Source organism: Pleurodeles waltl, chromosome 7, assembly GCF_031143425.1.
Source record: "Pleurodeles waltl isolate 20211129_DDA chromosome 7, aPleWal1.hap1.20221129, whole genome shotgun sequence".
NCBI classification, from domain to species: domain Eukaryota; kingdom Metazoa; phylum Chordata; class Amphibia; order Caudata; family Salamandridae; genus Pleurodeles; species Pleurodeles waltl.
In genome coordinates, this window is record NC_090446.1 from 1,514,449,179 (window position 1) to 1,514,593,357 (window position 144,179).

General features: G+C 47.2%; 1 protein-coding gene across 1 annotated transcript; it reads left to right on the forward strand.

The window, feature by feature from the left end:
- Positions 1–15,628: 15,628 nt before the first annotated feature.
- LOC138246612 (ly6/PLAUR domain-containing protein 5-like) lies at positions 15,629–63,375 on the forward strand. Its single transcript, XM_069201313.1, has 5 exons — positions 15,629–15,762; positions 31,092–31,223; positions 37,962–38,141; positions 61,492–61,629; positions 62,313–63,375. Exons 1-5 carry the CDS (start codon positions 15,693–15,695, stop codon positions 62,555–62,557), a joined length of 765 nt encoding a protein of 254 aa, XP_069057414.1. The 5' UTR covers positions 15,629–15,692; the 3' UTR covers positions 62,558–63,375.
- Positions 63,376–144,179: the final 80,804 nt, after the last annotated feature.

Sequence of the window (144,179 nt, forward strand, 5' to 3'; positions counted from 1 at the left end):
CTAGTCTCAGTTCTTGAATTGTAGCACCACACATATCTCCAAGGCCCCAGGGCTCTATTTGGCACCACTTGGCAGAGCAGAACTCACAGCAGAGGAGCCCAGGTGCTATGTCTTTGATATCTCTGAGGCTTCAGGCAAGCTCGGTCAGGCATTTGTAGAAACTTTAGATTGCAGGATGTAGAGAGTTAGATCTAGCCCTCTCACTCCCAGGCAAGAAGTAGCAGGCAGCAGGCCAACACAGCAGAGCAAACAGCAAAGTGGTAGTCCCTTCTAAAAGCACAGCAGTCCTGCTTTCTGGTATGGTGTCCTCAGTCCAGAAGAGTTCTGAGTATATGGTATCAGAGGCCCAGTACTTATACCCAAAAAGGCTTTTGATGTAGTGGTAACTTCAAAACAGTTCTCTGAAGTGCACAAGGTTCCTTTTCAACCCAGCCCTGGCTCAAGACTACCGGTAGGGGGTAATCAGGCCTTTGTGAGAGGGCAGGACACAGACTATTCAAATGTGTGAACTCCCTGCCCAGGAGGATGATTATCGGTATGCAAATGAATGCAGATGTATCTCCTGTCACACTCAGCCCTTCCTGCTTGTGGCTGTCTGGATAGAATGCACAAATGTAGCTGCCACCTAAACCCAGACATGTTTTCAGAGACAGGCTGAGGCACAGAATGGTTAAAGTATATGCAAAATGTGGAATTCCCCTTGACTACATAAATATGGAAAAGAAACCTAAGAGATACTCTGATACATACTGTCCTGCGAGTTCAACCAGGTATGTCCACAATCAATGAAATGTGTGGACTGAAGAAGATATATGGTAATGTCTATGTGACAACTGTAATGTGTGTAGGCTTATTAATAATAAAACTGACAGAAATATATAAATAATGTAAAAATAAAGTTGGACGAACACATCAATTGTGATAAAAAGAACTTTATTTACATATCAACACACCATTACCCGCAGCGGATTCCCCACCGCAGATGGAACAAGGTCACCGAAGACCAGCTGATCACCGCCCTCTCCCGGAACCCACCTATCGACACCACCAGCACTGACACAGCAGCCCGCAACCTCAGGCAATGGATCAACAACTGTGCCAACACTCTCGCCCCGATCAAGAAACCTTCTAACAGACGCACCAACAGAAAGGCCTTCTGGTTTACCACCGACCTCCAAGAATCCAAGCAAACATGCTGAAGACTCGAGAAAAAGTGGCGCCAAGAACAGACACTGGACAACCACACAGCCTTCAAGAATGCCATCCACAGAAACCACCAACTCGTTCGAACAGACAAAAGAACTACCTTCAAAGAATGCATCAACAACAACGCACACAGCCACAAGGAGCTCTTCAACATCGTGAAGGAACTCTCCAACCCCGGTGCCAACATCAACAACATCACGCCATCACAAGACCTATGCGACTCCCTACCACCTTCTTCTACCGCAAGATCGCAGACACCCATGACAGCTTCAATACCAAAAACCTCCGTCAACCACCGACACCACAGACTCACCGCCCCCCAGCCACACCAGCCTCCTGCTCTCCTGGACCCACGTCAGTGATGACACCATCAAACTCATGAACACCATCCACTACGGCTGACCATCCGACCCCTGCTGTCACTACATCTTCAACAAAGCGAGCTCCGTCATCACACTCCAACTCCGGAAGATCATCAACAGTTCCTTCAAGAATGCCACCTTCCCGGAGAGCTGGAAACACGCGAGATCAATGCCCTCCTCAAGAAACCCAAGGCAGACCCAAAGGACCTCAAAAACTTCCGCCCCATCTCCCTGCTCCCCTTCCTGGCAAAAGTCATAGAGAAAATTGTCAATAAACAACTGACCCGCTTTCTCGAGGAGAACAACACTCTGGACCCGTCCCAATCCGGATTCCGCAGCAACCACAGCACCTAAACTGCCCTCATCACTGCCACCGACGATATCAGGACCATACTTGCCAACGGCGAAACCACGGCCCTCATCCTCCTGGACCTCTCGCTCACATTCGACACCGTCTGCCACCACACCCTACGCACACGCCTCAACGGCGCAGGGATCCGCAACAGAGCCCTGGACTGGATCACCTTCTTCCTCACTGGAAGAACCCAGAGAGTCCTCCTCCTTCCATTCTGCTCTGAAGCCACCCAAATCATCTGCGGCGTGCCCCAGGGATCGTCCCTCAGCACGACTGTATGAGGCTGGCCTGGCTTGTAGTGGGTACCAAAGGAACTTACACCTTGTGCCAGGTTCAGTTATCCCTTATTAGTGTAGAAGAGGTGTTTCTAGCAGCTTAGACTGATAGAAGGTAGCTATGGTAAAGTAGCTTAGGCTGAACTAGGAGACATGCAAAGCTCCTACTATTCCACTTATATCATATGCACAATATCATAAGAAAACACAATACACAGAGTTACTAAAAATAAAGGTACTTTATTTTTATGACAATATGCCAAAAGTATCTCAGTGAGTACCCTCAGTAAGAAGATAAGTACTATACACAAGTTATATGTACACAAACCAAAATTAGGTAAGAGCAAGAAAAGTAATGCAAACAGTGTAGAATTACAATAGGTTGCAATAGGAGCACATAGGGATAGGGGCAACACAAACCATATACTCCAAAAGTGGAATGCGAACCACAAATGGACCCCAGACCTATGTGAGCTTGCAGAGGGTCGCTGGGACTGTACAAAAACAGTGAGGGTTAGAAAAATACCCCACCCCAAGACCCTGAAAAGTAGGAGTAAAGTACACCTACTACCCCCAGAGAGCACAGAAGTCGTGATAGGGGGATTCTGCAGGAAGAACAAACACCAGCAGTGCACTGACAACAGATTTCTGGACCTGAGTACCTGTAAGACAAGGGGACCAAGTCCAATAGTCGCGACAGTGTCCAGGAGGGGCAGGAGCCCAGGAAACCCCAGCTGAAGGTGCAAGGAAGCTGCCACCTGTTGGAAGAAGCTTGGAGTTCTGCAAGAAAGAAGAGGACTAGGAACTTCTCCCTTGGAAAACAGATGTCCCACATCGCGATGAAGCTTGCAGAGGTGTTCCCACGCAGAAAGACCGCAAACAAGCCTTGATAGCTGCAAGGGTTGTGGTAGAGGTTTTTGGGTGCTGCTGAGGATCAGGAAGGACCAGGATGTCGCCTTTTGCAGAAGGAGACAGAGGGGGCGCTCAGCAACTCAGAGAGCCCTCACAGAAGCAGGCAGCACCCACAGAAGTACCCCAACAGGCACTTGGAAGAGGAGTGAACCGGAGTCCACACGAAGTTACAAAAGGGAGTCCCATGACGCCGGAGGACAACTCAGAAGGTTGTGCACTGCAGGATGGAGTGCTGGGGACCAAGGCTTGGGTGTGTATGAAGGAAATCCTGGAAGAGTGCACAGGAGCCAGAGCAGCTGCAAATCACGCGGTTCCCAGCAATGCAGTCTGGCGTGGGGAGGCAAGGACTTACCTCCACCAAACTTGGACTGAAGAGTCACTGGACTGTGGGAGTCACTTGGACAGAGTAGCTGTGTTCCAGGGACCACGCTCATCAGGCTGAGAGGGGACTCAGAGTACCAGTGTTGCAGTCTTTTGGTGCCTGCATTAGTAGGGGGAAGATTCCGTCGACCCACTGGAGATTTCTTCGGAGCTTCTGGTGCAGGGTAAAGGCAGGCTACCCCCAGAGCATGCACCACCAGGAAACAGTCTAGAAAGCCGGCAGGATTAGGCGCTACAATGTTGCTGGTAGTCGTCTTGCTACTTTGTTGCGGTTTTGCAGGTGTCCTGGAGCAGTCAGCGGTTGATCCTTGGTAGAAGGTAAAGAGGGAGATGCAGAGGAACTCTAGTGAGCTGTTGCATTCATTATCTGAAGAATTCCCCAAAGCAGAGACCCTAAATATCCAGAAAAGGAGGTTTGGCTACCAAGTTAGGAGGATTGGCTACCAAGAGAGGTAAGAGCCTATCAGAAGGAGCCTCTGACATCACCTGCTGGCACTGGCCACTCAGAGCAGTCCAGTGTGCCCCCAACACCTCTGTTTCCAAGATGGCAGAGGTCTGGGACACACTGGAGGAGCTCTGGGCAACTCCCCTCTGGGTGTGTCCCAGACCTATGTTTAGTGCACGCGTGTAATGGTTTCCCCGCACTCACAAAGTCCGGGGAATTTGCCCTGAATGATGTGGGGGCACCTTGGCTAGTGCCAGGGTGCCCACACACTAAGTAACTTGGCACTCAACCTTCACTAAGTGAAGGTTAGACATATAGGTGACTTATAAGTTACTTTTGTGCAGTGGTAAATGGCTGTGAAATAACGTGGACGTTATTTCACTCAGGCTGCAGTGGCAGGCCTGTGTAAGAATTGTCAGAGCTCCCTATGGGTGGCAAAAGAAATGCTGCAGCCCATAGGGATCGCCTGGAACCCCAATACCCTGGGTACCTCAGTACCATATACTAGGGAGTTATAAGGGTGTTCCAGTATGCCAATGTGAATTGGTAAAATTGGTCACTAGCCTGTTAGTGACAAATATGGAAAGCAGAGAGAGCATAACCACTGAGGTTCTGGTTAGCAGAGCCTCAGTGAGACAGTTAGGCATCACACAGGGAACACATACAGGGCACATACTTATGAGCACTGGGGCCCTGCCTGGCAGGGTCCCAGTGACACATAGACTAAAACAACATATATACAGTGAAATATGGGGGTAACATGCCAGGCAAGATGGTACTTTCCTACAACGACCCTCTTTAATGTCTACATGGCTCCGCCCGCAAACATCGCCTGATCTCACAACCTCAACATCGTCTCATACGCCGATGACACCCAGCTGATACTCTCCCTCACCAAGGACCCCACCACCGCCAACACCAACATCCATGAAGGAATGAAGGCCATCACCGAATGGATGAAGAACAGCTGCCTGAAACTGGATTCTGACAAAACTGAGGTCCTTATCCTTGGCTCCACCCCCTCCGTCTGGGACGACTCCTGGTGGCCTGCCACACTGGTAACTGCACGACACCCACCGACGATGCATGCAACCTGGGATTCATCCTCGACTCATCCCTATCAATGACCCAGCAAGTCAACGCCGTCTTCTCCTCCTGCTTCATCACCCTCCACATGCTTCGGAATATCTACAAATGGATCCCCACTGGAACCAGTAGGATGGTCACCCAAGCCCTCATCAGCAGCAGACTGGACTACGGCAATGCCGTGTCTACGCAGGAACCATGGCCAACTTCCAGAAAAGACTGCAGCACGTACAGAACACCTCCGCACACCTCATCCTGGACATCCCCTGCCACAGTTGCATCACAGCCCACCTGAGAGACCTGCACTGGCTCTCCGGTACAAGAGAATCACATTCAAACTCCTCACCCACGCTCACAAGGCACTGCACAACACCGGACTAGAATACCTCAACAGGCGGCTCTCCTGCTACTCCCCGACCCAACAGCTTCGCTCCGCTGACCTTGCCCTCGCCACAGTCCCACGCATCCACAGAATGACAGCCGGTAGCAGATCGTTCACCCACCTCGCCTCCAAGATGTGGAACACTCTTCCTACCCATCTGCGACTGACACAGGACCTAACTTACCTTCAGGAGACACCTCAAGACTTGGCTGTTCGAGCAATAGCAGCACTCCCTTCACCCCGTCAGTGCCTTGAGACCCTCATGGGTGAGTAGTGCGCTTTACAAATGCTTTGATTGATTAATTATATGTCCATTTGGCCTTCCTCATATTAGTCAAGTGAGACTGAGTGAAAATCCGAAACACTGAGCACAGGTAATGCATCAGGAACAAGATGGCAGTGGCTTCCTACCTGGGGTGGTATAATGAGCAAAAGGGCAATGGATTGGGATGTTACCCAGAGTGATTGCCAGTCTTTAGACAAATTGCATGAATTCCTCCCATCACCTTTTGGTTGTTTGATATACACATTTTTGACAAACAGCAGAATGTACTGGTCTTGCACCAAAGCCTTTTCCACCCAAAGTTTGGCTTGTGGCCAAATGATCATTGCTATATGTGAATTGATACTTATGTTCTCTTTAGCCTAATAACAAGGTTTCATTTTCATGTGTTTGTAATCTTTGTTACTGGGAAATCTAATAAAATGAAGCGTTATTTTTGTAGACTCCATGACTTTCTAATGGGTTATTATTCATTAAGGAAAAGTGGGAAAAAATATATTATTTTCCCTCGCACCTTTTATTGGTTAGGTAGATATATGGCAGACTACCATCCCAGTATGTGTCGAATTTGAGGGTGGTAAGGTAGTTAGCACATTGTGTATGAGGAAAAGGCTTTAAGGTGAGCCTCTTCCTTCTACTACATAGAGGGACGGGAGAAGCATGAGAAGATTATTTTGTGCTACTGAAGTAGTACAGGTTTTGGTCTTGTTTTGGGTGAAGATTGATTGATAGCATTCATTGCAGTTTCCAGTTGAGTGCAGTTAAGTCTGAGTGTGGGATCAAACTGAGGAAATGCTTGAGGACTCTGATAATGGTCATAATGGCTTTGAAGATGCAGCATCTTTGTTGTCTTGTTATAGGTTCCTTTGGCGGTGGACTTGAGGTTTCCGGTAATGAGTGGTGAGATTTCAGTCTCAGTTTTTTATGTTATGTGCTATTGTTTTGTTTGATTAACATTTGTTTACTTCCAATGAGTTCTTGAACCCGCCTGGGTAGGAGAACTTTGCTTTCATAGACCACAGCTTCAGGAGCATGTGAGTGTTATCACTGGGTTTTGTGATTAGGTTAACTGAGAGCAGGAGGGAGTTGCCATTGGTTTGGGAGATAGTTGTGTATTCCAGAGAGATGAATGTGTGCTTAAAAGTGTCCAAACATAAGTCAATAAAGAAGCAACCATAATTTGTTAAGCTTTTATTAAGAGTAGTGGGTGGCTGGTGTTTACAGAAGTGATGATCTGGGTGGCGATGTGGGCTGACCAGCCCAATGCCACCTAGAAGCCTACATGAGTGTGAAAACCAGAATAACAATGTTGATTTTGGTTTGAGTTTCTTCTCTGGGTTATTTGGGATTCATTGTGTCAACAAGGTCAAACAGTGCTTCTCTGAAAGTTATGCTGGATCAGTTACTTGGGAGTCTGAAGTCCAATAGAAAGATGGTGTTGGATTAGATGATTGGCAAGGTGCTGATGAGGTCTCACAACTCCTACCTGAAGGTTTTGCTGTGATCAGATCTATAGGTTTGGTGAAAGTTAGTGGTGTGAAAGGCTGAATACATGGTCAGGACAATGTATGAATGAACGCAATGTTATGAAGATCTTCCCGTATTATACTAGTTAGGTCTAAATGTTCCAAAAGAGGGCTACAAAACAGTGCCAATGGCCCACAAAATCACATGGATCTTGGAATGAAATTGATGATTTAGAGCAGATAAAAACATGAGCAATAAATACCATGAGCCTTGTTGCCAGCCTTAAACTCACTAACGCACATAGGGGCATATTTAAGAAAGGTGGCGCTGCACACAGCGCATCTCCACTTTCCTTGCGCCCTTGCACACCTTAGTGCCCCACTACCATGAGTACACTGTGTTTAAAATACAGCGCACCATGACGCAGGGTAGGGGGCAATAGCGTCATTTTTTTTGTTCACACTATTGATGTACTCTGAAGGAGTAGCACCTGGGAAAAATATTTGTGTCATCTGGATAACTGAGGAGTTGGATAACTTTCCCGGTGTTCAAAGAAGAAGGACTAACTCAAAGTTACATTTAAACTCCATAGAGCTGGGTTGTAATAGATAGTATAATTTGGAGAATAATTAAGGTATAAATGGTTTACGTAAATATGTATTTTTGAAGGAGGATTTGTATGTAATATCTCCCATTTTGTAATGGATCAATTGTTGCATTGTGTTCTTGTGATTTAAGCCCTGAAGGAGCATCACTTATTACCGCAAAACACTTGTTGGCTGGAAGTCTTGGTTGCTTTTCTTTGGAACCAACCAAGGTGTTCAATATGGAACATGTAGAACTGATGTAGAACAGGAAACCTAATTGATGTAACTATTTGGAACTGTAATATATAATACATATAATCATATGTTTGTATCTCTTTTGTGTTATGGTAATACATTTGATAATGAAATTAAAATATTTGAGTAAATGCCCTCCCTACGATACCTATATTTGTTTTACATATATATCGACTAGGTGGGCACCAATCAAGTAGAGCAGCACGGGCAGAGTGGCAGCTATCTCTGCCCTTTTCTTACTACTCCTGAACCAGAACACAAGCAACACAAGACCAATTTTGCTCTTAGTATGGCTCATCAGCGGGGTATAGCTTGGTTCCAGTGGCACGGTGTGCCCAGGACCCATGTCTGGGTATACCGCTCCCATTTAAGTCATTACGCTGAAATATACAAGAAAGTATAAACAAGGTCTTTTTCTCGTGAAAATCTCACCACAAGAGTCTGTGTGTCAGCTCCTAAGACTCATTCATTGGCTCCCCAATCTGCATAGCACACAAAGCCTCTTACTACACTGGCTCTGCCTATCTCAGCAAATGACAGTTCCCCTACTTACCTACCCGATCCTTCTGATCTCCCAATGCTCAACTGTAGGAGGCTGGCCTGGCTTGTAGTGGGTACCAAGGGGTACTTACACTCTGTACCAGGTCCAGTTATCCCTTATTAGTGTAGAAGAGGTGTTTCTAGCAGCTTAGGCTGATAGAAGGTAGCTATAGCTGAGCAGCTTAGGCTGAACTAGGAGACATGCAAAGCTCCTACTATACCACTGGTGTCACATGCACAATATCATAAGAAAACACAATACACAGATATACTAAAAATAAAGGTACTTTATTTTTATGACAATATGCCAAAAGTATCTCAGTGAGTACCCTCAGTATGAGGATGCCAAATATACACAAGACATATGTACACAATACCAAAAATATGCAGTAATAGCAAAAGGAAGTAATGCAAGCAATGTAAAGTTACAGTAGATTGCAATAGGAGCACATAGGTATTGGGGCGACACAAACCATATACTCCAAAAGTGGAATGCGAACCACGAATGGACCCCAAACCTATGTGAGCTTGTAGAGGGTCGCTGGGACTGTAAGAAAACAGTGAGGGTTAGAAAAATAGCCCACCCCAAGACCCTGAAAGGTAGGTGTAAAGTGCACCTACTACCCCCAGAGAGCACAGAAGTCGTGATAGGGGGATTCTGCAGGAAGAACAAACATCAGCAATGCAACAACAGTGGATTTCTGGATCTGAGTACCTGTAAGACAAGGGGACCGAGTCCAATAGTCACGACAGTGTCGAGAGTGGGCAGATGCCCAGTAAATGCCAGCTGAGGGTGCAAGGAAGCTGCCACCGGATGGGAGAAGCTTGGTGTTTTGCAAGAACGAAGAGGACTAGGAACTTCCCCTTTGGAGGATGGATGTCCCACGTCGTGAAGAAGCTTGCAGAGGTGTTCCCACGCAGAAAGACTACAAACAAGCCTTGCTAGCTGCAAAGGTCGCGGTTAGGGTTTTTGGGTGCTGCTGTTGCCCAGGAGGGACCAGGATGTCGCCACTTGGATGAGGAGACAGAGGGGGCACCCAGCAAGTCAGGGAGCCCTCACAGAAGCAGGCAGCACCCGCAGAAGTACCGGAACAGGCACTTAGAAGAGGAGTGAACCGGAGTCCACCCGAAGTCACAAAAGGGAGTCCCACGATGCCGGAGGACAACTCAGAAGGTTGTGCACTGCAAGTTAGAGTGTCGGGGACCCAGGCTTGGCTGTGCACGAAGGAAATCCTGGAAGAGTGCACAGGAGCCAGATCAGCTGCAAATCACGCGGTACCCAGCAATGCAGTCTAGCGTGGGGAGGCAAGGACTTACCTCCACCAAACTTGGACTGAAGAGTCACTGGACTGTGGAGTCACTTGGACAGAGTTGCTGAGTTCCAGGGACCACGCTCGTCGTGCTGAGAGGGGACCCAGAGGATGATGCAGTCTTTTGTTGCCTGCGGTTGCAGGGGGAAGAGTCCTTCGACCCACGGGAGATTTCTTCAGAGCTCCTGGTGCAAGAAGGAGGCAGGCTACCCCCAGAGCATGCACCACCAGGAAACAGGCGAGAAAGCCGGCAGGATGAAGCGATACAAGGTTGCAGTAGTCGTCTTTGCTACTTTGTTGCGGTTTTGTAGGTGTCCTGAGCAGTCAGCGGTCGATCCTTTGGCAGAAGGTGAAGAGGGAGATGCAGAGGATCTCTGATGAGCTCTTGCATTTGTTATCTGAAGAATTCCCCAAAGCAGAGACCCTAAATAGCCAGAAAATGAGGTTTGGCTACCTAGGAAGGAGGATAGGCTAGTAAGAAAGGTAAGAGCCTATCAGAAGGAGTCTCTGACGTCACCTGCCGGCCCTGGCCACTCAGAGCAGTCCAGTGTGCCAGCACACCTCTGAATCCAAGATGGCAGAGGTCTGGGGCACGCTGGAGGAGCTCTGGGCACCTCCCCTGGGAGGTGCAGGTCAGGGGAGTGGTCACTCCCCTTTCCTTTGTCCAGTTTCGCGCCAGAGCAGGGCTGGGGGATCCCTGAACCGGTGTAGACTGGCTTATGCAGAGATGGGCACCATCTGTGCCCATCAAAGCATTTCCAGAGGCTGGGGGAGGCTACTCCTCCCCAGCCCTGACACCTATTTCCAAAGGGAGAGGGTGTAACACCCTCTCTCTGAGGAAGTCCTTTGTTCTGCCTTCCTGGGCCAGGCCTGGCTGGACCCCAGGAGGGCAGAAACCTGTCTGAGGGGTTGGCAGCAGCAGCAGCTGCAGTGAAACCCCGGGAAAGGCAGTTTGGCAGTACCTGGGCTCTGTGCTAGAGACCCGGGGGTGGGGTGACAATTCCATGATCTTAGACATGTTACATGGCCATGTTCGGAGTTACCGTTGTGACGCTATACATAGGTAGTGACCTATGTATAGTGCACGCGTGTAATGGTGTCCCCGCACTCACAAAGTCCGGGGAATTAGCCCTGAACAATGTGGAGCACCTTGGCTAGTGCCAGGGTGCCCACACACTAAGTAACTTTGCACCCAACCTTCACCAGGTGAAGGTTAGACATATAGGTGACTTATAAGTTACTTAAGTGCAGTGGTAAATGGCTGTGAAATAACGTGGACGTTATTTCACTCAGGCTGCACTGGCAGGCCTGTGTAAGAATAGTCAGATCTCCCTATGGGTGGCAAAAGAAATGCTGCAGCCCATAGGGATCTCCTGGAACCCCAATACCCTGGGCACGTCAGTAACATATACTAGGGAATTATAAGGGTGTTCCAGTATGCCAATGTGAATTGGTGAAATTGGTCACTAGCCTGTTAGTGACAATTTGGAAAGCAGAGAGAGCATAACCACTGAGGTTCTGGTTAGAAGAGCCTCAGTGAGACAGTTAGGCATCACACAGGGAACACATACATATAGGCCACAAACTTATGAGCACTGGGGTCCTGGCTAGCAGGGTCCCAGTGACATATAACAAACATACTGAAAACATAGGGTTTTCACTATGAGCACTGGGCCCTGGCTAGCAGGATCCCAGTGAGACAATGAAAACACCCTGACATATACTCACAAACAGGCCAAAAGTGGGGGTAACAAGGCTAGAAAGAGACTACTTTCTCACATCAACTTCTTCAGATTCCTGGCATCAAATGTTGTCGCATGGGAGGTTAATCCTTCTACTTCCTAGCTGCTAAAGCATGGAGCTCTCTTCCAAGCTATATGAGAAGTAAAATGTATCTTCCCCCGTTTAGGAATCATCTTATAACTTGGTTTGTTGCCTCCAATTGAGTTTTTTCTTTTTCATCATTTCCCTTTCTGCTGATGCCTTTATATACCCAAGTAGCAGAATGTCCATTCTTGGATTTCAACACACTTTACAAATATTTCATTTATTCATTCAATGTTTTGAGCAAGCCTTCTTGGTTCCTCTGCACTTGATCTGATCATGCTGACCCTTGACACTGTAGAAATATCACCCACAATCCACTTTTATCAGCCTTAGACGTTGAAGTACACTGCACCCTGCCAATTAATATCTTTACACCCCACCTTAGCATTGGCTAGAAGATGCTAGGAGACAGGTACAATTGGTTGTAGCTAAAGCATGCATTATGTAACAAGTTCAATCCACAATCTCCCAAAAGCAATAAATTAACCTCAATAAACCTTTTGGCTGTGGTGCTTCTGAAAAACATGGCAACTGAGCTCCTAGATCAGCAGGGGGTGGCGAATATGTGAGCCTAGAGTGAATGAGACTGGAGGTGTGTGTGCCCAAGGGCGGTGCCCGCAAGGTGTGAGGAGCCTTCTGGAAGCATTGATGTAACTCTGCAGATTGTGTTTCCTTCTTTGAGACAACCAGGATGCTCCTACTTAGCAGGCACAAGAAGCCTCTCCTGGACTGCCTGTCTCTGGGTGGGCATGGCTCCAGGAGGACCATCAGGCTGGCAGGGCTCCATGATAGCATTAGAGGACATTGTGATCTATCCAAGAGACTCTTATCAGATCAAACCGACTGATCCACCTCTCGCCAGGCAAATGTAGGCTCTGATGAACATGTAATGTGTGTCTAGGAGGATCTAAAACAGCTTGCAATGGTTTGTGTAGGGGCCCAGTAGAGGAGGCCTACCTAGGGGCTTGATCCACCTAGTGTAAGAGAGCGAGCAATGGTACTGTCTACAATCCTGTATTTAGGGAAGAGTTTGTGCACCTTTCCTGTAAAAAGAACCTCCTGCTGTGTGTGTACAAAAGACTCCATGGATTGGGGTATTTTTCTGCCCCTCTGGGTGGGCTCAGAACTACCCTGTGGATTAACATGATGCTTCGTGGCCTCAGTAATCTCTTTTATCTCTCATTCTAGCCAGATTCATGTGGTTGGTACACAAAATGAACTACACTTAAGTGTAATTTATATTTGTTTTTCACTAATTACTAGGGTGTGATAACACATGACTCTATATGAACACCCATAGAGTATCTGCTTTTAACCATACAAAAGGCACCCAAATAATGGGATACCGCGGTGACCTTGGATATTTTTATCTAAACCCCACTAGACCCCATTAAGATAAATACCAAAAGTGATCCCTGGAACATGGCTGAACCCATTCTGGTTTATAGGGACCAGGCTGAGAATCAATGATGAAGCATGACACCAATAGGGTGTGTGAGGGTCCAACGAAAGCATCACATGGTCACTGGCACTGACAGTCAGAGAAGCAACTGAACAAATAAGGTTGTATGACAATTTAAGTGTAGTGGTTCAGACAGGAAGGACGTATTCTATAACCCAAAGAAATCTCTCAGCCCTCCCCAGAATAACTAAGGATCGGATTACGCATTGTTTTTGTGACACACTGTGCAGAATGCTGCATGAATTTGGGGAATTCCCTGACCATCTGGGTGAGCTCAGTTCCACCCTATGGATGTACAGGACGTTTCATAGCTCATGGGTCTCGTGTACCTCTTGGTTGGGCCAGACTCGCATGATGGGGGTACAGAAGCCCCTATGGTTTGGAGAACCTTGCTGCGCCATGATGTGGTCTCAGACCCGCCGTGTGACTGTACATGATGCATGGTGGCCCCAGTGGTCTCAGACACACATGGTGCATGTACAGAATGCTCCATGGAATGGGGTACATCCTGACCATATGGGTGAGCCCAGTAATGCCCTATGGATGTACAGGATGTTTTATAGCTCATGGGTCTCTTGTACCTCTCTTTGGAGCAGACTCGCATGATCTGTGTACAGAAGCCTCCATGGTTTGGAGAACCTCGCTGTTCCATTATGTGGTCCCAGCCCTGCCGTGTGACGGCACATGATGCATGGTGGCCCCAGCGCTCTCAGACATACATGGCCGTGTACACAAGGCTCCATGGATTGGGGTACCTCAGTGCACTCTAGGTGGTCCCATGTCCACCATGTGACTGTCCATGATGCTTCATTGATGCAGTGGTTCCAGACATAGATGGCCGTGTACACAAGACTCCATGGATTGGGGTACCTCAGTGCACTCTAGGTGGTCCAAGATCCACAATGTGCCTATACATGATGCTTCTTAGCCCCAGTGGTCTCAGACTCACATGATCCATGTACAGAAGGCTCCAAGGCTTGGAGAACCTCAATGTATTCTATGTGGTCCCATATCCACTGTGTGACTGTACACGATTTTTCATGTCCCCAGTGGTCTGACACACATGATGCGTGTACATAAGGCTCCACGGCTTGGAGTATCTCCCTGCTCTCTAGGTGGTCCTATATCCACTGTGTGACTGTACATGATTCTTCATGTCCCCAGAGGTCTGACACACATGATGCGTGTATGGAAGGTTCTATGGATTGGAGTACCTCGCTGCCCCTCTGGATGATCCCAGACGCACCATGTGACTGTACTTGGTGCTTCATTGATGCAGTGGTTCCAGACAAAGATGGCCGTGTACACAAGACTCCATGGATTGGGGTACCTCAGTGCGCTCTAGGTGGTCCAAGATCCACAATGTGCCTATACATGATGCTTCTTAGCCCCAGTGGTCTCAGACTCACATGATGCATGTACAGAAGGCTTCAAGGCTTGGAGAACCTCAATGTATTCTATGTGGTCCCAGATCCACTGTGTGACTGTACATGATTCTTCATGTCCCCAGTGGTCTGACACACATGATGCGTGTACGGAAGGTTATATGGATTGGAGTACCTCGCTGCCTCTCTGGGTGATTCCAGACCCACCATGTGATTGTACTTGGTGCTTCGTGACCCCGGTGGCTTCAGACCCACACAGTGGGTGTACATTGGGCGCTGCTGGCTGGGAGGGTCTCTGCTCCCTGTGCTGAGCCCGAGACCCGCCCCGTGTTTGTTTACACAATGCTCCAAGGCTCAGCACACCTCCCTGAGCCTGGGGGGTCCCAGATGGAAGGACCAATCACCTGCGAGCTTGCCCAGAAGCACAGCGCCTCCCTAAGGCTTCAGGGTTCAAACCATGTCTGACAACCTCCAGGTTTCACCCTAGGCCTGCCTTCAGCCTCCAGCGCCAGGGACACTACGGCACACGAGACATCCAGCTTTGAACAGCAGAGCTATCCCTCGTAGGACTAAACTCAATCAGATAAAGGACGGAACTGCCTTTGCAAGGGCGGGTAGGACAGTGAGAGGGGTAGAGACGGGTGTCAGTACCTCCAGCGACTCACAGCGTCAGTTCCTTAGGGGTGACTTTAATATCGAGCAATTGAACATTTTACAAGATGTCACGAGTCATAAAAGTACAACACGCTGCATGACAAAACCTGACCTAACATTACCTGTCCGACCTTGATATGACTTAATACTGCGTATGACCTATATGTTAGCATTGCCTGTCCGCGTGTGGTATATGTAGTGTCCTAACAGGACATGATGTGAATACCATCAGGGTGGGCAGGTGCAGTTTACAGTCTGATGACAATGTGAAGGTGTCTGATCTCTGATCCCAAGAAGGGATGGCCCTTCCGCATATTCTGCAATAACCGGACAGTGACAGTTGTGTTGTAAACAACTTTGCAATATTAGATGAGGCAAACGTGTACTCTGCATCAGCTGTTACGTAAACCTCTAGGAGTGTATATATGTGTGTGTGTGTGTGCTCCGTGTGCAGGAAACATTTCTTATCCAGGGTGCACGCAGAGTCGCCAAGGACGCCATCGTGTGCACAGCCAGCCATGCTCCCCGCCGGGTCCACACCTCGCCAGCTGGCCCTGCTGCTCGCCATATTCGCCTTTGCCGTCCAAAGTAAGCGATTTGTTGTCTTTCGGTGAAATAGGGGTGTGGTCCAGTTCTAAAGGAAGTTGACGTCCTCCAGGGGCACCTTCCGATGTGGCTAAGCGGACACTTGGCAAGTAAAGTCTGGTGGCTCAGTGGACCGGGGCATCCAGTACAGGGATCTGTATTTGACATCATGGTTTGAGTTTCGGAAACTCAGCTTTTCATCCTTCCGAGGTTGATAAAATGAGTTGTGCCCTGCAAGTGCGCGTGTTAGGTTGAATTGCGCTTCAGTGGTTCATTTGGTGCGTTTGCTCAGCATGGCCCAGTGTCTAGGTTAAGATGCGTTCCAGTGTTAGGCTGTAATGCGCTCCAGTGGTTAAGGTGTGATATGGCCCCGTGCCTAAGTTAAGATGCAGTGGTTAGGGTGAAGTGCAGCAGTGGCTAAGCCCAGGTGGTCTTTAGTGGCTCAGATGAGAGATGCTCCAGTGGCTGAGTGGAAGCGTGGACCAGAGGCACCACTGAGGGGTGGTCACTTCAGTGAGTGGGGTTTGCCTCTATGTGTAACTGTGGTCAGTGGTTACCTTCGGGTGAACTTCAATGGTTTGAGTGAAATGAAGTCCAGTGGCTGGACTGAGATGATGCGGCGTTAAGTTTAGATGTGGTGGAGTAGCTAAAATGATATGGGTGCCGTGGCTATGATTATATGTGGTGTAGTGGCTACGACTATATGTGGTGTAGAGGCAGCGATTGTATGTGGTGTAGTGATTAAGATTGTATGTGGTGCAGTGGCTACGAGTGTGTGTGGTATAGTGGCTACGTGCATAGGTAATTCATGGCTAAGATTGTATGTGGCGCAGTGGCTAAGACCATATGTTGTGTAGTGGCTACAATTGTTTGGGGTGTAGTCGCTAAGATCAGATGCGGTGTAGTGGTAAAATCAGATGTGGAGTAGTGGCAAGATCACAGGAGGTGCAGTGAGTGAGATCAGATGAGGTGCATGCGGTGAAGTGGTAAGATCAGATGAGTGGTAGTGGTGAGATCAGATACGGTGTAGTGGCTGAGATCAGATGATGTTTAGTGAGTAAGATCAGATGCAGTGTAGTGGTAAAATCAGATGAGGTGTAGTGAGTGATATCAGATGTGGTGTAGTAGCTGAGATCAGATGAGGTGTATTGGTAGGATCTGATGCGCTGGAATGATAAGATCAGATGAGGTGTAGTGAGTGAGATCAGATGCGGTAGATTGGTGAGATCAGATGAGGTGTAGTGAGTGAGATCAGATGTGGTGCAGTGGTAAGATCAGATGTGTTGTAGTGGTGAGATCAGATGAGGTGTAGTGAGTGAGATCAGATACAGCGTAGTGGTAAGATCAGGTGTGGTGTAGTGAGTGAGATCAGATGAGGTGCATCCGGTTAAGTGGTAAGACCAGATGTGGTGTAGTGGTAAGATTAGATACGGTGTAGCGAGTGATATCAGATGCGGTGTAGTGGCTGAGATCAGATGAGGTGTAGTGAGTGAGATCAGATGAGGTTTAGTGGTGAGATCAGATGTGGTGTAGTGAGTGAGATCTGATGCGCTGTAGTGATAAGATCAGATGAGGTGTAGTGACTTAGATCAGATGCAGTAGATTGGTGAGATCAGATGAGGTCTAGTGAGTGAGATCAGATACAGTGTAGTGGTGAGATCAGATGAGGTGTAGTGAGTGAGATCAGATACAGTGTAGTGGTGAGATCAGATGAGGTGTAGTGAGTGAGATCAGATACAGTGTAGTGGTGAGATCAGAGGAGGTGTAGTGAGTGAGATCAGATACAGTGTAGTGGTGAGATCAGATGAGGTGTAGTGAGTGAGATCAGATGAGGTTTAGTGGTGAGATCAGATGTGGTGTAGTGAGTGAGATCTGATGCGCTGTAGTGATAAGATCAGATGAGGTGTAGTGACTTAGATCAGATGCGGTAGATTGGTGAGATCAGATGAGGTGTAGTGAGTGAGATCAGATACAGTGTAGTGGTGAGATCAGATGAGGTGTAGTGAGTGAGATCAGATGCAGTGTAGTGGTAAGATCAGATGAGGTGTAGTGAGTGAGATCAGATGTGGTGTAGTGAGTGAGATCAGATGAGGTGTAGTGAGTGAGATCAGATGTGGTATAGTGGTAAGATCAGATGAGGTGTAGTGCGTGAGATCAGATGAGGTGTAGTGAGTGAGATCAGATGTGGTGCAGTGGGTTCCATTACATGTAGTGCCATGGCTGGGATGACATTTGGTCTAGAGCTTAAGCTCACTTCTGGTTAGTGGTAAACTTCAGATGACATCTTCTGGCTGCATTAGAAGGTGGTGAAAGATGGGCAAACATGTTGTGCACTTGGCATCGATGGGGTCTTGCGGAAAAGTGGTCCAAGAGCAGAAGTGGTAAATGAACAGCACCCTCTGGGTAGGGTGTCACTTAGGGACCTGCCTGTGCAGAGTGCCCGGTGAGGTAATGTGGCAGATGAACAAGCAGGCCCCTGTAGGGTGTCACTTAGGGAACAGAAGGCGCAGACAGTTCAATGAGATAAAGTTACAAATGGAAAACATCCCCTCTCCCCCCACAGTGGGGTGTCACTGAGGGACCTACGTGTGCAGACGGCCCAGTGACTACCTACCTCAGCGCTGTCATTTTGCAGTGTCCACATGTTCATTAACATACACTGCACAGATCGTCAGGGGTAGTAAGCACTATATATATGCAATTTCAATGCAGTTTTTTTTACCATTTAGTTTGCTTGTCTGTACAGGTTCATTTGTTTTTATTTCAAGTGCACACAGCCCTCACACCTGGTCCAGTTCACAAAAATGTACTAAAACCTTTAAATTGCTCTAACAAAAGATGTGCCTTTGGATTAGTTGATTTTTGCACCAATGTCCTGTCCTGGATGCAGGCAGCGTAATAACTAATCCTAAATCATAGCAAGCAGAGAGAACAGACCTGGCACTGACAGGTACAGACATAGAAGAAACAAAAGCAGATGAAATAATAGTTAATATCCATCGCCGTTGTGACTGAGTAACCCATCCGTTGAAATCTAAATCAGGTGCTTGGGGTGGGCGGTAAACTCCGCTCTACCGTCAGAGTTCGCAGGCTTTTGCCCAATGCACGTTCAGCAAAAACTCTGCCACATGGTGGAATTTACCACCCACTACTGACGGGTAACCCTGAATTTTCACGGTGCAGAAGCAGGCAGAGAAACAATCTGGTGAAGTGTAGGCAGGGAACAGGGGGCATAGCTTCCAATGCTAAGCCCCGCTGACCCTCAGTGTGATCCTGAGCGACTCACTTGCTAAGTCTGAGATATGTGTAATGACTCCCTTGATATCAGTGCACCTTGAGGGATAGGTCTGCTGTGTAAAGCCTCTGTTTAACATGTGGGCAATCTTGGGGATACCTCTACCTGAGTCACAAATCAAGGGTTAGCACTGCCAGGCCTCATGTTATTGACTCTGTGCACCGAGACTGATGGCTCCTCAGCTTGTGAACAGGCTCTGCTCTCTATGGCTTTAATTTATCGGCCACGAGAGATAGATCCGCCATCCTGGTCCTAGGATAGGTTTTCTCTTTCAAGTAAATACCTGTAAGTTCTGCGGACCCAGAACCACAGATCCGTGGTAAAAAAAAAAAAAAAAGGAAGCCCCTATAGGATCTGTTTCCGGAATCAAAGGTAACTGTTCTGTGTTAACTAAGGAATAGTTTTACTGTTTGAGGCTCATGTATTCTGCTTCCTGAAAGCAAATGTCTTTACGGTTTGTGTAACATGAGAGACAGCTTTGCTGTCTAAGATTGAAGCACGTGAAGCCTGTGTGATCTAACCCCTGCTGTGTGCGTCCTGAGTCTGTGTGAATCACCATTACACATGCCTTGTTTGGCTTTCTTGTGGTGTTGAAAGTGGCGCACCCCACTTAAATATGTCCTCTTTGACATCAGAACCGTTCCCCTCCTGTAAATAGCCTGTATTTAGGCCTAACCCTAGAATCTGACTTTGTGTTGGCAGAATGCCAGCTATGGTCCCTAGGGAGACGTGGAGTGATGGGGAGAGGGGTTCGGAGGCAAAGAGCACAGAACAAGAATGGAATCAGCAGCCCCTCTAGAGGGCCACGCCCCGCTCACCTTTTTTCCTAACATTAAGAGTGTCTGTCAGGGTGAACAAAAGTCAGCCTGACAGACGCTCTTCTGGTTCAGGTCAGGCAGCCAGGAGCTGGACATGCATTTAAATGCGCAGATTCCTGGCTGCCTGAGCTGAACTTTGCTGGGCTGAAGATGTCACAGCCCTGGGGGCGTGCCCTTTTCAACCTGGCAAAGGTGCCTCAAGGCCCTCCCCCAGGCGAGGGGGAACGTCACCAATTGCTTCTGACCTGGGTGCTTTAGTTTTAAGTCCTTAGGGCCCATATTTATACTCTGTTTGCGCTGAATTAGCGGAATTTATTTTTTACACTAATTCAGCGCAAACTTAACTCCATATTTATATTTTGACACTAGACCTGTCTAGCATTAAAATGTTTGAGTTAAAGTCATTTTTTGGATGCATGAAACCACCTTGTGTCAATGAGATGCAAGGTAGGGGCTCCCATCCAAAAAAATACTCAAAGCCCCTGGCGCCTTATTTATCCTCCAGTGCAAAAATAGTGCAAGGGAGGGAGGCAGGCCTATATAAAGGCGCTAAGCCTGCTTAGGGTCAGGGCAGGCATTAAGGGACCTGTAGACCCATTTCCATGGTCAAACACCATGGAAAGAGCCCACAGGTGCCCACTCCAAGCCACAGGTACACCCCCACAAACACCAGAGGGACACCAGAGGATGGGGGACCCCATCTCAGGAGTCATGTGGTATGGATGGTTTTGTGTCAGGAAATGACGCTAGGCTGGTTAAAAGCATTGTTTTTTGTGCCTCTAACCAGCCTAGCATCATTTTATGGTGCTAAACTCCCTTCCCCCATACTGCCACCCTCACCTGGCTAATTTAATTTTCCCAGACGTTAGCCCACCCTTTGCGCCGGCTTGCAGGGTTCCATATATTTGGTGCCCGGCTGGCGCTTTGGAATGGCACAAGCCGGAGCTATACTTTTTGATGCCAAACTGCGTTTGTGCAGTTTTACATCAAAAAGTATAAATCTAGGCCTAAATGTTCAGGGCCAAGTGTCAATCGGTGACATCTCGTCACAGAGTGAGGGGGGTCAGCAGTCTCACTGATCCCACTCCACTCTGTGGCGAGATTGGGGCTGCTGTCAGCCAAGAAGGGAAGGCAGCAGTCCCAAACCTCTTGGGACCTCCGAGGATTCCCTGTCAGAGCTGCTGGTCTTGAGGTGACTTTTATTTTTATGTTCGGTGCGGCCATGTATGAATGTTTGTATATTTGTTTGTGAGTGTTGTGAATTGGGTGTTGAGTGTGTGTGTGAAAGAATGGGTGCGAGTGAGGTGTATGTGTAACCTCTCCCGCACCTCTCCCTCGTAAAATTATCAGCTGCCGCAGAATAGAATTAAGACTGAGAGGACCATGATGGGATAGGAGATATGTAACTGGTGAAGGAGCAGCCCCGATCATGTCCTGACACAGTGACTTAGGCAGCAGGGGTTGGGGAAGGGAGGACGTGGGGAGCAGATCGGAACTGAGGGGCATATTTATGAGCCCCTTGTGCACCCATTGCGTCACTATTGAAGTCATATCTATGAAGCCACACAAAGCAGCGTTGATATAGATATGGAGTAAGCCGAGGCAACGCAAATCACCAAGTTACCTTACTCTGTGAAGGGAGGCATTCCATGGGCATTGCAGTGGGTGTTCCCACGCAACACCCATTGATTTTGAGGCATCCCCAGATTTGCAAGGGCTTGTAAACCTAGAGATGCGCCAAAACCTTACCGCTCCCCAGGGGAGGCTCACCAAGGAGAAATAACTTTATTTCTCATTGTTTTTTCCTCTTTCTGCGTGTGCTGCATCCTGCAACACACGGAAAGAGGTAAAAAGCCTCCCAGGATTGTTTTTGTGCAGAAAGGTGTCCATTCCTTCTCAAAACAATCCGGCCGACAACACAGACACCCTTGCATCCTGGTGTGAGTGAGCCTGCATCTGCCCTAGGCAGCCAAAATGGCTCCTGCGCAGTGGGAAAGGACAGAAGTGCGCCGTATTATAAGTGACTCAATGGCGGCACAAGACGCTCACAAACATGCCCCCTGGGCCTGAGTTCCAGTGGTTCTTGCAGAGCATTGCGTTTTAGTCTCTCTGATTGATTAGGGGACGGGCACGTTTGAGTCAAGCTGGAGAGGGGGAGGACCATGTCGGATGTTTCCAGTCGTGGTCTCTGTTCTGCACAGAGCCTGAAAACACTGATCCTCTGTTTCGAGAAAGTTCCTTAATTGCTTCAGACTGGGCACAGAACTCAAGTTAGAGTGGCACGACGGGGCCTTGTACCAACTAGGACTTGAAGCTCAATTCTAGTGTCTGATGGATGGCAGTCAAGTGCTTCATCCAAACGTTCAAATTATGCTTTTGTAAAGGTTTAACACATTCTCCTTCCTGGTTCTGACGTCATTGTTATGGGACACGAGGATCTTGGGACAGGGTGGCATTCTAGAAGAGCCGTCATGAGCTGCACCTGTGGCAGGGTGTGGACAGAGGAAGAGATGGTTGCAGGTTAACACGCTCAGCATCCCCGCTGAGAGGAGGTGCAATCTGTACTTGCCCTCACTTGGCAAGGGTGCAACTCTCAGACCCAGGACTCGTGTGCCCTCTGCCGTCAGAGTGAGAGAGAGAGGGAAAGAGAGAGAGAGGGGAAGAGAGCAAGAAAGAAAAAAGACAGAGAGAGCCTAAGAGAGAGAGAAAATGGATAGACTGAAATACCTCCACTTGGTTCGGTTGCAGCGATCAGTCCTGTGTGGGCAGAGTGGCCTGTGCAGTGTGGGAGAGTGAGAGAAGGAGGGGGGAAGAGAGTGTAGAGAGAAGGCGACAGCGAGAAAGAGAGAGACACGGAGCGAGAAAGAGTGAGAGAGAGAAAGACAGAGAGAGAAAGACAGAGTGAAAGACAGAGAGAGAGGAGAGAGAGACAGGGTGAGAAAGAGCGAGAGGGAGAAAGACAGAGAGAGAGAGAGAGGCAGGGAGAGAGAGAGAGAGAGAACAAGAAAGGCAGAGAGAAAGAAAGAGAGGTGTAGAGAGAGAGAGGGAGAGAAAGAGAGAGAGAGAGAGAGAGAGAATGGATAGAATGAAATACCTCCACTTGGTTCGGTTGCAGCTGTCAGTCCTGTGTGGGTAGAGTGAGAGAAGGAGGGGGGAAGAGAGTGTAGAGAGAAGGCGACAGCGAGAAAGAGAGAGACACGGAGCGAGAAAGAGTGAGAGAGAGAAAGACAGAGAGAGAAAGACAGAGTGAAAGACAGAGAGAGAGACACACACAGAGTGAGAAAGAGCGAGAGGGAGAAAGACAGAGAGAGAGAGAGAGAGACAGAGAGAGAGGGGAGAGAGAACAAGAAAGACAGAGAGAAAGAAAGAGAGGTGTAGAGAGAGAGAGAGAGAGCGAGAGAGAGAGAGAGAGAATGGATAGAATGAACGCCCTCCACCTGGTTAGGTTGCAGCAGCCAGTCCTGTGTGGGCAGAGTGGCCTGCGCAGCAAGAGAGTGCGAGAAGGAGAGAGCTAGGGCAAGAGAGAGACAGAAAGCGAGAAAGACAGAGAGGGGGAGAGAAAGACAGAGAGAAAGACGAAAAGAGAGGGGGAGAGAGAGAGAGAGAGAGAGAGAGAGGGAAAAAGAGAGGGAAAGAGAGACAAAGAGTTGTTGTTTTCGGATTTTTTTGTTTTATATTTAATCCATCTGGGCCTGATTCACAAAGGTAAATTTTACTTTTGTGTAAATTTACATTTGTAAACTTACACTTAAATTGTAAGTTTATTTTTGTGAATTGGGCCCATATTGATTAAATATACAACAAAAAATTCCAAAAAGAACAATAAAAATGTCTTGGTGGAATTACAATTCTCTTATCACTTAGTAAACGTATATACGGAAAACAGAAATGTTCGGCTAAGAATGGTTTTCGTGTACGTGTTGGCTGGAGGGCTTCAGCACACCAACAGTATTCCTTAGAGGGCCTTCACTTACATCGGTCTAATATCGCATATTACCTTAGACATGGTAAATGGGTGCTTGTCACAGCACCTCTGTATTCGAGTGGAGCCTTTCGATGGAAATCTGGCAGAATTTGTGGACAAATCTAAAGTAAGCAATGAAACATAACACAATGCCAAACACAAAGAGTATAACAATACAATTAAATCATATATTGGAGCATAGAAAGAGGAAACAACAAGGAGAAATGTTTTTAGTGCACCTAAAATTGTTGATAGTCTGTGGTGATAAAATGTGTTTGCTGATAACATAGCCAACCCTTAGAAACATAAACTTTAGCAGAGGCAGTATGTCTATTGAATTTGCTAATGCTTTTTGTTTTACGGTGTATAGCTGCCAAGAACACGCTCCTTTATTCATCCGGGGCAGGGGGTGGTGCTGGTGGTCCTGAAGCTGAAGACAGACTGAGAGGGTACCCAATTAGATTACTGGTCATTTCACCCTTGGATGAAACAAGATCTCCAACTGGGTGAAGCAGAATATCAATTGCTAATTCTCAAGAGGTGCCAAAACCACCATTTGCAGCACCATGAAGGGGACATCCCTGCCGCAGTGAGGGTGGGCAGCATAGGCTTAAGGGGTACACAAGGGCTGCACTGTCCAGTAGAGCAAATGAGACACAATGGCCAAGAGAAAACATGGCTGCCAGCTGTGGTGCACTGTCGCGATGGCCGTCCATGGCACCAGCTGGAGGTGGGCAGATTCATGGCTGAAGGCCCTGCACATGAGGGCACCGGTCACAGCATCTTTACATCAGATCACCCAACTGACATCTCACTCCTAACAGTGCACAAAGTAGATAATTGATAACATTGGGTTGGGACCAAGAATAGTAGAAGTAAAGAGAAGGAAAAAGGACTGGGCTGGAATGTGTGCTCCTTTTCTAGTTGCAGGGAAGAACTATCCAACACAGCTAAGCATTGATTTGTACGAAAATGATCAGGGTTCCAAACTAACCCTAAGGTGTACTATGACTCGAGGTACAGCCACAGATGTGCTGTGGATGAGTGTTCCAAACGTACACTATTGTACACTGTGGCACGAGGTACAGCAACATACACACTATGGATCAGTGTTCCAAACTTACACCATTGTACACTGTGGCCCGAGGTACAGCTACAGATTCACTGTGGATCAGTGTTCCAAACTTACACCATTGTACACTGTGGCACGAGGTACAGCCACAGATGCACTGTGGATCAGTGTTCAAAACTTTCATCAATGTGCATTATGGTGCGGGATACAGCAACAGACACACTATGGATCAGTGTTCCAAACTTACACCAATGTGCACTATGGGCGAGATACAGCAACAGAAGCGCTGTCAATCAGTGTGCCAAACATACCATTGTACACTGTGGCATGAGGTACAGCAACAGATGCACTGTAGATCAGTGTTCCGAACTTACACCATTGGGCACTGTGGCACGAGGTACAGCAACAGATGCACTGTGGATCAGTGTTCCAAACTTACACAATTGGGCACTGTGGCACGAGGTACAGCAACAGACGCACCGTGGATCAGTGTTCCAAACTTACACCATTGTGCACTGTGGCACGAGACACAGCCACAAACGCACTGTGGATCAGTGTTTCAAGCTTACACCATTAGGCACTATTCCACAAGGTACAGCAACAGACGCACTGTGGATCAGTGTTCCAAACCTATACCTTTGGGCACTGTGCCACAACGTACAGCAACAGATGCACTGTAGATCAGTGTTCCAAACCTACACCATTGGGCACTGTGCCACAACATACAGCAACAGACGCACTGTGGATCAGTGTTCCAAACTTACACAACTGGGCACTGTGGCACGAGGTACAGCAACAGACGCACCGTGGATCAGTGTTCCAAACTTACACCATTGTCACTGTGGCACGAGACACAGCCACAAACGCACTGTGGATCAGTGTTTCAAGCTTACACCATTAGGCACTATTCCACAAGGTACAGCAACAGACGCACTGTGGATCAGTGTTCCAAACCTATACCTTTGGGCACTGTGCCACAACGTACAGCAACAGATGCACTGTAGATCAGTGTTCCAAACCTACACCATTGGGCACTGTGCCACAATATACAGCAACAGACGCACTGTGGATCAGTGTTCCAAACTTACACCATTGGGCACTTTGGCACGAGGTACAGCAACAGACGCACCGTGGATCAGTGTTCCAAACTTACACCATTGGGCACTGTGGCACGAGGTACAGCAACAGACGCACCGTGGATCAGTGTTCCAAACTTACACCATTGTGCACTGTGGCACGAGACACAGCCACAAACGCACTGTGGATCAGTGTTTCAAGCTTACACCATTAGGCACTACGCCACAAGGTACAGCAACAACACACTGTGGATCAGTGTCCCAAACTTATACAATTGTGCACTATGGCATGAGGTACAAAACAGACCCGCTGTGGATCAGTGTTCCCAACTTTCACCATTGTGACCTGTGGCATGAGGTACAGCAGCAGATGCACTGTGGATCGGAGCTCCAAACTTACACCATTGTGCACTGTGGCACGAGGTACAGTAACAGATGTACTATGGATCAGTGTTCCAAACTTACACCAATGTGCACTATGGTGCGAGGTACAGCAACACATGCACTTTGATTGAGTGTTCCAAACCTACACCATTGTGCACTATGGTGTGAGGTACAGCAACAGAGGCACCGTGGATCACTGCTCCAAACATACACCAATGTGCACTATGGTGCGAGGTACAGCAACACACACACTTTGGTTGAGTGTTCCAATCCTTACAGCAACACACACACTTTGGTTGAGTGTTCCAAACCTACACCATTGTGCACTATGGTGTGAGGTACAGCAACAGACGCACTGTGGATCAGTGTTCCAAAATTATACCAATTTGCACTATTGCACAAGATGCTGCCACAGGCGCACTGTGGATCAGTGTTCCAAAGATACACCATTGTGCACTGTGGCACGAAGTACAGCAACAGACGCACTGTGGATGAGTGTTCCAAAAAACACCAATGTGCACTTTGGAACGATATACCGCCACAGACACACTGTGGATCAGTGTTCCAAAGATACACCATTGTGCACTGTGGCACGAAGTACAGCAACAGACGCACTGTGGATGAGTGTTTAAAAAAACACCAATGTGCACTATGGAACGATATACGGCCACAGACGCACTGTGGATTAGTGTTCCAAATTTACACCAATGTGCACTATGGCCCGAGATACAGCCACAGACGCACTGTGGATGAGTGTTATAAAATTACACTAATGTACACTATGGCACGAGGTACAGAAACAGACCTGCTGAGGATCAGTGTTCCCAACTTTCACCATTGTGCACTGTGGGACGAGGTACAGCTACAGACCCACTGTGGATCAGTGTTCCAAACTTACACCATTGTGCACTATGGCACAAGGTACAGCAACAGATGCACTGTGGATCAGTGTTCCAAACTTACACCAAAGTGCACTATGGCACGAGGTACAGCAACAGATGCACTGTAGATCAGTGTTCCAAAATTACACCATTGTACACTATAGCGCGAGGTACAGGAACCGACGTATTGTGGATCAATTTTCCAAATTTACACCACTGTGCACTAGGGCACGAAGTACAGAAACAGACCCGCAGTGGATGAGTGTTCTAAAATTACACCAATGTGCACTATGGCACGAGTTACAGAAACAGACCCGCTGTGGATCAGTGTTCCCAACTTTCACCATTGTGCATTGTGGCACGAGGTACAGCTACAGACACACTGTGGATCAGTGTTCCAAACTTACACCATTGGGCACTATGGCACGAGACACAGCCACATTAGCACTGTGGATCAGTGTTTCAAGCTTACATCATTAGGCACTATGCCACAAGGTACAGCAACAGACGCACTGTGGATCAGTGTTCCAAACTTATACCATTGTGCACTATGGCACGAGGTACAAAAACAGACCCGCTGTGGATCAGTGTTCCCAACTTTCACCATTGTGCACTGTGGCACGAGGTACAGCAACAGATGCACTGTGGATCAGTGTTCCAAACTTACACCAAAGTGCACTATGGCACGAAGTACAGCAACAGATGCACAGTGGATCAGTGTTCCAAACTTACACCATTGTACACTATGGCGGGAGGTACAGGAACTGACGCATTGTGGATTAATTTTCCAAACTTACTCCACTGTGCACTATGGCACGAGGTACAGAAACAGACCCGCTGTGGATCAGTGTTCCCAACTTTCACCATTGTGCACTGTGGCACGAGGTACAGCAACAGATGCACTGTGGATCAGTGTTCCAAACTTACACCAAAGTGCACTATGGCACGAGTTACAGCAACAGATGCACTGTTGATCAGTGTTCCAAACTGATACCATTTTGCACTATATCGCAAGGTACAGGAACCAACGCATTGTGGATCAATTTTCCAAATTTACACCACTGTGCACTATGGCACGAGGTACAGAAACAGACCTGCCGTGGATCAGTGTTTCCAACTTTCACTATTGTGCACTGTGGCATGAGGTACAGCAGCAGATGCACTGTGGATCGGTGCTCCAAACTTACACCATTGTGCACTATGGCACGAGATACAGCAACAGACACACTGTGGATCGGTGCTTCAAACTTAAACCATTCTTCACTATGGCGTGAGGCACAGCAACAGACGCACTGTGGATCAGTGCTTCAAACTTATACCATTGTGCACTATGGCACGAGGTACAGAAACAGACCTGCTGTGGATCAGTGTTCCCAACTTTCACCATTGTGCACTGTGGCATGAGGTACAGCAGCAGATGCACTGTGGATCGGTGCTCCAAACTTACACCATTGTGCACTATGGCACGAAGTACAGCAACAGACACACTGTGGATCGTTGCTTCAAACTTACACCATTCTGCACTATGGCACGAGGTACAGCAAGAGATGCACTGTGGATCAGTGTTTCAAACTTACACCATTGTGCACTATGGTGTGAGGTACAGAAACAGACCTGCTGTGGATCAGTGCTTCAAACTTACACCATTGTGCACTATGGCGAGAGGTACAGAAACAGACCCGCTGTGGATCAGTGCTTCAAACTTACACCATTGTGCACTATGGCGCGAGGTACAGCAACAGAGGCACTGTGGATCAGTGCTTCAAACTTACACCATTGTGAACTATGGGGCGAGGTACAGCAACAGACGCACTGTGCAGAACCACATGGCACGAGGTATATTGTACCCTCCATTGCCTGGGCCCCGCTCTTGTAACACCAAGATAAATCCAGCTATAGCTGCGCACTAGAAGAAGCACGAGGAGTGGTAAATCTGGAGGGCCATACTTTGGATGCTATTCAAACAAGCATTGAGACACAGTGAAAATTACACATAAACATGCTAAAACTTCAAATAAGTTCTGCAGCAATAAAGCCCATATGTTTTCTTTGCTTTTTTTTTTTTTAGAAATGTTGTACTTTTAGTTAGATCCTGGGAGTCAGATTTACAAAGATTGGATGCAACCGGACGAAGCAAGACAACTGTGCTGCATCAGAGGGAGAGGGTGAACAATGCACCATATCTGCTAAGATAGCCCTTATTCCGCTCTCCCTCAGTGCTGGCTGACTGAGTGTAGCCTAGCACCAACACGACACCCTTGCGCCATGATGCCTGGGTCCTACGATACAGGCAAGGTTGTTTTTGTGCAGGAAGGGACACCTTTCTGCACAAAAACAATCCTCCAGGGAACTTTCTTCTCTGTGTGCTGCGGAATGCAACAAATGTAAAAAGAGAAAATAACGAGGAGACATTTTACGCCTCACCTGGAATGGCGTAATATCCAGACCTATTCCCAGGTTTACTAGTGTTAGTAAAACTAAGCTTGCACCACAATCCATGGCTGGACACGTGGAGCACCCAAACTCCACCCATGGAACACCTTCCCAGCGCAGAGAATGCATTGCAGTGACTTGCGCTGCCTTGCTTTACTCCAGATTTACGAAGCCGCAAAGGCACGCATGATGACTTTGCATGGCTTAGTAAATATCAATGAAGAACTTGCATTGCCTTGCACCCTCTTGCGTGGCCTAACGGCAACGCAAGTGCTTCATAAGTCTGGGACTATATTTCATGATAAAATGCCTTAGCTTAAGTTTGCCTTGTTTTTGTATTCTTTTTTTGAAACAGGGTCCTTATTCTGTTTTTTTTTTGTTTTTTTAGGCGGGGATACAGATGGCTTTGTTATTGGAACCTATTCTGCATATTTCTGTATTTTACCATGTATTTGTATTGCACAGTTGTTGGTTTTGGCTAAGTCAGCACCTTATGGCAAATACAATAAATGTAAAAAAGCATTTGTGGGCATTTTTACAAAAAAATTGGCATAGGGCTGTGCCACAAGTCTGCACTGCATTTACGAGATACGGTGCATTCCTGTCCTTTCAGCCAGCGCCAGCGCACAATTTGGTGCCAAGAGCTAACGCAGGCACCCTTGCACCATAGTGCAAGGGTGTCTCCGTTGTTGGCAGGACTGCTTTTGCGCAGGAAGGGGCACCTTCCTGCACAGAAAACAATCCAGAGAGGCTTTTTCCTCCTGCATTCTTCAGCACACATAGAAAGAGGGAAAAACAAGAAGAAATAAAGATATTTCTCCTTGTTACACCTCCTCTGGGGAGGCGTACAGTTTTGAAGCATTCCCAGGTTCACAAGTCCTTGTTAATCTGGGAATGCACCAAAACCCATGGGTATTGTGTGAGAAAACCCACTGGAATATACATGCAATGCCCCCCAGGCAGTGAAAGGCAGTACAGCGACGTGCACTGTCTTGCCTCACTCTATATCTAAAGCCACTCAAAATGGCTTTGTGTGGCCTTGAAGATATGGATCTGCACTCGGCTTTGCTGTTGCATCAAAAAAGTGACACATCGGTGGCCAAAAGCGCTTGTAAATATGCCTTTAAATTCTGAGATCATTTTATTATGGATGGGTGCTGAGTAACTTTGGAAACATCCATCTCTGAGGGTAGTAAACAGGGGCAGTTCTTTCACGTGGGGCTGGTGCCTGAGGCAATGCTGCCTCTCTGGGGTTTTCAAAGACATTTACTGATTTCTCTGTTGACCAGGATGCTTCAGCTTGAAAACATGTTGTAGTGCTCTTTGAACGCTTTCTTGCCTTTTAATGCTACATTGATAGAATGGTCACTGACATGTCCTGACGCTTACTCTTTTTAAATCTTTTTCAGGGACTCGTGGCCTTCAGTGCTTCCGCTGCAAAGACACTGGGGACGGGGGCTGTACCCCACGCATGGCTGAGGTCATCGAATGTCCCTACGCCGAAGATGTGTGCATTCAAACCCTCACCACCTTTAACATAAGTAAGCCACGCCTACTGCGGGGGAGGAGTGGGAAAACTGGAGAGATGGGCGGGACAACTATAAAGATAGGTGGTGACAACTGTTAAGATGGGCGGGGCAACTAAAAGAATGAGCTGGGACAACTACAGCTGGAGAGCTGGACAATTGGAGAGTAGGGCGGGGACAAGTGGAGAGATGGAAAAGTGGAGATTTGGGCAGGAACGACTGGAGACATGGGCGGAACAACTGGAAATATGGGAGGGGACAACTGGAGAGATTGGCGGGACAAGGAGAAACATGGGCGGGGAGAACAGAAGTAATTGGCATTGGCAACTGGAGAGATGGGCAAGTGGAAAGATGGGCGGGGACAACTGGAGAGATTGGAGGGACAACTGGAGGGATGGGCAAATAGAGAGATGGGTGGGGACAACTAGAGAAATGGGTGGAGACAAATTGAGAGATGGGTGGGGACTACTGGAGCGATGGGCAGGAACAATTGGAGAGATGGGCAGGGACAATTGGAGAGACAGGAGTGGACAAATAGAGAGATGGGTGGGGACAACTGGAGAGAGGGCATGGATAACTGGAGAGATGGGCAGGACAACTAGAGAGATGGGTAGGGACAATTGGAGAGATGGGCGTGGATAACTGTAGAGATGGGCAGGACAACTAGAGAGAAGGGCGGGGACAACTGAAGAGATGGGTGAGGACAAATGGAAATCTTTCTCCTTTTCCCCATTATTTCAAGACCTCTGTTTAGGCCTTGCTACAGAAAATCTTCCCTGTCCAGTGGATACTTAAAAAAGTTCAAGAAGAAACATGTTGGAATTGGTTTTTGAGGTCAGCCGCTTCAGCTATGGCTTTCATGAGTTTTTCATCATATGCTATTGGTTGGACGAGCTGCCCATCAAGCACATAGCATTTTGTGGATGGTTTAATTGTCCCATTATTGCTCCTCTACATACAAGAAGTGGTCCTCTCTTACACCAGCCTCTCTTGCTTCCCACTCACTTGTGTTCGCCACTTTACCACTTTCTTGTCACTTTCCCTCTCTTCTCACACAACATGATCCCCTGGCCCTTCATCCCATGTCCCTATTTCTCATCCTGTCCTGCTTTCCCACAGCCCCTCCATGCACCCACGACCCCCACTGCCCTTTGCCGATTGCTCATATCCTTGTCCAAGCCCCACTGTCCCTTCTGTAAAACACAGCTGCCAGGTTTCTCAGGTCCATGCAGGATGTACTGCTCCAGTTCAGGTTTTTTCTTTGAATTGTGGGATTTGTAGTCCTGTTTTATAATGTAATAAACAAGACTACAAGTACCAGAATTCAAAGAAAATACCCGTCCTGGAGCAGCACATCACGCATGCAGGGATGGAAACAGGGGCGTTAATCGCTCACCTCTGGAGCATCACTGGGCAGTGCTGTCTAACATGAAACATTGAAATACTAATGGTTCCCATGTCTTAAGCTCATAAACATATATCTTGCAGTGGAAGAAAGGGAGGAAGGGCTAGTGGGAAGGATGAAGAGAGGGATGGCTGGATGGATGGGGAGGAGGATGGAGAGAATGTTGAAGAGAGGATAGATGGATGAATGCATGTAGGGAGGGCTGGATGGATGGATGCAGAAATAGAGGATTGAAGAGGAGGGTGAAAGATGGTCAGGTTGAAAGAACAGTGAATGGAGAGAAAAGATAGAGTGATGGCTGGAGAGGGAGGAGAAAAGATGGATGGAAGGAACAAAGGTAGGATGGACGCGTAGGAATGTTGGAGGAAAAGGAATGAAAAAGACAAAGGATGGTGAGAAGGAAGGACGGATAAAGAAAGATGGACGGATGGATGGATGAATTAGTAAAAGTGCAGCAAGAATGGAAGGAAGAAAAGCATAATGGGTAAAGAAGAAAAGAAGAATAGACCAAGAGAAGGGCAAAAGAATGAAAGAAAGATGGCAAGAAGAAAGGAAGAAAATTTAACAAAAGCTAAACCAAAAAGTTATACCAAAAGTCTAAATTTACTACTTTTCGGTATTCACAAAGGTAAAGTTGGACCAAAAGTCTAACTTAGACCAAAAGTCTAAATTTACTACTTTTTGGTATTCACAAAGGTAAAGTTGGAGAAAAAGTCTAACTTAGACCAAAAGTCTAAATTTACTACTTTTTGGTATTCACAAAGGTAAAGTTGGACAAAAAGTCTAACTTAGACCAAAAGTCTTTTGGACTTTTCGTGCAAGTTGCACTTTTGGTCTAACTTTCCCTTTGGGAATCGGGCCCACTAAATTCTTCCAGTGGGAACAATCTTTAAACAGCTGCCGAGGTCACTTGCTTCCCGTGCTCTTCCAGAGATATTTGGGACATGGTTTAAAGTGCCTGGTATTTCATTTTGCTAACTACTCCCTTGCTCTCTAATTTGATTTCCTCTGCCAGCATCATCCTCTGACCATTCCTTGCATGCTTTCAACCAATCAGAAGCTCACTGTTCAGTGTTCCTTTATATTTAAGTGTATAAAGGTAGATGACACTGTAAAATACACAATGCACTGTCCTTCATTGTTGAAAAGAAGAACGCATTTCTGCACTGTTGGAATTTCTCTAAAGTACTTTGAAAGCACTGTGCAGGGGCCCATGTTGCTTAGACTTTGCACTGGTGCAAAAATGCACCATATTCTGTTCTGCCCAGATTAGCATGGATGAAGAAGGTAAACTTTGTCAATCCTAGAACTGTAGTGCATGGATGAATGAAGGCTTTGGTACAGAGTGGACGCTGCCCTGGTGCCAGGAGCAGACTGACTGGCTGGCCAGAGAAGTTGGTTAGGAATGAGTAATAAAGGGCCAGGTTTGCAGCCCTTTCTTTGCTGCTCTTTCACAGAGCTGTGTCCTGTGACAAACCTGTGATGTTGCTCTGTACTGCCCTGTTTATCATAGATGTGTACTGCTATTCCCAACACAGCTCTGTACTGCCCTCTCCATCATGGATGTGTACCGCCCTGTCCTTCAAAGCTCTGTACTGCTTTTTCCATCACAGCTCTGTACTGCCCTGTCCATCATAGATGTGTACTGCCCTGTCCATCATAGATAGGTACTGCTCTTCCCACCACAGCTCTGTACTGCCCTGTCCCTCACAGCTGTGACTCACTCTGTCAATCACTGCTCTGTACTGCCCTGTCATCACAGCTCTGACTCACCCTGTCCATCACAGCTCTTTACTGTGTCCATCACAAATCTGCACTGCTCTGTCCATCACTGTTCTGTACTGCCCTGTCCATCACAGCTCTGACTCACCCTGACCATCACAGCGCTGTACTGCCCTGCCCATCACAGCTCTGACTCACCCTGTCTATCACAGATCGTCACTGCCCTGTCCATCACAGCTCTGACTCACCCTGACCATCACAGCGCTGTACTGCCCTGCCCATCACAGCTCTGACTCACCCTGCCCATCACAGCGCTGTACTGCCCTGCTCATCACAGCTCTGCACTGCCCAGCCCATCACAGCTCTGTACTGCCCTGCCCATCACAGCCCTGCACTGCCCTGCCCATCACAGCTCTGTACTGCCCTGTCCAGCACAGATCTGCACTGCCCTGTCCATCACAGATATGCACTGCCCTGTCCATCATAGCTCTGTAGAGCTATATCTGTGCTGCCCTGTCTAGACCCGGCCCCATAATCCTCCAGTTTCCTTCCCAGCTTCCCTTTTCTCCACAAGAGCCAAAGGAAACCCTGGGGATCATTCAGCCTCCCCTGTGGCAGGCAAGGGTGTCTGCGTTCCCACACCCATGACACACAGGGGTCCCTCCAGGGAGCACTGAGGCAGTAGGTGGAGGTATGAGCAGCCCCAAGCAGACAAACGCCACTACCCACACCTGGGCTTTGTTTCTGTGTTACTGTTGGAAGGAGAAGGAAGAGAAAGATTAAGGGTTTTTTTTGTGGAGAGGAGGGGTGCCATGCCCACCAGGACAATTGTTTTAAGCTCAACACGGGCAAGATGGAAGTTCTCATCTTTGGGAACAATACCTCTCAATGGAATGATGCGTTTTGGCCTGATGACCCATGCCCACAACCTCTGCATCATCTTGGACAGCAAGTAAACGCAGTCTCATCCGCCTGCTTCCACACCCTCCCATGTTCTGCAAGATCTTCAGGTGGCCTGCCAGTTCTGGTGAACAGGATCATGAATGATTGGCATATGGCTGGGTCCAAACTGGGGTGGCATGGTGAGCAAAAGAACAATGTAATTAACGCAGATAGGGGTGAGTGTTTGAAACATTTCAGCACTCCATCTATCATCTTGTGTTGCTAGGCTCTCAGTCAACACCAGAAGGACCGTCATGCAGGCCCTAGTCACCAGCAGGCTGGACTACAGGAATACACTTTACATAGGAATCACCGCACACCTCCTGAAGAGACTACAGACAATACAAAGCTTAGCGGCCAGACTCATCCTCGACCTCCCCAAATGAACCATCACACTCCACGTCAGGAAGCTACATTGGCTCTCGATCCAGAAGAGATGCCAGTTCAAGATGCTGACCCACACATACAAAGTTCTGCACAACAAAGGACCTGCTTACATCAACAAACACTTGACCTTCCACCAACCAACCAGACACCTATGATCCACCTCTTCCTCGCAGACACCCCCCTCCAAGCCAACAGCATAGGATGCTCCTTCTCTCACCTGGTGGCCAAAGCCTGGAACAACCTTTCCCTGCACCTCAGGACTGCCCATCACTCCAGCAATTCAGGAAAGGGCATAAGACCTGGCTGTTGAAATCATCTTGAAGCAACTCCAGTGCCTTGAGACCCTCACAGGTGATTTGCTGCGCTTTACAAATTCTGATTGATTGATTGATTGATAGACCAGTGGTCAGGGGCAACCAAATCAGCTAGTGTTTGCCTTGAATGGCTTCTACCAGCAAGCTTTGAATGGCTTGCATATGCAAATTCCACTGCTTCATTAAAAAGAGCGAGACCCATTGGCTTTGCCATTGCTTGATTTCTTATGGATTGTATCAGAGTCAGACTGAGACTCAGGGCACTCTTTGTAGCCCCGATCTCTTGAGATCCAGTAACGAACTGAGGAATGTTTGCATGCACAGAATCCATTGCACACGGCCATAACACACTCCCAATTCGATAAATGACGCTGCAAGGTCGGGGCGGCACCTCTGACGGTCAGAGACCCTACTCAGATAATCTGTGTGAGAATTCTACCACATTGTGGAATTGTAAGGAAATTTCCAAAATGTGTCCATCTAACACAAGATGCGTGACGCTTGACAGGGCTACAGAACTGCACACAGCACTATTTCATAACTGTCCCTGAGAACTGGGCACAGCAAAGTACATGGGTTCTTCAGTTGTGGGTTTCAGGACTGGGCACAATGCTCCAAACTTACCTCTGGCGGAAAGCTATCTTTCATTTAAGATGACTTGTCCCTGCGGCTTTTAATCCCCCCTCCCCAACCCATGTGTAATCTACCTGTCTCCAGCATCTCATGTGGTCTCTGTCTTTCTGAGTCTTTCTTTGCTGTCCTCTGTCCACAGCAGTTTATTTATATTTAAGTTCCAGTGGCTGAAACATCACCAGAAACAATCAAAGGTAAAAACACAAATTTTAACGTAATAAAGAAAATGTAAACATGTACAACATACATGCATTATTCAAAACTCTTAATATATTACTCTTAATATGAAAGTGTCAACCACTGTTGGATTTCTTTGTCAAAAATAATCTCTGCTTTATCTATACCTTATTTCAGTAGTTCCCAACCTGTGGTCCGGAGAGGCCAGGAGGAGAAGCCTCCTCAGGGGGTCTGCGACTGCTTAGAAAATTAAATAATATTGACAGATTAATGAAGAGTTCATAAATGAAGTGGCTACATGTACAATTGAAAATATTAAAACATACTGCAAATGTCAAGGAATTTGAAATTGGAGGCAAAAATTTCAATTTGTATCCTAACATTGATTCGTGAGAGCAGAGCAGGTGCATTAAACAGGATATAGCATGGACAATGTGTGGCTTCAATTGAATTTAGAAAGCTCGACGCTTCCTAATAAAACGAGTTATCATTTACGTATGTGTTTGATTAATGCTTGTTTCAGTATTTTTTGTGTATTGTTTTGCATTTCAAATCATCAACAATGTTTAGTCAGAGACCTCGGCTTCCAGTAATGACTTAGTGGGGCGGTGTCCCCGGATTCCAATAATAATTCAGTGAAGGTCCCCAGGTTCCACTAATGATAAAGTGGGGGTCCACAGAAGTCAACAGTTTAGGAACCACTGCCTTATTTGTAAACATTTTTCGTATGTAACTTCATTTTGTGTACTGCCTTCAGGAAGTGACATCTGGGATGAGCAGCAAGGGCAGTTATAAATTACAGCATAGTTTTATGTGAAGGTTGTTTTTCATTTTGACTTTGCTGGTAACCATTCTTGGCCTACTATTACTTTCTAAACAAGATTAACTTAGACAAAAATAGTTTTTGATTGGGAAATAACTAAAGATATTGCAATTAATAAATACATTATTTTTATTTTGAGAGAATATCTTTGTCACTTTAAAGTAGAGAATACATACACAATGGCTATTTGGGAAGTATGGAGGTTGTTACATATCTTCCTTTAGTGTAGCACACGAAAAGATTTAATACCCAAATTGTAGATTTCAGTCTAGTCAGCGCCCAGACAAAAAAAAATATTCATATTGGTGCTTAGGTGACGTGGGTCTCTTTTGTGTTTTTTTTCCCATCAGGTTTCACCTCCCTGACAATCCTCACCAAGGGGTGTGGCTTCAATTCCACCAGCGCGCCCACCCTTGTGATAACACGAGAGGCCCTCGCGATGGTGACGGATATCGAGGCTTGCAACACAAACCTCTGCAACAGCCGCCAGTTCGCAAGCACTCAGTTCCCACTGGCAAACATTACTTTTGGTAGGTAGGCTATCTTGGTGGGGTTGGGATGGGTCAAGAAGCGAGTTTGGGACACCAAATTTAACAGTTACTGGGTACCAGATTAATCAAAGGTGCGCGTTGCCCTTCTGTCATGCCAGGTGACACAAGGGCAATGCAAGCTCTTAAGTGAGATTTACTATTCACCGCAGAGCCACTTTGTGTAACTCTCCGTGGCATAGTAAATCTGGAGTTATGTCACACGGCACAAGCTGTTGCCTTGCGTTACCCTGCACTGGGAGGTGTGAGTGGAGCGTGGATGTTCCCTTCCTGCACAAAAATAATCCTGGCTGTAATGCGTGCATCCTTGCACCATGGTTGGAACCGTGCATGCATTTACCACGCATGCCTTAAAAATGCGGTCCGAACCACAAATGCATCTTTACAACGCACTCCTTTACTACGTAAATCATTAGGAAAAGCACTGGACAATGGAATGGTTTAGTTTACTAATCCTAATCCAGTCTGGCAACAGTAGGGAAAGTGTTAGACTTAAAGTCCAACATCAGTCCAATAATGCTTACCTTAAGGCAACTTGTGTGGTAAGAGAATGCATTGTAAAGATGCATTCGTGGTTCGGACCGCATCGTTAAGGCGCAGCGTGGTTCAAGCGTGGTTCAAGCTGCATTGTAAAGGGTGTTTCCCTGCCTGCGTTAGTGCTTGGCTGCCACAGGTGAATCAGTGTGGAGAGAGAGCAGGAATGCACCATATCTTACTAAATATGGTGCATCCCTACCCTCTATATTTGAGGCTGTGTCAAATCCTGATAAATCTGGCCCTCTGTGCAAGTCTCACACCTTGGTACACAGTCCAACTTGGCCTGCCATAATGGTCTCAATTATATCAATGGGATGGGACACCCAGAAATTGTATTTATTTGGTATTAAAACCTTTACTTTACCCCAAACCACTCTGATCTCATCAATGATGACTATTAGGAAAGGATTGGTTGTGATGGGAAAAAACTGGCCTCTTCTTGAAATTCTAAAAGAAATGGTGCTCTTTGAGAAGAAGATGACTCAAAGTGAGATTCTGTATCTAGTACAGAACTCTGAGACTTCTCCACAGAATGTAATGCATGAGCAGTTCTATAGGAAAAGTGTGGACTTCTGCAGTGAATTACTAAGACTAAGGCCCTCATTACAACCCTGGCGGTCAAAGACCGCCAGGGCTGTTTTGGCGATTGCACCGCCAACAGGCTGGCGGTGCAATTCTGTCTATTTCAACCACGGCGCACTGCTGGGACCGGCGGTTTACCGCCACGGTGGTCCCGGCGGTTTTAATCCACAAGGGCAGCGCTGTGAGTCCTCCTACCGCCAGCCTTTTCCTGGCGGTTTGAACCGCCAGGAAAAGGCTGGCGGTACGGGGAGTCGCAGGGGCCCTCTGCCACGGCCCCGTGCAGCTTTTCACTGTCTGCTATGCAGACAGTGAAAAGCGCAACAGGTGCAACTGCACCCGTCTCACGGCCGCAAGACTGCCGGCTCCATTTGGAGCCGGCTCCTGTGTTGCGGCCGAGGTCCCCGCTGGGCCGGCGGGCAGAAAACAGGTTTCCGCCCGCCGGCCCAGCGGGGATCTCCTGATGGCCGCGGCGGGAGTGCGGCTGCATTGGCGGCCGCCCGGCGGTCAGACCTTCAGCCCGCCAAAGTTGTAATGAGGGCCTAAGTGTTCACCCAGGAAGAAGAGATCGGCATCTCAAGTCCCATAGGAAGTTGCACAAGGAGTATTCTATGTCAATGTCACTAATCTGGCAAAACGCCTGTGCCGATACAGATGTAGCAGGTGGAGGGAATATAGGGAGAGGCCAAAGAGTAATGAAAGGGAATGTACAAGAAGAAGACTTAAGTGCAAACCTAGTTTTCAGAATGTTGGCCAAAGCATTGAAGCTTTGACAATCTGTCTGTAGGGAAATCCCCAACAAGTTGTTGTCCAGAAGACTCATGGGTAAAAGTGGGCTTAGTTCACAACATGCAAACCAAGCACTTAAGAACCAAACATCAGATGCTGCATCATATTCATTTAAACAATTAATTCCGAAGTACTGTCAAAAATAAGCAGACTTCATCTGGAGGCCACGCAGGCTTTGGCTTCCATTTAATAACCTAATGCATTCTGGAAGTTGTAGTTTTGGGTCACTAAGATTAAACCAGCTGGATAAAGGTACAATATTGCAATGTTTATATAAGAAAAGAGTCTGAGAGTTTTGAGAGATTTCCACCTATAACCTTTTTGTTTGTGTAGGATCATGCCAGGAATTGGGGTATTTTTCAATAGTGACATGGTGCCAACTGTTAATCTTAAAGGTGAAGGTTCACTTAAAATAATTAGGGTAGTTCTTTGAGCCCTTTCAAATGGATAAAAATAATATAATGAATAACAGCGTAGATAATCGGATAGATAGATAGATAGATAGATAGATAGATAGACAGACAGACAGACAGACAGACAGACAGACAGACAGACAGACAGATAGATAGATAGATAGATAGATAGATAGATAGATAGATAGATAGATAGATAGATAGATAGATAGATAGATAGATAGATAGATAGATAGATAGATAGATAGATAGATAGAATCATATTAAAACACAGGGGTCGTGGGCCACATAAAGTCTGCAGTGGACATGTTCTCCCAATATTAGCGCCGTGGCTGTGATTGCATCAGATCCAGACCTTGAGCCATAGTCTCGGGAAAAAGACTTGGTGGGGAAAACACCACAGCCATGGCGCAGAGACTATTACCCAAGGGTTGGATTTTGGAGATAAGAGGTCCAGGGAAATGGGAGTCTGCTGACCTACATGGGCAGAAAGCAGCACTAGGGGCTTTATTTGAATGGCCAGTGGGTTCTGTACAGCCTCCTCACCTGTGATGGAGAACCATCCTGGGCGACCGGCTGTCCTAGTGGTGCACACTGCAGGTCAGTGATGCGAAGGAGTTGTCAATCCTATCAGAGGCAAGCTGAAGATATCTTGGTCCTGGATGGACGGGAAGGATGCTGCTACAGAGGAAGCGGAAAGTTTTAAGCCTCCCTGAGACAACAGTATGGATTCCCCTTCACCGAGTCTGTGGTCTTGGAGCAGGATGACCACGGGGACTGGTATTTTAGGAGAGGCAGTAGCTGTGGTTGACGCTCTTGATCTGTGAGTTTCCATAGTGGAAGAATCTGCTGCTCATCGGGGAGAACACAATGGCCATGAAAACAACTTTCAAACCTGCATGCTTGCCTTCCCTGCTGCTTAGGAAGAGAGAAAGAAAAGACTGGGCAAGAGTAGGAGAGCTGTTATCCTGGGGATGCTTTGTTGGGGCTACTCTGATGGAAAGTCAATCTTGAAAGAGGGAAATGGATCTGAAGGGTGTGCATGCCCCAGTGTTTTTTAAACTCTAATGTCACTCCAACAATTACACCTAACTCCTACAAGCTTACTCCACCACTAGAAACTGGAGGAAATGCTTCAGTATTCTCAGAGCACAATACTAACAGAATAATCAACACAATTACAACCATAATCAATAAGCACTGGGTTACCACTAGCTTTGGGTTATGGAGTAGCCTGCTACCCGCCATGAAGCCCTTCAGTGCCTCCTCAGTGGTAGTAAAGGCTACATAAAAGCAGTTGCAATAGAATAAAATACTTAAAAAGCTGTGTGAGTGTCCTGAAGAAGGAAAAGCACAACAGGTAACTTTGTGGATGTCGTGCTCGAAACATCTCAAGATGAGGCTCACAAGGAACTGATTTTGTATCCAGATAAAGAAGTGGTGAACTCCTGTGGGCTCCATTTTTATTGTTCCCTGATGTTAGTTCTGTCACTACTGAAAAAAGAAAACCACGCTCACCTCCACAGAAAGACTTTGGGGGTGATTCTGACCCCGGCGGTCTTAGACCGCCGGGGCCAGGGTCGGCAGGAGCACCGCCGACAGGCCGGCGGTGCCCCGCAGGGCATTCTGACCGCGGCGGTAAAGCCGCGGTCAGACCGGCAACACTGGCGGGCTCCCGCCAGTGTACCGCTGCCCTGTTGAATCCTCCAAGGCGGCGCAGCTAGCTGCGCCGCCGAGGGGATTCCGACCCCCCCTACCGCCATCCAGTTCCCGGCGGTCCGCCCGCCACTGGCTTGGGCACTGCAGGGGCCCCCGTAGGAGGGCCCCTACAAGTATTTCACTGTCTGCTTGGCAGACAGTGAAATACGCGATGGGTGCAAATGCACCCGTCGCACCTTCCCACTCCGCCGGCTCGATTACGAGCCGGCATCCTCGTGGGAAGGTCGTTTTCCCCTGGGCTGGCGGGCGGCCTTTTGGCGGCCGCCCGCCAGCCCAGGGGAAAACTTGAAATACCCGCCGCGGTATTTTGGAGGGTGGAATTCTGGCGGGCGGCCTCCGCCGCCCGCCAGAATCAGAATCACCCCCTTTGTGTACCTCTCAGCACTGGCTCATGGTCGGAATACTAAATCTTCATTAGTCTCATCACAATTGTAAGAAATTGGGTTAATGGTTGAGTAGAGGGTGAAACCCACCTAATGCAGGAACGACAGTCCTTGTCAGGGTGAAGTAACAAGTATACCGTAAATTAACCTGTGCTCAACCCTCTGGTAGCTGCCGCAGAGTATTTGTGCAACACTTCAAACAGTAACAAAGTGACAACACAGCAGATATACAATTTTATAGGTTTAGGTGAAAATAGTGCCAAAAAGCGCAAAATGCCAACTATGGATTTCAGGTCATGCAGGGCAGGCAAAAAGTGACAACTTCAGGTCACCCGCGATGGAGCACAGGCCAGCTACAGGGACCCAGGTGCACTTTTTCTACAAGAGTACCTTAAGTCCTTTGTTGCGGAGCCTTGCGAGGTCCATCATCAAGAATACAGCACACAGTTGCGAGGAGCTGCGAAACTGAGATGTAAGGTCCTGTGTTGTCATTGAAGATCCCATATACGAGGACTTGCAATGTGAAGTGTAGCAATGAGGAAGACTCATACAGCCGAGGCGGTGCATCGGTCCTGAGAAGCTGTGAGTCTGAGATGCAAGAACCTGCGTCATCGTTTAGTTTAACGTCAACGAGAGATTTGCAATGCAAGGGCCTGTGTGCGGGATGTGTCGCACAGAGGCAGTTCTAATGCAGGCTGCGAGGTCGGTGCAGAGTTCTTGTACTGAGAGAATCCTCACAGCAAAGGCGATTTGTCTGTTCTGCTCGGAGTGTTGGTTCTGCATGGGGTTGCGCCACACAGCAGAGATGTGTTGGTTCTGCTGCATCCACAGATGGGCTGGCAGAGCACCTTCAGGCCCACCTCCAAGGGTCCAGGAATGGGGTGGCACCACTTGGCAGGGTAGGACTCTCAGTTGCAGAGTCTAGGTGCTGGTTACTATAGATAGATAGATTGATACTTTATTTGCATAATTACCTAAAACCATTGCTTAAAACGATTAACACAACCATTACGTAAAACAATTTGCACAATTGGATACATTTTTGTTTAAAATCTTTAAAATTTAAGCAATCATTGGCTCATAGTTTTTTCACTGTTTGGTTAGCTTAGGCACATGTGACCACTGAGGGACCAGTTTATCACAATAGCAGAGGTCTTGTACCTAAAGGTCGTTATTTGAGATTGGAGAAAGGTGGTGCATGGGGTCGATAGCTTGCTGTGTTAGGCGCTGTTTTTGTGTTACCAGGGTTAGAAATTTCACTAGGGCGCAGTTTAGTTGCAGGTCCCCAGGTGCGAAACATGCCAGCATGGCTTGCCTCCTCTTTCGTAGGCCTCTTTCATTTAATTTGTTTTTAATTAAGCTTTTCTTTCTGATACAAGATGTTCACATAAACAGAGGACGTGTAGAAGATCTTCTGTGCCCTCATCACATAAAAGACAGGTTGTATTTGTTGCATTTTTCAGCCAAGGGGCTACGTTTAGAGAACATGGTAGAAGCCCTAATCGATACCTTAGAAAATGTTCTTTTGTTTGCCTCGAAAAGCCACAGTAAAGACATGTTTGTGGGACCAAAGTCGTGTAAGTATTCAGAGTCATCCAAGCGTAAGATCTCAGTGAAAAGGCTGCTTTGTCCTCCAACAGGGGTTGAAATCGAAATGATTTCCAAACAAGCTTTTTTGAAAGCGCCATGCAGGATTGGGGTCCTCCACAGATCGGTAAGCCCAGCCATCCTAAGTGAGTCCTGTAGGTAAAAAAGGTGCTGGTTACAAGACTATAGTCCTTGGAGTCACTATGGTTGCAGGTCCAGTCCTTCTCCCCAAGCCAAGAGGGCAGCAGACAACAGGTCAGCACAGCAGGCAGCAGGCCTTCAGGGCAGCAGTCCAGCTGAGTGGCAGCCCTTTCAGCAGCACAGCAGTCCTTCTTCCTGGCAGACTCTCCCACAGGTCCAGAAGTGTACTGAAGAGTTGGTGCCTGAGGTCCAATGTTTATCAGGTGCCTCCTTTGAAGTGGGAGAAGCTTCTAGAGGTTTCCGTTTGATGTGCACAGGGTACCTGCCTAACCTGTCCTGGCTGCGGACTAACTACAGGGGGTATGCAGCCCTTTGTGTGGAGGCAGAACACAGCCTATTCAATTGTTAGATGGGCTGTGCCCAGCTCCGCCCTTCCATACTGCCAGTGATAGTCCATCCAGGCACACCTAAGGTCTCGCTTGTGTTCGGCTGGGTAGGACGAATGCACAGAGATGAAGGGGGTTGTTCCTGGAGGCAAACAGATCCACGTAAAAGGATACCAAACTTTCAGCACGCCTTATGAAAGTTCATCTTGAATAGGGGTATATTCCGAGATAATGTGAACCCTCTGCTCAGTGGACCCACTCTTGAGTTGTCTAGATGTTTGAAATGGTTTGCTGAAATCGACATGTTTCTCTGCCCATAACCCCAATGAAACTGCCTTAGTGTTCAAGGATCCCAAATGAGTGCTGTCCTATAATTTTTGTATGCTACTGTATCTGTGCTGTCTCTAACCACAAACAAGTTGTATTTGTTGATGAAGGTACAGAGCACGATAAACTCCCTCCCTCCAATTGAAGCATCTGAAAATCTCTGCTGGGAACCATATTGCTTGGACAGAAACTGCACCACAATCTAAGTCACTGGTGTCTGTGATCAAAATCTTTGGAGGGCCCGGATCCATCAAGAACAATTTGCACAGGCTGTCTGGAAACAACAAACACCACTGCCACTGTGACTTGATCACCTGTGTCACCGGTATTAATGTCCCCTGGGTTCAGTTGCCAGAATACATTTAACACCTGTGAAGGTACCAAAGTAAAGGATGAAGTTGCAGTCTCTGGCTCTGGACAATAAGGATTCTTCCTGTCATATGTCCCTTTAGCTCTAGCCATGTGTGTGCAGTGGCTTCTTGAAAAATAAGCAGTGGAGCCAGCAAATGCTGAAGTCAGTTTTGATCTCCCTTTTTGCACCCATATTACCCCACCTCGCCCCCACCTCGGAGAGCTCCACTAACTCCTTGTACAGAAGAGATGCCATTTCAAGGTCCTCGCCCACGCATTCAATGCCCTGTACGCCTCTGGGCTCGCCTCCATCATCCACCACCTGATCTTCCACAAATCTGCCAGACACCTCCGCTCTGAATCCATCTCGCCGGCCTAGACTCATCGCATATGCCGGAGCAGGACAGGAGGATGCTCCTTCTCCTACCTCGCATACAGGGATTCCGAAGGACACTGAAGACCTGTCTATTTCACTGAGACTCTGGACCGGGCCAGCACCTGGATACCCTCCTGGTTGACTATTTGCACTCTACAAATATATTGATTGATTGTCTCTTTACTATGGCAGAAATACCCAGAATTGATCAGATCTATCTCGAATCTTGCACAAGTGATCAACATGTTCTTTAATGGAGTTAGTTGGCATTTTAGAAGACTCAACAGCAATCCATGATGATTCAAAGTTAACCTTATAGGTTCCAATCAATGAAGACATCCCTTTTCCGATGAAGCAAGAATCAGTCTATCCTACAGGTAAAAAGGTTTGTAGCCCTTGCAGATGAACTGAACATGAACATGAGCTTCTCAGAGAGGGAGCAACCACCTTTGTGAATACTTTTGGCGCCAACCCCAGTCCAAAAGGGAGGAAACTGAACTGCCAAAGGTGACCTTCAGTACAAAACGTCAGGAACTCTGGGTGCTCTTCCATCAGTAGGATGTGAATATTGACACTCCTTAAGTCTACTGATGCCAAAAACAGTATTTTGGAAATAAGGAACCAATCCTCTGGATGGTCTCCTTTTTTAAATGAATGTTCTTCACAAACTTGTTCAATCTACTACAGTCCAAACATCTCCCTTCCTCTTCGGGACTAGAAAAACATTTGACTCCAGTCCCTGACCTCTCTGGCACAGGGACAGTTGGTCTCTTGGTCAATTGGTCTCTTGGTTAATGGAAAATGATGGTGCGTGGTGCTGCACAAAAATTTGCAGCATCGTGCACCGTCATTTTCAAAACGCAGGGATGAAGCGTATTTACTAGAATACGGGACACGCTTGAAAGAAGGAGGGGGAGGAGGCAGCAACTCACCTTCTGGGCAGGAGCCCTTTAAAACTGCGGCAGCGCTCCCGCCTCGCGGGACGCGCGCGGGCGGCGCCCGGGCGAAGCCCGGGCCAAGGGTGGGCCCGTCCTGCGCCCGTCAGCGACCGGAGGAGGCCGGGCTGGGCCACACCATTTTCATCTTGATTCTTGAGGTCGGTGACCAGTGGACGAATATACTTTAGACACCCGGACACCTTACCAACATAGGTGAGCAGTCCTCCTGTTGTTTTACCCTTTTAACAAAGCCTCAGTGGAGTGAAATCAGGGTGGGAACAGGGGAGGGAAAGCACCTACAGAAAAAGACTGTCAAACTTTGGGGCTGGACTAAAGTGTTTTATCAAAGCAAGATGGGTAGACGGAAGGGGGGGATGCCTCTGGAAAAGGCCGGCAACAATAAGACTCTAGATGGTTTTCTCCAAAAAGCAGTAGGGGCATTAGAAAAAGAAATTGAATTGGTGGAGTGCCGTCTAACTGCCCCCCCATCGACGGATGCTCCACCGAAAACTCTTCCACAACCTCTTCACCCATCCCCTTCCCGGCCTGCCTTGGCAATCCCACCTCCAACCACCCAAATGTCTGCTGCAGAGTCCCTGGATAATGCTATACATCCCCCTGAAACTACACAGCCTCTTCCAGATAGGCTTGCACCCACCCCAGAGCACAGCTCAAAGGGCAAAAGAAAACGAGGGGAGGCAAACTTAAAGAATAAACGGCCCATGTTTTGAACTCCCCCAATCATGCCGTGCCTACTCGGACCAAGGACTGTACACCTGCCCAAGCTACTAACAATGGCAGTTCAGATATAGCTTTTATAATAGATTTCATAAAAGACGAGCTCTTTAAAAAGCTATACCCTATAACAACTCGCCTATTAGCCATCGAGGAGAAACTTGACGGTCTCATCAAACTCAACCAGATGACCATCTCTTCCTCTCTAGATTCACAATATTCCCAACAAAATTTTCCCTCAAGTCCTCCAGTCAACAGTGCCAGTAGCCTTCCTCTATCATCGAGCACGGTTCATAACCCTCGATCAATTTGTCCTGATTCTCTGTATCAACCAGGGAAGGCTCCAACTGCTAGACTGGTCAGTGCCCCTAAAACTAAGTGCTCTAAGATTGATCCCCTCCTTTCAAGGGGGATTGACAAAATTGCTTCTTCTAATAACATGGGCACAAAACTGCACAAAGATACCCCAGATCAGACCCACCCTCCAGCAGACCGGATGCATAGAGATCAAGGGACTACTATGAGAACTTTACACCTACCACCGGAAGCTTGCCCTTATGTGCTTGTTATCACTAGTGTTCCTAAGCTCAAATCCAACATTTCTGAATCATTTACAGAACTGAAAAATAAGGTCATTCACTGGTTACATAGATACGCTAGATTTGCTTTTCATATGATACCATCAATATTAATGGTGAGGAGGGTGGGTTGGGTGGGTCCACTTAAGAATCCCGGTACGGGGGATTGTATTGTTATCAACTTCGATGCACCTTCCCTTGTCCGACAGCTTTCCTTGAATGTGTGTCAATCTAACCCTCTATGGGGAGAAATTTCTCTATGTAGGCTCCAGGCTTTCTACCCTCATAAAGTTGTACCAGCTACTAAGGGGGCGACAATGCCACTCAGAGGTCTCACTAGTTTGCAGATGCAGCCTGACCCCCAGTTGAGATGTAGCCCCCTCTTGCTTTCTGAAATTGATTGACTAAAAGTTAGTACTGTATACAGTTCACTTCAGCCCCAAGGTTCTAAAAATTGGGATAAGGAGCACCCTATAGTTGGAAATACTGAAACATATGAAATAGGGTTAGGTATTCCTGAGGCCGACCAGACCCCTATTGCAGACACCAGAGATTCCACGTCAATCTCCGCACCTGCCCAGCCAGATCCCTCTAAGACGGAAACCAGTATCTGGTTTTCCTTCTGTGACCAGAGTTTGGAAATTTGTATCGGGGAGCAAGTAAGGAGGGCAAGGTGATTGAGACCAATTTAGCCCCGGACTTAATAGACCCCAGTAATCATGGGTATTCACCACCATTTCAGATACTCGAACTGCTCACGCCACGCCCCGATTTAGACGGGGCAAGTAATATCTTGGGCGATACGGTAGTGGGAAACCCAAATGAGGCTGGTATAGATACTATTGAAAAGGGTATAAAATCTCCCCGCGGCACTCCATCTGCAAGAGAGAACTTTGTGGCTGAAGTTCTCCAAGATAAAATAGATGGTCTAGACACCGTTCTTAGTTGGAATATTGCAGGGCTGGAGAATAAAATGAGTAACCCTGAATGGGGCAAATTCATAGATGAACATAAAATATGTCTTTTTCAAGAAACGTGGGCACTGGAGCCTAAATACAGAATCGGTTACAAAAGTTACTGGGTCCCAGCAACTAAGGTGAACTCAGGGAGACCCTCAGGTGGGCTGCTTATATGGCTTAGCTGTTCCCTCAAATGTCGGATTGAACCAATTGACTTGGATTGTCCCGATTTGATGGGTCTATCAATACCATCCCTTAGTGAGAAACCACTTCTAATAATTAATATTTATAACAGGAGCTTGGGTAGCAAATATGAGTCAGACACATTGACTATTTTGGATAGCCTCCTCTCTTGTAAATCACCTTCTCACTTTATTCTTATTGCAGGAGATTTTAATGTCACTTTTGAACCCTACTTGCTGGCTCAGGAACTATATAAAGATGAGGACGCCTATTGGGGTATTCCTCAACTGGTGTCAAGCAAAAGACCAAAAATGAATAGACTAACACATCAGGTTGTGGACATTACACTGGCTCATGGCCTGCGGGCCTGCAATGGTCGTTCCCGCTCGGACCCTGATCTTCACCCTACATTTAGGCGTGGAACACAGAAGAGCCAGATAGATTATATTTTGCTTGATATCCGACTGTGGGGCCATATGGTTGACATGAACATTGTAGAACATGAGGAAAGTGATCACGAGCCATTGATTTTATCTCTTAGGAATTTACTACCCCTACTTGAAGTTTCTTGCCTCAAGACCCATGAGCAACAGCTCGCACTGACCAATAATAGACGAAATGTTAGATGGGAATTCTTGAGTACTGACACAGTCACCTTGGCATCTGTGTACAGACAGCTGGCTGATCACATGGATCGCATACCTCAGCTTTTAAAAGATAGTGATGGGCTTATAGCAGCCCACACTCAACTATTTAATTCTCTAAAACATCTCTTTACTAAAGAGTCTACAAAAAAAGTTCAAAAGAAGTGTAACGCAAGGTGGTTCAATGCAGTATGCAGGGAAGCACAACACAAACTATTGAGAGCTTTAAGAGGAGGTCAGTCAGACCATATAAGGAAAGCCAGGAAAGACTACAAACAGGAACTAAGTAGAGCCCGTAGGAGATGGGATGAATCTAGATGGGTTTCCCTCCTGGAGTCTGCTAAAATAAATGACACCTCGAAATTTTGGAAACTGGTGGCTGATGCCAGTGAAGAACCTAACCGTTCGCCTGGTGCTTCAATACTCCCCGTAGAGTGGACAGATCACTTCTCCCGACTATATTCTGGGATCGCTGGTGCTACTACCAGGGAATTGGATCATATTATGATCTCTGAGACCCCAAAATTGAATTTACCCTGGCAGAAACTAAGGCTGCGATTGCTTCACTGAAATGGGGAAAGGCCCCCAGCCTTGATAAAATCCCAGGCAATTTATACAAGACAAGCCCAGATATATGGGCCCCATATCTGAACCTGATTTCCAATATAGTAGCTGCAGGAGCACCTGTCCCAAGCTCCTGGATGGGAGCGGAGATAGTCCCCATCTTTAAGAAAGGCAACCCCTCCAACCCTGCCAACTACCGTCCAATCTCCTTACTTGATAACTTCCAAAAACTTTTTGCAAAGCAAATTTTGTCCCGTTTAGAAGAATGGATTCTGGAAACCAATGTCATTTCTGACCTGCAAGCAGGGTTTAGGCCAGCAGTTAGTACCATAGATCAGGTGCTAAGATTTCTAACAATCAAATGGAAGACTGTGGAAGTAGGAGGGGGCAACCTCTTTGTAGTTTTTATTGATCTTAGAGCCGCGTTCGATCTGGTCCCCAGAAACCAGTTATGGCTCACATTAGCCAACATGGGCATCCCACATGGTCTCTTGAAACTTATCGCCCGATTACACGAGAATACCTACGCACAAATCAGGAGCAGTAAGGATGGTGACTTAACAGATCCAGTGGCTATTGAGAGAGGAGTCAGACAGGGTTGTTTTCTGGCCCCTACCCTTTTTCTTTTATACATAAATAATTGTATTAAGTATTTAGCAAATTGCACTAATGACTCCCAAAAGTTGGCCGGGATTAAAGTTCCATGTTTACTTTATGCGGATGATACTATTCTGCTGGCCAAATCAACCATGGGAATCCAGAATCTGGTCAACCAGTTCTGTGCATTTTGCAGAGATTACGGGTTAGATATTAATGTTAAGAAGACCAAACTCATGATATATAGCGCCCCGAACAAGAAGCTCAGAGCAAATATAAAGATGGATTCAGCTCATCTGGAGAGGGTAATGGAATATGATTACCTGGGCATTAGACTATCTGATAAGGGCAGCTGGGATGCAGCTATAAGGAAAGGGGCACTTACCATCAGCCATAGATGTGGAGTGATAGGACGTAAGGCTAGCACTGCAGCAAGCCCCCCTCTGACTCTTATTTCTGAAATTTACAAAGCCCAAATCCGTGCCGCTGCCCTATATGGAGCGGAACTCTGTGGATCGCATAGACAACTGGACACCCTCCAAACCAAAGAAAATAATTTCCTTAGACACATATCGAGACTAGGGAAGGGCACGCCGATGCTCCCCCTAAGACTGGACCTGGGTTTAAACAGTATTAAAGATACAGCATACTTAAGTCCACTTCTGTACTGGGTTAGACTATGGAAAACAGAAGAACTCGAACCCTTTAGGACAGCAGTCAAAGAACTATTGCCACCTTGCTATGGATGGGAAAAAGTTTGTTGGTTAAGGGAGATGAAAGCAGCTTGGGTCAAATTGGATTTATCCCATTATTGGGAGAACCCCGAGATGATTCCCGGTAACGCTAGACTGCTGATCAAAGACCGATATTGGGGAAAAATCTATGAGGAATCTCTCGGCTCAAATGGGTTAGGTCGGCTGACAGCAGAGTTCCTACTGGTCAAGTACGAACCTTTGCCTGAAAGCTTTCTGGATCTCCCTATACCAGCCCGTGCCCGTTCTCTACTACTTCAGTTCAGATACGGAACATTGGCGGTCAACAGCTTCACGGCTCGCTGGTCGTCCAATAGTCATTTGTCCGACAAATGTATAAATTGCCATCTATGCAAGGAAACTCCTGAGCATGTCCTATTTTTCTTTCCTTTGTACAAATGCCCTCGAGGAAAGTGGATTATTCCTCTGTGTAAAACACTGCTAACTCAAAATCGAACTAGTGTATATAGAATATGTAAATATGACACTTCCATGCTGATAGTGAGCTCTGTTTCCAAATACTTGGCAGCAGCATGGACAATCCGCAGCAGGATCATCACAGATCTTAATCCACTGGTTGAAGAACGGTCTAGAAGCTAGCTGATTAGTGCCCTGTTACAATAGCCTGGGATTTTAAATATAATTGTTAGTGCGATCTATTGAGGATATCAGACTGTATTTCCGAGCATGTTGTCTAGTGGGTTACCCCAACTAAAGTGATTTATAGTTCCCTAGCATATATTATTTTATAAATGGCAAGATGCAATTTATTTTGACTATTCTACTTAAGAGTACTGACCAACCTAGGGCACCCTTTTTTACTGTTTGACTTCTAACATTTGTAAATAGGAGCTATTGCATGTAGTTTTTATGATCTATTTTATTTATAAATCTGTTTTAAAATAGTTTTATATGTTTTATCAGTAACAAATTGATTTGTATTATCTTAGCATTTAGCGTCTTTCATAGGGTAAGATTTAGGTATTATTTTAAATGCCTTGTTTTAATTATTTATGAAACTTTTTTATGTAGCATTATGAACCTTTTTGATAAGCAGTGCACTAATTGTCAATGCTTCCTTTCTATGTGATGGTTCACGATTTTTATCTTTCTGTATGTATGACAATTTCTAATTTTTCAAATGGTCTAAACTTAGACCGAATAAACTATTGATTGATACTAGAATACGGCGTACCCCTGTGTTACCCCCTGCGCTGGTTCTAAATTTGCTGCCGTGCACCAATGCAACCACCCTTGCACCATAGTGAAAGGATGGCTGCGTTGAGGGGGAGATTGTTTTTGTGCAGGAAGGTACACCTTCCTGCACAAAAACAATCTTATATGCCGTTTTGATCTTTGTATGTGGGCTGCAAAATGCAGCCCACATAGAAAGGGCAAAAAAGGAGGAGAAATAAAAGCATTCCTTCTCGTTGTGCCACTCTAACGCCACCCCTTGGGCGATGCTAGATTTTGGCGCTGCCTTAGGTTTATGAAAACTCGGAAATCTGGGGCAGCGCCAAAATGCAATGGGTGTTGCTGTGGCACACCCACAGCAACACCCGTTGCACACCCCTTCCAAGCAAAGTGCTGCATGTGAAGGGGCCGTATTTACAAGTTGGCGTTAAAATCCAAAGGTGGGGACACAAACTCAGATCTTTTCCATTCCTCCAGAAAGTGGTGAATCCTCCCAACCTCCTGGACATCTTGACCACCAAAACCCTGGATTCTGGCATAGTCAGGAATGGGGATATTTCGGGTATGAGTCCTGCTTCTGGTTTCTCTGAAATTTCCTGGAACAAGGTTTCCCCTGGAACCTTGAAGAATCATCAGCATTCTGTAGTCTCTGTTGAGGATTTGCTCTGATGTTTTCTAGGAAGGCTGTCTCTCCATGAAGATGTTGCACACTTTTTTCTCCAGTTCTTAAACAAAAAGTAGCACTCCTTCAAAATGCATGTTAAGCAGTGCTGGTCTCTGCACTGAGTTAGTATTTCACTCCTTGAGGAACAAATTCTGTCAAGCTGCCACAGAAGCACAACTTGCAAAGTCAGAGGCTCTAACTGCATCTAATGTAATTTTAAAGAGAAATTAATCGTTTTATTCTATGCCCACCAATAATTTAGGACACTTCTGACCCTCATTAACACATTTAAAAAAAGACTCTAAAATCGGTTAATAAAGACTGGGGCCCTCATTACGAGTGTGGCGGTCTTACTGCCGTGGGTCTGGTGGTAAAGACCGCCGTATTATGACATCGCCGATTTGGCCAAAGCCAAACCGTCACAACGCCGCCAGTACCATCAGGGCGATTATACCACTGGGCCAGAGGTGAGTACCTCCAGCCTGGTGGCAGCCATAAGACTGCCAGTGGCATTACAACTCAGCAAACCGCCAGTCTTTCCGTGTGCGGTCGCAATGCCACGAAAACACTGGCGTAATCGCATCCGGTGACAGGAAACCTCATTCCTGTCACCGGCACACACACCCCCATATGTCCACACACCTGCAGACATGCACCCCCACTCACCCACGCACTTCCTGACATCCCCCACTCGACCGCACCCACCCACACAAACACCCCCACTGACATGCACACAGACACGCTCCCCCACCTGTCTGCATACATTCCCAGCCCAAACCCCCACAAACTTACATCCCACCCACATAGTTACACACCCTCCATGCATGCATACATACACACACACACTCACATATACCCATTCCGATACACACACACATATACACACACACCACACACATACAAACACCACATATTCCCTCCCTTTCGGTCAGTCCACCTACCTGTCTGGGCAAGGTTGTTGGTCTGGGAGGGGATGGGTATCGGTGGCTCCACCGCCAGCGCCGCACCGCCGTGCAGGGACGGCCGTGCTGTATTATGTCTCGTATTACGGCGAGCGGAGTCCTTGCGGCGTGGCGGTGGTGGCGGTGGAACCTTCTCTCACCCGCCGTCAGTCAGGCCGATTGTGTTGGATTTCCACCTGTCAATAGGCGGAAAACCATTGGAGAGTCATTATATGGCGATCTTTTGGCGCCCGCGCATACAGCGGTCTTGGCAAAAGACCGCCAGTGTCATAATGAGGGCCTGAGTGTGAAAATTGCCATTTGAAGGGGTAGACTCAAACCAGAAAGAACCCTATTGAAGGCAAAATTGACCACCTTTTCTGGTGGCTCCTGAAAATACTTTTTTTCCTACCAGATCAAGCTACCCACTTAGCTTGTACTGGATAGTCAAGAAGAGAGTCTCCTTCTGCAATACATCAAAAGGATAAAGTGTTGGCATCAGTCTTGGAAGATTTATCTTTTCTGGATACTTTTTTTTACTTCTAAATGATGTCAAAATCATGTTCATGTTGGTGATTTGTTGAATTGCCTTAACGTAGTCTCTTGAGATGTACCATTAGCCTCTTCTATTAGGAAACCTATGTTCTCCTTTACATGAGCCAAATATTGGGTAGTAAATCCCTAGAAATATGTTTCCCCTTCTGATTCACAGGGAAATAAGAGTCCACACTGTACTCTGACCTAGACAAGTCAGAGTGTAAATCACTCTGGTCTACAGACTCTTTGTAGCTGAATCTCCTTTCTTCTTTTTCGAAGCCAGCCCGGTCAATCCAACAATTCTAGTCCTTTGTTCTTCTTCATCCCCTTTCCACTTTTCAGAGGAGGGGAGGAATTCCTTGAAGAGGAAGAAGGGGAAGGATACAGGTGACTCCTTTTACTAAAATGTTTCCCCATTTTAGTACTCACTTCATCCACAAAGAGACACATACCAAGGCATTCAGAACAAAAAACACTCCATTTAAAAGCAAGGAAGAGCGTCAAACAAGCCAGAGAAAGCACAATCCTCAAAATGAAAATACACTCATGGTCATTGTTTCCTAATACTACACATTGTTTCCTACTACCATGTAAGTAGCTGCATGCTGTTGTGGCCTCCTTAGAGTTCTGAAGAAGGTATTAAAATGGCTCCCATTGGAGGACCATAGGTCTGTGATTCAAGGACTTATTTTATCCCATTTGGACTATGGCAATTCCCTTTCCCTGGGCAGCCCAAAGGTTGACATCAATAAGCTACAAATTATCCAGAATGTCACAGTCCATACTCTGTTGGGTATTCCAGAAACACAGTCGAGGTTTGCAGCACTCAAGACTTTGCATTGGTTGCCAATCAGTTCAAGAATACTGTTCAAGCATTGGGCATGACACACCGAGCTAAGCATAAGAAGAGCTCTAGTATCCTCCACCAACTTGTCACCTCGTATCGGACCAATAGAGATCTCAGATCAAATAATTTGGGTCTTCTGGTTATTCCCAGGGTTAGGAGAGCCAGAGGAGGCAGTCGCTCTTTCACTCATCTGAACGATAAACTCTGGAACTCTTTACCCCCTGGTCTGAGATTAAACAACAATTTGAACTACTTCAGGAAACATGTAAAATTTCATCTTTATACGTAAACACTTGTTACTCTTCTCTCCAATTTAGGACTGCCAACGCTGGGAAGCCGGCTCGGGTAGCCATACGCTTTACAAGTTGTGTGAATAGAGTAGAATAGAATTCCACCAAGCCTTCACCCCAAAAAACATGGCTTCCTAATGCAGAATCCTTTACACCATTTATGCACCAACTACAACTACTCGCACAGGGACTCTGCTAACCCAGAAAAGACAGTTACTCTCATACCTAGAGAACCTTAAACACCCTCTCTCACACATGCCTGGTCCTCAAAATATCTTGTCCCCTACCAAAAACACTGAGAACCACAATACAGTGAGAAAAATAGCTCCAATGGACATTACCACCCCCAACTATATGTCCAGGACACTAGGTCAGGCAAACATTGGAGGTAAGTGACGCACAGTGCACACATTTATTATCTATTAATGTGATCTGGGAATTTCCAATTCTTCCCACACTTGGCAATCCCTCATAGGCTCCAGGCTTCTCCCTATGCCCCGATGGTGAGGAACACCTGAGAACAAAGATGGAGTTTGGGACCCAGCAACAAACTCTGCATTTCTGAGTCAACATCCTGCGAAACAGGTAATAAAAAGGAAGAGGTTTGGAATGCAATTCTTATTATAATTAGAGGTCGAAGTGGACAGGATCTGAGGGGCATGTGGTGTCCATACTTTTTTAATTTGACATAAACAGTTTCCTTACTTTATGTCAAAAAGGCACCCGTCCCAAGACAGCTAATTCCGACATTTGAGATGCTTCAGCTTAAATGGAAGGGGAGACAGTCCCCTGTGTTATGCAGCTGAGGGAGGAACAAGCCTTCATGCCAGGGTGTCTTCTGCCTGAAAGAATTGCAAATGTGTGCATTTGGTTAGGCTACTTAGAATTCAGCAATGGCTTTAATTTAATCACTTGAGTGCTGTTTTTTGAGAGGTATTCTAAGGTGACATGGTGAGTTGTTGAATGCGTGCGTTCAAAGGACAGCTATAAAAAATTTTTACAGTAGGTACACTGTACATATTACTCAGATCTACAATTTGGAAACGCTTTTTTAATCTTAAACCTAAATACTTGTGTGCACTTTGTGGCAGCCTATCATATACTATGTGTAATGCAAGTTTTAAATAATGGTGTATGTATTCACAGTGCTGGGACCTCCTAACACTAAAAACACACAAGCCACTATTCCCCACTGCAGCAACAAGAATCCAATTCTGTGGCTCTCTGGATACACACAGAGATATCTGTAGTGATCTCATTAAGCAATAAACCGTCTCAAACTAATTAGTTTAACTTGCATTTATTTTTCATTTAAGGTCTGTGTTATTTTATATGCAATTACTTGAAGGTGATAGACCAACAAAATAGTTACTAAAAATGTTGTTCTTGTTAGCCACACCTTTGTTCCCGCAGCCACATTCACTAGCCCTGCCCCATTGGACTGGGGATCACAGTTCTCATGACTTCTTCAATGCACTTTGACAGCTCTATATAGCGCCCAGCTGTGGGTGGGAGGGGTTTGTTATTTGTTAGACCTGACATCCTTGGCATGGTTTTCCCTGTCTTTTAACCTCTGCTTCCTATGTTTTGACTGCGTGCTGGACATCGTTTTGCTGGTTTTTGGTACTCTGGGAACTTCACTACTGCTGACCAGTGCTAAAGTGCAAGTACTCCCTATCTAAATGTTATTAATCATTGGCTTTTCCATGATTGGCATATTTGCTTTGCTAGTAAGTCCCTAGAGGTGCCCAGTGCCTGTAAATCAAATGCTACTAGTGGGCCTGCAGCACTGATTGTGCCACCCACATGAGTAGCCCTGTAAACATGTCTCAGACCTGCCACTGCAGTGTCTCTGTGTGAAGTTTTAAACCGCATGTCGACCTGGCCAGTGCACCCACTTGCCAGGCCCAAACCTTCCATTTTTGTACATGTAAGGTGCCCTTGAGGTAGGCCCAAGGCAGCCCCATGGGCAGAGTGCAGTGCATTTAAAAAGGAGGACATGTACTGGTGTGTTTTATATGTCCTGATAGTGAAATACTGTCAAGTCCATTTTTTACTATTTCAAGGCCTATCTCTCCCATAGGTTAACATGGGAATTGCCGTGAAATATCTTTTAAGTGCAGTTTTCCATTGGGAGCAGATGGAGATATGGAGTTTGGGGTCTCCAAACTGACAATTAAAAAATACATCTTTTAGTCAAGTTTGTTTTTAGATTGTCAGTTTGAAAATGGCACTTTTAGAAAGGGGTATTTTCTTGCTTAACCATTCTGTGCCTGCAAGGGGAATCAACGTCTGGTTTGGACTGACAGGGACTGGTCATGCATACACTCTACACGGTCACACAAAGGAAGCTGAGGTGTGCCCTGCATATGCTGATGACCCATCAGCTGTCTGATGGGTCTTCCTCAGCTAGAGTGGTGGGAAGAGTTGTCACTGACACCTGGTTAGGGCTGTGCCTGTCCTCTCCAAAAATGACTCCACCCCCCTGGAGTGCATCTGGAGCCAGGCCTGGTCAAGGCAGGATCTTGTGAACAACAGCGACCTTCCCTGAAGTCTGCCTACTTCAAAGGCAGAAATGAGTATAAGTAGTGGACCCAAACCCCCAGGCTTTTAGAACACTTCTGGATAAAGAGGAATCTCTGCCATGGAGAAGTGCTGAAGAGCTGTGAGGAGGAGTAATGCCCCTTTGCTGTGTGTGCTTTGCTGGGTTGGCCTGCAGTTGCTGTTTCTGCCTTAAAGAGGACAAAGACTGGACTTTGCTGTGTATCCTGCTTGTGAAGTTATCCAAGGGCTTGGACTGAGCTTGCCTCCTGTTCCCAGGGACATCAATGATTTAATCTGCCAACACCTGGGCTCTCTTGCTAAGACCCCTGATTTGCCAAGCAGTGCCACATCTAGTCCCGGGGCCCTTGGAAGGAGAAGCTGATAAAGGCTGAGAGAAAATCCCTGCACCGGAGCTGAGCGGCAGACAAATCGATACAGCACCCACCTCGCAGCTGTAAAATCGACCCAGCTCCTGCCTCACAGCTGCAGAAATCAACGCATTGCCAACTCAGCGCGGATTCATTGTTGCTGTGCTCCGGATTTTTCGTGCATCGTCTCTGGGCACCAAATCTTCAACATCACTGCACGGACCCGAGGCTGCTTGTCCGGAAATCAACGGATCATTCTCATGTGATTAAAGAATCGACGGATAGCCTTCTCAACGAGGAAAGAAACTATATACCGCCTCACTTGAGAGTAAGTAATCAACCCATCGCTTGCTTTTCTGATGCACCTTTGCCCATGCGTTTTTTTTTACACGTACCAGGTACTTTGTGCTAAAACAACACATCCGTTGATTTCAATGAACTAAGACTCTTTTGGCCGTATTTATACTTTTTGGCGCACAACTGCGCCAACGCAGTTGTGCGTCAAAAAATTTAACGCCGGCTAACGCCATTCCAAAGCACCATGCGGGCGCCTTATTTATGGAATGACGTTAGCCGGCGGAGCTGCCTGGTGTGCGTAAAAAAAAATGACTTACACCAGGCAGCGCGGGCGTAGGGGAAAATGGAGCTTGGGCGTCAAAAAATGGGGCAAGTCAGGCTGAGGCAAAATTTTCGCCTCAACCCGATTTGTGCCATTTTTTTTGACTTCCAACTCCCATTTAAATTACTCCTGTCTTAGCAAAGACAGGAGTCATGCCCCCTTGCCCAGTGGCCATGCCCAGGGGACTCATGTCCCCTGGGCATGGTCATTGGGCATAGTGGCATGTAGGGGGGCACAAATCGGGCCCCCCTATGCCACCCAAAAAAACCTGACCAGGCGTTAACATATTACGCTAAAGCGGCTGGACGTCATTTTTTTTGACCCGCCCACTCCCGGGCGTCATTTTTGCCCGGGAGTGTAAATACGGTGCACATGCCTCGGAGTCATTTTTTAGAAGGGAACGCCTACCTTGCATATCATTAACGCAAGGAGGGTGTCCATGCTAAAAAATGACGCAAACTCCAAGATCTTTGGCGCTAGACAGGTCTAACGCCAAAGTATAAATATGGAGTTAGTTTTGCGTCGGATTTGCGTAAAAAAAAAGACGCAAATCGGGCGCAAACAGAGTATAAATATGTCCCTTTCTACTTTAAAAATTGATATCTTTGCTTGTGTATGTTGGATCGCTGTGTTAATGTGAGTGTTTGTACAAATACTTTACACATTGCCTCTGAGATAAAACTGATTGCTTGTGCTTGGCTACCAAGGGAGTGAGCAGCGGTTATCTAGAGTGAGGGTCCCTACTTGGACAGGGTGAATACTAGCTGCCAACTAGAGACCCCATTCTAACATTATTCAAGTATTCCTGTTTTGTTTCCTGTCTCTGAAGGTGGAATTCACCTCCTTTAGGGTCTAATTACGATCTTGGCGGATGGGATGCCCCATCACAAACGCGACGGATGTCCCGTCAACTGTATTACAAGTCGCATTTTATCCTATGGAACTTGTAATACGACAGACGGGATATCCGTAACGTTTGTGACGGAGTATCCCATCTGCCAAGATTGTAATCAGGCCCTTAGTAAATGAGTGGGACGGGGGACATATAGCTAATATTCTATTTCCTGTAAGATTAAAAGTGCTGGTTGGCTAGTTTTTTATTCTCTCTGGCTGCTTCTGTGGCCACCTACCTGGCAAGCCTCGGAGCGGAAGTACATTCATATAAAGCGTAATGAAGAGATGTCCCTTTGTCTTTGTGAAGCCCTTCTGGTTATGCTGACCGAACAGTCTAAATCGACTTTCTGACTTCTGCTATTGCGTTTTCAGCTCATTGGTGTTTTTACGAGAATCAGGCATTTGTCTCTTTCTCTTTCTGAGAAAATTGTGTCTGCCTGTTGTTATTCTGAAGTTTATTTGTATTCTAAATGCTCAGCCCTGCCAAGTTTCCCAGGTCCATGTGTGATGTGCTGCTCCAGTCCAGGTTTTGTCTTTGAATTCTCGGACTTGTAGTTTTGTTTATTCAATTATAAAACAGTACTACAATTCCCAGAATTCAAAGGGCAAAAATATAGACTGAACCAGCACATCACGCATGGACCTGGGAAACTTGGCAGCTATGAATGCTTAGCACTGGCAAATAGGCTGTTTGTTAGTGGTTTATGTAAAGAAACTTGTTACAAAGAAATGGTGAAAGAGAATATATAGTTGTGAAGAATTTACCTGGTGAGGTACCATAAAGGAGAAGGAACATTGTGCCCCAAGTTGTTGAGACAAAACTTTAATTTGAAGCGCTAGTCAACCAGGTCGCTCCCTGAGACTGCATCTAATGGAAGTATGTGTGTGTGTTGCAGATTCCTCCCCGCTGAACACCTCTGTGCAATGCTACAGCTGTCTTGGCGCTACCACAGACCAGTGCGCCAACAACCGCGCGCCCATGCTGAACTGCTCCGGGGACCAGTGTGCCGAAGGATACCTAAACATAGAGATGCGTGAGTACCTCTGGTGGCTCCACCGCAACAGTGTGAGGAGCACTGGTAGTTATCCTATAAAACACAATACTTTTTCCAACAAGGCCGTATCTCTAAACTATCTGTGGGTTTCTGGAACAGAAATTCATATGCTAGACCAGTGGTTCCCAACCTGTGGTCCTGGGACCCGAGGGGTCCGTGTTGACTCGTCAGGGGATCCACGGCTGCTTAGAAAATTAAATAATATTCACAGATTAGGTGTCCAGCTTTCAGTAATGACTCAGTGGGGGGTCCCCGGATTCCAAAAATGAGTCAGTGGGGGTCCCCGAGTTCCAGTAATGATAAAGCGGGGGGCCACAGAAGTCAAAAGGTTGGGAACCACTGTGCTAGACTCCTAAAGGCTCATAAATCTATTATTGCTTCTGGAAAAGTGAGGGAGTAACAACAACAGGAAAACCTTACAACAAAGATGGAGTCTGGGACCCCAACTCCACTGAACACACTCATTCAAGATTAGCTGATCTCTGTCTTTCTAGGGAGGTGTTTCTCCTGACTGTGCACCTTAATGGATCGGAAAGCTATGGGACAGCTGTTGAAGGTAGTATCAGCGCCCTTCCATTTCCCCACCTCCAGGGGGCGCCAGTGCACTACTAACCTTTCACGTCCAACATTGCTCATGGCTGTTCCTGTTTTTTTATCCAAAGGTAAGGAAGAGTTCCTGACCCTTTTCTTCAAAGATTGCGGCCGCTGGGGCCCCTTTGAGACGCTGGGAATTCGTGCGGATGTGCAGTACAGACTCAAACGCACCGTCTGCTCTGGGGAGCTGTGCAACAGGGTGCCCCCGCCTACCACAGCGCCCACAACCACGCAGCCTCCAGTTAGTGGCTCCATGGACTTCGCCTACAGGCCCTTGCTGCTGGGGCTCCTGCTGGCGGCCTCCTTGGTTTGAGAACCCCCGTGTGCGCGGCCGACTAACACATCCCAGCCAGACCCAGTAAACTGGACACAGAAATATCCTGCTTCATTCCCACCTGTTCAAAGAAATATTCCGAATTATTAATAAGATGAAAGGGCTAATATTTACAGTATCTGGAGGTAGAAAACCTATATGAAATTGTGAGGTTTGATGGCAGGTTGAACTTTTTGAAGGGCCGTCCTGTGCAGGGATAAACTGTCCGACCCAGCCCCCCCACCAACACACACACACTCCTGCACTGTTAACAATCAACACCAATAATTGCTCCACAATGTTACTTTGTTTAGTGAGGTCTGCGGGGGTTTTGAGCATTGTTACACCATTCACCGAATGGTCTCTGTACATTTCACCACATGTTGGATTGCCAGCTTGGTACATTTTGCATGTGGATAAAATTCGACATGGACATTTTTAAGAGATGTTTTCCAGAATTATACCACAAAATATCAAATTTTCAGCTTTTTATCCAACAAAATCAACGTGAACGCATGATTTTTGTTTGCATTTTTTAAAAATCTTGATTAACTCCGTAAAGTCGGTAGGAAATGAAAAAGAAATCGGAAAGGATGTGTGATGTGACTACCACCAGCCAATCAGAGTTACGAATGCATTGCCTGTATCTCCGATATTGCAATACGGGTGTCATGGAAAAAAGACATATTATTCAGATACATCTCTGTTCTGGTTAATTCTTTCTTAATTAAGATATTTTGCTCATATTGTGAACTAGCCCACTAAAGGGATGTGTTGTTTTATGTTTTCATTAAATTACAAATATATTTTTTGCTTTATTTCTAGTATTTCAAAAACATTTGTAAAATAATGAGAGACAATTTGTTGTGGGCCTTGTGTACGACCTGAGCCGAACTCAAGGAGCAGTGGGTAATGTACAGAGAACACATATCACAGTGGGAGCATCTGAAACTGGGGGTGTTTACACAAAGTGGTACGGACGTCCAAAGCCTGCCTGAAACTAGATCACAAACAAGCACATACTATTGGGAAAGTACTTACCAGCAGGGATATTTTTTCATTAGATTCGTTTCGGTTTCAGAGAAGTACAGCGACCTAGAGTGATTTTCATAGAGTCCCAGAATGATGGGTGGACTGCCATGCCATGAAGAGATACCTGATTAGGAAACTGATCACAGTTTGTGGACGGGTTACTCCATTACAAACATGAAGGATATCCCGTCCGCAGTATTACAAGTGCCATAGGATACATGGTAGATGGGATATGCGTCAGGCATGTGACGGAGTAGCCACTCCGCCCAGCTGTAAATCATCCCCTAAAGCAAATATACAGGGTAGATGGCCAGTCGTTCAGAGCACAGCAGCATGGCATTGCACACTCACTGCTGCCTTCTTGGCTGTGACCACTCCCTGAAGCAGAAGAATGACATTGTGCACTCATTGCTGGTGCGTTGGCTGTGACCACTCCTTGGAGCAGATGAATGACATTGTGCACTCATTGCTGGCTACGACCAATCACTAAAACAAAAGATTGGTAGCTTATTGATTATGGCCAATCCTTAAAGCAGAAGAATGACAGTGTGCTGGCTATGACCAATCCTGAAAGCAGGCAAATGACAGTGTGTTGGCTATGACCAATCCCATAAGCAGAAGAATGGCATTGTGCACTCATTGCTGGCGCGTTGGCTGAGACCACTCCATGGAGCCGACGAATGACATTGTGCACTCAATGCTGGCTATGGCCAATCACTAAAGCAGAAGAATGACATTGTGCAGTCATTGCTGGCTACAACCAATCACTAAAGCAGAAGAATGGTAGCTTATTGATTATGGCCAATCCTTAAAGCAGAAGAATGACAGTGTGTTGGCTATGACCAATCCTGAAAGCAGACAAATTACAGTGCGGTGGCTATGACCAATCCCATAAGCAGAAGAATGGCATTGTGCACTCATTGCTGGCTTGCTGGCTATGGCCAGTCACTAAAGCAGAAGAATGGCAGCTTGTTGTCTATGACCAATCCTGAAAGCAGAAGAATGACAGCTTGCTGTCTCTGACCAATCCCTAAAGCAGGAGAATGACATTGTGCACTCATTGCTGGTTTGCTGGCTATGACCAATCACTAAAGCAGGAGAATGACATTGTTCACTCATTGACGGTTTGCTGGCTATGACCAATCACTAAAGCATAAGAATGGTGGTTTGTTGGCTATAACCAATCTCTAAAGCAGAAGAATGGAAGCTTGTTGGGTTTGACCAATCCCTAAAGCAGAAGAATGACATGGTACACTTACTGCTAGGTTTTGGCTATAACCAATCCCTAAAGCAGAAGAACGGCAGCTTGTAGGCTATAACCAATCCCTGAAGCAGAAGAATGCTGGCTTACTGGCTTGCTGGCTATGACCAATCACTGAAGCATAAGAATGGTGGTTTGTTCGCTAGAACCAATCTCTAAAGCAGAAGAATGGCAGCTTGTTGGCTATGACCAATCCCTAAAGCATAATAATGACATGGTGCACTTACTGCTAGCTTATTGGCTATAACCAATCCCTAAAGCAGAAGAATGACAGCTTGTTGGCTATAACCAATCCCTAAAGCAGAAGAATGACATTGTGCACTCATAGCTGGCTTGCTCTCTATGACCAATCACTAAAGCATAAGAAGGGTGGTTTGTTGGCTATAACCAATCTCTAAAGCAGAAGAATGGCAGCTTGTTGGTTATGACCAATCCCTAAAGCAGAAGAATGACATTGTGCACTCATTGCCCGCCTTTTGGCTGTGACCACTCTCTAAAGCAGAAAAATGACATTGTGAACTGTTTGTCAGCTTGTTTTCTATGGCCATTCCCTGAAGTAGAAGGACATTGTACTCATCACCAGCTGATTGTCTGAGTGCTTCCAAAGAAAATTCTTGTTTGCGTTCTTCCATATTTCTACTCTCAGAGTTCCCTCATGTGCAGTTTATTGTCAGGGCACCTCCATAAATATGTAGCAGTGAGTCCTAGAAAGGCTCCCACTTGCATTTGGTTGGCGGAAACCTCCTACTCCAACGCTGACTGGATCTTAGCTTGCCACAGACAGATCTTCATGTTGCCTACATTATGTACTACGTATGCAACACAGAACAATCCTATGTGGCATTTGGTTGCCTTGATATTCAGTTTTGTTCCCCGTAGCCTAACAAACACCCGTTTGAGGTACCTATGGTGGACCTTCATGAATTGCTAAAGATGGCAAAGTTGTCAAGGTAGGCAATGTAGAACTCTTCCAGTACAGAGAAACCATAATTCACCACACACTGAATAGCAGCAGGAGAATTCTTAAGCGCCAAAGTCATGGCCCTCTACTGATAAAATCACTCTAACATAGAGAATGCACTTTTCCCCTTTGCACTAGGCTCTAAGGCAATCTGCCAATAACCATTGTTCAGATCAAAAGTACTCAAGAAGCAGCAAGCAGTCACCCAGTGCACTAGCTTATCAGCTCTGGGAATCGGTTGCGCATTTGTTTGTGGCACTTAATTGAGTACCTGGTAGTCCACACAAAAGCTTAAGTCCGTGGACCCTTCCTTAAGCACAGATACTACTGGACTGCTTCATGCACTATGGCACCACTAAATTACCACAAATTCCAAAATCTTCGCAACCTCTGTCTGACATCTTGTAGACCTTGATCTTCACTGGCAAGCTATACCATGTATCTATGTCATGCACACAGGTGTCATTCTTGGGGTCAGTGGAAAGTGGCTGGAAAATCATCCCAGGGCCTCTGTGCTTCTCCAGTCAGTTCAGGGGCATACTGTACCTAATCGACAGATGCTTCTCAGCACTATGCAATAGGTCAGGAAGTACTTCACCATTCTTCCTCAACTTCCCTGTTCATTGCCATGATGCTTACTATACAACTTCTCTGGAGGTATGACAAGCTGGTTCACATAGAACCCGCTATTCAGTGGCGTAACAAAACTTGAGGGGGCCCCTTTACACAGTACACAGAGGGGCCCCCCTCTCTGGACCCTTTAAGGAGGTCTCAGGCAAGTGTATTGTGCTGAAGGGGTCTCCTTGAGCCCGCCCCCCCCCACACTGTGGGGGCTGCAAGGGTCTTTGTTACTCCACTGACCCTATTTGAATCCAGCATGGCACCTATGACCACAATGAGTTTTGCGTCATAAACCTTCTGCACTAATTTGTATGCCCCGCGCCATTTAAACATTGCAGAACATGGACGAATGGGCTTCCGTGACACTTCTCCTAAAACGTTTGATAACCAGTCAGTGTCACTTTCTGGTTACACCTGCCTTTAATCAGCTGTTGAGGGTTTGCCTTTGTCTGACTCCTATACTGTGTTATTAAAAATCCTGAGGCCAGTCACATAGCATAGCTCCTCTTCTTGAGGTAACTCTTAAGCTCCTTCCCACCCTTCGGAGACCACATTGAGTGGTCCCTGCACCTGGTGCCCAAACAGGGGTTTGAAGGAACAAAATCAAGCTTCTTTCAGTGGAATTTCTCTGTAGACAAACAAGAGACATGGCAGAAGATGATCCTAACTCCTGCTGATGTTCTATGCCAGAGTACCCATCATGCTCTTAAGGGGCGTATTAAAACATTCCACCAACACACTGGTTCGCAGGTGTATGCGGTTGAGAAGCAGTCACATCAGGTTGCTTCCAAACCCCACGTATATAAGAGGAGATAAAGTTATACTGTATTCCTGATCGGAAATTCCTATCTTAGGAATTCTGACCCTTGAAAAGGTCGCTAGGAGGGCCCACGTTACTACACTAGTAGCTGTGTTCCTCAGGAGTAGCACTTCAGGATACCTCGAGGTGTGATTGACCTGAACCAAGATATCCTTGTTGCCAGATGCTAAGATGATGAGGGGGGTGTCAAATGAATCTATGATGTCAATGCCTATTTGCTGGAATGGAATATCTACTACTCCCAATGGCACTAACAGTGCCTTTGTCTTAACTTCCGACTACCACTCAGTTGCCAAATAGGAGCGACACAACGTACAGGTCTTACATAACCTCTCTGTGCCTGTGCACAGCTTTGCTAGTAGAACAGAATCTATCCTATCCTGCATAGTTTTTAGGTTCATGTGTCCTGCTAATTGTAGTTCAGGGGCTGCTGACAACAAGAAACTCAAGTGCACTAAGGTCTTCATGAGACTTTTACTGGCTCAAGGCTCGGGATTCACAGGCTCATTATATAGCAGCCCATCCCTCCAACCCAAATACTGCCTTAAAACCACTCTCTTGTTGACCTGTTCCCGGACTTCCAAAGTCGCACAAGTGTAGGGCACGAAAATTGTCACCGGTGAAATTCTGCCTGAGTAGCTACTCCAGCAGCTAACATGCCCTACACATCTGGCAGTGATGAGATTTCTAATACCTCGTCTGTTATCGGTGTAACATTCTCCTCTCCCCCTGAAGAAGGGGCAATGGGCATCACACCCTGTGTCTTTTCAGAGTTGCCCCTAATCCGCCACCTACCCTTACCAGGTATTTTCACATTTGGGATGTCCCAGTCTCTTCTTGCAGCATGTGCTTTGGTCAACACAGCTGACGCGGTTCAAGCCATGTAAACCAGGGGCAATCACAGAACTTGAAAGACACGTGCATCACCTAGCTTCCTCCACTTTCCAACATCAAACATGGCTTACTTACCATTCATTTCTGTCTCAGCTTAGAAATCAAGTACTCCATGTTGTCACCAGTGGATATCAAGCCTGTGCTATTGGCACCAAAGAGAATCTCCTTGGGTTTGAAATACTTCCGCTCAACCTGCAAGCACCTGTATCTCACCGGCAGGAACCTTCCTTCCATTGACATCAGCTTCCATTTCAAACCCCATGGAATTTAGATAAGTGTGCTTAAGAGTATCTGGGTGCCTTTCCTAAATGTCCTTTGCTACTACTCGAGCACCATGTGGTGGTCAAGGGGGCATGAGTGAGAATGTCTCAATGGCCTAGGGAAACTATGGAACACACATGGGGGACACATTTGGGGTGTGTCTCAGGACAACCTGTGCCAAGGGACTAAGAGAGCCTGACACCTCAGCACTCCTTCCCTGCATACCTAGCATGTACCCTCCTAAGAGTACATCACAGTTAATTCCCTATTCTCTCACTGGTCCTTCATAAAGTGGTTTCAATAGGAAAATCAATAGTCTAAACTCAAGTTCCACTACATAATATGTGTTCTAAGCATACTCTGCACACGTGTTCATTCAAGCACACTAGTGGAGATCATACAAGCAAGGTGTCGCTAGAGAATAGTTTGGGGCCAATCTCTGATTGGTGCAAAAGTCTAGATAGTTCAATTCAACTTACCCTTGGCACTTACGCAGCATGTGCAGTTCTCCTGCAGGGGCTATTATCAGGTGCTGCCTTGTTCAGCTGCAGTTTTGTCTGCAAAGTATAGAGTTTCAACTTCTCTGATCTCTGAAATGCTAAATATATTTTAAATGTAGCTGGTACTTTCATTTAAAAAAAAAAATATGATATACCTTAAAACAATATTACAATCCATACAAACAGAACTATCATAACAATATTTTCAATATCTTTTCAACTACAACAGCTTAAACTACCTGTACAACCTGAATGGAAACACAGGATATTGGTGGTTCTTCCTTTCACGCAGAAGCAAATACAGCTCAATACACTTCCTAGAGAGGCAGATAGTCCACTCTACAGGCAAAACACCACTCTGGCATTACGACATCCACAGAAAATTATTGCTCCCTCTGCAGCTTCTCAAGATCATCCAATACCATCTCTTCTAATCTTAGAAGGAGAAAGAAGGGCTTCAGGACCTATGTTAAGGTCTAGAATTGAAGACATCTGTGAAACCTTCCCCACAACCCTTCCCCAATGGTCCTTTCTGCGGCAGGCTACTTAGAAGCAGTTCCTGCCCTGCACAAGGCAGGAATCCTCCCTGCGCAGCCCTCACATGGGTGCACACGCATGTGCACATGTGATCACGTGTAACCAACCCGGGGCCTCCTACCCTTGCTGCATCGCAGCAGCCTCAGCTTAACAAGGCGGCACTGGCGCTAAACAAGCACAGTCCATTTTACTATGAGTTTACTGTGGATGAGTCCCAAACTTTGATGCTCTCTCATAGTAAAAGGCCAAAAACTAGGTGATCCAAAAGCAAAAGATCTGGGCAGGCCATATATTTAGAACCGCCCTCTTACATAAGCGACATTCAGAATAGCTCTACTAAGTTTGCAGCTTTGGAGAAGTATGTGTTCTTGTTGAGGAAACATGCAGAAGTCCTATAAAAGACAAAAAAGAGCAATAACGTATGCTTATATGGTCTTCCGGAGGACTTTGAGGGAGATGATCCTGTTTACTTTTTTACCTAATTTTTGTCGAAACTCTTAGACTTACCCTCAACCACTATTTTAAACATACAGAATGCTCATAGACTTTCATGTACATCTGCTCCGTCCAAGCACTGTGGAGTGATCATTTTATTCCTAGAATTCACAGGCCTTCTAAAAGTGTTGCATGCTGCCAAATCAAAGAAACAACTTATATTGTCTGGTGCAAAACCTTTTTTCTCACAGGATGTCTCTACAGCTTCAGTTAAACAAAGGAAGGAGTTTCTATACTTTCGCCCTGCGTTGCGATCTCTTGTTGCTCGGTATGGTTTATTTCATCCATGCTCCTTTAAGGTTACGTATCAGAATACAACCACCTTTGGTGACCCAGGGGTCCCCAGGGGCTTTATCAACTTTCATTTGACTTCTTCAATAGGTACAGCTGTACATTCCTCCTTCCAGTGACTATTCTATAAAGATTATTGTCCTTCTAACTTTTATTTATTCCCATTTAGGTCGTTGAAAGCTGCTTATGCTTGCTGAATTGCCTTGATTAGTCTCATATCTTCCTTCTCATTCTTTCTGAAAGTCATTGACACTTTTACTGTGTCTGTTCCATTCTCGTTCAATGGCGTTCTGGTGTGGTGCGCTGTCCCTTGTTAGTTGTGCTGTCTTCATCTGTGTGTCTCCACTCCATTCTCCTTCCTGTTCCTTTTTAAGATACGTATTCAGTCATCAATCTTTTTTTAAATGTGCTGTCTTCTATTGTTATTTCCATTATTCCTGTCTTTTCGTCTCTTTTTCTTCATATTCCTTTGTCTTTCTATGACTGTAATTTGCTTTGCTTGTGGTTTTTCTGTTTTTTTCCTGCTTTCTAGTCTCGCTTTTTGAAATTTTGTGGGTCCTCTAGTTTTATATTCCGTCCTCTATAGAACTCAGAGTTATTTCATGGAATGTAAAAGGTTTTGATAACCCCATAAAGAGGCAGCAAATTTTATCCCACTTAGCTTTCTATATTCCTGATGCAGTGTTTCCTCAAGAAATCCATCTTACAAAGGTAGAGGCCTTGAAGCTTAAACATAATAGGGTGGGTGCAGTTTTGTTTCCCTTACAGCCAATAACAAGAATGGAGTTATTATTTTATGTCATAAAAAATTAAAATGCACTGTTCTCACACAAGAAGTGAATACCGAGAGTAGGTGGTTGACTGTTAAATTGTTGATTAATGATATCCCTCTTACTTTGTTTAATGTGTATTGTCCAACTTTGCTCGCCTACTTATTCTGGCTGAACATTGCTAAGAAATGTATACAGTTTCAAGATTATTTTTTTTTATCCTAGTTGGTGACTGTAAGCAGGTTATGGCCCTTTTCGTAGATCGATTATCACAAATTTGCTTTATCCCCCACAAATCTCACAAACAATTCCAATCTGCCATTTCCCAAAATTATTTAATAGATGCATGGTGATTATTTATACCTACTGCAAAAGAGTTTTCTTTTTATTCCCCCCCATCTTTTTTTTTTTAATTGAATTTTATTTTTATAAGTAAACCATTAGCACAGAATCTAATTTCTGCCAATTGGGAACCTATCGTCATCTCTGATCATGTCCCACTTGTTGCTGCTCTGAATTTACTCACTGCATTACTCAAATCAAATAGAAGGAGATTTAATAAGTCTATTTTACTGGAACCTGTTTTCTCTTCTTCATTCTCCTCCTTTGCTGAAGACATTTTTGTGATTAATGCAAGTCCAGAGACATCTCCTCAGTTACTAAAGGATACCTTCAAAGCCTCGGTTTGTAGCTTTATTTTGAATGTTGTCTCTAAAAAGAGGAAATATTTTGCTAAGCAGCATAAATCTCTACTGGAGTATATTAAATGTATGGAACATAAATTTTACTTCTTCAGATTCCATTATGCAAGAACTTGTTAAGCTAAATTAAACTTTGATAACATTTTCACTGATAATGCCTCTTCCATTTTGTTACATAGTAGCACTCGTTGTTACGGAGGACGTAATAAGGTTGGGAAGCACTTGGCTAATTATCTGAATATTTGGAAACAGTGCTCTTCTATTGAAGCTATTCAATCAGAGAATGGAAAACATGTTTTCAAAGATCAAGATATTTTGGAAGAGTTATGAAATTTTATAACAACTGTATACTCCTGAATCTCCGGCACATCCTCCGCTCATAGAGGCCTAGCTCAAGGTTACTCCTCCTCTGACTCAGGATAAACTTAATCTATCATCTCTTGAGAAGGAATTATCCATCTCAGAATTGCTCAAATTGCTAAAAACACTGAAGAAAGGAAAGACTCCAGGCCCAGGTTGATTTTACAGTGGAATTTTATCTTTATTTTTCTAATATCCTTCTTCCTAAACTATTGCATCTTTTTCAATTCTTCTACCATTTAGGTACAGCGGGGGTACTTTTCGGGAAGCAACAATTTGCCTGATTCACAAGGATGGTCATGATCCGAAGTTTTGTAAAGTCTTATTTGCTTGAATTGATTGGTGAAGAACAATCTGGATTAGTTAAGGGCCATTAGATTGTTGTTCATTGTTTTTAAACAAAGCTCCTTCTCTCCTTTATCCTCTAGCTGCAGTCACTATATATGATGAAAAGCATTTGATAGGGTTGATTGGACTTTTTTTGCTTAAATGTCTTTCTTGGCATGGTGTTGGCCATGTTATCATTTCACTTATTTCTCTACTTTATACTGCTCCAATGGCCTCGGTCTTGATCAATGGGCGTGTCTCCCAATATTTCTATTTGCATTGTGGGGTTCGTCAAGGATAACCCTTTGTCTCCCCTTTTATTTGTTTTAGCCCTTGCACCCTCCTTAACTCGTATTCAAAAGAATGATCTTATGCTTTCAGTATGGTGATAAACATTTGAAACTTTCAGCTTAGGTGGATGATATTCCTCTTTTCCTCTCTAACCCTGATGTGTCTATTCCTGCCTTGCCTCAGAAGATCTGAATTTTCCTCTGTTTCTGGGAATAAAATTATCCCAAACAAAACAGAATTCACTTTTTCCATTTTTATTCTATCAAGAAGATGATTACACACATTCTCTTATATATTCTGTTCCTGATCCCAGATCATATTCCTCTTACGTACTTTAAAAAGATTGACTCTCTTCTTTCCAAATTTCTCTGGAATAAGAAAAAGTCTAGAATGTTCTCATCACATCTCCTTATCTCCTTATTTCCCATCACATCTCCTTATCACATCTTAAGAATTCTAAGTCTGTAGGGGGCGCTAATTTTCTGGACTTTTGATCATATCATGAAGCTTTCTGTTTGAGACAGGTCTCTAAATGGCTCCTTTTCAGTTCCTTTGTTGCTTAAGCCTCTTTGGATTGCCATATAGAACTTTCTCTACTTGCACCATTCTCTCTAAACAAAGTCCTTCTTAAAATTCCATTTGATCTTCACCTTTATTTAAACATGCATGTCTTCTTTTAAAACCTCATTATCAATCTCAGATCTCGTCCAGGGATGCGTCTTTGAACTCTCCTATGTAGTATAATCATATACTCATTATCAATAGTAGGCCTCTATATTGGAAATCTTGGAGACAAAGGGGTATAATTTGGATCCAAGATTTATTTGATGGTAGTGATCCTTGCTCTTTTGCTCAATTTCAACGTTTATTCAATTGTCATTGGTCTTCTTTGTACAAATTCACTACTCTTATTGAAAGCATTTTAGACTTTTTCGAGTCACTTACTTTTTCTTCTGCAATTACCTCATCATATTCCTCCTTTTTAAAAATACTCATTCTTAATCCAAGGGCTTCCTTTATTTTCAAGTATTTTTTATCCCTGATCTTTTTTCCTCAAAATCTAAATCAAAGTTAAAACTTAGTTGGAAAGCAGATTGGGGATATGCTTGGACTCCTAGCTTCTGAAATAAAATTTGGTCCAGAGTCTTGAAGATTTCTAGATCAGCCTCAACTACCAAATCTATGTTTTTTCTTTAATATAGATTACATCATACTCCTACAACCATAGCTAATTTCTCTCATACATATAAAAGGTCCTGTCCTGAAGACATTCTCATGGTGACTTGATGCACCTCCTATTTCTATGTTCTTTCACTGCAACTCTTTGGAAGAACATTTAGGGGGTCATTATGAGTTTGGTGGATGGAAAAGGCCGTCCGGCAAACTCCCACGGTCAGGTTATCGCCAGTGCTGTGCCCTTCCCGTGAGCCCCATTAAGTGTTTCCCGCTTGGTCAATGGGCAAAAACAGAGTTTCCGCCTGCTGGCCCAGCAGGAAACAGCCTACAACATTGAGGCCGGTTCATAATTGAGAATCACCTCTTTTCTAAACATCTACTCTGCATAAATCCAATCATCAGTTTGATTTAATAAAGTCACCAATCCTGTTTCTTCCTGCTCTGTTGGGCTCCAAACCTTCACATCCTCCTTACTACAACATAGAGTGCAGCCATTCTGAAAGACTACAATGCATATTGGACCTCCTGTTTTAGGTTTCACCTGCAGGTGTGCACTTGCACGCTGTGCTTGCGAAATTTTTTGTGGATTTAAAAAAAAATCTTTAAAAAGGGCATAAAACCTGCACTTTGCTTATCTGAAATTACCATTAGCTTACTCCAACGTCACTCTTATTTACATGCTTCTGATTGGCTCACACTTTCATTTACCGCTCTCTCCTTTGCTGTGCGTGTCATCAGACCAAGTACTCCTTCTGATCACTGCTTACTGGCTTTTGCCTAGTGTCCTTCCACTGACCACATGCTTCATAAGGTGCTTTTTTCACTTTTATAAATGCATTCTCTAGGAATGTGAATGTCTGCAGTCTGCCTGCTCTTGTATTACTTTCCTTGCTCACCCTTCCCTCCCCTGCTGCTATACACCACTCCTCATGTCCCCTCTGGCTCTTCCGTCTGCCAAACTTGTTTTGCAGTTTCATATAGCGCAAACTGGACCCGACGGTATCGGAGGGCTTTACAGGAACATCAGTTACATTACAGATGGGCACATTTATTTACATTTAGAAATGTAATCAGAATCCCAGGATGATGAGCCTCCGCTGAGACTCGAACTGGTCTCCAGCTTCAGAGTTGGCCACTCTAGCCATTATGCCACATCCTCTTCCCAGTGTTTTCCACTGTGTTGGTCTTCTATTAACGAGGCCCCTCTAATTCCTCATGGTTCTCTAGCACCACAAGGTCACACAAAGGGCAAGAGCGGTACACTAATATCTGTTTGCTAGCATATACAGTACAGCGCAGTAGTGCAGATCCTATAACACTGACAAACGAATGTAAAACAAACTCACATTTTTTAACATAGATTGAAAAGCGTTCCAATATTGAAATAGTTGTCTATTGTGAACTTTATGATTTAGCTAGCGAAATGACACTGCTATGTTCAGGGATGCACTGATAGCGTTTATGGTCGCCTGCTGCCATATGTGGCTCTATGCTGCCAATGTTAGTAATGCCACCTCCACATAGACTGACCCCTCATCTGTATTCTGGCTACACCTGGAGTCAGCCAACAGAACATCAGTCACCATCAATTGGGATTTTTGTCATCTTTCATTCCATCTCAATGATGTACCCTTACCCAACATGGATCTATGTCTCATCATTAAAATATGATGAGAGGCAGAGAGGACTATCACCAGCATTATTCGTTTCTAGGATCGGGCTGGTCAGCAGTAGTATCATGCCACCCATGTTCTTATGCAGTAGGACTTCACAGCAACACTTAAGGCAGCTGATTATTACAGGTTCTTTGGATGAGCTCAGACAGATTCTCAGTTCTCAAGGCAGGCTTTACTTGGTCCTAATGCCTGGTCCACAATGCCAGAATTACTGCCCTGTGTGGATTCTGCCTTCTGTACTGGTGCACATGCCTGTGCTGAACCAAAAAGATAAACTATCTTCCTGACTTTAATTTATGAGATAGTAAGACAAATAACCACTCAGAGATGATGCAGCACTCACAAATGTGGAGGGGGGCCAGCTAAATCCAATTGCACCCTTCCAAATGCACAGTTGAGAGTACTCCCAAGGTACCAACCATACTATAAAGGTTACTGAGTCTGAGACTCACTGGCGATGGCAGACAAAGAATGATGGGGATGGGCATCTAGGGCACTCCTTTTGATCATGTGAGAGTAAGAATAGGCCCATGTGGTTCACACCGTCTTTTGAGAAGGCATGGCATCCTGCAGGCCACAAGCAGACCTTCCAAACCGATTCAGCCGAGTAGGGGGGGCATAAAGAAGGCATCTCAACTCATTGAGAGTTTGTTTATCTGAACCAGGCACACACATGCCTAGTCTACCATGGCCTGTGCACAGAACAGGGAAATATGCGGGATACATATACCTCGTTCCCTTAGTGAGAAGAGAAGGCAGACTTTCAGTCTGTGGTGCGGAACCAACGAAAAAATCAAATAAATCAACAAAGTAAGTCCTATTGGAATGATATTATGGCCATTCTTCAACAAACCATCAACTCTACCCTGCAAGCTGTGCTCCCCTGAAACTAGTTCAGTAAGTCCAAGATTTTGTCTGTAATAACCCACACCAATGGGTATCGTGATTGTGGGCAGTCTAACACGAATCACAACACCAAAATAAAAAAAAGTGCAAAAATATCAATTTATTGAATCAAAAACTTTAAAAAAATCATACTGATGTCATAATTTGTTTTCAAAGATAATTACATATTAAAACAATTATTTACTGTTAGAACCATTCCTTTGTTGTTCTCAACAGCTGTATTAACCACTTAAGACAATCCTAAGTGGTAAGATTTGTGCATAATACATTCAGTTATGTTCACATGAAGATTTCTTCTGTGTAATTCAAGCAAAGGGAATGTTTTTCTTAAAGTAAGTACAGTTCAAAAACAGCAAACCAGTGAACATATCCTTCACGGTTCTGGTAAACTGCTTCTTCAAGGCCAAATGCCCAATGTCAGACCAGCACTATAAATCATGTCCACTTCACTTATTATCAATTTACAATGGTTTTTGAGAACTGTTTGTGTGCATTCGTAAAACTACACTTTTAGAGCCTTAGTCCAATAGTTTTAATTACATACAGCCTCTGGCATGATCTTCCCCCCAAACGTTTTGCCTTCTCCCGTCCTGTTTTCTGAATTTTGTTTTTGTTGGCATTACAACTCTGTGCACTTTACCACTGCTAACCAGTGCTAAAGTGGTTGTGTCTCTCCTTTCAACATGGTAAAATTGGTTTACACCAATTGGCATATTTAAGTTAGTAACATATCTCAAGTAAAGTAGTGCTGTATGTACTCAGGGCCCCTAAAATAAATGCTACTAGCAGACCTGCAGCACTTATTGTGCCACCCACTAACGTAGCCCCGTAAAACATGTCTCACACCTGCTATGGCAGCCTGTGAGCAGTTTTAAACTAACAATTTGACCTGGTAATATAAACCTTTTTTTGGGCCTAAAACTCCCTTTTCAGTACATAAATGCCACCCTTAAGGTAGGCCATTAACAGGCTATAGGGGAGGGTGCATTGCATTTAAAAGATAGGAGATTAGTTTTTTAGGTTTTACACTTCCCGGTAATGAACAATTCCCAAAATGTTTGTACTGCTAATACTATGAGGCCTACCTCTCCCATTGGATAACATGGGGTTATCTTATTACACTTAATATGTGATAAATGTTGGTTGGGGAAAAGTAGCCATGTCATGTTTAGTGTTAAAAGAATTGTAATTTAAAATCCTATTTAATGGTAAAGTTGAAAATACAACTACTAGAAAGTTGGCATTCTCTTGTCCTTGGTGACTGCCGCCTTTGTCGTGGGTCACAAGATTGTGAATAGTTGACAGCTGATCGCCCAGACAGTGATACAAAGAGGAGCTAGGTGTTGGCAGGATGGGCCATCCTGTCAGGATGGGAGGAGCGCAGCTATTGCCTGCCTTACTTACATTTCACAGGGCGGCCTCCAGCACACTCACTAAGGAACATCTTTTGTCACTATAGACTATTTGGAGCCTGTGGAAGAAAGGAGCCCCTTCAGAGGCTGGCCCAGGTATCCATATTGGAACTCCTGAACCACTTCTTCAATACACACCTGGACCTGTGGACTGCAGAAGAAGGACTGCCTTGTTTTTCAGAGGACTGCCCTGCTGCTACCAGAGGGCTACCCTGGTGATTGAGGCCTGCAATGCACGGTGTGAAGGAAGACTAGACCTGTTCCCTTCATCCCAGGATAACCTGAGTACCTCTAAGGGTCAGTTGGCTAACCTCCTGTTCTTAGCTACAAGCAATAAGCTCAGCAGGCCCCCCTGCTACTGTACAGCTGACGTGTTGCTACTTTGCCTGCTTGAGCCCTGCTGGCCTCTGCTAGAGTACGTTCATCATCCCTAAGAGGTGCATCCCCAGAATTTGGGCCCTTGGCTGGCATCAGAGTGCACACCTGGTGTGCTGTTATTTTATCTGGATTTGTAGAGCATGACTTGTCACCAAATAGGGTATCCAGGCCCAGAAGCAGGTGTGTAGGTGTGGGGTTTGGAGGGTGTGTGGACGAGAGGTAAGTGGGAGGGTAGTTGAGGAGCCAGGTCTTCAGCTTCTTGGGGAAAACAAGAAGCAAGGAAGAGGCACTTATGCACAAAGGGAGGGTATTACATGTTTTTGGTGCAATGTGGAAGAAGGATAGACTTCCAGTTCCACTTTTGTGTGCGAGGGAGAGGGAGGCAGAGTGCAAGAGTCTGCTGGGTTTGTGGAAGTGCAGGCAGATGTTGAGGTATGCAGGTCCTATGTTGTGCAGTGCCCTGTATGTGTGTGAGGAGTTAGAATTGGCAGGGTTTGTGTATTGGTAGCCAGTGAAGCTCTCTGTGGTGTGGGTGAGGCGAGGGAGGTCTAGGATGAGTCTTGCTGTGGCGTTCTGGATGGTATGAAGTCAGTAGAGTAGATGTTTAGAGAATCAGGCATAGAGTTTGTTCTCATAGTTCAGACTGCTAGTGACAAGGGCTTGCGTGACGGTGTGTTTGGTTTTCTTGGGAATTCACTTGAAGATTCTCTTGAGCATGCATGGTATGCATAAGCAGGAGGAGCTGACTGTGTTTACCTGTGCTGCCATGGTCAGTTTGTCATCAAAGACTCTTCCCAGGTTTCTTGCATGGTTGTTATGAGTTGGCATGGGGCCAAGCTCTGACAGCCGCAGGTGGAGTCGTAGGGGGAGCTTCTGTTGCCTATCATTAGGACTTCCGCCTTGTCAGAGTTGAGTTTTAGGCAGTTGGTTTTCATTGACTTTTCTATGCTGATCATATATATGTTGAAGTTGGTTCTGGTGGTTGTGTTTTTGCCAAACATTTATAAGTTGAGTTGGGTGTCACCTCTGGCTCTTCGTGACCACAAATGGGCCTGTCCGCACAGAGACTCTGCCGCCATCGACAAGTGCCAATGCGAAGGTACGGTGAACCCAGCCCTTCACACTACAGCGACCACACGACTGGCAACATGAGACATGCACTTCGCCCTACAGCAACAACAGAGTAGATGACTGCCAGTGCGGAGCTTTAGCAATGACCGATTGTGACACCGGGCCAGATCTTCCTTCTTATAGCGATGATCGTCCGTGACACTAGCCTTGCTTTTTACACTACACATCCGCGCTCTCCTTGCAGATTCCTCCACTGCGAACTGGACACTTTATGCCAGAATTTAAGAAGGTAATTTTTTCAACAGGGCTAACATGGTCTCTTTATCCAGCCCAAGCTCCATCGCGGTCGACCTGAAGTTGTGAATTTACCCATGAGTAGCATGACCAGATGACTGCGAGTGCTGCTCCTGTGCAACACGCCTAAAAATCATTGACAATGCCAATAGGTCTCACATAGGTCAAACGTATTGGCTTTGTAAATGCTTGCTATTTCTCTTTTTAGGCTCAAACCTGCTTCCCATTGCGCCTGCGCATGCATTTCGCTAGTGAGACGCTTTAGGAATTAATAAGGGCTCGGAGCCCCGTCCACGTCACGTCAGTGTCTTTCATTGGTTCGTGGGCTTGCCTGTTAGAATCTACTTGATTTCATTAGCGGAAGGCACGCATACGTTATGCCTTTTCCAGTGGTTAGCCCTCCTTGAGCGCATCGACCAAGTACAGAAAACATACGAGGCTCGCTGTTTTCCGTCCGGTTCGTGGACTACTTTTTCTCTATTTTCGCAGCACGATCTCGCTTGGCAGAAGTCGAGCACTTTGCATAATATCGACCTTGTTACACAGTTAATTGCACTTTTTCCGGTTACGTACATGGTTTATGTGGCAAGAAAAGTCAGGTTAGGAGTTTACAACGCTATTAGCTCTAACACAAGCAAACGCGAGACCCGTTGCATTGCAAATGCTTGTTTCTTCAGTATTCAGTCACACCTTGCTAACACAGCACATGATATCATCCCAGAAAAATGTAACAAGTGGGAGGCACGAATGTACGAATTGAAGACAGATACAACATTTCTAATCACCAGCCCCAAGAATGGAAGGAGGTGGAACACAATGTCACCAGTCATTCGCTGGCATCCGTCAGCGAAAGGGGCGTTAGTCCCCATTCCACTCCTTCCAGACTGGCAACAAGACTCCTTCATTGATGTTCTTCGTTGCTCTGGGGTGTCTTCACAGTAGTGATCTTGGGGGTACCCGTGTATGTTACTGCCATTGGGTACAATGAACAAGTACATTTTCTGGGTTGCAGCAAGCAAACCAATTCAATTCAAAAGATCTTAATTCGGCCACGATTTGACCATAAAAGAGAATGCATGGCATTTTAAAAACACACAAAAAGCCAATAAATGCTAACAATGAAATAAAAACCATAAATCACATTTTATATAATCAGCACTGCCAAGCTTCAGAGGTCCACATGTGATGAGCTGCTCCAGTCAGATTTTCTTCTTTGATTTCTGGGTCTGGTAGCAGTGACGTAACAAAGGCCCCCACAGCCCCTGTATTGCTGGGGCCACCGAGCTCCAGGGGACCCCCCTCAGCACAGTACTCCTGCCGAGACCTCCTGAGTGAGTCCGGAGAGGGGGCCCCTCCATGTACTGTGCAGGGGTCCCTCTCAAGTTTCGTTATGCCACTCACTTGTAGTCATGTTTATTGTATTATGCACGGGACTACAAGTCCCACAATTCAAAGAAAAATACCTGGACTGGAGCAGCACATCACGCATGGACCTAGGAAACTTGGTAGTTTTGAGAATGTGGTTCTTTCTTTTCGTTAATATATGCTCGTCTCTCTTTAAACTTAGACATAGACAAGGGACTAAGAAGGGGTGATCCTCCTGCTAGTCACAGGGTTCCCTAGGACGCTGAGACACTTCCTTTGAAGGGTGCGCTCAGTGTTTATATCGTGTCTAGGCTGAGCCCGGCTGTCTCTGAAGTGCACGCTCAGCGTTTGGAGTCTTAATGGGAACAGGATGGGCTTGGCCCAGAATCACACGATTGGCAGAACTACACAGGAAACTTGGGACCCCCCGCGGGTTTTTCAAAACATTAACAGCTCTCTGAGCAGCAGGGCAGGGATCTTGTTAATTATACAGCAGTCCTGCAATATGTTAAAATGTAATGAGACTTCAGCACAATTTAAAGCAGCTCTTCTGTTTTCACCCATCCAAAGTTTGGAGAAGTTTTGTGATGGAAGGCACGAATGAAAAGAGCATTTCTGAGAGGAGGCGCATATAAGCGGCTACTGAAGATGAAGGGGAGAAGGGAACCCCTTTATAACCCTGGCAGCAGCAGCGGCACGACCAGGGACATCCTAGGGATTGTGGGGCTCAGGGCCGAACGTATTTTGGGGGCCCCTGTTCGGAAGAGCTTTCAAGTTCTGATCCAATTTCAGCTCTTTCATGCCTTGTTTGGCCAGGTGACTGACAGTGCACACTCCCCCAAACACCAGCGGTGTTTTACATCTACTGTTTAGGGACAGTGAAGTCTGTTTTCAATATTGTAGCCCAGCAGCAGCTCACTAACATTGCTGCAAATAATCTCTGTGACTCCCGCCCCCTTCTCATATCTGGGGTCCTGCTTTGATCTAAAAGAAACTTTTTTTCTGACTGTTGCATGAAACATAAACACATTTCTCTGCAAAATGCGTGTAAAAGACTCTCACACAATACCCACATTAAAAATAATTTAAAGGAAAGCGACATTTAAAACAATAAAAAAAAATTGCATCAAGAATTTTAGATTCTATTAAGGACACTATTAAGACGTAACAAACAGCAGCCAATCACATATCATAAAAACTTTAAACTACATATCCCAAGATATTAAGGCACCCCCTATTTTGTCCAATCATATAGCATCTCTGCTGTATATATGCCTCTGACACTATCCTCCTTCCTCTTTCTTTGCAAACCATAACAAAATCCAACCAGAACAGAAGTCCAAACTCTCTCGGACACCAACACGCCCTCCTGTAAGACGAACCACATCGCTGGATAAGGAACTCTTGAAACAGGGACAAATTCTTTAATTCAACTGGATTCAGGAAGCCTTGCTGTCAGCACCTAGCCGAACAGAGAAATTGCAGGAGTAACTTCGAAACCACCAACATACATTCATCAGGCTGGCCATAGAAATACAATATAACATCAAACGTTTTGATACAATGCGAAACAATGTAAAGAAACCATATGAAAATGCATATGACTTTGTGTGGATAGGATAATCCTCGCCTCCGTGTCCTTAACAGATTCTAAAATTCTTCACACAATAGCTAGAACATTTTTTATTCTATGACAGGACCGGACGCTTCAGATTATGCTAGTTTAAAGTTGATCCGCCACCCTTGTTGCCACATCTACTACTGGCTTGTGATAAAATACTTTGAAAATAGAATCAGAGGCCCTATCCGCTTCGACCATAATATCCTCCAATATCCTCCAATCGTGTGCTCACAGAATAAGCCTTGGATGCGATGGCCCCACGTACAGATCTATACCAGTTCCCCAAGCAACCATTTAACCCAGCAGGCCAAGGTCGTAGAGGAGACCAGGTGGAAAACCTTCTGTAGAGAAATAAGCAATTGACCTGTTACATCTCTTGATGCTAACAAACACAATCTTCCTATGCTTTTAAACACTGAACCATACATAGCTTCTTATTATGAGGAAAAGCGGGATAAGAAACTGCTAGACCTGACAGCCTTAGGGTGGTCACCCCTAACTTTTTGCCTGTCTCCCTCCACTTTTTAGATACTGTTTTTGCTGGTTTTAAGACTCTGTGCACTTTACCACTGCTAACCAGTGCTAAAGTGCATATGCTCTCTCTCTTTAAACATGGTAACATTGGATCATACCCAATTGGATTATTTAATTTACTTATAAGTCCCTGGTAAAGTGCACTATATGTGCCCAGGGCCTGTAGATTAAATGCTTCTAGTTGGCCTGCAGCACTGATTGTGCCACCCACTTAAGTAGCTCCTTAACCTTGTCTCAGGCCTGCCATTGCAAGGCCTGTTTGTGCAGTTTCACTGCCAGTTCGACTTGGCATTTAAAAGTACTTGCCAAGCCTAAAACTCCCCTTTTTCTACATATAAGTCACCCCTAAGGTATGTCCTAGGTAATCCATAGGGCAGGTTGCTGTGTAGGCAAAAGGCAGGACATGTACCTGTGTAGTTTACATGTCGTAGTAGAGTAAAACTCCTAAATCCATTTTTACACTGCAGTGAGGCCTGCTCCCTTCATAGGCCAACATTGGGGCTGCCCTCATATATTGTTTGAGTGGTAGCTGCTGATCTGAAATGAGTAGGAAGGTCATATTTAGTATGGCCAGAATGGTGATACAAAATCCTGCTGACTGGTGAAGTTGGATTTAATATCACTATTTTAGAAATGCCACGTTTAGAAAGTGAGCATTTCTCTGCACTTAAATCCTTATGTGCCTTACAATCCACGTCAGGCTGGGTTTAGTTGACAGCTCTCTTGTGCATTTACTCAGACACACCCCAAACACAGGATACTCAGCCTCACTTGCATACATATGCATTTTGAATAGGTCTTCCTGGGCTGGGAGGGTGGAGGGCCCGATACTTGCATGTCAAAGGACAGTAGCCTTCCCTCACACAAAGGACTGCCACACCCCCTACTGGGACCCTGGCAGACAGGATTGAACTGATAGGGGACCTTGTGCACTTCTAAGCCACTTTTTGAAGTCTCACCCACTTCAAAGGCATATTTCAGTATTTAAACAGGGCCTCTGCCCCTACCAACTTAGACACTTCCTGGAGAAGAGAACCTGAACTAGAACTTGCATACCGCCAAGAAGAACTGCCTGGCTGCCCAAAGGACTCACCTGTCTGCTTTCTGTGAAGGACTGCTGCCTTGCTGTTGCCCTGCTGCCTTGCTGCTCTCTGGCTGCGGTGAGAAGTGCTCTCCAAGGGCTTGGATAGAGCTTGCCTCCTGTTCCCAGAAGACTCAGGACCAAAAAGACTTCGGTGGTCATTCTGACCCTGGCGGTCTTTGACCGCCAGGGCGGAGGACCGCGGGAGCACCGCCGACAGGCCGGCGGTGCTCCAATGGGGATTCCGACCGCGGCGGTAAAGCCGCGGTCGGACCGGCACCACTGGCGGGGTCCCGCCAGTGTACCGCCGCCCCATTGAATCCTCCGCGGCGGCGCAGCTTGCTGCACCGCCGCGGGGATTCCGACCCCCCCTACCGCCATCCAGATCCCGGCGGTCGGACCGCCGGGATCCGGATGGCGGTAGGGGGGGTCGCGGGGCCCCTGGGGGCCCCTGCAGTGCCCATGCCACTGGCATGGGCATTGCAGGGGCCCCCGTAAGAGGGCCCCTACAAGTATTTCACTGTCTGCTGCGCAGACAGTGAAATACGCGACGGGTGCAACTGCACCCGTCGCACAGCTTCCACTCCGCCGGCTCGATTCCGAGCCGGCTTCATCGTGGAAGCCTCTTTCCCGCTGGGCTGGCGGGCGGTCTGAAGGCGACCGCCCGCCAGCCCAGCGGGAAAGTCAGAATTACCGCCGCGGTCTTTCGACCGCGGAACGGTAATCTGACGGCGGGACTTTGGCGGGCGGCCTCCGCCGCCCGCCAAGGTCAGAATGAGGGCCACCATCTCTACAAGAAGCACTCCTTGTGCGGCGAAAATCAATGCACAGCCTGCCAGAAACGACGCACAGCTTGCACCGCGTGAAAAATTCACCGCATGCCAAACAAGAACGACGCAGTCCAACTTCGCAATGAGAAGATCAGGGCAGCGTCAGCGTAGCGACCGGATATTCGACGCACAGCGCACTGGATCGACGCACAGCCGAGCCGTAACGACGCAGCCCGACTTCCAGAGAGGAATCGACGCAGCGGCTGCCGTGCGGTAGAAATTTCCTCGCAACTCCGACGGGATCGCCGCATCCCCTGTGACTTCGTCCTGTCAGCGCCGGAAATCCACACATCGTCCCTGGGGCGTCGGAAAACCCTGAAACCCGAACAGGATCCATGACCGAGCGCCGGAAATCGATGCACAGCCGTGCCTGAGTGAAAACTAAACAACGCATCGCATGTGCGGGCCGAGAAATCAACGCACACCCCCATTGTTTCCGCGCATCTCCTCTGCGGTTCTATGTGGAGATTTTGCACGCGAACCAGGTACTTTGTGCTTGAAAGAGATATTTATTGCTTTTAAAGACTAGAGACACTTTATTTCACTTTTACAGTGATATCTCAACATATACTTATTGGATTTTAATTGTTTTGATCTGCATCTTATCAGATAAATATTATATATTTTTCTAAACACTGTGTGGTGTATTTTTGTGGTGCTATACTTTGTTATTGCATAATTTATTGCACAAATACTTCACACATTGCCTTCTAAGTAAACCTGACTGCTCAGTGCCAAGCTACCAGAGGGTGGGCACAGGATAATTTGGATTGTGTGTGACCACACTAACAGAAACACAATGTGAAGCAGTCTTTGTACATCTGAATATTGTAAATGACACCCCAGAGGGTGCGAATATTCTGATAACTGATAACAAAGAATAGATCCTGAATTAACTGTATCGTCCAAGAAAGATGAAGAATGGCCACTTCTTTGCTCTGCCCTAAGATCAGAATGTCATTCGGAAAAATAGTCAGTCTTATGCCTTGTTCTCTTAGGTATTGAACAACTGGATGAAGCAGCTTGGTGAAGCACCAAGGAGCCGAGAAAAGACCAAAGGGAAGTGCTGTGAATTCGCAGTATTTCTGACCCCATTGAAACCGGAGAAACCTTTGATGGAGAGTGAAAATTGGAACCAACAGATAGGCATCCTTGAGGTTGAGGCACACCATCCAGTAGCCCAGATCCTTTACAAATGTGTCCCTGAACAACAGACCATTAGCCAATGATCCTGCTTCTGTGGATGCCAGCTTGTTAGAAATTGGGACTCTAGTTGGCAGAGGTATACACCCTTGTCCAAGTAGGGGCCACAATCCCAGTCAGGGTAGGACACAAGACAATCTAAATTTTCCTGTGCTCACCCTCTGGTAGCTTGGCACAGAGCAGGCAGGCTTAGAAGGCAATGTGTAAAGTACTTGTGCAATAACTCATACAGTAACACAGTGAAAACACCACAAAAAGTACTCCACACCAGCTTAGAAACATAGGTAATATTTATCTGAATACAATAAGATACAAACAACAAAAATCCAATAAGTACAAGTTGAAATATCAATTAAAGGTTTAAAAGAGTCTCAGTTCTTAAGAAACAGTGGTTGTATCTGTGTAACACATAGTACCTAGGATGTGTCAAAAATAACGACACACAGAGACCGCAGAGCAGGAGATGCGCCAAAGGATAGGGTGTTGTCTCAATTTCTCCAGTGCAGCACAGACGATGCGTCATTTCTTTCCACGCTGCAAGGTGATGAGTTGTTTCTTCCACTCTACACAGTGTTGAATTTCAGGAGTGCAGCCTTGGTTCCTCACTGTGATGCAGAGATATTTTGACTCCCTGGGACGGTGCGGGAAAATCCTGGATGCGCTGGTAGAAAGTAGCAGGTGTTGTGTCGATTCGGTAGACGTTGGGGTGATCTTTCAGCCATGAGGCAGGTGCTGCGTCAGATTTTCCATCACAAGTCTGGCGCTGTGTCGTTCCCATCCGCGGTGGGGTGATTTTGTAGCCTCGATGCAGGTACTTCATTGATTTCTGCAGGAGTTGCATCAATTTGTGATGTTTGAGGATTTCCTGAAGGGATGAAGTATTTCTTGGCCCCGAAACATCAGAAACAGGGTGCTAGCAGTCGTGGATGGCAACTCCACATGGTGGCGGGGTTGGGGCTGGGGGATGGCCAAACAAATATGTATATATATATAAAAAAAAAATCTACTTACCTTGTAGCTGCGCTGCTCCCGCGTCGCTGCTGTCGCACTCCAGGCACAGACTCCCTGCCTGCCCTGCGCCAATCATGACGCTGCTCACAGCAGCATTATGATTGGCTGGAGCACCCCGGCTGGGCGCTCCAGCGCAGACTGAGAGCCAGTGCAGGCTCTCTCCAACTCCACCACAGTGCCGGGTTGGAGAGAGCCCTTGTGCGCATGTGTGTTTGGCCCTCCCGAGACTGTAGGCCAAACATACATGCGCACTGAGGGGAGTGCTCTGTGCACTCCCCTGCATGCTCGTCACCCCAATGGCCCTGCCCCTTTAGAAACAAAATGACAATAAACATCATTTATTGTCGTTTTGTTTCTAAAGATTGCAGCTCCTGCTGCTGCTGGCAGGGGCACCGCGCCTCCGCGCTAACGGAGGAGCCACCCCTACTAGCTCAATCCAAGCCCTTGGAGAGCACTTTTAGGAGGAAGTCAGAGTCCTTCCAGCAGAGTCAGGAGTACTAGGCAGCAGGGCAACAAACAGGAAAGCAGTCCTTCAGCAAAGCAATCCAGATGAGTTCTTGCCCAGGGGGCTTCCTAGGGTCTACCTTAGGAGTGACTTACGTGTAGTAAAAGGGAAGGTTTGGGCCCGGCAAGTGGGTACTCTTGCCAGGTCAAACTGGCAGTTTAAAACTGCACCCACAGACACTGCAGTGGCAGGTCTGAGACACGTTTACAGGGCTACTCATGTGGGTGGCACAACCGGTGCTGTAGGCCCACTAGTAGCATTTGATTTACAGGCCCTGGGCACCTGTAGTGCACTTTTTTAGGGACTTACTAGTAAATCAAATATGCTAGTCATAGAGGAAACCAATCACCAACCCAATTTAGATAGAGAGCACTTGGACTTTAGCACTGGTCAACAGTGATGAAGTGCCCAGATACCTAAAGCCAGCAAAAATGAAGTTCAGCACAGGATCATAACAGGAAAACATAAGTTGATAAGACAGAGGAAACCACACCAAGAGCTGACTAGACTAACACTAATTTGCACGTTCCAGCCCATCAACAATACCAGAAAGAGTGCTGCTTCTGCTTCTGAGGACAGCATTACTAGCTCAAGGTGCTGCCATTCAGTTTCTCTATATCCTGATGAATATTCACCAACTTACTACTGTCCCTGGGGAGTACTCTCTATAGCGAAGTTATTCAGCCTTTTACTTATCTGGGTCTAGTGAACTTCAAGAAATCCATCTGAAAGCTTCCCAGACACTTCTGTGTATAGAAGTAATATTTGGAATGGATGTGGAGAAGGTTTTAAAGCCAAAACTAAGGAAGGTAAAATTGATGGCAAGACTTTCCAAACTATTGGACAAGGTCAGGATGAGAGCCAGGGAATGGTTAGGATTAAGGGGGAGATGGCCTTTTTTTTAGCTATTGTACCTTAGTCGACGTTACATTTGAACCCTCTAGTGGAACATTTGTTGGCCCACTGGAATCAATGGTCACAAGAGTACAAAAGGGAGATTCCTGTAACTCAACAGATTTGCCAACAACTGAGTTGGTGGCTGTATCCAGAAAACCCAGACAAGGACATCTCCTTAAATCCTCCAATCCTGAAAGCAGTAAAGAATGGATGCCATTGACAAGGGTTAGAGACCAGTAATGAATCACCTTCTCAGTCAGGGTCTGTCTGTGAACCCAAGCAGATGACAGGATGTCTTTCAATTTGAGGTAACTGACTACAATATTTTGAGGTTCCAGGAGTTCTGGCACCTAAATCAGGGTCAGGTACTGATGGCCTGCACAGGCAATCAGTTGGCCAGAGCAACAAGCAAGGGTGACCAAGAGTTTCAAGTTTGGCTAGATTAGCACAGGAGTTGGGAACATAGGCAGAGTCCAATCTCCTTTTGCATGAAGAGATTAATGTTCCGGGGAAGGTGAATTGGCAACTGGACCTACTGAGCAGACTATTCCCCTCTCAAACATACCCACATGTGGATTGTTTGATATTTCAGAAGATAATCTAGAGATGTGGTCATCCATGACCTGAGTTCTTTGCAACAGAACTGACTGCCTTACTACCTAAGGTCTGCTCTCTGATTCCTAGGAGGAAGGTGTAGATAAAGGATGCTCAACCCATCCATTAGCCCAATGGAGGATATGTGCTTGCTCCATTTCCACTTTTATTCAGAGCCCTGAAAAAGGCAAAGGAGATAAAAGCACAGGTAGGTCTAATAGCATCCTTCGAGCCAAGGAAACCGTGGCATCCTCTGTTTCTAGAGACAGCAATTGCAGCTCCATGGATCCTTCTAACAGCCTCATGCTTTCTAAAAACTCCTTTTTTGAGCCGTCTGCATTGTCAATCCGATTGGGAGTTTGGATGTAGAGAGGTTAAGGATGGTTGAGAATGGACATTTTAAAGAGGTGGCTATTGCAATTCAAGAATCTAAACCCCCATGTTCAAGAACAATTTTAGGCATCGGAAAACTTGTAAGTGATGGTGTATAACTCAATGGGCGTTAACCTCTTTTGTCCTCCGTTGGTGACCTTAGATTACATTAAGGATGGGTTTTCAGTGTCTGCTTTATGTAGCCGATGGGCTGCATGAAAGGCATTTACAGGCAAGGAGGTGAATGGACTAGACCATTTGGCTTCTAGATTATTGAAAAGGTTTACCAATACATGTCAAGTGATACATTCCCCTTTCAAATCCCTTGAGGTAGCTTCCTTTTAAAGTCCTGAACGTTAATATATTTCTTCTGGTTCCACTCACTTCTGGGTGATGCCTGGTTAAGACTGGGGCTCTAACAGTTGAAGAATCATATCTAAATTTCCCCCAGATAAAGTTGTTTTTAGGAATGACCCATCCACCATTCTTATGTAAGATAGTTTCTTCCTTGCATTTACTTGAGAAGGTTGTACTTCCTGTCTGTTTTCCTTCACCCACTTCAGAATGAGAAAAGAGGATGCATCTTTCGGACATGCATAGGGCTCTATCAATGTATGTCAATGTGTGAATACAACAGCAGAATACTGAAAGGTTCAGTTTTTGCTTGTGACATTTGGAACTCCAGGAAGGGGGTTAAGACCGTCAAACTCAACTATGATGGGGAGAGCAGATGCCATGTTTCGCATACAAACTGAGTGCACTCCTGTGGTCTGAGTAGTCCAGGGGAAATGTACTAGAGGAATGTCAGCCTCATTAGCAGGTTTGAAAGGCATTTCTTCAAGAGACATTTGTAATTCAGGAATTGGTCATCTTCTATTACCTTTGCTACTCATTATAGATCGCAGTTAGTAGGAGCAGGGTCGGCCTCTTTTGTTACAGTAATCCAGCAGTAAATGATTAATTTATTGCTTGTATTGAAGTTATTGTAAGCACTGGATGTTACACTTCAATTATACATATTGTAAGTTCCTTTTATTAAGGAATTGACAGCCATATATTAGGAATGGGTTGGGCACATCCAAACTAGTAAGGACTGGGATGAGGAAGACAAGTGGAGGAGATAATGCCTGGATTACATACCAGTAATCTTCATTAGTTTGAGTCGTAGTCTTCCTTGTCATAGTCCTGAGTACCCACCGGATTGTGTTTTGGCATCTACAGTAAAAGGCAAGATCTACACGGGCTGGTATGAAGCTTCAATAATATAACAGGAAGTCCCCCTTCCTTAGTCCCTCACTTATTTCAAAGTTAGGAGCAGGGACTAATGTTTAAGGGCGTAAGTATGTGTTTAAGAGAAGGACCATGATCGACTCTTCGAGACAACAGCTATGGACCATGATGAGGAAGAGCGTAACTTGGAGTAATGAACATTCCTGGTAGGTAAACCGGGCATTATGTTGCAGGTCATTGGCATAGTCGTCCCACACAAACATTTTTTTCATCAACGAGTGCAAGAAAGGCAAGTGGACTTGCAGCAAAAAAAAATAGAACAAGCCACCTTGTTTTTCTCCATGCCTCTCCCAGGACGTTCTGTGGGATGTGAAAGCCTACATTGATGGTCATAGTTTATTACAGCTGCATTTAGCTAGCACCTGATACCTTTTCACTACATCTGCGATGGGCTGACTCAAGTCTGACCAGTAGAGTTCGAATAATTGCTGCCACTTAAAGTGGCACTACTAGTTCTGCAGCAGAATGACTCAAAAGCTCAAGTCCTTGGTCTTCCCGGATGTACTCATTTCAGGGGCCGCACTGAAGTTTTGACAAATCTCCATTATAGTTAATGCTTCACTCAGCTCCTGAGGAAGAAGGGGTGGGGAAGAAAATCTGCATGTTTAACTAGCCGTCATAAGGTACCAGGGTTGGGACAGCCCAGGCCCACTGAGTTAAAGAGGAATCCTAGACAACTGGAGCCAACACGGGGGTCTCCCTTTGATGGGAAAGAACCTAGCAGTGGTGTCAGCTAGGGACAGAGCTGAGGCCCCAGTGGAGGTGTAACTTGTCCCAGCATGCTGTGCAGGAGTATTGGGATAGGGTTGGAGGGTGATGTGGCACCCTAGAATTGACCTCAGGTGCTTGGCTTCTAGAACTTTCTATCACCATTTAAAAATCCTTGCACATAGGAGGAGAGTTGTTGTTGGATTTAGGCACTGTGACTGCAATGGTGGCAGCAGCCATAGACAACTCGAAGGACAATCCCCTAGTGCCCTAATCGACTAAGAACTCCACCACAGTTGACCCCAGGACCAGTGAGTCTCTCTAGGACCAGGGAAGCTGTTCCCTTACACCCCCTAAGGACAAGTTGGGGGAAGATCTGGACTTCTGTGCCCCCAGAAGGAGGAGAGGAGCACCAGAGGCAAAGGCCAGGAGAAAAGCTGGCATAGGTCACCAGTGGAACCAGCTCCCTGCAAAGCATGCTACCTTTGAGGCCAGGAGATCTACTGGAGCTGCTCCCAGTGGCTAGATCTCACCACCAGGAGTAAAATGAGCCCAGGGTCATGCAAAAAGGTCCAATGGGGCTCAAGATATCGCCAGGAAAATAATTTGAACTTTGACAGCCCCAGCCAAGAAAATGGAGCACATCGAGGTCCCCTGCAGGTCCTACAGAAACCTCTGAGGTGGGCCAAGGCCCTGGGGTCAACACAAGCTACATTAATAATTAATGAGCTTAGGAGGTGGCCCCCTGCCAAGAGTTCTTGAGGCCCGGAGATCCCAACTGCCTGGCCGGCTCATGCCAAAGGGGGGCCTGGACTCCATCTCCTAGCTCTAGTCAAGAAAGGAGAAGAGGGAGTGCCTTCGGGTCCCCTATGTACAGAGGAGAAAAGAAGGATAAGATATAAAACAAGAATTCATTTTAATATGTTTTGAAGTAGAAAAGGAAACTTTAGTTGCAGAAAGCACCCTATCAGTTAAGTCAAGCATTTGAACATCGGAAACTCTACTGCATGATAATATCAAGCATAGCAACATCGTTATTTTAGCTGACAGTTGTTTAGGAGATAAGTCTCCATTATCTGGTCATCTCTCCAAGAATTTGAGAACTATATTGACATCACAAAATATGGTATAGCATGGCTTGAGAGGTGTTATTGCATAAAGCAGATGCTTCCCTACTGGTTTACCATCCAGTGGGGAATGGCCTGATGATATAGGTTGAATGAAAATTGTTTACTGGCCTGTAAGTAAGTCCCAATTCTGCCATGTGAGACAAAAAAAAATGATTGCCATGTGTTATTGTGCTTCCAAAGGATTTACACCCCATTCTTAGCACCACCCTACCCATCTCCTCCATGCTGGAACATATCGCTGCTGGGTGTTGGTTGACCAGGCTTGTTGGATATACAGGCTAGCCTGCTGCAAAATACTTGGCATACTCCAGCTTTTCTTGAAACCTTACAGGCCATGAGGATTTGAATCAGAGAAACAGAGAGTGTAACTGTTCTCCTGGATCCATCATAAGATCCCAGAAAACAGAAGTATGATCAAGAAGGACGGCATGTCGTGGTGTGACCAGGAACCATGGCTAGGCCCTCCAGATTGGAGTCACTAGAATTGTATCTGCCACCTAATGCTTCACTGAGTCAAGATCCTGGGAATCATTGCTAATGGGTGAAAGGCATAAATTCGTCTCTGAGACCAGTCTTGGAGAAAGGCATATGTGGCTTGTGCCAGACGGTCTGGTCACCAACTGAAGAAAAGTGGGAGTTGTTTGTTTAGTCAAGATTCAAACATGTCCACTTGTCAGGGACTCCAAATTTGATTGATACTCTCAAATGCTAGTCGGTGGAGTTTCCAATTGCTGTTGTCCAGCATGTGTTGAAAACTCCAATTGGCTATCACATTCCGTTGACCTGGAATGTATTCTGCCAGCACTGACAGTTGGTGCTGGGGCAGAAATGCCAAAAGTCTTTGGATATCTCTGCTAACAAGTGAGATTTTGTCCTTCCTAGATTGTTGGTATACTGGATAGCTGAGATGTTGGCCATGGAATGCAAGATGTACTAATTCTTGGCAAGAAACTCTTGATGTGAAAGAACCTGCTGGAAGTTCAAAACAATTTATGTGTAGGCTCAACTCTTTTCAGAGACCATTGGCACCCCATGCAATTGGTCCACATCTCGCCAGCCCCACCTGCTGGCATCTGATTCCACATCCAGCGAGCTGCCAAATATGGCTCAGCAGTTCCATGACTCCATGTGGTCGAACCGCCATGACAGTTCAGTCTGGGTGTCCACAGACAGAGCTATCTGTTCTGCATAGGACAGGCCTCTCTGTAGATGTTGAATCTTCATCCTTTCGAGAGCCCTGTAGTTCAAAGGGCCGGGGTAGATCACCTGAATTGACTATGCCAATAGATCCTCTGTCCTGGCTAGTGTTCTCAACTACACAATCTGGCGGGATAAAGCTAATTTCAATTCTCTCTTAGTCATCTTCACTTTCTGAGATGGCAACCAAAACTGCACTTGCACCAACTCCACTTGCAATGCCAGAAATTCTGTACATTGGCACCGATTCAATATTGATTTCTGAATGTTTATCACAAAACCCAGATCCTGAAGCAGTTAAACAGTTGGACCGCCCAAATGAGATGAAGGATCACTGTTCGTTGGTCCAGAGCCATGATGAACTCGTCATTCAAATAGACAATCAACTGTACACACCCCTCATTCTGATGGGATTCCACCACTGTTCTCATGAGCTTGGTGAACTGCATGGTGCCGAGGACAGACCGAGGGGAAGTACTTTGAATTCATAGCAAGTGTTTCGCCAAAAGAATTAGAAAAATGCCTATGGGGAGAAAAGATTGGTATTGTTAAGTATGTGTCCATTAGGTCCAGATGTGCTAATCAAGCCTTCTCTCAAAGGAAATCTCATAGCAGGTGGATGAACTCCATCTTGAAAAGGAGATCCAGAATTGATGCATTGAATTCCCTCAAATTGAAAAAGAAAAAAGAATAATTGTAAGAGGGTGTTGCTGGCACAGAGTCTTGTAGAACTCCAGCCTGAAACCTTGGACAGTCTCTAGAGCCTATGTGTCCTGCTCTATGTTTTGTCAGTTAGGTACAGACTTTTGAACTCTGCCCCATAAAACACTTTGGGGGTTATTCTAACTTTGGAGGAGGTGTTAATCCGTCCCAAAAGTGACGGAAAAGTGACGGATTTACCACCAGCCGTATTACGAGTCCATTATATCCTATGGAACTCGTAATACGGCTGGTGGTATATCCGTCACTTTACCGTCGATTTTGGGACGGATTAACACTCCTCCAAAGTTAGAATAACCCCCTTTGTCTGGAGGCATAACTGTCTCCCACAAAGCTGAAGTCTGTTCCTTCTGGTTCCGCTCCACAATAGCCTCCTCTGTTAAATCTGCCTCTGCCGCTCTTGACTTCTATGGTAAAAGGTGCTGCCTCTCAAGGAATCATACCATCCTCGTTGACCTAGTGGAGCATACCTTCTCTGGGATCCTTTAAAGGAACCACGGCCAGACAGTCGACCCCTGAATTGTCCGTCCCTGCCAAGAAGGCCTGCGTTAAGCAACTTTTTAAGGGAGATCTAAGCCATATCCAGGGTGCTGAGGGGGAACACACATTTTCTTAGGTCCTTCATGAAGGAGGCACTAAACAGGAGTCCCTCAGCACTTGAGCCAACTCCTGCGCTAAGTTGTTTGGCTTGGGGTCAATCCAAATCAGGATTGATCTGCACCTTTCTGTTGAGATTGCACAGCTTGCATTCCCTAGCTGACAGATCACTCTCTGCACCCAGCCTACTATGCAGTCTGAAACTATTGGTTCTGAGGTATCTTTGGCTTTAAAGGACATTTCAAGGATTTTTGTGAGGGCCTACCTTGCCCATCACCTTATCTTGGCAATTGCGAACATAAGCAAATCAGCACTTTCTTTGGGTCTTTGGTGTACTTCATGAAAGTGACCTTTCTCTGGTCCACTTCTGGGGTCTTGGCCACTCTGCCAAATAGGGTTTGTCTCCGGCGTTTGGCCTGCAAATGGCTCAAATCTCCTTTCTCAAATTCCCTTCTTATATGTGTCTGAACATTATTGCCATGAGAGGAGGTCCTCTTGGTTTTGTGTTTCTTCTTGCTTGGCCCTACTTCATCATCCTAGTTGGTGGCATTTGAATTTGAGGAATGGTCAGTGTCAGGGTCGACATCTGTGCTTTCTGATTTACAACTGGACACTTTACGGAGTACTGGGCAGCCCATAGGCATGATCCCCAGATAAGTGCTGGATGACTTCTCAAAAGGAATTTGCATGACACAATTTCTATACTTTATCTTTGCCTTTTCATGGTTTGGGGGCACTGGCATCCTGGCCTACTGGGAAGGGGCGCTCTGTAAGTTCTCCATGGATAGAGTAGCCCTGACCCCGATTAGCCACGACATCTTGGTCCGTGTGCCACTCTCCCCGCTGCCAGCTTCTGTCAAGACACTGCACTCCCACAGTGCGAGCCTCTAGATCAAGCCAGTTGTCAGGCCCCTCTGCCGGTACCTGCTGAGATATCTTGGCTATTTTAGTTAGTTTTTGCAGGTTAGTTTCGTATTTGCTCATTATTTTTCTCAGGTTCTTTTGGTTCTTTTCTGTGCCTTTGTACCACCAGTTTCCCGCCGTTTTGCAGAGTCCCCATGGCTTCCCCCCTTTGGCTCTTCTGCCCCCCCTGACCATATCTCGAAGTACTACTTATGCAGGCCCCTGCACGGCCTTAGTGAGTAGACCCAACCTCTTGGTCCGGGGGCCGCTCTCCCCACTGCTAGCTCCTCCTGTCAAGGCAGCGCAGTTCCACAGTGCAAGCCTTCAGATCGAGCCAGCTGTCAGGCCCTCCGCTTCTAGCTGCTGAGCTATTTTGGCTATATTTGTTATTTTGTGCAGGTTAGTTTGGTATTTGATAATTTTTGCTCAGTTTATTCTAGAGGTTTTTGTTCTTTTCTGCACCTCTATCCTTTCAATTTCCTGCTGTTTTGCAGGCTTCCCGCGGCTTCCTGCCTTCGCTCCTCCTTCCTCCCTGACAGCCTCTCTCACCTCCCAGGACTACTCCCTCAGGTTGCTCCATGGGTGCATCTCTGGGGCGCCAAAGGCAGGCCTGTCTGCTGCTGTCTGTGCCTGGACCGCACCCAGGACCAGGAACCCTGGGCCTGCTCCCATCTACCACTACTCAAGCTTAGAACTCATTACCCATAACACCCCTTCTCCTACGAGGAGCAGCCTCCCATCTCACCCGAGGAACATCTTCGTCCCCCTAGGACTTCAGGAAGGGCCTCAAGACCTGGCTATTTGACTAGATCACAGCAGCAGCCTAGCGCCTGGATACCCTCATGGGTGATAATTGTGTTATACAAATCTGCTGACTGATTGATTGATAAAGTGTACTGGGCGTATTTCTGGATGAGTTTGGTGAAGGGAAGTAATGTGAGTGCCAACACCTTGTTCATGGCCTGCTTGATACAATTGTCTAACTTGTACAACAAACTCTCTTGGAGGGCCAGCTCAGACTCCCCATGGTATTCATCATAATCTCCCTCATTAGGCGGGAAGTGAACCATGCTGATGGAATCTGGTTCACCTAAATCAGAAGACGTAGAATTGTTATATTCTTAGGGAAGGGGGAATGACCCCGAGTCAGGAATGATAGCGGTTAAAGTGTGAAGGGAGCAGCCTGACCTAACCTCCTAGGGTGGCCCTAGACAATTTTACAAACCCCCGCTGGACTCTGCTGAGGGGGCTTCACTGGGGAGCACAATCCACACTATAATCAGTAATATTGCCAGATTTCTACTACTGCAGCCAATAGCCGCTGGATACCCTTGCAGGTGATAAGTGCGCTTTACAAATCCTGAGTGATTAATTGATTACTACAGGGTGCTACAGCCTAACTACAGTTTTAACTGAGTCATGGTGGTGGCGGGGGGAAGCACATGCACGACCTGGTCAGTTGGCACAGTCAGAGGACTGAGATTGTCAGAACTGCCCACTGACTCAGTCCAGCTCCTGCTCCACAAAGCAGACTACGGGAGGAGCTTGTGCGCATGCGCAGCACCTGTGAAGGAATAGATAGATCACAACATGAGTAACTCAATAAAATCTGCATACACAATCGTTCTGTTGGGCCCGGTGTGCAGTAATGTGAACACAATGTTTGCGGCTACATATTATTTCAGTTTTAATGACAAAGAACCATTACTGGGGAAAAAATATGAAAGACACTTAACTAGTTGAGCAACAGAAAAGAAAAAGGGGGCAAAAAGGGGTCTTGGGTATTTATTGGACTGGAACGTATGTGATTGGTGCATATGTTCTATGACAGAGTAGATGTATTCATGGGAAATGTAGTTTTTGAACATAATGTGTTTTCATTGGCTGCTGTAATTCTGCAGTAAAGATTGAGAAGCATAATCTGAGCCTTCGTTTCTGACATAGAATTATAACAAGGGCCAGGCTAGGTTTTAGCACATAGGGAAATGCTGGCAGTTGGTTGGGAAGCTAGTCGCATCAGCAGGTAGACATGCCTACAGCCCAATGACTCGTAAAACGCAATGGTGTTCTTCCAGAAAAGAGAGGCCACCTAAGGGTCCCTACGTGTTTACGAGATAGCCACAAAGCTGGGGAAACTCATCACCTCTGCTGGACTAACAGGGATAGAAAGATTTTTCAGGAAGGTAGACAAGGTGGTTTGAATAGCCTCGACGAAAATAGCACAGTCTCAATGTTTCGGGAAGTCTATCATGGTAATATCAACTTTTAATGGAGCTGCACACTGCATGGGCAGCTGTAAATATCAGTTGCTCTTATAAAGCCTCCTTATTAGCAAGGCTAGAGAGGGACACTGATAGTCTATCATGGGCCTGCAAAGGCAGGGGCTATCCTCAGAAGGTTAGGGCAACATGTTTTTGGCAGGATGACAGCCATAGCGCACTAAGGAGCAATGTGTCTAATCGAAGGCAGGACCTGAATCTTCTTATCTGCCCGAGGGAGTCAGGTGGTCATATAAAATGAGATATGTGTACACTTACTTCATGTATTCATGACACCCCTTTGCTTGCTATGTGGCCATAACATGGAGGCCTGAGGTCCAGCAGGAGTCTGGGTGGTTGGCAGCAGCTCTGCTTGGACATGGTTTAACTAGGTGTTCCACCCTTTGGTGCACATATGTGAACTGTTGACATACTCCTCAGGTAGGAACATGATCAAACCCCATGGATAACCAGACAGGTGTGCCACATGTTGGTCATAAAAATGCAATCTGACTCTCCCACTGATAGACCCTGAAGGTGGCGGTACTCATCGGGCCACATGCTGGTTTCCCCAACTATATTATCACACTACATGGAGACACACACCACAAAGACTTGAATCATACCCACAAGCAGTACAGAGAATGAAACCTTCTATGAGGGTGTCAAATGGGCACAGGGGGGAACATCCACATATGGGTTACAAGGGGGGAAGCCGGGGCCAGGTACTCCTCTGGGTGAAGGGTAAAGGAGTCTGGGCATGGTGCTTACATTACCAAGTCAACCACAAATGTAGTGTACAACTCCCCCACCCCAAAGCGGAGCATGCACTGAATCAAAGTATTGATGCCTGGGATTTGCCTGCTCATACAGACCAGGGGCATTATATGGGCAACAACAGAAGGCACTGGTGCAGTCAACCAGTGAGGGCTTATCAGGGAAGTAAGCAGCATTGTGTCATCTCTAGTAAACACCAATGCCAAGGGGTTGTTTTGTGGTTTGATGCATGGGAGGTGGGAATATTGGGGATGGGTTCCACTACCAATTGTGTCAGCATAATATCAAGCTGTATGTCAGGCCACCGAGAGTGAAGAAAGGTCAATGTTTCCACAGAATTCTGGACAGCCGTGGGGACCCTGGTAGCATCACATTTACTCTGTGGTCTGATCTGGTTCATTGCAATTGGAGTTGTGTGTGATGTGCTCATGAGAGGTAAAGGGCTGGTTCTGAACTACCGCAGGGGCCTCAGGGTCAGAGCAAGGTCTGTCCACTTGGAGGTTAGGGAGTCCACGGTGGGATCGAGTTAATTCTGATTTGACCGGGGTGTGTGCTGTGCACACAGCAGATAAGGAGTTCCATGTGTTTTTACTGAGGGCAAGAAATGCAAAACTAAATTCTTTGCTATGGGTAGATGTAGCTATTAGTAATTCGCTCACTCTGACTGGCCGATGCCAGTGAATGGTATTCAGACGCAGAGTGCCCTTGGGTTTATGATCACAGCTCCCTTCCTGAGAGTGTTTTTGGATCTGGGGTGAATCAGAAGAAGAACTGACCTGTTAGTGGTCCAAGCCTTCGAGCCCTAGCTTATTGCTTATGATGTTTCAATCAATCCATCAGTCAATCAGGATTTATAAAGCACGGCAAATCACTCCTGAGGGTCTCAAGGCGCTGGAGTTGTTAGCTGGTTCGCAGTGCTTTGTTCATTCGTACAGCCATGTCTCTAGTCCTTTCCTGAATCCCTGGAGGGATGTGGCGTTCCTGAGGTGCAGGGGAAGTGTGATCCTGAGGGTGCCTGCGAGGAAGATGGATGAGTGTCGTAGGTGTCTGGTCGGGTGGTGGAAGGTCATTCATTTGTTGATGTATGGACTTCGTAGTGCAGGACATTGTAAGTGTGGGTCAGCATCTAGCACTGGCATCTCTTCTGAATTAGGAGCCAGTGTATTTCCTTGAGGTGCGGGGTGATGTGAATCCATCTGGGGAAGTTCAGGATGAGTCTTGCTGCTAATTTATGTATTGTTTGTAGTCTCTTCAGGAGGCGTGCAGTGATTCCTAGGTAAAGACTGTTACCCTTTTTCATGACCAAATCACCAAAGGGTGCTCCAGAGAGCAGTACTTAATTTGTAAATAAAAACGTGCCGGTGCCCAAAGCCCTTCAATTAAACACGCGGCTGCTGCATTTAAAAGTGCGAGCACTGAATACTGAGGCAGCATAATCCTGAAACCATCTCCGGCCTCTTTAATCTATTTACAGCCACTTCCTGCCCCTTCAGCTCACTCTTGCAGCTTTCTGCTTTCTCTCTTTGTGAGGCTTTTTTGTTTTTCTCTTCCTCCGTCTTTCCCATTTGTTTTCTGGTTGCAGCAAATACTTGAGGCAGAAGAATAAGCGCCGGCCCTCACAAATAACAACAAGCACAAATTAAGCACTGCCAGAGGGACAATGAGCTAATCAGCTCCCTGGTGTGTTTGATTTACAAAAACTGGTGTGTCCTTCCTGTGGATGTTGCCTTAATATTTAATACCTTTTCTATTTGTTGGCCGGCTCTCTGGCCCTGGCTGCCCTCCAGGGGATGTAAAAGGAAATTAATGTGCGTTCTGTTTTATAATGCTGACACTGAGCTCTTTATAATGCTCTCAGATTAATGTGATGTGTTAAGCTGTGCTGCACCGTGTACTCCTCAAGTAAGCCTTGCTTGTTCCTACTTCCCGGGCACAATGCGCACGCTCGTTGGACAAATCCTGCGCTTTTACGCGTTAGAGGACAGACAGAGCGAAACAGGACAGGAAAGCGGGGCAAAAATCCAATAGCCATGGGTGGCTACTTAAACATTCTCTGTCTGACCCCTTGTGCATGCAGCGAGATATCATAGCCAGGGACATCTTGAGGATTTTGGGGGCCCGGGGCCAAAGATATTTTGGGTGCCCCTTTTGGAACAGCTTTGAATTTACTAACCAATTTCAGCTCTTTCGTGCCCTCTGTTGCCAGGTCACAGACATTGCACAGGCAGACTGGTCCAAATTCCAAATGTGTTTCTGTCTAATATTCAGAGACAGTGACCTGTGTTTTCAATATTGTAATATAGCAGCAGGTCACTTAAAATTACTGCAAATAATTTCTGCCACCCACTGCCATTTCTCATAGGCGAGGTCCTGTTTTATGGATGTTGCAAGGTTTTGAAAAACAAACACATTTCTCTCCAAAATGTCTGTAATAGATTCCCATATATTATCCATATTAAACATAAATTAAAGGAAAATTGTATTCAAAACAATCTATGTTTAAAAACGATTCAAGGTCATCGGGGCAGGACTGTGTGGCGAACAGAGCTGGCTCTCTCAGGGGGCCCCTGAAAGGCTGGAGCCCTGGCTAGGGCCCACTTTGTCCAGGGCTTATAATGTCTCTGAGCAAAGCATCAAACAGGGAGCCCAGCATAGCATAGTATAGCAAAGAGGCATAAGAGAGCCACAGGGTATTAAAACACAACACAACATAGCATAGCACTGCACAGCATCACCACACAGTGTGACTTGATAGGGAACAACATAACATAACAAAGGATGATGAGTTACAGATCATCAGGGTCACTGCAAACAATATTGCTCATACGTATGTAGTGCTCAACTAAAAAATATCATAACATTACGCGGTAGCTTAGCACAGCATAACATAACAAGATAACATGGGATATTACAACAAAAGACAACAGCATACCACAATGTAAGATAGCAAAATATTACATATCATAAATAAAATGTAAGTTCATCCTGTTTGCTGCAAAAAAAAAAGTATTTGCAATGCAACGGGTGTTGTATTTGCTCGAGTTAGAGCTATTAGCGTTGTAAACTCCTAACCGGACTTTTCTTTCCACATAAATTGAAAGAAAAAAAAACAAGTATGATCGTGCTATTTAAAACCCTGTGCAATCACGCTAAAATTGAAAAACAAAAAACCGAGCATGATCATGCTATGTATATCTCAGCGGGATCGTGCTGCATTGAAAATAAAAAAGATAAAGTAGTGCAGGCACCAGGCTGAAAACAAGGAGCCTTGTATGTTTTCAGTAGTTGGCTGGTGCGCTCGAGGAGGGCTAAACACCGGAAAAGGCATGACGTAAGCATGCCTTTCACTAATGAAAACAAAGCGTATTTTAAAAGGCAAGCCCACAAATGAATGAAAGTGACAGGCATCACATGGGTGTGGTTAAAAGCCCATAGAGAGATTACAACAGGGACAGAGCGCCTGTGCGCTCAACCTTAAAAAAATGCAGATATGCATGTAATGCTCAAATGGTAAAAAACATAGCATCTCCCCAGCAGCACATCCCAGGATAGCAGAGCACTGTGACACACTACAGGACATAATGAAACAACATTCCAGAGGATAAAATAAAATAACACATCGGTGCACAACAAAAGGTGTGACCAACTGTTCAAAGTGTTCCACGCTAAAAATATATTTTTCCTATTCAAATACGTATCCAACTTCCTGACACTAACATGTGGATAAACCATTTAGCATTTGTTTAGCATTGTTCTTTAACAATTACCCTGGAGATTTGTAATATGACCTAAGCCAACCCTTTGGATAAAATTGACTGCTAATGCCCTGTTACTGTAAGAGCATGAGTCTAGAGGGCACTGTTGAAGGCACTGCATGGGGGTAGATGTGGAGACCTGAGGGACTAACGTGGTGAGGAGCAGCCGGTGGAAGGAAGAGTGACCACATGGTGACAGATGTGGAGACCAGAGGGTGGGCTAACATGGTGCGAAGCAGCCGGCTGGAATGGCAGTACTGGGGGTCCGCTGTGGAGACCCCAGAGTGTATGGAATTATACAACCAATGCTAGAATCAGCATTGGGGTTTAATTCCAAGATGTTAGACACCGAACATGACAATATTCAGAGTTACCATTGTGAAGCTGGACATAGGTATTGACCTATGTCCAGTGCCCGTATAAAATGGCACTCACGAAGTTTGGGAAAATGGTCCTGGAAGACGTGGGGGCAACTCTGCTACTGCAGGGGTGCCCTCACACACAGGTACTCTGCACCTAGCCTTCAGGGTTGGAAGGCCTGACACATAGGTGACTTATAAGTGACCTGGTGCAGTGTAAATGACAGTGAAAGGGTACATGCACCATTTCACACTGGCTGCAATGGCAGTCCTGTAGAAGCCTTTGCATGGGCTCCCTATGGGTGGCAAAAGAAATGCTGCAGCACATAGAGATCCCCTGGAACCCCAATGCCCTGTGTACCTAGGTATCATATACCAGGAACTTATAAGGGGGCACCAGTATGCCAATTATGAGTGGAATACTGTGTTAACATTATCCAACAACCAAATTTACCAGGAGAGAGCATACGCACTGGGGTCCTGGTTAGCAGGATCACAGTAGATACAATACAAAACATACAGACAAACAGTTTAACACACTGACATACATGCAAAAAGTGGGGGTAACAAGTCTAGACCTACAACGAAGTTTGAAAAGGTGAAAAGCTCCTGAAAATACATAGAACCGTGAGTAAAAATATATTTGTTAAAAATGTTTAAAGAGTATGTGTATTATTTATTGCTATGACACAGTAGCAATACATATTTCCTAAAGAACTATACACATCGAGAATATACACATATTCAGATTAAAAATACTTATCGACTCAGGCATATGCAGACCATTTCTGTTTGAATATCGTGGTTATGAAGGAAAGAGACAACTCTTGAGTAGTTTTCTGAAGACAAGATAGTTATCCGTGGATCTTATATTTGGGGGTAATGAATTCCATAGTTTGGCTGCTTGAACGGAGAAGGATGTACCACCTATTGTCTTTTTTTTGTATGGTGGTGTTCTAAGGCGGGGCCAATCTTGAGCAGCGGTTTCTTTGTTGAATGTATTCGGTTATTTTGTTTCTGATAAAAAGCGGTCCTGTTCCATGTATCGCTTTGTGGGTGATACAAAGCAGCTTGAAGGTGCATCTTCTGCCAATGGGAAACCAGTGTAGTGCTCTCAAGGCAGGGGATATGTGGGCTTGTGGCTTTACATGTAATAGTAGCCTGGCAGCGAATTTTTAATACGTTATACTTTTGTCATAATAGATAGAGATGATCCATGGTAGAGGCCATTGGCATAATCCAGTTTGGATAGTACAAGAGAGACAGTAGCCTGCACCAGGTGATGAAGCTTGTGCGTGCTAATTTGTCCACTTGGGCATTCATTGTTAACTTGGAGTCCATGGTAATTCCAAGGTTTTTAACTACCCTTGGATAGTTGAGGAGGAGGTCCAAGATCGTCAGGCCAGGCGCACAGTGGGTCATAATTTTTACAGGCACCACATTTGAGTGTTTCCGTTTTGGAAGCACTTAGTTTGAGATGGCTCCAGGTCATCCACTGATCAACGGCTCTGAGGCAACTGAAGATTTGTGAGTTTTCAATGTCTTTGGGGCATTCCAATTTAAGTAGTATTTGTGTGTCATCTGCATAGTTATAGCATGTGAGTTGAAAATCATTGATCAGTTCTGGTAATAATATGTAGATGGTGAAAAGCAAAGGTGAGATGATTGATCCTTGGGGGACCCCTGCTTTTGTGAGGTAGGGTTTGGAGGAGAAAGGGGAAGAATAGATAATATTAGTACTGTTTTGAAGGTAGGATGTGATCCAGTCGAGAGCAGTCTCTTCTATACAGGCTTCGTGGAGTTTTGAACAAACTCCAACCTAAAAACTTCTACTGTTTGCAACACCCAAGTGTCTTGGAAAATATGTTGCCAGTTACCTATGAAGGAAGCTAATCTGCCCCCAGTCTCTTCTCCCCAGTATGATTTGTCCTCAAATGGATGAGTCTCCATGGAATACCTATAGTTCCTTCTGGAGAGTCTTTTGCAACTACACCGTGGCCTCTTGTCCAAAAAAGCAGCAATAGCTGCCTTGTGTATAGCTATTAATCGCCACCTTGATACCCCGGGGAGCTGTTCATCAATGAACCACCACCAGCAGAACTGGACTACCCTTGCCCATCCCTGCTGAGACGCTTCCTAGGAAAAACTCTTCCCAGGGCTCACTGTGGCTCTTCAAGTGCAGTATAGGTGCCCAGTATGGTGATTATCCCTTTTTTGAATGGGTCCCCCAATAGTTGACCCTGTGCCATTGTTCCAGCCTCATTCTTTGCTACTTCTCCAGGGCCCGTGTCAGGAGGCCACTGCAGCTTGCACCACAAAGCTGCCAATGACAGTTCCAACACAACTACTAACCATCACACTCTACAAGTGTGACAGATTAGACTATCCCAGGCCCTCCGAAGCTATGAGATGTATTGGGCAGCTGGTATTAGTAATTTATCATGTATATTGAATTATTAAAAAACAGTTGTTCTGCTTCTCCACAAATTAGACAAGCAGAGCCACCATGTGGCAGACTGTTATAAGTGCCGGTGTTGACAGTTAAGTGACACCACCGGCTCAAATTAAGCACTGAGGTCCAATAGGTTTGCCAACAGTTGCTTAGTAGTAAAAATTAATCCTGATCTTTTCTGACATGAACCTTATAGGTTTTGCACACTGGGGTGATTGCATCTTTGCTCTCGATCTCCCAGGTCTCAGCTTGCTGGTACCTCTATCTAGTCATGTCATAAGGCTCTTCGTCAGATACCTGGCCACCTTCCTTAAAGGTAACCAATAGGAAGACCTGGGGTCGATGATCAACTCTGGGGCAAAATCATCATCCTATTATGCTTTGGCATCTGAAATTTCAGGGTTGTTTTGGGGATGACACATTTGCATCATTCTGTACCAGCAATCTCACATGGGAACTCTTCATGTGGTTCCAAGCCACGCAATATAAAGAGATCTCTCAACTCATCAAGGGACCTGCTTGGGGTTACTCCTCTTCTCTGCTTTTGATGCCTTCTTGAGCACTCTTTAATTTAGAGATGTTTTAAGGCATGGGCAAAGTGGGCTGTGGCCCAGGGCCCCAGCCTTTTCAGGGCCCCATGATAGAGGCAGCCCTGTACTGCTGAGATGCTTGCCCTGATTACCTTGAATAATTCTCAAACTGATTTAGTTAAATTCCATTTCCCTTTAATTTGTTTCTAACATGAGTGATGTGTGAGTCTATCACAGACATTTTGCAGAGAAATGGTGTGTTTATGTTTCATGCAACATCCAATAAAAAGTATCTTTTAAATCAAAACTGGAGCTTGCATATGAGAAACGGGAGTGTGTCACAGAGATTATTTGCAGTAATATTAGTGAGTTGCTGCTACAAAGTTCTAAGGCAGAACAAGGGTTCCCAAAGAGAGTTCAAAGATCATAAGGGATTACCAAAAATGTGGAAGTCTGGAAAAAATCCAAAAAGAGAAAAAGCAAAAAAAAACGTAGTATGTGGTTGCATATTGGTATGCACTGAAAACAGTACTGTATAATTAATCACTGTATTTCAACTACAAATACAAGTCCAATCCCAACCACTGATCACCAGTGTTAGAAATGGGGTCTTTGGTTGGCAGTCGGGGTTACCCCCTGTCCAAGCAAGGACCCTCACTCTAGCCAGGGAAAAGGAGCATCACACTCAGGTAAACCCCGCTCACCCCTTTGGTAGCTTGGCACAAGCAGGTATGCTTAACTTCAGAGACAATGTGTAAAGTTTTCATACCAACACACACAGTGATACAGTAAAAACACTACAAAATGACTCAAAACCAGGTTAGAAAAACAGCCAATATTTATGTGAACTAAACAAGACCAAAACGACAAACATCCAACATATACAAGTCAAGTTATTAATTTTTAAGATTAAACTCAAAAATAGCACTTAGAAACACAAAATGCTTCGATGAGGTGATAACACAGTGTCGTGATGGAGTCCTTCCCAACAATCCTATGCCAATGGCGCCGGGTATGGAGTCATGCAGACCCCTAGGTACAGTACCTTAGTGAAATGTGCAAACTAGTTGGTGCGTAAAGTCGGGGATCGCGTCGTCGCTGGATCCGAGGTGGCATCGGTTCCGGTGCTGCGAGGCGAAGGAGTGAAGGCATCACAAAGAGGCGTCAGGTCCTTGCTGCGGAGTGGTGGAGGTGCGGTGTCGTCGGTGTGAAGCGTTGAATCCGCATACTTCGGGCAGAGTCGATATCCGGTGGTCACGACGTGGTGCCGCGACTTTCACGGAGTTGCGGACTTCGGTGGGGCTGCAGCGGTGTCGGGCCTGCGAGGGTCGTCGCACTCCAGCGAGGACCACAGCTTCGGTTGGAGCGGGGTCACAGGATTCGGGAGCGACGTCGTCCAAAGTCGGTTTTCCTGGACTTTCACCAGCTTCTCCTTTCAAGTGCCCCGGAACTGGATAGGACACCACTTGGCAGGGCAGGAGTCTAAGCAGAGTCCAGGTGCTGGTAGAGGATGCATTTGATGGCCTTGAGACTTCAGAACAGAGGGCAAGCTCAGTCCAAGCCCATGGAGATTCTTCTCAAGCAGGAATATACTATAAAGTTCCATCTTTGTCCCCTTTCACAGGCTGAAGCAGCAACTGCAGGATAGGCCAACAAAGCACAGTCACAGGCAGGGGCAGCACTTCTCCTCAGCTCTTCAGCTCTACTCCAGGCAGAGTTTCCTCTTGATTCCGGAAGTGATCTACTTTCTAGGGGTTAGGGGTCAACTACTTATACTCCTTTTTGCCTTTGAAGCAGGCAAACCTCAAAGGAAAGTCTCTCTTGTTTGAAAGATCCTGCCTTGCCCAGGCCAGGGCCAGACTCACACCAGGCGGTTGGAGACTGCATTGTGTGAGGGCAGGCACTGCCCTTTCAGGTGTGAGTGACCACTCCTCCCCTCCCTCCCAGTACAAATGGATCATCAGGATATGCAGGCTACACCCCAGCTCCCTTTGTGCCACTGTCTAGAGGAGAGGTGCAAACAGCCCAACTGTCAAACTGACCCAGACAGGAAATACACAAACAGGACACAGAATGGTTTAAGCAAGAAAATGCCCAATTTCTAAAAGTGGCATTTTCAAACACACAATCTAAAAACAAACTTTACTAAAAGATGTATTTTTAAATTGTGAACTCAGAGACCCTAATCTCCACATATCTATCCGCTCCCAAAAGGGGATCTGCACTTTAATAACATTTAAAGGTAGCCCCCATGGTAAGCTATCAGAGAGATAGGCCTTGCACAGTGAAAACCGAATTTGGAAGCATTTCACAGTTAGGACATATAAAGCACATTAGTATATGTCCTACCTTAAACATACACTGCACCCTGCCTATGACAATACTGAGGGCCTACCTGAGGGATGCCGTACACGCATGAAAAGGTAAGGTCTAGGCCTGGCAAGTGGGTACACTTGCCAAGTCAAATTGGCAGCTTAAAACTGCATACACAGACACAGCAATGGCAGGTCTGAGCCATGTTTACAGGGCTACTCATGTGGATGGCGCAACCATTGTTACTGGCCCACTAGTAGCATTTGATTTACAGGCCCTCTGCACCTCCAGTGCACTTTATCAGGGACTTACTAGTAAATCAAATATACCAATCATGGAAAGCCAATTACACATGCATTTTACATAGGCCCTTTTGCACTTTAGCACTGGATAGCAGTGCTAAAGTGGCCAGAGTATCAAAAACAGCAAAAACTGAGTCCAGCACACATCAACAACCTGGGAAACAGAGGCACAAAGTTAGGGGAGACCACGCCAAGAATGCCAAGTTTAACAGTTACAATATTAAAAACATCTGTCACGATCCCTGAATATTAGATATAAACACATTTAGAATTTGGACAAGAGTGCCTGTGCACTATCAGTGACCTGGCCAAAGAGGGCATGAAAGAGCTGAAATTAGACCATAAATTCAAAGCTGTTCCAAACAGGAGTCCCTAAAATATGTTTGGCCCAGGGCCCCCAAAAACCTTAAGATGTCCCTGCTTCTTGCTGCAGTGGGAGGGGGTAGGGGAAAACTTGTAGAAGGGGACCTACCCGAAATACTGGTTGACTCTGTATACTATTACCAGGATACGGTTGGAGCCATGAACGCACCCTTATACACCCATCAGACTACTTGTGCTGAGTTATCAGTTGCACTGCATTTTTGAAGTATGATATTAATCTCTTAAGCTCTGTTCAACAATTTTCCACCTCAGGTCATATGTTATCTTTACAGAGCTATTGTTTCTTTCACCTATGTCTATGTTACGCATTTGTAAGTGACTCTTGCTTATTGCATGTAGAACGGGATTTAAGCACTCTGTTAATGTTTTTGTTCTTGAATGTTGACTCTACAACCTTTAATAAAGAAATACAACACAAACAAGATGTCCCTGCTTCAACTGTGTCCTTGTTTTCTCTGCTACAGATTCTCTATTTTGCTTCACAGCTTGATGGTCATGCCGTCCCCTTCAGAAATCTATTGTATTGTATATATCTTAAATGGGACTTACATCTCACCTTCACTTCTTATTGCTCCTTGCGCTTATCCCTTTATTTTTCCTCATTTCTATTGGTCGCAGGAGTTCTACTTCCTGTTCTTCCATGTGTGTTTCTCTCATCATTTTCCCATTGGCTGTACTGTGGTCCTCCGCTTTGGTAGAACTTCTTTTAAGCGTCTTAAGCAATGATTGGGAAAACAAAATAAAACCTGACAAGAGCTACACCCTTGCTTTAAAGTTGCAGCGCTTGCCGAGTGCCATGGGCTCAGCGCGCTGTTATTATCCCGGTGGAGATCCTCTGACATGCCTTTTATTCCTTCTCTGTGCTCTGGACGAAGCATTCACTACTTAGTGCCCCCGGGGCACAAGCAGGGATCCACTTGAGTGTGTTTGTCATCCCATGCACTCTACCATCCACCCAGCCCAGGCCACAAGCAGGCATCCACGTAAGTACTTATTTACTGAGCGACTATGAGCTACTTGAACTTCGGGACCGGTGAGTCCGTACCAGGGCCGAGGCCAGCCACAATTCCTCCAAGTGGGCAATTTGGCTGGAGGAGCCTGTGGGTCACCTACATTTTCAGACATTTCTGAATGTTCTATCCCCTGAGTTGTATTGTTTGAAAGTTCCATACTTGGTCCATCCTCTAAAGGTCAGCTGCCAAAAACGTAAACATGCATTTTCAATGCAATGGGTCTCGCATTTGCTCGATTTAGAGCTATTAGCGTTGTAATCTCTTAACCGGACTTTTCTTGCCACACAAATTAAAAGAAGAAAAAAACACAGCGCAATCGTGCTATGTAAAATGCAGAGGGTTCGCGCAGGGTGGAAAATAAACAGATAAAGTAGTCCGGAGACCATGCTGAAAACATTGAGCCTCGTATGTTTTTAGTAGTTTACCGGTGCTGTGTCGGCGGGCTAAACACCAAAAAAGGCATGACGTATGCATGCCTTTCACAAATGAAAGCAAGCGGATTTTAAAAGGCAATTCTACGAACCAATGAAAGTGACTGACGTGACATGGGCATGGTTGGAAGCCCAAAGAGAGATCACAGCATGGGACAGAGCGCTTTGCGCTCACCCATAAAAAGTGAGTGTGTGAGAGAGAGTATGTAGAGTACGTACACATTGCTCATAGTACACACTGTGTGCAGGCACTTAGAACACCTATGCACTTTGTGGTTCTTTCACTCATCAACTTCTCTTAGCTTATCTCAGATCTCCAAACTGTGAGGCCTCGTATTCAAAATCTAACTGTTTTTAAGACGCAAACAAGGCACAGCTTTAAACACAAACATCTGCTGTTGCAGTAGACAATGTGTGCCACTTTCATAAAGAAATCACATATATATATATATATATATATATATATATATATATATATATATATACGTATATATACATATATATATATATGTATATATGTATATATATATCAAAACAAAACTTGAAACCCGATCAGTAGCAACCACGGCATGCTTCGTGTACACCAAGGGCCAGATTTACAAGAAAGCGGTGCATCAGCATTAATGCAACACTTTTCTTGCGCCCCCCCTACCGGCAACTAACAACACCATGGGTGCGCCGTATTTACAATACAGCGCACCATGGCGCACGTTAGGATAATATCGTCAACATTTGTAAATCTATTGCCACTTTGCTGCACTAGCGTCAAAAATCTTGACACTAGTGCAGCAAAGTACAAGTTGGCCCAGTGATCCCAATGGGTGCGTCCATTTAACGCGTGCTTTGAGTAGGCGTTAAAAATGATGCCAAAAATAGTGCAGTGAAATCTTGTACATTTCAGTTCACCATTTTTGTAGGCCTCCTAACGCCGGAACATCCCCTTGCATACATTATGCCTGGCGCAGGCATAATGTAGCACGGGGGGACAAAGTGGCACAATGCATGCATTTCGCCACTTTGTAAATGTGGCGTGTCGGACATTGCCTTGTCGAGCCACATTAGCATTAAAAAAAATGACGCTAATGTGGCTCACGGTGGTGCTAGGGCCTTGTAAATCTGGCACTAAGTATGTTGCAGCCAATTATCTTAGTTTTGGTTTCAGGTGCTTTCACAGATAGCACAAGAAACATTAAAAAACATTTTCTGCACAATGGAAATAAGGAGATGGCAGAAGGATAAACAGCGTGTATTTTCTTATATAAGGGTAAAATTTGGCAATGGTCTGTGTCACCAGAGACGTGACTACGTATAATATCTATTGTAATAAAAACCCCAAGTGATGGGCAGATGGGGACCATACAACAGGTCCCCATGACCTCTTACTAATGAATGGTACCTAGTAACTGCATGGCATGGCATGAACACTATTACCCTAGGTACTGTCTTTAGAAACTGGCCTTCAGCTCATAGGAACTACTTTCTTAACATGGCCTAGTAATTCCTCACACACTGGGTGTTTTTTATTACAGAAATTATTTTAGCTTTGACAGCACATTTAAATGGACAGCTTTGTAGCTGATCACCCAAAAAAGTACACAGCTTAGTCGAAAAGTTTCCAAAGCTGACTGGAATGAACAAAATAAGAGACACGGCCTGCTGGGCTGCCCGTCACACCTGGAGCCTGCGTGCGCCTGTGCAGCTGAAGGTGAGAACTGTGCAACTTCACAGCACTTTTAACCAGTGCTTAATTTGAGCCAGAGGTTTCCAATGGGAAGCACTGACACTTATTTTTAAGGGCCGGCACTTATTTTTCTGCCTCAAGCATTTACTGTGAGCAAAAGACACTTATGGTACGGATGGAGGAAGAGAAAAACGAAAAGCGTTACAAAGGAAGAGAGCCGAAAGCTGCAAGAATGAGTGGAAGGGGCAGGGAGTGGCTGTAAATGGATTAAAGAGGCCCGAGATAGTTTTAGGATTCCGCTGCCTCAGTATTCTGTGCTCGCACGGTTAATTGCAGCAGCCGCCTGTTTCAGAGGAGAGCTTTGGGAACCGGCATGTTTTTATTTACAAATCAAGCACTGTTTTTAACTATGTCTGCCCCTTTCCCTTGCAGCCTCCGAAGGCTGAACATAAGAGAAGCGCAGACTGCTGGAGCACTTGCATTAAATGTCTGACATCATAATGGTAAACAAGCGTGTACCTCCCCCATGCAAAAACTATACAATCTGCCAGGACGGTAGTATTCCACATCATACATGCTACAGACGTACTTGTGAATATGTTAAAAATACAATTACTCCAAGAGTGTTAAGCAAATATAGAGCAATTATAACCTCATGACAGTCTTCGCCGATGGACCCAGGAGCATCACGAGGTAAAGAAATACCACTTATGGAAAACCCTGGTTTGTCAGTTATACGCTGCTGTTGTTTTTTTAGGTCGAGCCTAGGCAGACTGTCTGCAAGACCTGTTGTTTTGAGTAAAGGGACTTTAATCCGGCTTGCTGCATACCATAGGCTGACTGCAGTGTCGCTCTTCTTTGCAGCCTCCTAACTGGTACGTAAAGCTGATACCTCACTTCTGTTCTTGGCTTAGGAACACCGGCCAAGTACAGTTTCCTTATGCTTTGAATTGTTTGTCTGTTGTTTGCTTCCTGCCTCGGCTCGTGTTCGCTTTACTTTCTCTATGCTGATGTGCCGTTTACATTTCACCTTTGTTTTTTGTTAACAATTGTATTTAATTTTTTTATTTAGGCACAGGCGATGCTGAGACTTGAAGCCTTAGCTCGTGTTCGCTTTTTTTTCTCTATGTTCATTTGCAATTTCCATTTTGCCTTTGTTTTTTTTTAACAAATGTAATGTACTTAATTTTTTGATTTAGGCACAGGTGATGCTGAGAATTGAACCTGGCTTCCCAGTTCCAAAGTCGACAGGTCTGGATGTTATGCCACATCCTCTCTTTGGATATTGCTGCTTTCTGAAAAAAATCACTGTTAGAAATGGGGTCTCTAGTTGGTAGAGGTATACACCCTTGTCCAAGTAGGAGCCACAATCCTAGAAAGGGTAAATCACACACAATCCCAATTATCCTGCGCCCACCTTCTGGTAGCTTGGCACTGAGCATGCAGGCTTAAGTTAGAAGGCAATGTGTAAAGTATTTGTGCAATAAATCACACACTAACACAGTGAGACCAGCACACAGGTTTAGAAAAATAGATAATATTTATCTGAATAAAATAAGTTTAAAACGATGAAAATCCAATGTACAAAAGCAGAGTTATGAATTTTTAAAGATTAAATCCAACTAAAGCGTCTAGAAAACACAATAGCTCGAACTAGGGCTATCACGGCGTCATTGACAGAGTTGTTCCCAACAATCCAACACCACCGGTGCCGGTCATGGAGTCACATGGACCTCCAGGAACAGTACCTTTGGAAAACGAGGAACAAGGATGTTGCACGGAGCTGGAGTCAGTGCGGTGTCAGTCCCTTATAGCGTCCGAGGAAAGAGGCGTTGGGTCTGTGCTGCGAGGCAGGTGGAGGTGAGGCTTCGGTTCCGTCCAGATGCAGGGGGAGCTGATGTGGCGTTGTCTGTGATGCGTTGTTCCTTTGTGACCCTCGCTGGTTCTGGTCCGTCAGGACATGATGTGTTGACTTTGCGGGGTCACGATAATCCTGAGTGACGTCAGCGGAGTCGCGGCAACATTGGACTTGCGTTGCATGCCGTGCTCGTTGCATGCAGCGAGGTCCACGGAGTGGGAGCAGGCTGCGGCGTCGCTGGTATCACTGAAGTTGTTCCGGCATCGCTGAAGTCAGAAACAAGCAAAAAGCGAGCTGGTGAAGTCCTTGTTGGCCCTACGACTTCAAAACAGGAGGCAAGCTCAATCCAAGCCCTTGGAGAGCACTTTTGGGGGAAGGCAGAGTCCTTCCAGCAAAGTCAGGGGCCAACAGGGCAACATCAGGGCAGCAGTTCTTCTCAGCAGAGCAGTCCAGGTGAGTCCTTTGGGCAGCCAGGCAGTTCCTCTTGACAGGGTGCAGGTGTAGGTCCAGAAGTGTCTGAGTTGGTGGGGTCAGAGACCCAGTTTATATATCCAAATATGCCTTTGAAGTTGGGGAGACTTCAAAGAGTGGTTTTTGAAGTGCACAAGTTTCCCTTTCACTGCAGTCCTGTCTGCCAGGGTCTGAGTAGGCAGTCCATTGTGTGAGGACAGGCCACTAGCCTTTGAAATGTAAGTGTCAGGCCCTCCACCCTTCCAGCCCAGGAAGACACATTCAATATGCAGATGAGTGCAGGTGTGACTGAGTGTCCTGTGTTTGTGGTTGTCTGGGTGAAATGCACAAGGGGCGCTGTCAACCAGCCCAGACATTGATTGGAGACAGGCTGCAAGGCACAGATGTTTTTAAATACAGAGAAATGCTCACTTTCTAAAATAGTAGTATACAATCCACCTGACCAATAAGCAGAATTTTCTATTACCATTCTGGCCATACTAAATATGACCTGGTTACCCCTTTCAGATTAGAATCTACCACTCAAAAAGTATATGAGGGCAGTCCTAATGCTAGTCTATGAAAGGAGCAGGCCTCAAACGAATTTAGGAGTTTTCCACTACCAGGACATATAAAACACATAGGTACATGTCCTGGCTTTTACCTACATTGCACTCTGCCCTATGGGTTACCTACGGCCTACCTTAGGGGCGACTAATATGTAGAAAAAGGGGAGTTTAAGGCTTGACACGTAGTTTTAAATGGAAAGTCGAAGTGGCAGTGAAACTGCACACTTGCAATGGCAGGTCTGAGACATGGTTAAGGGGCTACTTATGTGAGTGGCACAGTCAGTGCTGCAGGCCCACTAAAAGCATTTGATTTACAAGCCCTGGGCACATATTGTGCACTTTACCAGGGACTTACAGGTAAATTAAATATGCCAACTGGGATGAACCACTGATACCATGTGTATGGGGAGATCACATGCACTTTAGCACTGGTTAGCAGAGTCCTAAAACCAGCAAAAACAGTGTCAGAAAAGTGGAGGGAGGCAGGGAAAAATGTTGGGGGATGACCACCCTAAGGCTGTCAGGTCTAACAATCACTTTGCCAGCTTTTACTGACTGGGGGCTAGCTTTCACATGACTCTCACCCTCCATTAATCACTGACACAGAGCGCAAAAATATTGGTTCCGAACCACACACGCCCCTCATCAATTTGATTCAAGACGTGACAAGAACCTGACATTTGAAGCAATAACACGCTGCTTATTGCCACTATTCGATTATTCGATTGCCCCATAAATGCATCTGATTTTTTATAAAATACTGGATGAGAAATACACTAAAATTGGCCATATTTATTTTGTATGTGAAGTTTCTTGGAAACACCTCATGCTTTACATATTCATGAGAAGGATTCAGTAATGACAGTATAATATCATTTTGTCTTCCATTTTCTCGACCCACAGCAGTGCTTGCAGATGTGGCAAAACACAGACTTTTTTGTTATACATCTTGAATAAATATACATTTTTTCCTACTTGTGACGTGCACAAAGGATCATATATTTGGAATCATCAGTTGTGTGCACCAAAACTTTTGCTCTACATGTCCAGTCTACAGGAAACACTACTTAAATAACACAACACAACATATCTCTTTTGGCATGCATGGGATTCTCCCCTGTCATGGGCCCAAAACCTTAAGACTTGCTCAAATTACATTGGCACCCTGCAGCAGGCTCCAGGTGAATGGCTACTCGTGGGAAAAGGCAAATTATGTGGCGCAGTGTTCTTTATTTTGTAATTTTCACACGTATGGCTTAAAGTGAAAAAGACGGCTGTGTTTGGGTCAATGCTGGCCGCGTCATAGTGCTGTCATTTATTTGTTTCTTTAAGCCATGTTGCACAGCAGCTCGTGCCACTATCCAACATGTGAAAACATTGACATATCCAATAGCTTTTGCGTAGGTGAAACCTATTGGCTTTGCCAATGCTTGAGACCAGTGGGCAGTTCCTTCAAAGACAGGCAGCCACGCCCAAGCCCCCACCCCTCGCTCCCCTTGCCACTGTTGCAAGAGCCCTGAGAACATCTTTGAAAGGACAGTTGAGGAAGACGGATGACAGCTCTCCTTGGAAGATGTTGGTCGCTCTGAAGTTTTCCAGACAGGTCTCTGTGGAAGGCGTTGGGTGTCAGAGCCCGGTTGGGAGCAGCACGGTGATGATGTCTGTCATGCTCCACACCTTGTGCTCATTACTCTTAAAACCCATCACGAACTGAAAAAATCCAACAGTTAGTAAAAAGTTGTTCTGTGAAGTTATATACTCTTATAGCATCTCTGTGTGTGGCCTAGAGGTCACTGGTTCTAATCTCACAGGGTCTGTTCAGCTTTTCATCCTTCCGAGGTGATAAAATGAGTATCTTTGAGTCACGTTCGCTTTACTTTCTCTACACTCGTTTGCAGTTTCCATTTCTCTTTTGTTAACAATTGTAGTGTATTTTTTTTTTTTTTTTTTGCAGGGGTGATGCGAGACTCGAAGCTGGCCCTCAGTTCCAAAGTGGGCAGTTCTGGATGTCACCCCACACCCTCGCGCTACATACTGCTGGTTCGAGAAGCAATCACTTTGCCAGCTTGTAATGACTGGGGGCGGGCTTACACATGGCTCTCGCTCCCCCCCCCCCAATTAATCACTGAGACGGGGCGCACTGCACACTGCCCCTGAAACCTCTTCCAGCCTCCTGTTACTATACCACACTGGTTTTACTTTTACTTTTAAGTAGTATTTTCGCCCTTCACGTGTATCAACTATAGCAAATTGGCAAAAACATTTCTCTGTTGACTTGAATGGAATCAAACAGTCCTCGCATTCAATAACATTTTTACAATAGGTGCATTTCAGTGGCCTCGCCCACAAGTCTATCTCCAATCTTAAAAGGCTGAGTTATTTATGTGGGGTTTGTTTTGTTTTGGCTCTGTGTAAAATGTCACCTTCTTGCACCTATAATTGGTCCCTTGAAGTATGTGGCCTATTATATTACTAGAGCACACCGAACAATTTAATAGTGGTTTGGGGGAAGGACGCTTGAAAAGCAGCGTTCAGATGTATTTACTTTTTTGTGTGGCCTCACAATGTTTAACATATTTGAAATTGAAAACATTTCAGCACCTTCCCCCAGTTTTGGCTATTTAGTCAATACTAGGTTGCATTCTGGGACTTGTAGTTTTGCTCGGCTCACACGTCATAATGCAAAGCACAGTTGGCAAAACACGAGTAAAAGAGATTGTCATTTACAACGCCAGTAACTCTAACTCTCGCAAATGCGAGAAAAAGTCTCAGCCTTTATTTATGCGCACTCTCGGCGCAGCCTTTCATACCTTCCTGTTAGTTGCTGCCCACACTCTGCTTATCTCAAATTACACTGGCACCCTGCAGCAGGCTCCAGGTGTTTGGCTACTCGCGAGAAAAGGCAAATTATACGGCGCGGTGTTTTTTATTTTGTCATTTTTACACGCATGGCTTAAAGTGAAAAAAACGGCTGTGATGGGGTCAGTGCTGGCCGCGTCATAGTGCTGTTATTTATTTGTTTCTCTAAGCCATGTTACACAGCAGCTCGTTCTACTATCCAACGTGTAAAAAAAAAACATTGACAAATCCAATCGATTTTGCGTGGGTGAAACCTATTGGCTTTGCCATTGCTTGTCTCTTCTTGATTTGACCTGGATTCCCTAAGGGCTTCCTGGAGGTTGAGTTGCTTAGACACATGTTCTGCTCTATCCTTCATTACTCCATTGCTCTTGTGACGCTCCTGGCCCGCGGGGAGTCAGACCCCCCCGATCATCCTCTTGGGCATCCCATGAGCCTTTCTTCCAGGGCGCCTCTGCCCCTGTTGACCTGCGGCTCCTTCATCGTCAGTGGAGTGATGAAACTTGAGGGGATCTAGGTCCAGCCCCCTGTCCCGCACACCTCCAACCCAGGGGCTGCGGAGCCTAATGTTACCCCACTGCACACTTTTCCCAATTCAAATCTATTTCTTTTCCTTGTGCGCCCCCTAGCGACCGCACACTGCACGCGCCTCTTCCTGTGGGGGCGCTGCACTGGCCTTTGTTGAGCGAGTCGGCTCAACCTCGGTGCTTTGATCAAGATGCGCTCGACACGCACAGCGCCTTCAGGTGGCACCAGTCGGCGCTAGCAACAGGTAAGTGCACGGCCACGCAGCTGCTTCACCTTTCCCGCGCGGGAGTGGGGGAATTTATGGGCCTCTTCCGTCTGTAACTCGGCAAAGGCTCATAAATAACACAAAGGATGGATGATAATAAGTGGATAGATGTATGGATTGATGGTTGGATAGATGGATGAGTCAAAGGATGGATAGGTGGATGAGTGTGAGATGGGTGTATGGGTGGATGAGTGCTACACTTGAATGAATGAAAAGGAGGCTAGATGGACTGCTGGATGAAAGAATAAACCGCTGGATTTGTGAAAGGGTGAATGGATGGATGAGTGAGTGAAATGATGGATGGCTGAGTGAATGGGTAAATAAATGGATGGCTGGATGGATGGAACTTAACTGTGAGTGAAATGGTAAGTGAAAAGGGGGATGGATAGATGCATGGATGAGTGAAAGGATGACTATAAGGATGTATGCGTGAAAAGGAGGAATGATGAATGAATGAATCAATCAGGAATTTGTAAAGCGCACTACTCACCCGTGAGGGTCTCAAGGCGCTGAGGAGGGGAGGGGGCGGATAGGGTGGAGATGCTGCTACTGCTCGAACAGCCAGGTCGTGAGAAGTTTCCTGAAGGTTAGCAGGTCCCGTGTCTGTCGCAGGTGGGTGGGAAGAGTGTTCCACGTTTTGGCGGTGAGGTGCGAGAATGATCTACCGACGGTTGTAGTTCTGCGGACGCGTGGGACAGTTGCGAGGTCGGCAGGGCGGAGATACCGGGTCGGGGTGTAGAAGGAGAGTCGTCTGTTGAAGTATTCTGGTCTGGTGTTGTGCCGTGCTTTGTGAGCGTGGGTGAGGAGTTTGAAGGTGATTCTCTTGTTGAATGGGAGCCAGTGCAGGTTTTTCAGGTGGTCTGTGATGTGGCAGTGGCGGGGGATGTCCAGGATGAGGCGTGCGGAGGCGTTCTGGATGTGTTGCAGCCTCTTCTGGAGTTTGGCCGTGGTTCCTGCGTAGAGGGCATTGCCGTAGTCAAGTTTGCTGCTTACGAGGGCTTGGGTGACTGTTTTTCTGGTTTCGGTGGGTATCCATTTGTAGATCTTTTGGAGCATGTGGAGGGTGTTGAAGCAGGAGGAGGAGATGGCATTGACTTGCTGGGTCATGGATAGTGAGGGGTCCAAGATGAATCCTAGGTTGCGTGCGTGGTCGGTGGGAGTTGGAGAGGTTCCTATAGTGGCAGGCCACCAGGAGTCATCCCATGCAGAGGGGGCGGAGCCGGAGCCGGAGATGAGGACTTCTGTCTTGTCGGAATTGAGTTTGAGGCAGCTGCTCTTCATCCATTCGGCGATGGCCTTCACTCCTTCGGGGAGGTTGGTCTTGGCGGAGTCCTTGGTGAGGGAGAGGATCAGCTGGGTGTCGGCGTATGAGATGATTTTGAGGTTTTGGGATCGGGATATGTTAGCGAGCAGGGCCATGTAAACTTTGAAGAGGGTCGGGCTGAGGGACGAACCCTGGGGTACGCCGCAGATGGTTTTGGTGGCCTCCGAGCAGAATGGGGGGAGACAAACTCTCTGTGTTCTGCCAGTAAGAAAGGAGATGACCCAGTCCAGGGCTCTGTCGCGGATTCCAGTATTGCGAGGCATGAGCGTAGGGTGTGGTGGCAGACGTGTTGAATGCGGCCGAGAGGTCCAGGAGGATGAGGGCTGCAATTTCGCCAGTGTCCAGTATGGTTCTGATGTCGTCGGTGGCGGCGATGAGGGCGGTTTCGGTGCTGTGGTTGCTGCGGAATCTGGATTCGGAAGGGTCCAGGGTGCGGTTCTCCTCAAGGAAGCAGAAGTTGTCTGTTAACAGCCTTCTTGATGACTTTGCCGGGAAGGGGAGCATGGAGATAGGCCGGAAGTTCTTGAGGTCCTTTGGGTCCACCTTGGGTTTTTTGAGGATGGCGTTGATCTCAGCGTGTTTCCAGCTCTCCGGGAAGGTAGCGGACTCGAAGAAGCTGTTGGTGATCTTCCGTCGTTGGGGTGCAATGACAGAGCTTACTTTGTTGAGGATTTGGTGAAGGCAAGGAACAGATGGAGAGCCGGAGTGGATGGTGTTCATGATTTCAATGGTGTTGTTGTTGTTGACGGGGGTCCAGGAGAGCAGGAAGTTGGTTGGAGGTATTCTGTGGTGTTGGTGGTTGCCGGGGGGGTCTGAGTGCTGAAGCTGTCGTGGATGTCTGCAATCTTGTGGTGGAAGTAGGAGGCTAGGGAGTCGCAGAGGTCTTGGGATGGCGGGATGGCGTTGGCGTTGGAGCTGGGGTTGGAGAGTTTCTTCATGACGTTGAAGAGCTCCTTGTGGCTGTGTGCTTTGTTTTTGCTTAGGTCCTTGAAGGCAGTTCTTTTGGCAGCTCGGATGAGTTGGTGGTGTCTGCGGATGGCGTTTTTGAAGGCTGTGAGGTTGTCCAGAGTCTGATTTTGACGCCACTTTCTTTTGAGTCTTCGGCAGCTTTGCTTAGATTCATGGAGGTCGGCGGTAAACCAGGCCTTTCTGTCGGTGCATCTGTTGGAGGGATTCTTGATTGGGGTGAGAGTATTGGCACAGGTGTTGACCCATTGCCTGAAGTTGCGGGCAGCTGCATCAGTGTCCGGCGTGTCAATGGGTGGGTTCTGGGAGAGGGTTGCGATAAGTTGGTCTTGGGTGACCTTGTTACAACTGTGGTAGGGGATCCGTTGTGGGTGGTTGTGTGTTGTGGGTTTCTTGAAAGAGAAGTGGATGCAGCTGTGGTCTGTCCAGTGGAGTTCAGTGGTGTGGCTGAAAGAGCGTGATTGCTGACGGAGAGAATAGGGTCGAGTGTGTGTCCTGCGGAGTGGGTTGGTGTCATGACAAGCTGTTTGAGGCCGAGGTTGGAGAGGTTGTCGAGCAGGGTGGTGGTGTTTTTGTCATTGGTGTTCTCAAGGTGGAAGTTTAAGTCCCCAAGGAGTATGTAGTCAGTGGATGCGAGGGCGTACGTGCTGATGATGTCGGTAATGGAGTTGCTGAACTACTGTCGTGGGCCGGGTGGCTTGTAGACAAGAGTCCCTCGGGGGTGGTGTTTGGGTCAGTGTGGATTTGGAAGTGCAGGTATTCGGCAGTGCTGAGGGTGTCTTCGGTGTTGGTCGCGATCTTGAGGGTGTTCTTGTGGATGATGGCGATGCCTCCTCCTTGTTTGTTGGAGCGGTCCCTGTGGGTGATCTTGTAGCTGTCCGGGATGGCTATGGCGATGTCAGGCGCTGTGACGGGCTAGAGCCTGCGCGCCCGCACATGGCTATCACTTGTGCTGACTCTGCCCCTGTTGCTCCGAAGCTTCCTGGTCATGCTGCCTGTGATTGGTCAATCGTTCCGCAGCGGCGGGATGCCAGCAGGTCAAATATACCAGAGTCAGCACTTTCAGGGTTGAGAGGTGGAAAGGAGAGAGACGAGGAGCAGAGCTCGACTGTGAACCAACACCAAAGGTACAGTCCGGGTATCGGAAGAGGAACCAGGAGGCGATTCCGAGAAGGCCCTGTTCCAGGCGACCGGGAGGCCGAAATGCAGCATCCCGCCACACTCCAGGAGAAGCGTGGCCATTCAGGTGCGTGGGACTACGTCCCTGAGTGACTGTAAATAAGAGAGAGAGAGAGAGAGAAAGGAGTGGAGGGAAAAGGGTAACACAGGGAAAAGGGGAGGAGGGAATAGACCATCACCGAGGAAACGGGAAGGCACGAGCACTAGGGTAACAGGAGGGAATAGACAATCACCGAGGAAACGGGAAGGCACGAGCACTAGGGTAACAGGAGGGGAAAAGGGGAAAAACCAAACGAGGAGCAGGGAGAAACACTAAAACTTACCGACAGGCACCGTAGACCGCCATTACCATAAAAGGGGCCGCCGAAGCCCAATACTGCTGAATACTACGGGAAAACAGAAAGACAAGAAAGATTAGGAATCAGAAGAGTAAGAAAACAGAAGACAAGTACTGGCTAAACTGAGATAAGGAGAGTAATGTAATATTAACAAAAACAGAAAGACAGGAAACATAACAACATTGTGTAAGAAAGAGATATCATTAAAAGATCACTTACAGCTCTTGTTCTTTTCACTCCACATGCGCTTCCCGGGGGAAAGTCCTGTGAACAAGAAAGAGAGAGAAGGTCGAGTAAGGAACGAACCTCAAGAACATCCCACCAACTAAAGCCCCGCTTCGCAAAGACTGAAACAAACCTACCTGAAGTCCACTATATACCATAACTTCAATAAAAATCCTTCGTTTTTTAAACCTTTAACGCAGTCTGGAGTGGTTCCTCCACACCCACACGGTTACAAGTGGTGTCAGAAGTGGGATCGTGGAGACACCGCCACCATGGAGGAAAAGGCAACAATGGCAGACGTAATCGCTCAGTTGGCAGAAGGGCAGAGGCATCTCCAGATAATGTGGGAACAACAAATGAAAGAAGCTAAAGAGGAACGAGAGGCACTGCAAACCGCTCTTAAGAGTCAGGCAACGATTATGGCCAATAATCAACTCATACATGAGACTGCCTTGGGTAAACTTACCGATACCATCGCTCATACAAAAGTACATCCCACAGTACAGAGTAGCGTGTTGCAACGCTATCAGGAACAGGAAGACCCTGATTCTTTTTTCACCAACTTTGAGAGGGTGGCCAGTACTGCTAACTGGCCAGAGGATAAATGGGGTCAATATATCGCCCCCCTTCTCACCGGTCATTTACAAGCAACATATCAAGCTGTTAACCCCAGTGGTACTCTTCCTTACAAAGATCTTAAGAAAGCCATTCTGGAGAGAGTAGGTTTGGACAGTGAGAGTTATCGCACCAAGTTTAGACACATGAAATGGCAGCAACAGGAGAACCCCCGTACTTTGTATTATCGAGTCCAACATGCAGCCGGGAGGTGGCTACTTCCAACAGAGAACACAAGAGAAGAAATGTTTGACATTATAGTCTTGGAACAATACTTAGATGCTCTCCCCCCTACCACCCAGAACTGGGTTCGGCAACATCCTGGACTCACAAATGATACCGCCATAGAGTTTGCCTGCGCTTATCATAGAGGCACGGATTTTAGGGCTAATGCTAGTCGGACCCCACCAACCCCGGCCCGTCCAGCCATACCTAGATTACATCTGCCGCGGCCTGTAGGAAATTCTGGAACTGACCGATCCCAACCAGCTGGCCCGGGTCCCTCTGGATATACCAGCCATGAACCCCAGTGTTATCACTGTTCAGAGTGGGGCCATATTGCCCGGCATTGCCCTGAAAAGAAAGAAACAGACAAACCTATGGAGATAGGCCTGACCAAGGGAAGAGTGTTCTGGACTGGAGGGAAGAAACCCAAGTATACCCTCCCTCTCCTCATCAATGAAGTAGAAAGGATGGCTCTAATCGATTCTGGATGTAGCCAGAGCGTGATCAGGGATGATTTAATAATGCCCGGGCAGGTGGAACCAGAGTCACAGGTTCTCATTACCTGTGTACATGGGGATCAACGGTTTTACCCACTTGCGACGATATAGTTGAAATGGAGAGAACAGAGTGAAACCCTCAGGGTAGGGGTGCTCCCCAGCCTCGATGAGGATATAATCCTTGGGACAGATTATGAGGATTTTCCCTCCTTGTTGGAAAAAGCAGGACAAGAGCACCTTCTGAGGGAATGGTGGAGGGAAGCACCAAGAGCAATGGACCTGGATGAGCCCAAACAAGTACGAATTGCCCTCAGCAAAAGACAAAAAAGAGAACAACGACGCTCTTATATGCCGAACTGCCCGACCCCCAAAGATTCCATTGGTATTGGGAAGGTTTGCACAATCATTGGAGAATTTCGGCAAAATCAAAATGAGGATCCTACCTTAAAATATGCCTGGCAGCAGGCCGAGTCCGGAACAGCACCAGGGGTAGGTCCCCGATTCTTGGTTCGTAATAATCTCCTATATAGAAATCCCACGCCCACCAGAGGAAATGACCTACAACTAGTAGTACCTAAAAGTCACCGTCAACAAGTGCTGCAGCTGGCACATGGGGATAATGGGGAAGGACACTTAGGAAGGGAGAAAACTGAAGAAGCGGTACTTAGACGATTTTATTGGCCCGGGGTTTATGGCGAGATACGTAAGCATTGTTCTGAGTGTACCAAATGTCAGTTATACAACCCCTCTCCACAAAAACCCGTTCCCCTTCAGCCACTTCCCATTATTGACATTCCTTTTACCCGGGTGGGAATGGACCTTATTGGGCCTCTTACCCCCTCAACTCGGGGAAGACAGTATGGGGGTCATTCTGACCCTGGCGGTCGGTGATAAAGCGGCGGCCAACCCGCCAACAGGCTGGCGGTCCAAAAAATTGAATTCTGACCCTGGCGGGAACCGCCAACTGAGCCCGCCACTTTAACACTCCGACCGCCACGGCGGGACAGACAAACAGCGCGGCGGTCACCGCCAACAGGCAGGCGGCAGACAATGTACCGCCCACCCTATCACAACTCACCAATCCGCCACCTTTTCCGGGGCGGGAGCACCGCCGATAAAAACACGGCGGAAACAGACTACGAACGGGAAAACGCTCACCTCTATACACTCCACGAGGACGGAGGACAGCATGGAGCCCGAATTGAACATCCTACCTGCTCTCGTCTACCTGCTCATCTACCACGAGTACGAACTCCGGCGCAGACGACAACGGTGAGTACCGCACCTACGACACAGGGGAGGGGGGAGGAGGAAGGGTTACGGGCACACACATACGCAATACACCCACCCCCCAACTATCTACACACCAATGCAGAGCACCAAGTCAAAGTGACACCACCCAAACCCCCCGGAATAATGAAAAGATATAATTAAAGAGAGAAACTAAATTTATGTATAAAATAGGTTCATTGAAGTCATGGTAAAATAGGAAAATGAAGAAAAAAAAATCAAGCTTAAACATTGCGTAACCGATAAATAGAGGCAATAAGTCCAGCACAGTCACTGAAATATCAACTGTCCGTGGGCCAAAGTGTATCAACACATGGGCAAAGCCCACACAGGAGACCTGAGTCCGTTGGAGAGAACACTGCAGGGGCATCAGATGATAAAACTACAGGCACCTCAGGGGGAAGGGAAGGGGGGGGCACCACAGCCACATGAGTCCACGACGCCAGATCCACGAAGGGGCCACCATGCCCACTGTTCAATCCTGGGGAGTGCAAAGCCACAGTCTCTCAAGTCTCTACAGTGGGTGGCTTGCCCACTGTCATATCCTGGGGAGTGCAAAGCCACAGTCTCTCAAGTCTCTACAGTGGGTGGGGTGCCCACTGTCATATCCTGGGGAGTGCAAAGCCACAGTCTCTCAAGTCTCTACAGTGGGTGGCTTGCCCACTGTCATATCCTGGGGAGTGCAAAGCCACAGTCTATCAAGTGGATAACAGTCTCCACAGGCAATGGAGGAGGCAGGGTGGCCCGAGTGCAGCGTGAACAGTAGCTCGACACAGAACCGGCACTGTCATTGGGCCAGCGGTGCGGTGCTTGAGACGGCGGGGCCCAGCGGAGCGGTGCTTGAGACGGCGGGGCCCAGCGGAGCGGTGCTTGAGATGAAGGGCCCAGCGGAGCGGCGCTTGAGACAGCGGGGCCCAGCGGAGCGGTGCTTGAGACGGCGGGGCCCAGCGGAGCGGTGCTTGAGATGAAGGGCCCAGCGGAGCGGTGCTTGAGACGGCGGGGCCCAGCGGAGCGGTGCTTGAGACGGCGGGGCCCAGCGGAGCGGTGCTTGAGACGGCGGGGCCCAGCGGAGCGGTGCTTGAGATGAAGGGCCCAGCGGAGCGGTGCTTGAGACGGCGGGGCCCAGCGGAGCGGTGCTTGAGACGGCGGGGCCCAGCGGAGCGGTGCTTGAGACGGCGGGGCCCAGCGGAGCGGTGCTTGAGACGGCGGGGCCCAGCGGAGCGGTGCTTTAGACGGCGGGGCCCAGCGGAGCGGTTCTTGAGACGGCGGGGCCCAGCGGAGCGGTGCTTGAGATGAAGGGCCCAGCGGAGCAGTTCTTGAGACGGCGGGGCCCAGCGGAGCGGTGCTTGAGATGAAGGGCCCAGCGGAGCGGTGCTTGAGACGGCGGGGCCCAGCGGAGCGGTGCTTGAGACGGCGGGGCCCAGCGGAGCGGTGCCTGTCTTGGCGGGGCCCTCTTCAGCGGTGCCTTTCTGCACGGCGGGGCCCTCTTCAGCGGTGCCTTTCTGCACGGCGGGGCCCTCTTCAGCGGTGCCTTTCTGGACGGCGGGCCCTGTTCAGCGGTGCCTTTCTGGACGGCGGGGCCCTCTTCAGCGGTGCCTTTCTGGATGGCGGGGTCCTCTTCAGCGGTGCCTTTCTGGACGGCGGGGCCCTCTTCAGCGGTGCTTGTTCTGTAAGTCAAGGGAGTCAGACCTGGCCAGGACTCCCTGCTCAGTCGCCCTCCGACCGTGCAGTTGCTGGACCCTTCGGTGACGGTGTCCTGGGCCCTTGGGTGTCCTCCCTCACACCCGGGATGGGGCTTGTGGGGCCCTCCTGGTCCGCGCGCCTGCTGGCTGACTTCTCCGCCCTGCTGCCCTTGCCCTCCTTCGATGTGGCTCTCTGGGCCTTGCCTCCCCTGGATGTTGTGGCAGGTGAAGTGGCAGAACTTTGGTCCTTGGGGGCAGCCGTGTCAGTCTTCTCGCGGCGGCCCCTTACTTTACGGTTCCTCTTTCCAGGGGGGGGGGGCTGGCTGTCCTCTTGCTGCTGACCGATGTATCACTGCTGGCAAAGGGGGGACTCCAAAATCCATGCACCACGGTGACCCTTGAAGCCGGGCTGGTGGTGGCTGAGGCGCTCTTGGGACTCTTAGCAGATGGAGGGGGTGGGTCAGGTGAGGGAAAGAGGTCAAGAGTGGAGAGGTAAAGTTTTTTAGGACCAAGGTAAAGGGTAGGTGTAGTGGTTATGGGAGTGGAGGAAGAGGAGGTGGTTGTAGGAGAGTCAGGTGTGCTGTCCTTGGGTGAAGGTGCATGGGCTGGAGACTGTCGTGAGGTGGTTGGCTGTTGGGTGGGTGGCTGCCTGCGTTTGTGTATCTTGGAAGAGGGGGTGACAGACACAGTGGGAGAGGACACAGGGGACGTGTAAATGGCAGTGGGGGTGGTGACTGCACGTGTGCGGACTGTACTGGAGGGTGTGCTGGTGATGGAAGTACTGGCTGTTGGTGGTGTGCATGCAGGTGTGAGTAGAGACGTCACAGGGAGGGAGGAGGGAGACGAGGAGGTGGGGGACACAGAGGTGGTAGTGGCTGTTGGCATGTCAGCATCTGGGTGTTGCTTGGGTGAATGTTTGTGTGATCTGTGGTGCTTATGTCTGGATGAGCTGCCCTTGGGTGTTGAGGTGTGTGCAGGCTGGTCAGATGGTGTGGATGGGATAGGCTGAGGAACAGGAGACAGAGACAGGGTGGAGGCAGTTAGAAGAGGGAGGCTGGAAACAGGTACAATGGCTGCCGTCAGTGCTGAGGCCAGAGCATTGAACGATCGTTGATGGGCAGCCTGACCCGAATGAATGCCCTCCAGGTATGCATTGCTACGATGCACCTCCCTCTCTACCCCCTGGATGGCATTCAAAAGGGTAGACTGCCCAACAATGATGGTCTGTAGGAGGTCAATGACCTCCTCACTGAGGGCAGCAGGGGTAACAGGGGCAGGGCCTGAGGTGCCTGGGGCAAAGGAGATGCCCGCCTTCTTGGGCGAGCGGGCACGGAGCGAAGGCTGAGGGGCTGCTGGGAGGGCGGAGCTGGTGCGCTGGGTGGCGGCTGTACCTGTAGAGGCGGGGGGCACGGATGTTGCCGCCACCGCTAGGGAGCTCCCATCCGAGGACGTGTCGGTGTCGCTGGTGTTACCACGGGTCCCCGTTGTGAAGCTCCCCTCGCCCTCCGTATCACTGGTGGCCTCGGTGTCTGTGCCATGGCCCACCGGGGCCTTGTGAGTTGCAGCTCCCTCGTGCTCCAGTGCCAATTCTCCTGCGCCTGATGATGCTAATGCACACATGCACAAGAAGATAAAGAAAAAGGGTGGGGGGAGAAATAAAAACAGGTTGAGTGCATGCATTGTCAACACCGTTGGCGGAGAGGACAGACACAGGAGCCTCATGCACTAAGCCGCGCAATCGGGGTACACTACTCAGTACTTGTGACTAGGCCAACAGGTCTAGGGACAACAAACGCGCACATGGGTGATGCAGGAACATGGATAGCTGTACTTGTCACCCTACAGAGGTGGGGGGCGGGGGCACAGGGACATGGCTAAAGGAGAGGACTACACTACAGAAAGCGCCCTGGCCTAATGTCACCCACAGCCCTCCTCCCCCACCCAGGCACCTCCACTGCGCGTCAAGATAGCTGAATGTGCTGGTACTCACCCCCTTGTGTCTGCTGTGATGTCCTCACGCGCCCATCCAAATCGGGGTAGGCCACCGCCAGGATCCGGGACATCAGGGGGGTCAGGGTACGACTGGCACCCCTCCTAGGTTGGGAGGCCTTCCCCAGCAGTGACTCGGCGGTCTTCCTGGTCCCGCGGCAGATGTCCTCCCACCTCTTGCGGCAGTGGGTGCCCCGTCTGTTGTGGACCCCCAGGTTCCGGACTTCCTTGTCGATAGCACGCCAAATGTCGACTTTCTGATGGGCGCTGACCTATTTGACATGTACAGGGTGGAATAGGAAATATCATCAATTTTCCGCATGATAGATGTCATTGGCCCCCCCTCCCCAACCTTGCCATGTGGTACATGCTCTCATCTGTCGTGGCTTGCACTCGTCATTGTCTCCCCACCCCACCATCTAATATCCACCCCACTCAACACAGGCATAGCCCATTCAACGTGCACACAGTGTACTTACCTGTTGGTCTGGAGGACCGTAGAGTAGCGCATACTGGGGCAGGACCCCATCCACAAGTTTCTCCAACTCTTCTGTAGTTAAGGCAGGGGCCCTTTCCCCAGTCGCAGCAGCCATTGTCTCTTCCAGACCGAGTTCACAGCAGCACTTGCAGTATAGGTCCTCTCCTGTGGATGATCAGGTCTCGAGTGATTAATCAGATAGAAAATGGCGGTCACGCCTGCGGCGGTGCGTACCGCCGCGGTGCGTACCGCGACCGCTGGCGCACCTCGTCATTGGCTCCTGAAACCCATAGGGTTCAATGTTAACCAATGCGGCTTTGCCCCGCGGTCTTCGACCGCCACGGTGTGTCACGCCAGCGCATTGACCTCACATCCCACTGTCACACTTCTCAGGTCAGGCAGCCGCCATTTCAAGGGCCCACATGGCTTAATTTCTACTGCGTCACACAGGCCTAGGCCTTGCATTGCCACTCATACAAGCCATTCAATGCATAGCGATTCGTGTACTGTGCAAGCTGTAGTTACGTACCTGTGGGTTGCTTGACTCTGTACTCCATGTTCTCCTTCCTAGGCACCGTCCGCTGGGACTTGCGAGGACAAGGATGAATCCTCCCGTGTACCGACCGCTGGTGGACCTGTCGACAATGGAGGAACGTCATATAATACTTCGATACCGACTTGACCGAGCCACTATACATGAACTGTGTGCCCAGCTGGAGCCAGCACTGATGTCCCCCATCCGCCAACCCACAGGAATTCCCCCTCTGGTGCAGGTTCTGTCAGTCCTCCATTTTTTGGCAAGTGGGTCTTTTCAGACTACAGTGGCCATGTCATCAGGGATGTCTCAGCCTATGTTTTCTAAGATTTTGTCCAGAGTGTTGTCTGCCCTGACGAAATACATGCGAAGCTACATTGTTTTCCCTGAGGAGGGTGATTTGGCCACTGTGAAGGGTGACTTCTATGCCCTTGGACATATCCCCAACATCATTGGTGCCATTGATGGGACCCATGTGGCCTTAGTACCCCCAAAAGACGATGAGCAGGTGTACAGAAACAGGAAAAGTTACCATTCTATGAATGTGCAGGTGGTCTGTTTGGCTGACCAGTACATCTCCCATGTAAATGCCAAGTTCCCTGGGTCAGTGCATGACGCGTATGTTATGCGAAATAGCAGCATTCCCTATGTGATGGAACAGCTACAGAGACAACGTGTGTGGCTAATAGGTGACTCTGGTTACCCCAACCTGCCGTGGCTACGGACCCCAGTGAGGAATCCCCGGACCAGGGCAGAGGAACGGTCCAATGAGGCCCATGGGCGGACTAGGAGGGGGATCGAGCGGACCTTCGGCCTCCTGAAGGCCAGGTTTAGGTGCCTGCATATGACAGGGGGATCCCTAATGTACTCACCAAAGAAGGTGTGCCAGATCATCGTGGCCTGCTGTATGCTTCACAATCTTGCATTGCGACGTCAGGTGCCTTTCCTGCAGGAGGATGGTCCAGATGGTGGTGTTGTAGCAGCTGTGGAGCCTGTGAAGAGTGAAGAGGAGGAAGACGACGGGGACGACACAGACAACAGGGATACAGTCATACAACAGTATTTTCAGTAGCACACAGGTAAGAATCCCCCACGCCATTTTACATTTACTTCAGGCCTCCTGCATCTCTACTTTCTGTGTTTCCCCCCAGTTCCTTTCAACTGAATTGTGACTTTCCCTTCCCTTTTCAGAGCTGTATGACCCACTGCCTGACTTCTGCTTTGTTCGCCCATGGAGTAAAGCACATTGACATTGGTATGTTGTCATCACAATGTAACTGAACATTTTTGAACCGTTATGTGTAATACATTTGTTAAGAATACAAGCAGACTCCTGAGTGTTTTAAGTGCAATTAGTGATTTATTTAAAGTGCTACATATAGGTCCATGATAGTAAAACGGTGATGGGTGGGGGTGGAGTAATGTCCATGGCAGAGTCCAGTTCTCAGTCGCACAGGTGCATTGTCCATATGCCTGTGGAAGGATGGAGCAGGGGCAGTTCAAGGTTGGACAGGGTGACAGTGTGGGACAGTGGAATGACATCAGGGGGTATTTTATGCTGGCGGGGGTCTTGGCATCCTACTCTGTCTTCCTTTGTGATCTCAGGTTCCTCTTGCGGGGTGGTTGATCTTCAGCAGGAGGTGGGGTTCTGGTGGCCTGTCGTTGTGTGGGGGCCTCCTGTCCACTAGCGCCGGCGGAGGTGGTAGGCTGTTCCGGGTCCAGGCTGGTGACAGGGGCCCTTTGGGGGGCCACATGGTCCCGCAATGTGGTGACTATTTGGTTCAGGGCCAGGACGATGTTCCTGAGCTCCTCTCTGTACCCCAAGTACCGTTCCTCCTGCTGTGCCTGGATCTCCTGGAACCTGGCCAGTACCGTCGCCATCGTCTCCTGGGAGTGGTGGTATGCTCCCATGATGGTGGTGAGGGCCTCTTGGAGAGTCGGTTCCCTGGGCCTGTCCTCCCCCCCCTGTCGCACTGCAGCCCTCCCAGTTGCCCTGTTTCCCCGGGCCTCTGTCCCCTGGACGGTGTGCCCACTACCACTGCCCCCAGGTCCCTGTTGTTGTTGGGGTGTTGGGTCAGCCTGGGTGCCCTGTAGTGGCGGACACACCGCTGATTGACCTGTCCTGGAGACAGAGGCATAGGCCCGGTGGGTGGGAGCTGTGCTGATATTCCCAGAGGGGGTTAGGTCTGCTGTGGCCTGTGTCTGTGTGTGGGGAACCGACTGTCCAGAGGTCCCCGATGGTCCGGGCTGGTCATCAGGTTCTAGGTCGACAGAGCTGCTGTCCTCACTGGGGGCCTGTTCTGGAGGTGGGATGGACATATCTGGACCCTCCTGGCCGGTGTGTTGGCGTTCGGGCCCTGCAGGGGTGAAAGAGTATGGTTATTGCTTCTGTGTGTTCCATGGCGTGCGATTTGTGGGTGCCCTTGTCCCCCAGTGCTGGCATTCCCTTGTGGGAGGAGTTGTGAGGGTGGTTTGTGGGGGGGGATGGGTATGTGCAGTGGTCATGCATAGGTGATTGGTGTCCATGGTTTGGGTTGGCATTCAGGGTTTGGTTTTGGGTTGGGTGGGTTGTGCTGGTGAGACATTGGCAGGGAGGATGTGTGCTGGGGGGTTGGGGGTGAGGGTGGGGGTGTGGGTTGGCATGCTGGTGGTTGGGGGGGGAGTAGTTGAGATTAGACTTACCAGAGTCCATTCCTCCGCCTACTCCAGCGAGGCCCGCAGGATGCAGGATGTTCAAGACCTCTTGCTCCCATGCTGTGAATTCGGGTGGAGTGGGTGGTGGTCCGCCACCAGTCTTCTGCACAGCGATGTTGTGTCTTGAGACCATCGACCGTACCTTCCCCCGTAGGTCATTCCAGCGCTTTCGGATGTCTTCCCGGTTTCTGGGATGCTGTCCCACAGCGTTGACCCTGTCGACGATCCTTTGCCATAGCTCCGCCTTCCTGGCTATTGTGGTGTGTTGCACCTGTGTGCCGAAGAGCTGGGGCTCTACCCTTATTATTTCCTCCACCATGACCCTGAGTTCTTGGTCCGAAAACCTGGGGTGTCTTTGGGGTGCCATGGGGTGGTGTGGATGAGGTGTGGGGTGGTGTTTGTGGTGATGTGAGTGGTGGTGTGTGGTGACGTGTGCGTAGATGTGGTGTGGTTGATGATGTTGGGTTCCTGTGTGTGTTGGGGTTTTCGATTGCTGTGCTCTCTCTCTCTCTCTCTCTCTCTCTCTCGCCTTCTCTCCGATTTTCTAGTAATGGGGGTTTGTGGGTGATGTGGGTGTGTGTTTTATAGTTGCTTGGATGTGTGGGAGTGTTGTTTGTATGTGTATCAGGTGTGTGTATTTCAAATTGTCCAATGTGGCTGTGTTTTGGAGCTGGGTGTGTATTTTGACCGCAGCGGTTTGAACCGCCAATGGAATACCGCGGTTGAATGACCGCCGCGTGGATTCGTGGGTCGTAATGGCATGGGCGTGTTTGTGTTGGCGTGGCGGTGGAGGTTTGGTCATCTCCAGTTTATCGCTGCCTGCTGATGAGGCAGCCTTCCGTGGATGTCGGGTTTTTGGCGGCTTGGCAGTTGTGGGTCAGAATGACCGTGGCGGTTTACCGCGGCCGCGGCGGTAGAATGGCGGTCTTCTGACCGGCGGTAAGAGCCTTTTACCGCCGAGGTCAGAATGACCCCCTATGTGTTAGTTTTGGTGGACTATGCAACACGATATCCCGAGGCCATACCCCTTCCCAGTACACATACTAAAGTTATTGCTCAGGCTATGATAGAGTTCTTTTCCAGAGTGGGTTTTCCGAAAGAGATCTTGACAGATCAAGGGACTCCGTTTATGTCCAGATTAATGGCAGAAGTATGTCGACTTCTAGGGGTGAGACAAATCCGTACCTCAGTTTATCATCCGCAAACAGATGGGCTAGTAGAAAGATACAATAAAACCATTAAATCATTACTCAGAAAAAGTATATCGGAAGCTGGGAAAGACTGGGAAAAGAAACTACCATTGGTTTTATATGCTATCCGTACACATGTACAAGCGTCATTGGGCCAAAGTCCTTTTGAAATGTTATTCGGACGATAGCCAAGCACCCTGTTAGACATGTTAGTTGAACAGTGGGAGGATACAGAAGAGGAAGTAAAAGAACTCTTAACCTACACCAGGGAGTTAAGAGGCAATCTACATACAGTATGGGAAGAAGCCCATACGGCCTTACAGGAAGCACAAGATAAGCAGAAACAAAGATACGATATCCGGAGTGCTGTTCGCACCTTATCAGTAGGAGACAAAGCTCTAGTCTTGCTCCCTAGATCTGACAATAAGCAATTGGCCAAATGGCAGGGACCGTTTGAAGTGATAGCTCAGATCAACCCCACCACATATAAGCTGGCCATTCCCCAAGGGAGTGGTAGGGAGCAGATATATCATATCAATTTACTGAAGAAATGGCTAGAACCCACAGAAGACAACTCCGTTCACTTTATCAACTCTGAGATTCCTGATGACATCCCATATCCCAAGATAACTTCCCAGGATCGGTCCAACCAGGTAAACCCATGGGTCAATCCTGATCTTACAAAAGGGTATCACAATCAACTAACTCAGTTAGTACAGCACAATCAAGATGTCTTCTCTAGATATCCGGGTAGAACTACCTAGTCCAACACCACATCCGTTTGAAACAAAATACTGTCTCACGACAGAGGCCATACCGCATCCCTGAAGCAAAGCAAAAGATAATTGAAGGAGAGGTCCAAACTATGTTGGCAGCGGGTATCATAGAACCGTCAACCAGTCCCTGGTGCTCGCCAGTAGTATTGGTACCCAAGCCCGATGGCAGTACACGGTTTTGTGTAGATTATAGGGGTGTCAACAACTTAACCTATTTTGATGCTTATCCCATGCCTAGAATAGACGAACTGATTGAGAGATTAGGCCAAGCCACATACCTATCCACCTTAGATCTCACGAAGGGTTATTGGCAGATACCCTTAAGAAAGGACGATAAAGAAAAAACAGCATTTGCTACCCCCTCTGGTTTATATCACTTTACTGTCCTTCCTTTTGGTCTCCATGGGACCCCCGCCACTTTCCAGAGGCTCATGGATGAAATCCTACGTCCCTTTCAGCAATATGCTGCTGCCTATCTCGATGACATTGTTATATACAGCAAGACCTGGGAGGAGCACATGACCCATCTAGAGACCATATTGCATGCTTTACGAAAGGCCAACTTAACTGCCAATCCTGACAAATGTAAACTCAGACAGACTAGTATCAAGTACCTGGGCTATATTTTGGGGAATGGTAGAATTAGTCCCCAGGTCGAAAAAGTAGAGGCCATTTCTAAAATGGAATTTCCCAAGCGAAAGAAAGATGTGAGAGCTTTTCTGGGTTTGATTGGCTATTATCGGCGATTTATCCCTCATTTCTCCACCATTGCAGAACCTCTTACTAATCTACTGAAAAACTCCTGTCCCAATACCCTTCGTCCCCCCTCTATGCCTGCATTACGTAGTTTTGAGCAACTAAAGGCCGCCCTCACTTCGGAACCCGTGCTGTGTTGTCCTGATTTTGATAAACCTTTCGTGTTATTGACTGATGCCTCCGACGTAGGGCTTGGGGCAGTGTTATCCCAACAGCAGGCTGATGATTCCCTCCACCCAGTGTTGTACATCAGCAGGAAGCTTCTGCCACGGGAATGTCATTATCCGGCTATAGAGAAGGAATGTTTGACGATTAAGTGGGCAATTGAATCTCTCAGATACTACTTATCGGGCAGAACTTTTACCCTGATCACTGATCACGCGCCTCTCACATGGCTTGCCCATCATAAGGACACTAATGCCCGTGTTCTCCGCTGGTTCCTTTCCTTACAGCCGTACTCCTTTCGGATCCAACATCTGCCTGGGAAACACATGGTGGCAGCAGATTTCCTTTCCCGTTATCCGGCTTTGGAGCATCTCGACAGGCCGGTCCCTAGTGGGAGTGTATGTGACGGGCTAGAGCCTGCGCGCCCTTTCAGGGTTGAGAGGTGGAAAGGAGAGAGACGAGGAGCAGAGCTCGACTGTGAACCAACACCGAAGGTACCGTCCGGGTATCGGAAGAGGAACCGGGAGGCGATTCCGAGAAGACCCTGTTCCAGGCGACCGGGAGGCCGAAATGCAGCATCCCGCCACGATCCAGGAGAAGCGTGGCCATTCAGGTGCGGGGGACTACGTCCCTGAGTGACTGTAAATAAGAGAGAGAGAGAGAGAGAGAAAGGAGTGGAGTGAAAAGGGTAACATGGGGAAAAGGGGAGGAGGGAATAGACCATCACCGAGGAAACGGGAAGGCACGAGCACTGGGGTAACAGGAGGGAATAGACAATCACCGAGGAAACGGGAAGGCACGAGCACTAGGGTAACAGGAGGGGAAAAGGGGAAAAACCAAACGAGGAGCAGGGAGAAACACTAAAACGTACCGACAGGCACCGTAGACCGCCATTACCATAAAAGGGGCCGCCGAAGCCCAAGTATAGAAACTGCTGAATACTACGGGAAAACAGAAAGACAAGAAAGATTAGGACTCAGAAGAGTACGAAAACAGAAGACAAGTACTGGCTAACCTGAGATAAGGAGAGTAATGTAATATTGACAAAAACAGAAACACAGGAACCATAACAACATTGTGTAAGAAAGAGATATCATTAAAAGATCACTTACAGCTCTTGTTCTTTTCTCTCCACATGCGCTTCCCGGGGGAAAGTCCTGTGAACAAGAAAGAAAGAGAAGGTCGAGTAAGGAACGAACCTCAAGAACATCCCACCAATTAAAGCCCCGCTTCGCAAAGACTGAAACAAACCTACCTGAAGTCCACTATATACCATAACTTCAATAAAAATCCTTTGTTTTTTAAACCTTTAACGCAGTCTGGAGTGGTTCCTCCACACCCACACGGTTACAGGCGCTGAGGAGGGGTTCATCCAGGTCTCGGTCAGGAAGGCGACGTCTGGGGAGGCTGAGTCGAGTAGATTCCATAGCTCTACTGCGTGCTTGTGGACGGAGTGGGTGTTGAGGAGGATACAACTGAAGTGGTTGCGTCCTACCTTGGTGGGTAGGTCGTTGGCGTGGAGGCTGGTAAAGGTGCAGTTCCGGCAGGAAAAGAGTCTGCGGGTGGTCCGCGGGGAGGCTTGAAGGCAGGCGGGAGAGCAGCCGGTGTTGAGGGCGCGGAGGGTGGCGGCATCATAGTGAAGACGTGCATGGCGGTGGTGGGGGGGGATGGGAGCCAGGGGTTCTGGTGCTGGGTGCGGTCCAGGCACGGACGGGCGCAGACGGGCTTGCCTTTGGCACTCCAGCAGCACGGCCACACAGCGGCCGCCATTAAGTAGGGAGATGGGGGAAGGAGAGGACAGCTGGGAGGTGAGAGGGGACAAAAAATGGCGTGGAAAAGAGGGCCGAGCTGAAAAAAGGGGCATGGCTGTGGGGGCAGCAGCGGCGGGAGTGCAGCGCGGGAGAGAGAGGAGGGGCCGCAAGGGCAGCAGCGGCACGGGAGAGAGAGAGAGGGGGAGAGCAAAAGTGAGAGAGAGAGAGGGGACTGAGAGAGAAACGAGGAATAGGAGCACTAAGGGACATAGTGAAGCAGAGCAGAGAGCAAAGCAAAGCAAAAGGAGCACTAAGGGACAGTAGTGAAGCAGAGCAGAGAGCAAAGCAAAAGGAGCACTAAGGGACAGTAGTGAAGCAGAGCAGAGAGCAAAGCAAAGCAAAAGGAGGAGAGAGGCAGAAGGTAGCCTAGTAGGAAAGAAGAGCTCTTGCACTAGACACCAGGGATGAGGCGCAGGCAGAAGCCTGCGGTGTGGGAGGGCCTCGAACTCCTGACAGGGGTCAGGAGTTGTGAGGAGCCAGGGAAAGGGCTCTACTTACAGGGTGGAGCCACGGGAGGCAGAGCAGTGCACTGACCAGGTCAGGAATGGGTGAAAGGATGAATGGATGGATGAGTGAAAGGACAGATGGATGAATGGATGGATGATATAAGAAAGGATGAATGGATGAGTGAGTAAAAGAATGGATCAATAGATGAAAGAGTAAATGGATGGATGGTGAGTGAATGGAATGGAATGGAAAGCATGGATAGGTAAGTGAAAGGATGCATGGCTGACTGAAAGGGTGGGTGGATGGATGAGTGAAAGGGAGGATGGATTGATGTATGGAGTGAAAGGATGGATGGATGAGTGAAAAGATGGGTGCATGGATGGATGAAAGGCAGGATGATTGAATGGATGAAAGGGGGACGGATAAGTGGACGGATGGATGACTGAGTGAAAGGATGGATAGTTTTGAAAATAGATGGATAGGTTTAGATATCGAAGTGCGGACGGATGGACGGAATGGTGACAGACTGACTGTTGCAATAAAGATTGAATGGATGACAGAATGTAAAGGCGAAATGGTGGATATCAGTGGGTGGATTAAAGTATGAATGGATAGATGCTTGGATGGGAGAGACAAGCAATCTCTTCTGGGGAGGGTTGCGATGACTCGCTTCGCTTGCTTAGTGCCATAAGAGCTTTATTTTGAGTGGGGGTATATTTATTTTCTGGCTACTCCCCTGCCACTGACGGTGGGTTGGGAGAAGGTATCCAGACCTCGTCACCTCGGTTTCCTTGTCAAAGCGGGTGCGGTTAATTGTCCTTAATTGTTCATCCCAATGGGGCCGAGATCCCACAGCCTACTGCAGGGACCAGTTAATGCCAATGCAGGAACCCATAAAAGGCAGGCAGAGGACCTCTCTCCCTGGTGAAGAGCAAAAATAGAGAATTTTCTTTTCAGGGGTGTAGTCGACTAAATCACTAGTCCTATTGGCCAGACTGTGGGGGTCATTCCGACCCTGGCGGTAAAAACCGCCAGGGCCGGGGTCTGCGGGAGCACCGCCAACAGGCTGGCGGTGCTCCGTTGGGCATTCTGACCGCCGCGGCCAGAAACGGAAAGTCGGCGGTCTACCGCCGACTTTCCGCTGCCCATGGGAATCCTCCATGGCGGCGCAGCTTGCTGCGCCGCCATGGGGATTCCGACCCCCTCACCGCCATCATGATCCTGGCGGTTTCGACCGCCAGGAACAGGATGGCGGTGAGGGGTGTCGTGGGGCCCCTGGGGGCCCCTGCAGTGCCCATGCCAATGGCATGGGCACTGCAGGGGCCCCCGTAAGAGGGCCCCACTTTGAATTTCAGTGTCTGCTCATCAGACACTGAAATTCGCGACGGGTGCTACTGCACCCGTCGCACACCTTCCACTCCGCCGGCTTCATCGTGGATGGGTGTTTCCCACTGGGCTGGCGGGCGGCCTTTTGGCGGTCACCCGCCAGCCCAGTGGGAAACCCAGAATGACCGCCGCGGTCTTTTGACCGCGGTACGGTCTTCTGGCGGTCCCAGCCAGGCCGGCGGCTACCGCCGCCGGCCGGGGTCAGAATGACCCCCTGTGTTGTTTGTGTTTACTACAGCATTCACGGAAACTGTTATGGAAGTTTGCTTTTCACTGCTGATGACTAGTAAAGCTGAGCTAAGCATAATTACCTCTTTGTACGTCTAACTCGTCCAGTCATAACTGCATGATCAGTCCTCTGCTCCCACAGAAATTGATTACCTTAACTGTTAGAAATGGGGTCCTTGGTTGACAGTCAGGTTACCCCCTGTTCAAGCAAAGACCCTCACTCTAGTCAGGGTAAAAGAGAATCACCCTCAGCTAACCCCTGCTTACCCCCTTGGTAGCTTGGCAGAGCAGTAGGCTTAACCTCAGGGTGCTAGGCGTAAAGTATTTGTACCAACACACACAGTAACTCAATGAAAACACTACAAAATGACACAACACAGGTTTAGAAAAATAGGAAATATTTATCTAAACAAAACAAGACCAAAACGACAAAAATCCACCATACACAAGTCAAGTTATTAATTAAAAATCAAAAAGAGTCTTTAAGTAGTTTTAAAAACACACTAGCGCTGCTAGAGTGAAAATGTACCTGGTGTGCGTCAAAAATAACCCCGCACGGGCGGCGTGCATCGAAAATAACTCCGCACGGCGGTACTCGAGTCAAAAATCCAGCCGCACGATGAGTTGACGATCCAGCCGCGCAGGTTGCGATTTCCCAGCCTCCGTCAGTGATGCTGCGCGTCGTTTCTCCTGCTCCGTGCGTCGATTCTTCGGTCGCGTTTCCTGCGAGCATCGTTTCTCAGCCGCGGAGCTGGCGGCGCGTCGTTTTTCAGCCGCCGATCGGATTCGCGTCGATCTTTTCCCCGCACGGCGCTCTGTGCGTGGATTTTCTTGTCTTTAGGCTGCCAGCTTCTCCTTTCAGGGTCCCAGGACTGGATGGGCACCACAGGGCAGAGTAGGAGTCTCTCCAGAGGCTCCAGGTGCTGGCAGAGAGAAGTCTTTGCTGTCCCTGAGACTTCAAACAACAGGAGGCAAGCTCTAGATCAAGCCCTTGGAGATTTCTTCTCAAGATGGAAGGCACACAAAGTCCAGTCTTTGCCCTCTTACTCTGGCAGAAGCAGCACTGCAGGAAAGCTCCACAAAGCACAGTCACAGGCAGGGCAGCACTTCCTCCTCAGCTAACAGCTCTTCTCCAGGCAGAGGTTCCTCTTGATTCCAGAAGTGTTTCTAAAGTCTGTAGATTTGGGTGCCCTTCTTATACCCATTTTAGTCTTTGAAGTCACCTTTCTTCAAAGGGGACTCACACCTACTTGTGAAATCCTGCCTTGCCCAGGCAAGGCCTCAGACACACACCAGGGGGTTGGAGCCGGCATTGTTAGAGGCAGGCACAGTCCTTTCAGATGAGAGTGACCACTCCCCCCCTCCCTCCTAGCAGAGATGGCTAATCAGGAAATGCAGGTTACACCCCAGCTCCCTTTGTGTCACTGTCTGGTGTGAGGTGAAAAACAACCCAACTGTCAAACTGACCCAGACAGGGAATCCACAAACAAGGCAGAGTCACAGAATGGTTTAAGCAAGAAAATGCTCACTTTCTAAAAGTGGCATTTTCAAACGCACAATCTTAAAATTAACTTTACTAAAAGATGTATTTTTAAATTGTGAGCTCAGGGACCCCAAACTCCACATGTCCATCTACTCTCTAGGGGAATCTACGCTTTAATCATATTTAAAGGGAGCCCCCATATTATCCTATGAGAGAGACAGTCCTTGCAACAGTGAAAAACGAATTTAGCAGTATTTCACTGTCAGGACATATAAACCACATTACTATATGTCCTACCTTATCCATACACTGCACCCTGCCCTTGGGGCTACCTAGGGCCTACCTTAGGGGTGCCTTACATGTAAGAAAAGGGAAGGTTTAGGCCTGGCAAGTGGGTACACTTGCCAAGTCGAATTTACAGTGTAAAAATACACACACAGACACTGCAGTGGCAGGTCTGAGACGTGATTACAGAGCTACTTATGTGGGTGGCACAACCAGTGCTGCAGGCCCACTAGTAGCATTTGATTTACAGGCCCTGGCACCTCTAGAGCACCTTACTAGGGACTTACTAGTAAATCAAATATGCCAATCATGGATAAACCAATTACATACAATTTACACGGAGAGCATATGCACTTTAGCACTGGTTAGCAGTGGTAAAGTGCTCAGAGTTGAAAAGCCAACAGCAACAGGTCAGAAAAAAATAGGAGGCAGGAGGCAAAAAGACTGGGGATGACCCTGCATAAGCAAAAGTCCAACACGACCCCCTACCAGCCTAAAGCCAGGGGAGAACAATCAATACCTTGATGTACTTCCCTGATTGGGGCGATAGAACAAGGACCCAGGCCCACAACAGCAGGGGCATGTTCCAGTTCTACGCCTTCCTGACTCCAGTTGGATCCCTCTGTCCATACTCTCAGGGCCCACTAAGCTAACCCATGGGGAACCCTTCTCCACATCTACAGGCACCATCTGTGCAGCACCTAACTTTACTTTGCTCACAGATGAATTGCAATGGGCAGATAGTACCACCAGGGCCAACACAGTGGTGTTGCCCACTCCACCCCCGGGGTGTGACTCTCGTCCCCTCCCCAGGGGCAACTCTGTCCACCAGGACAGCAAGTCACGGTGGCCCCGGACAACTGTCAGGGATGAGAGCCCGATCTCAGGCCTCTCCAACCACTGTGACTGCGGAGAGTGGGGGGTGGTAGCCCCAGGTGCCTGGCACCCTTTGACCACTCTCTCTTCCACCAGGTCAGGGATGACAACCTGACCCTGGTCCTCCCCTCTGGGGCTCTGTACCCTCCCTGCCGAAGCGGCACCCCCAGAGTCAAAAACTGTCAGGGTGCTTGTAGAAGCAGTCCTGCACAATTCTTCCACCAGTGCAGGGCTGTTAACCTGCAACTGGTCCGCCAACCTGGGGTCTGTACCTTCAGGTTGGACCAGGGCCAGGGGTGAGGCTCTTTCTCCCCTGTCCCTACTCTCAGGGTTCTGCACTCCCCCCTCAGGGAGAGTACCCCTTGAAATCACACCAGGGGGGGTGATTGGGCAAACCGCCCACCCCCTTCAGGTCAGGGTTTACCCCCTGCACCTGATCCTCCAGTCCAGGGTCTGTACCCACAGACTGGACCACTGCCTGGCAACCCAGGACTTCCTGGGGGGCATACCTACCCCCCACCAGGTCAGAGTTTACCCTCTGAACCTGGTCATCCAACCCAGGGTCACCACCCTGCGGTTGAACCACTGCCTGGCACACCAGGACTTCCAGGGGGGCACACTTACCCCCCTCAAGGGACACACTGTCCCCAAGGGCCACACAAGAGTCTGGCTGGCGCAGGTCTCCTGACCTCTGCCCATCTGACAGAGTCTGGATTCCCCCCAACCCAGAAATGGTCTTACCAAGGTCATTCCTGGGGGGCTCTGCTCTCAGAGCTGACCCCTGACCCTCCAGGTTCTCCACTGGGGTCCGCAACCCCCTCTCAACCCTCTGTCTGGACTTCTGCACCCCCTCACTAGGAGTGGTACTGCCAGACACCAGAACTGGTGGGACGCTGGCTACAGCCGCCCCCCCCAAGTTCTCCTGACACTGTGGGGTCTCCCTCAACAGATGGCCCTATGGTACAGGCTAGGCTCCCCTCCTGGTGTTCCCTCATGGAACCCTCCAGGACCTGGGACCGGATCTCGGGCACCTTGGGCCTCAACCCATCCCCATTCCCTCTCCTCTGAGACTGGACATGGGGTCCCTCACCCATCCCACTACACTGGGACCTACCTGGGACACTACAATCCTTCCCTACCTCACCTGGTTGGGAACTACCTAGACCACTCCTCTCAGGAGCACCCCCAAATGCCTCTTCAGACTCTCTGGTACTCACCCAGAAGTCTGCCGCCCACTGCAAGCTCCCTGGGGTCAGAGAACTCACACTCCACCTGGTGTTGGCATAGCTCTGGAAAATAAGGACTAGACATATGCTCTCCAGCAATTACATCACTCAGCCCCTCACATGAATTAACCAAAGTACCCTTCACCCAACCATCCAGTGACTCTGCTTTGAAAAAGCACCCCACATCACCCTCCTGAGACTGGTGAGACAGTACCTGACTGTCCCTGACACTCAACCCACACTCTTCTGGGATGTTTTCACACTCCATAACCAGGACTTCTACCTGGGGGGAACCCCTCTCCCTGTCACTCTCACCTAGAGTCAGTAGAGTGTCCCTCCCACCAGTAGGAATATGACTCCCCATGCCAGTTCCCCAATCCACCTCAGGGACCCTGTGCATCACTGGAGCTACCTCATACCCCTGAACCTCCTGGTGTGTGTTAACTGCCTCCTTCAAGTAGGGCACTACATCTCTGGGCATGTGCACTTCTTCAGCAGCACTGGATATACAATTGTTGCTGCCACCATTCCAGCTGGACTCAGCCCTCATGACTTCCAGCGGTTTCAAGTTAAGCTTGT

Coding starts and splice junctions, on each gene's coding strand:
- LOC138246612 (XM_069201313.1), top strand. CDS start 15,693: ATGCTCCCCGCCGGGTCCACACCTCGCCAGCTGGCCCTGCTGCTCGCC. Junction 15,763..31,091: donor ATTCGCCTTTGCCGTCCAAA/GTAAGCGATTTG, acceptor AATCTTTTTCAG/GGACTCGTGGCCTTCAGTGC. Junction 61,630..62,312: donor ATACCTAAACATAGAGATGC/GTGAGTACCTCT, acceptor TTTTATCCAAAG/GTAAGGAAGAGTTCCTGACC.